General features: G+C 38.2%; 1 protein-coding gene across 1 annotated transcript; it reads right to left on the bottom strand.

Moving 5' to 3' along the window:
• Positions 1-98,343: 98,343 nt before the first annotated feature.
• LOC141619980 (uncharacterized) lies at positions 98,344-99,237 on the bottom strand. The gene has a single exon (XM_074436973.1). The coding sequence runs from the start codon at positions 99,235-99,237 to the stop codon at positions 98,344-98,346; it is 894 nt and encodes a 297-aa protein (XP_074293074.1).
• Positions 99,238-144,179: the final 44,942 nt, after the last annotated feature.

The raw sequence follows: 144,179 nt of genomic DNA, 5'->3' as shown, positions 1-144,179 counted from the left end.
ATGTCTGTGGTGAACGATATGGTGATTTCCACCTATATGGGGAGTAGTGTTGACAGGTTAGCATGTTTTGACTCTAGGGCTTGGAAGCGGTCTTCCTTAGATGTCATCACTTGTACTTATCTTAGTTTTTGACATTTGAACTCCACTTCTTTCAATTTGATTGTATTAATTGGATGGTATTTGCATCCCCTAAACTTGTAACTATTTAACTAACTGCAACTTATCTATTTAACTTATTTTGAGTACTTCTTTACTTGATTGTTCACACTACAAGCTTCGGAAACCAAGTCTTGTAATGCCTCCATGTGTTGGGAATGACTAGAAGAAGAGTCCCGACTTATGGAGGTGTTATAAAATCCTTGTCTCAAGGACCCTAATTTTCAAAATTCATCAACTTGGGGCAAAAGCGAACATGAAATTTTCATATTTGACATTAATAATGGTGTAGAAAGTTAATTACTGCCATGAATTAAACAAAAACATGCGAATAATTGATAAACTTGAAGAAATTATAGTAGATCCAAATAAAATCAAATTGGGGAAAAATAAGAGGAAAGAGAAGATCATTTACTTTCCTTAATTAACAAACATTAAGGAAGATGAATGGAGTGGAAAAAATTGAATCCTTTCAAAAATGAGCAACAATGGAATTTTTGTATGATTGTTAGAGAGATTCTGGTGTTGGAAGAGATGAAGATTGAAGAAGAATAGAGCAAGGCAAATACACAATTTAGGCGACATTTTTGTTGCTCATATTTTTTACTCGGTCGAGTGTCACATTCACTTGGTCGAGTGACCATTCACTTGGTCGAGTGACCATTCACTCGGTCGAGTGTCCTCTTCCACTCGGTCGAGTGTTGACCCTTTTTTCAGACAAGTCCAAATTCAAGAAAAATAGTCCACTCGGTCGAGTGTCCTGTACTCGGCCTTGTGTTTACTCGTACTAGGTTGAGTGTTTCACCATGGCTAGAAAATTTCCGGCTAAGATAAAAAAGTATCATTTCTGCAACAAAGGAGAATGTTCGGGGATCCATCGACCATTGGTGACTCATCCCGAGTTAACTCACGCGTCATCATACTTACCGTCTCTGATACACTACTTCAGTACTAGTGACTACTCCACTAGCAACCACTACTAACTCGTATTCTAAAGATAATACTAGCAAGTCTAAATCACACACGCGATATTAGAACGAAAAGAACGGGACTAATGTCCCTTAGACACCAACACGTAATAGCCACTTCCAAAATGTGTCACACACATCCATCCTTCCATTCTACTTTCACATTTTATCATACACCATGTCATGGTTGATCACACAATGCCACAGCAAACATGTAAGCACATCACGTTTCACATAACGTTCACCCAAATCTATAACTGCCCACGTAATTCACCGGCCGGTTAAGACAATAGGAACTGGTTTTGATATGAGGGCGCTACTCATCCAAAACCGACCTCCTTTTGTACTCCTGCCGGATTCATTTTATTAGACACCCTCGCACACTTAGGTTCATTGGTTTAGGTTCCAAAATCGTCACTGTGATACCACTTTGTAACACTCTCTTTTCACTCGGCAAAGATGATCAGGAGATGTCACCATCTCGGTTTCTCGAGGCAGTGAAATCGAAACTACGATTAAGTAACACTTTATATAAATACATATTTAGTGAATTACATAACTAATAAATGAATAACAAGTGAACTACACGTCATACAACTCAACTATTAACTATGTCGTCTATCATCTAACTAAGCAACTCGACTCCAAGGTCCAAAGCTCGTCTAGTCTTCCGCGTGACACCAAAACCAAACCTGTATATAAATTGCTCCCCATATGATCAAAAATATCATATGGATCAACACAGGCCACCTATAACAACCTGGATTATAGAATAAAGGAAAAACATATGATATAAAGATATTATCAAAGTATGTGATAACAAATGGGTCTAGGTGGCGGAAACATCTGACCAATCCGGTTTGCTACTAAATCCAAAACCAAACTAAAACATTATTAAAGGTTCTAAAAACATAAAAACAAACTCCTAATTTATTATTCGTCTCGCCCCTCGATGCATCCCAAACATCTTCCAAACAACGACGAGCATTCAACCTGAGAATGGGGGTCGACATTCAGTCGGGAGTAACTAGATGCTCTCTTAGTCATGTTTACAACAATCGAATATAACCAACAATCAATAACAATTGAAATGCATAAACAGTAACCATGTGAGACCCCCTATACTCATGAAAACTCGACACCAACTTATCATAGATCAACGATATACGAAGATATAAACATAACGTAACAACATGGCTTAACCATACAAAATCAATAACGAAAAAACCAAATAACCAACCGCGGAGCGTATAACAACTGCCTCCACTTACCCAAGCATAGTGTATAGAACGCGCGCCGTTAGAGCGTATAACAACCGCCTCTAACTGCAAGAGCGTATAACAACTGCCTCTGAACGGATGGAGCGTATAACAACTGCCTCCATTGGTGTGGATCGTATAACAACTGCATCCACGGTACTATGTATAGCGTATATCAACTGCCTATATGCCTAAGCCCTGGCCAGACTCTCGGTGCAATAGTTGTACACCGAACGACACACGGGGACCAGAGCGTATAACAATTGCCTCTAGCCAATCCCGAACATAGACCTACGGCAAATCCCACAAGGGGTAGCGTTTGCTCATTCCGATCGGTATGTAACTGATATCTCACGTCATCTATACAACTAGCCCATAAACAATGCATAGTATAACTGACCATACATACATGTGAATAACATCACTATCAAATCACAGAAGAATATAGCTGACCATCCTACGATTATATGAACAAGAGTAATAAATGATATATGCAAACATAGCGTTACATAATGAAACTGAACACCACATAACATGTGAAACAAGTAGCAACCATTCAATGTTATAGTACTCTAGCTATAACTTTTAACATTAACCATTCAATGTTATAGTAACCCTAACCATAACATGAACTCTTGATGCGAGGTTATAGTAACCTCGACTATAACTTCGACATATACGACTTGAAGTTATACTTACCTCAACTATAACCTTGACACGAAGCTCAAACTTATACTAGTTCTAACCATAACCTTGTGCCATAAATCTGAGGGTACGTTAGTTCCAGCTATAACCTTAACTCGTACTTCAATGTTATAGTAGCTTAAGCCATAACTTGAGTAACAACCCAAAGTTGTACTAACTTCATCTATAACACTTGAATCATCATCAAGGTTATACTAGTTTTAGCTATAATTTTAGAGAGCACTCTTAGCCGCCTATCATGCCGCCACTAGGGTTTATTCGTAAACCCTTATTGCGCTCATGACACCCATAATTTAATGCATAAGCAACATATGATATATAATTAATGCATAAAAACATATACCAGCATGCGAAACATATTTAATCATGATAACAAATAATCAAACATGCACCAATCATGTAAAACAATCATTAAATCATATTAATTACATCAATTGGCATAAACACAATTAAAAGAGAAGCACCTAGTTATATTTTTAGCAATTAACGATGCGAATTAATAATGAAAACCTCCATGAAAGACCCGACCATCAAATCCTTGCCTCGATCCAACACGTGTCAACAACCCGAAAAGCGAAACAAAATAAAAGCACAGACCGAAACCCTTGAAAACGCCATGAAAGGCTATCCTTATTCTTCATCCATTAAAATAAGAAACCATAAAGGTAGGTATAAAAGTCCATACAAATAATTCTCATAAAGATATTTGGAGAATAATATGTTGTAGAGGTAAGAGTAAGGATTGTGGAAATATAATTTGTGTATGAGTTTGGAAGAAGAAAAGATATTCAACAATGGAGTCAAAGGGAGAAAAGAGAACGAAATAGAGAAAAGAGAGACGAGGCGTGCGGCACTCTTCACGTGAAAACAAGAGAGAGCAACCTAGTTGCTTGCTTAGGGTTTTGTTTATATAAGGGTTTAACTAATATGCTTTGGGTCTATTAGCTCATACAATGGATTATCTGATTATAAATCGGATTGGACCATATTAAAATGTAAGGAGACCGTATAATAGAAAAGTAGTTATTAAATTAAAATAATAAAATGGTGCACATACATTTCAACCCAATCGAAAGTAGATTAAAACGACAAATAATAAAATAGAGAACGGAAGCTACAAACATATATTTCCAAAATATATTATTAAACTTCAAAATAATTAATTTAATAAAATACTTTTATAATAAAATATTATTATAAAATACGGGGTGTTACAATCCAACCTCCTAAAAAGTAGTTTCGTCCTCGAAACTTGAAATTCAGAGATAAGATCAAAGAAGGTAAGAATTACAAGTGATCATCAATAAAGGTCATCTAGGAATCCTAACCGCTGCGCACTCTTATCCATATCCAAACTCAAACCAAAGAAAAGTATCCCAAATCCTCAATGTTATTATCATATTCACACACTCTACAATCCCAAAAGTTACATCAAACTCATACCATCGAAATCCATAAAGATCATTAAGCCAACATCTAGACCTCTTATTTCAAACACTCATCCAACTACCATTTACCATCATTAAACATGATATACGACCTCTCAAAATCCACATAACTTTTAACAAATACTCCAGTTCTAGTTTACATCTCACCACAAGACCTAACATCAGTCAAAGCCCGCAACAAAAAATCTCTAAACCAAGAGTATCTTTCGAATGAGAAAACTCCTTCATTCACGAGTGCCATTAAAATCACTCCTACTCTAATATCCTCAAAGCGAGTAGGGCTTACTACCAATCACAACTTTTAAGCTCAACAGGCTTAAATAAATCTCGATGATTCTCGATCTATATCTAGTATCCAAACTCATCAATATCATCCTATCCAACCTCAATCTCATGGCAACATCGCCAGTCGCACTCGTAAGACCCAATCATTCCCTTTGAACTATAACCACGACTTTCCTAAGCACCCAAGGAACCACACACCTTCAGTTAAGCGAAAAAAACCTATTGTACCACAAAGCACTTGCCATCGATGACACATTTCCGTTAAGGCATAATAATTTCGCCATACAACTCTCATCACCTGTGCTCACATCATCACCAAACTTATAAACTCAATTTATAGTTGTAATTTACTATCCATGAATATCATCTCAACATCGCAAAACCACCACAAGACTGTATAAATCTATGTCTTTTAATAAACACTCATGCTCTTAAATGAAACACCTTTAACCCAAGAGAGAACAAACAAACATCTATATTCCCTGAAAATAATAACACCCTCAAATCTTCTTAGCTCAGTATAAGACATTTAATACTCATTCTCCAAAACTATATATACGTTGTCCCGATTCACACTCGTACACAACTATGTCACTATGTTCTCAACCTCAAATAACCAAACATCAACTCGAAGTATCTAACATCGCTCGCCAAAGGATACAAGCTTCAACTACGAGATGATCACAAGTAGTTCTAAAGAGATTTCTAACATTTTCAAGTTACCATGAAAGAACAAATAACTTGCAAACCAAAACAAAACATTTTTGTGCAATAAAACAAGGCAAAAGAACACATTCCTTTCAAAAGTAAAAGCTTAGAGAGAAATCAATTTGAAAAGAGTAATTACAAAAGTTCAAAGAAGAAGAAACTAGAGTGGAAATAAAGAACAAATAGAGAGTAACGATAGATAAAACAGACAGAAGACAAAGATAAAAGAAACCTTTTGGTCCGAAGGCTCAAATAGAAGAAGTATGGTTAACACGTGCAAGGATGACAAGGATAGACAATTCCAAAAACTAGTTTATCTACGCAAAGACGACACCTTACGATAAAATAAACAAAGCAGATAACCAGAGTCTTACAATTCTCGTACAATCATCACTTAAGGTAAAAACATCTCGTAACATCCTTTCATCGTATCTCCATAGTACCTCAGAACCAACAAATCTCTATATAATTGCCCTTCTCAAACACTATATTCCTCATATCATCAACTCAAAAAAAACTTTAACTCTCGAGATCTTTCCACTCTCAACACCTTTAATTAATCACACTTAATGAATCAATTAATAACAATCTCTATACTCTTAAAACATGAACACCACAATCCATTATAATCATCGTGAGCATTGTTGTTCACTAAGGCAATGCTTGAACTCTTTAACATTAACATCTCCCAAGTCCATAAATTACAGTTCGTCTCTTTCAATAAATCCTTCAAAAAGGTATGATCAGTAAATGACTCCTCAACGGATAAATCATAAAATCTTTAATAACTCACTATTAGTCATTGACGATTCTTACTCCTCAAATATGGTATTCCATTTAAAGACGAGCATAGTCTCCAAAATTCCCAACATGCTCAATCTAGACTCCACGATAACATTAAATTCATTTCAAGCAGTTTTTCTCGATCCATAAATAACTCACATAACTTTTCCCTTAACACAAGATAAAAACCCAATAATTCTAACCATTAAGAGCATAAGCCTCACTATTCCCAAATAATATCATAAGATAAATCTACTCATCATCTCTCTCACTTCTTGTGAAACTATGAAACCAATCATGCATCTTATGCCACAAATCATCACTCTCTATCATCAATAAGGATTTCCTCGAGCACCTCAACGACTTAACAACATCTAATCCCAAAGGAAACTTCATTTTAACAACCATTATTCCCAAAGTAAACTTCATCTCAACAACCTATAATCCCAAAGTAACTCCTTCGATACCAAACTCATAAAAATAAATGCTCTTTTCTTTCATACTTGAACATTCCTAACTACCATCAATCCTAACTTGTTGCCCCAAAACTCCAAACCACAAGGAATCAACTTCGAATTTACCTCAAACAAGGACAACAACACCAAATGATCCAAAAGGATGAAAGTACGATAAGAGTAAAGCTCGGGTTATTAGGGATTAAAAGTTTTGACAAACACGTACCTACATGCACGCTAAGTAACATGTAAGAAATATTTTTCAAAATCGACCATCTTTCAAATCAACAAAGCATGCTCGAAAAGAAGTCATACATGTACAACCCATTTTATACAATTGATGACGAAACAAAATATCAAGTCATAAACAACACTATATATAAACTATACATTTAATACAATTAATAACGATAAACATTAGAGCATAAACTAACAAATACATCAACAACACATGTATCACAATTAATAACGATGCAAAACACTAAGGCATAAACAAACAAATACATGGAAAAACATGTAATAAAATTACTAATTATACGAAACATTAATACATAAACAAACAAGTAATAAATTATTTCTACCTCATTTACTCTCACTCATTACTAAGTCAATTTTATTTTAGCCAAAAACTACGCGAGAGTTGGGAGCGTGTTCGCTCTGATACCAACTGTAACAACCCGGATTATAAAATAAAGGAAAAACATAGGATATAAAGATATTATCAAAGTATGTGATAACAAATGGGTCTAGGTGGCGGAAACACCTGACCAATGCGGTTTGCTACTAAATCCAAAACAAAACTAAAACATTATTAAAGGTTCTCAAAACATAAAAAAAATCCCTAATTTATTATTCGTCTTGTCCCTCGATGCATCCCAAACATCTTCCAAACAGCGACGAGCATTCAACCTGAGAATGGGGGTCGACATTCAGTCGGGAGTAACTAGATGCTCTCCCAGTCATGTTTACAATAATCGAATATAACCAACAATCAATAACAATCGAAATGCATAAACAGTAAACATGTGAGACCACCTATACTCATGAAAACTAGACACCAACTTATCATAGATCAACGATATACGAAGATATAAACATAACGTAACAACTTTGCTTAACCATACAAAATCAACAACGAAAGAACCAAATAACCAACCACGGAGCGTATAACAACTTCCTCCACTTACCCAAGCATAGTGTATAGAACGAGCGCCGTTAGAGCGTATAACAACTGCCTCTAACTGTCAGAGCGTATAACAACTGCCTCTGAACGGATGGAGCGTATAACAACTACCTCCATCGGTGTGGATCGTATAACAACTGCATCCACGGTACTATGTATAGCGTATATTAACTGCCTATATGCCTAAGACCTGGCCAGACTCTCGATGCAATAATTGTATACCGAACGACACAAGGGGACCAGAGCGTATAACAACTGCCTCTAACCAATCCCGAACATAGACCTACGGCAAATACCACAAGGGGTAGCGTTTGCTCATTCCGATTGGTATGTAACTGATACCTCACGTCATCTATACAACTAGCCCATAAACAATGCACAGTATAACTGACCATACATACATGTGAATAACATCACTATCAAATCACAGAATAATATAGCTGACCATCCTAAGATTATATGAACAAGAGTAATAAATGATATATGCAAACATAGCGTTATATAATGTAACTGAACACCACATAACATGTGAAATAAGTATCAACCATTCAATGTTATCGTACTCTAGCTATAACTTTTAACATTAACCATTCAATGTTATAGTAACCCTAACCATAACATGAACTCTGGAAGCGAGGTTATAGTAACCTCGACTATAACTTCGACATATACGACTTGAAATTATACTTACCTCAACTATTACCTTGACACGACTCAAACTTATACTAGTTCTAACCATAACCTTGAGCCATAAATCTGAGGGTACGTTAGTTCCAGCTATAACCTTAACTCGTACTTCAATGTTATAGTAGCTTAAGCCATAACTTGAGTAACAACCCAAAGTTGTACTAACTTCATCTATAACACTTGAATCATTGATACTATCGTTTCGTACCAAAAATAAAATACCTAGATTACTGCTAACAGAAGTCAGCGGCAAGTAGGGTCGATCTCCACAGGGAGGCGGTGTACTATCTATTTGTCTATTTATCCGTCTAATGTCACGATGGGGGTTGAATTGATTTTAACTAAACTACTAAAGCTAAAGGCATAAGAAAAAGGATAAAGGGAATTAGCAATAAGAGAAAGGGAGTATACTAGGAGTCGGTCTACCGTGGCAGCTATCAAATCTTATACTATTGGGAATACGGGGGCGATTAAACTATTGATAAGAAGAGCTATGGTCGTCACCTTTCGGTCCTTAAACCGCCCTAGAGCGTAAACAGCTTAACTTTCGCCCTCACTGCAATACCCTATTGTAATTAAGCAAGCCTTCCCTTCCAATCTTTCGATCTAGGTCGGGGTTAACTAGATTTATGGTCTCCTGCATGCATTCATTCGACCGGATAACAATTAAATTGCCTAATACAATTCCTATCGCAAGACTAATCTATATAAGTCAGTTAAAACATTGCTATCACGGCTTCCCTAATCCTAACATACTAAGGGGATTTAGCTAGACATGAAATTAATAAGAACAATAAATAAAGAGGGAGAGGGAATAATAAACATTAAATAAAAAGAGAGAAAAGAGGGAAGAAATTACTGAAATAATGATCCGGAATAAAATGCAAAGTAACAGTGTATCGTTCCAAGAGAAAAGAGAGAGTCAGAATGTCTCCGGATAAAAAGAGATGCATAAACTGACGACCTCACTCCTATTTATAAGAAATTAGGAGTTAATTAAACCTAATGACGGAAAATAACTAAAAAGCCCACCACAACAAAATCCACTCGATCGAGTAACTAAATCACTCGATCGAGCAAAAGCATAAAAGGAACTGGTCGATCGAAAGGATAAATAGTCGATCGAGTACTTATTCATCCTAAAACCACTCGATCGAGAAGAAGTGTCTCTTGATCGAGCAAATGGGCTCTCGATCGAATAGAAATAGTTCTCGATCGAGCACTTCTCAGCGCGTAATTCCTGCTTCGCGCACTGAACTTCAAACGGCTGCCATTCCTTCGTTACTTGGACAAATAGGGCGTGGTTGGTGGCGTTGGAAAGTTAAGAGGATAAGCTTTCACCTCCAACTAGAATCACCTTAATAACTATTGTAGAACTCGAGATATGGTTCTTACAAGTAGGAACTAGCAAATTGAAGCACTCTCTTGGCTCACCTAACTTCCTTACTCCAATGCGCATCTCAAAATAGCACTTTCCAAGCTCCGACTCAACTCATCTCCTAAATGCATGCGTAAGGGCATGTTTTAGGCTTGTTTTCACTCCTTTCGGGTTCATTCCTGCAAATAAGACAAAATAACCCAAAGTAGCATATTCGGGGCATTTCGTAGCATAAAACCACGGTAAAAGCATAGAGATGCGTGCATAAAATAGGCTAAAAAGACTATATAAAATGCACGTATCAATCATCATCAAGGTTATACTAGTTTTAGCTATAATTTTAGAGAGCACTCTTAGCCGCCTATCATGCCGCCACTAGGGTTTATTCGTAAAGCCTTATTGCGCTCATGACACCCATAATTTAATGCATAAGCAACATATGATATATAATTAATGCATAAAAACATATACCAACATGCGAAACATATTTAATCATGATAACAAATAATCAAACATGCACCAATCATGTAAAACAATCATTAAATCATATTAATTACATCAATTGGCATAAACACAATTAAAAGAGAAGCACCTAGTTATCTGTTTAGCAATTAACGATGCGAATTAATAATGAAAACCTCCGTGAAAGACCCGATCATCAAATCCTTGCCTCGATCCAACACGTGTCAACAACCCGAAAAGCGAAACAAAATAAAAGCACAGACCGAAACCCTTGAAAACGCCATGAAAGGCTATCCTTCTTCTTCATCCAATAAAATAAGAAACCATAAAGGTAGGTATAAAGGTCCATACAAATAATTCTCATAAAGATATTCGAAGAATAATATGTTGTAGAGGTAAGAGCAAGGATTGTGGAAATATAATTTGTGTATGAGTTTTGAAAAAGAAAAGATATTCAACAATTGAGTCAAAGGGAAAAAAGAGAACAAAAGAGAGAAAAGAGAGAAGAGGCGTGCGACACTCTTCACGTGAAAACAAGAGAGAGCAACTTAGTTGCTTGCTTAGGGTTTTGTTTATATAAGGGTTTAACTAATGGGCTTTGGGTCTATTAGCTCATACAATGGATTATCTGATTATAAATCGGATTGGACCATATTAATGTTAGAATTATTAATCTCATTATTTAACATATTCATATATGTGACATTTTAATTTAGTCATAAAATTAAAACTAGATCTTATGCATGCAAACTTGAATAAGAATCGAGAAGAAATCGTCTTTCTTACTATGGGAGTTTCGGATTTTGGGCACAAATGAGTTCTACTTCTCACTTGTTCTTGAGCTTTCCTTATATGGATGAAAAAAGGATCCAAAGAAGAATCCCTCCCAAAAGTTTATACCCAAGGTAATCTCTTAAAAGATTAATATTATTAGAACTAGAACAATATTAATCTTAGTAAAATTGGCCCAAAATATTTGTTTGTTCTCTTGTAATTTCGGCCAAGAGAGGAAAAAATTGAGAGATTTTATTTCTCTAAGCTTTCACAAATTATAGAGAGAATTTCTATTTTCTTACACTAGAAAAATAGTTAAAGTATTGAATGAATAATTAGACATAAAAACCCTCTATAATTCCCTTTGAAAACCGGTGGGGAGGGAAGAGGAGAGCCAATGCATGGGCAAGTTTTTCTACCCAAGAAATCATAGGTATGCATGGCTATATTAGGTTGCAATCATCATGCTTTCCACTTAAAAATAATTAACACAATTTAAACCTAATACTCCCTCTATTTTTCGGCACTTACATAAAATGGGAGGTCCATTTTAAATTTGTCATTTGTCAATTGTCACATGTTACTAGTCATGTGAAATTGTAATGTATTTTTAACATATTAAAAATCAACGTATTAATAAAAATACGTCATGTACAAAATCGACTTAGTAATTCATAATTACTTGTACCAAAACGGTTTATCAATTATAAATCACAACGTCTTGTATTTATAATAAATTATTCATTCAGTTTCAATTGTTTCGTAAACAATAATTTTATCTAAGTAATAAAACAATTTGATTACTTAGACCGTATCTTATTTAATCGAATTACAATAAGACACGTCAATAATACTCACAAAATCGTCCGTCAATTTTAAGCAATTTAATTAACCCGTATCGACATACGATAATTTAAATAATCAATTAAGAGTGTCACCCTTTAGGTATAACCTAAGGGGATCAACTGATCACCACCGTCGCACGACAGTAATGTCAAACTCTAGTCAGCCAATCATTACCGATATGTGTGGACCAGTTGACTGTAAAATATTACATCCCACATGTATTCTTAAAACGAGATTTAAACATGTGATCATCATGATCGACAGTTGTGATCACATTATTGTCGGAGGACACTTATTCCAATAATCTCCCACTTGTCCTCGACAAGTTTGCGTCACCAATTCTCTTGTCCTATTACTATCTCCCACTCAATGCAAGGTGTCTTTCAGGTCGTAATTGCAAGTTATCATATCGAGAGTGGTTTCCTCGATCTGGAGAATAAATGATTGACCGGAATTATCCACCATAGATACCTTCCGAGCGTGGCCACGCATTTCCAGTTCATTACTCCTCGAGTGGCCCTGAGATATTTTTATAACCCTGATAAGGGGTGGACAATTCCTATCGTACTTATTCCCTTCGACTAGCCACAGCCATCATAACCCAAAATATGCCCATTTGACCCCATTTACAAAGGTCGTAGTAACATAAATCAAAGTTAATCTGAAACTGTGCCACCTTAGGCGAAAAGTCTTTAGTCAAAAGAATCGACTCATTAGAATACTATAGTAGCTCTCGCCACGACCAGGCTATATAAATTTGCCAGAACTCTATAAGCAGTCATAAGGCCCGACAAAGTGTTCCTAACAGTCTGCCTATGTGATCGACTAGTCATCTCACATGACTCCATGGCACTTGAACTTGCCATCAATCGCATCACACTCTAGTCACTTCGAGACGTCACCTCATGTAAGTGACTATGGGCGAATACAATGCTAATCCATATTGACTTTAACGGGGTTCAATTGTCTTTCCAACCCGTTTGGATGTAACAAAGTACAAGTTGAGTTAATAATAACTCAAACGACAAATGTCGACATCACATCCGGGTAGTCAATATCATATTACAACCTTGTGATGTATATCGTAAGTGTGTAAACACTAGTCGTTTGCAACATGAGTTTAACATACCATGTGTCCATGTGTTCAAACTCTTGAATTGCATTTTCCTTTATTTTCATGTTTGTCTAACATAGCATGAATCTTACCAAGTACATATCTAGTTTCCCAAACTAGGTATAGGTTCTTTACTTGAGAGAACTTTCTTGTTGTTTATCACATAACAAACGAATTATGGTGGTCGACATAACTCACACTAGTCAAGTGTTCTTCCAATTCATAATGTACCAGTTATATGTTTTGTAGGATCTTGCAACAATTATCAAGATGATTAGCCTAGTACTTCTCATAAGTCCTAGCAAATTTTGAAAATACTAGTTTTGGGTAACTTCTTAGTATAACAAGTATCTTTTCAAATTTCTTATTTCTCTTTTTAGCTTGAATAGCATAGGATTTTCATAAATCCTTACGCGTTTTCGAACTTCAATATGTGCAACTTCTTGTCACATAACAGAGTGTTCTGTCAAACACTAGAATAGCTCATTAGTTCTTCTTGAGAATTCATAACAATTCTTCTATGGCTTACCAATGACTCATCATGCTCTTAAGCATATGATTCATTATAGGACATGTGCATGATTATTCTAATGGCGGAAACATTAGTAATTTTTAATCATGTGACCAACCATTCTTAGGTTCAATGAATGACCATGACTGCTTATGGTAATTCCATTTTCATCGATATGAATAACCTACATTTCTCGTTGGTTTGATGTGTATATCTCAATACTTATCCAACATCCCATGATGTGATTGGATTCATCATAGTCTATTTTCATCCAGAATTGAAAACTCAAATACTTCTTTATGAAAGATAGTACTAGCTCGTCATTCTCAATGAGTAATGAGTTATAAATTTTAGAAGATGATTGCTTCCACTAAATTTCATGTCTTCACATGATAATTTCAAACTCCCACTCAATTCCACATGTTTCGTAATTGACTACTTAATCGACACATTTCAAGAATTGAAATACATTTTGCTTTGCCAAGTTATTAAGATTAAAACCATATATGTTCCCAACATATTCTTTCAAAATACCTATTTTGAAAAGATTTCAATCTTAAACTTATGGAAAGAGATTTTAATCTTTAACTCATTCATTTTTATAATGATGCGTAGCAATGTCATTATTTAAAAGTGAAATCCCATTTAATACACGTCCTTCTCAAAATACCCTTTTCGGAAGGAGGTTTAACCATTTCATTTTCATAATGAGGTTAAGTAATGACACTAGCGTGGTTAACAATTAACTTAGCTTTTGTAGATATCGGCATATCTTCCTTTGCAACTTTTAATCATAAATCTCATTTATATTCGAAGATGCAACTTTGTATCATTTAGGCTCTTAAGTAAATATCAATATTGAAACTCTATTGTCATAAACTAGTAAAATCTCTTGTTGAGACTTTTCTTTAGTCATATTCTTACAAAACTTTCTTTCAAAACTTTCTTTTGGTCTCCTCGTGTAGTTATCTTAAGAACATATTATTTTGATTACTTCACTTGGTCTCTTTTGTCATGTAGATCTCATCTATTCGAGACCATAGATCTTATCTATTCATGTATACTATCTATTTAGGTATACAAATCATTCTTTCTTTCGTAGATCTCATTTACTCAATCATACAAATTATTCTTTGTATTCATTGTGTCTTCATTTTTCTCCCACTCTATATTTAGAATAAATACACTAGATATTCAAAGATAGCTTATGAGACACAAATAATGATTTTTGAAGTAGAAGGAGGACTATCTCATAGATTGACTAATGATTTTAGATTTGATGAGTGTACTTGGTAGTTGACATCCCTTTAGAAGAGTTCATCAACTCAACATCACTTTATAATTGATCATACACAAGCCTTAAGCTTGTGGACATATAATGAATCCCATCATTATAGTTGTTTATTGGATCACTTTAAGTAGATGATCATATGTTTCTATGTGCAAGCATATAAAGACGAATTTTTAGCACAAACAAATAGAATAAAAGGGGTGACCTGGGTTGCAAACCAAGCCACCATAATCCAAAATACAACCATTGTTTAAAAAGGATCAACCATTTCCATGTCGAACACGGAAATCAAAATAGTTCTAAAAATCCGAAACACAACTTAAAATAAGACAATAATAAAAGCCAAGCTTCATTGGTAGCTACTCCTAGTTCCTTGATGATTTCTCAAGCTTGCTTTTCTTTTCCTTTTCTTTGCTTGGAGGAGGCCCTATTTACAATAAAAAAGGGATATATTATCACAACTTTGTATCAAAATACCATAGTTGAATTAGAAACATAAAAGAAAGGATAGTCATTTACCTACTGGAGTGATCTTTCCAGCTTTGATATCACCAAGGTACTTGGAACAATTCCTCTTCCAATGTCCAACACCATTACAATAATGGCATTTGTCAAGAGGACCTTTCTTGGTTTTGGAAGTGCTAGCTTCAAAAGTCTTAGCCTTGGTGGACATGGGAGCTTGCCTCTTACCCTTTTTCCCATTCTTCTTGAACTTCCCCTTGCTCTTAGTTCTTATATTAAGCACATCCTTAGGTGGGTTAACATTTAGCCCCATGTCTCTTTCGGCTTGCACAAGTAACTTGTACAACTCTTCAAGAGACACGTCCTTGTCTTGCATGTTAAAATTCACCCGGAATTGAACATACGCTTTGACTTTGGATAAGGAGTGTAGAATCCTATCTACAATGAGCTCTTTGGGGATTTCAACCTTTTGAAGTTTCAATGTCTCGACTAGCTCCAACAATTTGAGCACGTGAGCGCTAACCTTTTGGCCCTCCTTAAAATCGAGATCAAAGAATGCCGAGGCCGCCTCATATTGGACGATCCTCGGTGCTTGCGAAAACATTGTCACAAGTTTGGAATAGATTTCATAAGCGGTGCCCATTTTAAAGGCTCTCCTTTGGAGATCCGCCTCCATAGAAAAAATCAACACATTTTTCATAGCGGCGGACTCTTTGTGGTAAGCCTCATATGCTTCCCTAGGGGCGGCACTCGACCTAGCATTAGGTTCAGGTGGAGAGGCCTCGGTGAGGTAACGAAGCTTGTCGTCACCTTGGGCGGGTAATTTGAGTTGGACATCCCAATCGGAGAAATTTGACCCATTCTTTTCAAGTTTACAACGATCCATGAAGGATCAGAGCCATGAACCATTAGTGAGAGGTTCGGCGTTGGTGTTTGGTGCGGCCATTTGTTATGAGAAATAAAAGTGGTCTACAAAACAAAATAGAAGGAATAAAACATTTGTCGTTTTCAAAATAATAATAATACTCGTAAATTTTAATTTAAACAAGTTTTATAGCATTTATCTAGTGACCTCTACCCAACTTGATAAATGATTCCAAGATCCAAATTCATATTAACTTGGGCACGGTAGGGCCGATTCATCCCTTATCAATATAACTCGGTGGAATAACGCTTTAATCGATTCTACTTTTAGAACTCTTGGTCGATAAAATTACATTAATATTTATCTTTAGCCCGGAACACATGCGACTACGGTCACGAATACTTCCGTTGAGCTCAATCCAAATTTCGAATAAATGTGTCCATGATCCAAATCCACATCAACTTGGGCACGGTAGGGCCGATTCATCCCTTATCAACATGAATTCGGTGGATAGACATTTATCACCCACTTCCCCTACGTAAAAAGGTTTGTACCCCGGTAGGGCCGAGTGCACTCCCTCATGAAATAGGTTTTCATGGTTTCTACTTTTTGGTAAGGCTAAGTCTCAATGGTTTATTTTAGCGAGAGGTCATGTCAATTTATTATCTATCACGTTTTAAGTGAACTAAAGCGGTGAACTACGATAATTGTAATTGATACGGTCGATAAACTCGATTTAAAAATGCATGTTTATTTATGGCGATTTAGCTATGCATGCAACATATAAATAAAATGCAAAGTATAAATAAAATCCTAGTATGGCCTTCCTAAAATAGTAAATCTAATAAACTATTACAAATTCGGAAACCAACTCCTTTGGTCCCTTGAACTTCGGTCTTGACACGCACTTCATGGCAACATTTTCTTTGATGGATCGCCTCCTCAAATGGCACCGTCTTCAAGGTACTCCGGAATAAATAAATTACATAATGAATTACATAATTTTCTATTATACATTTGTAATTAAAATAAAAATATATCTATTAAATTACAAAACGGTGATACGAGATCACTATAATTACAACCGAATCGATATTCCCATACATTTCGGGTAATATCAATCAAAACTAAGGCCATACTAAGTAAAATTACATAATTCAAAAATTACATAAAATTAAAATATGACAATCATAAATAAAATGCAGCATTATAATATGTATGAACATGCTAAATTTTATTCTAAATCGCCTTTAAAGAACCAATATCGTATATTAATCGGTTTTTAAGGATTTGCGTGATTTAACCTTTTAAAATCACAATAATTACATAAAATCATATTTATGTACAAGTTAATTACCCTAACCATCTTAGAACTCAAAATTAGTCTCCACTAACATTTGACAATAATTAACCTAGATTTCTTAATATTGTTCATAAATGGACCTAAAATACAAAATTATGTCATAAACTTCAAATTAAATCATAAAAATTTCAAATAATTTCAAAATTTGAAATTTAAACTCATGAACATTCTGGAAAAATACCATGACACTCATAATGTTCAAAACTTAGGTTAAAAATTTCGAAAATTTATCGAGAAAAACAATGTTGCGGTTTATCGGATTTAACAATTATGATCCTAAAAAAAATGAGAAAAATTATATTCATCAACTTTTCACTTTTAGATCTGAAATATATGATAAAATGCAACATGTGACGTTCTTCCTTAGTCATGAAGTATGTTTTAGCATTTTTACTAATTAAAGTCACTATTTATGTGATTTTTCATCAAAAATTCATAAAAAAAAAATTGCATGTGACAACATACTAAATTTCCATGACCAGATTCGAAATATAACTCATATTAACCTATTTACCCATTTAAATACGATTTTAACATGAAAAATCCATATTTCGAGCAATACAACGCATTTTATTATGAAAATTTACAGGCCATCAGTAGATAATATATGTGAAAACATATCCAAAAACCACTGAAAAAATCGAAGTTTAGCTATTATTCGTCCAAAAATGACATTTTTATCATAAAAATCACATTTTAATGCCAATATTATATAAAATGAACAATAAAATCCATAAATAAACCAAAATGTCCTAAAAATCACTTAGGACCAGAAACTTTTAACATGCAAATTTATTTTACGGTTTATCTTCATAAAACCAAATTAATTAGTTTTGTATGTTAATCATATAACTCGGAAAAACTATAAACCGATTTGCATGCAAACAACCTAAGGCTCTTGATACCGCTTGTTAGAATTATTAATCTCATTATTTAACATATTTATATATGTGATATTTTAATTTAGTCATAAAATTAAAACTAGATCTTATGCATGCAAACTTGAATAAGAATAGAGAAGAAATCGTCTTTCTTACTATGGGAGTTTCGGATTTTGGGCACAAATGAGTTCTCCTTCTCACTTGTTCTTGAGCTTTCCTTATATGGATGAACAAAGGATCCAAAGAAGAATCCCTCTCAAAAGTTTATACCCAAGGTAACCTCTTAAAAGACTAATATTATTAGAACTAGAACAATATTAATCTTACTAAAATTGACCCAAAATATTTGTTTGTTCTCTTGTAATTTCGGCCAAGAGAGGAAGAAATTGAGAGATTTTATTTCTCTAAGCTTTCACAAATTATAGAGAGAATTTCTATTTTCTTACACTAGAAAAATAGTTAAAGTTGTGAATGAATAATTAGAGAGAAAAACCCTCTATAATTCCCTTTGAAAACCGGTGGGGAGGGAGGAGGAGAGCCAATGCATGGGAAAGTTTTTCTGCCCAAGAAATCATAGGTATGAATGGCTGTATTAGGTTGCAATCATCATGCTTTCCACTTAAAAATAATTAACACAATTTAAACCTAATACTCCCTCCATTTTTCGGCACTTACATAAAATGGGAGGTCCATTTTATATTTGTCATTTGTCAATTGTCACATGTTACTAGTCATGTGAAATTGTAATGTATTTTTAACATATTAAAAATCAACGTATTAATAAAAATACGTCATGTACAAAATCGACTTAGTAATTCATAATTACTTGTACCAAAACGGTTTATCAATTATAAATCACAACGTCTTGTATTTATAATAAATTATTCATTCAGTTTCAATTGTTTCGTAAACAATAATTTTATCTAAGTAATAAAACAATTTGATTACTTAGACCGTATCTTATTTAATCGAATTACAATAAGACACGTCAATAATACTCACAAAATCGCCCGTCAATTTTAAGCAATTTAATTAACCCGTATCGACATACGATCAATTAAATAATCAATTAAGAGTGTCACCCTTTAGGTATGACCTAAGGGGATCAACTGATCACCACCGTCGCATGACAGTAATGTCAAACTCTAGTCAGCCAATCATTACCGATATGTGTGGACCAGTTGACTGTAAAATATTACATCCCACATGTATTCTTAAAACGAGATTTAAACATGTGATCATCACGATCGACAGTTGTGATCGCATTATTGTCGGAGGACACTTATTCCAACAATTAAAACGTAAGGAGACTGTATAATAGAAAAGTAGTTATTAAATTAAAATAATAAAATCGTGCACAGACATTTCAACCCAATCGAAAGTAGATTAAAATGAGAAATAATAAAATAGAGAACGGAAGCTATAAACATATATTTCCAAAATATATTAATAAACTTCAAAATAATTAATTTAATAAAATACTTTTATAATAAAATATTATTATAAAATACGGGGTGTTACACCACCTCGGAAATAGGTGACAATTTACAAACAACTATCATACGTAAGTTTCAATAATATAAGTGATGCGACCCAAGCCAATGATTCGGGTTTGCATAATGAGTTGGTAGTGAACACGATATGGGTAATGACGATTCTTACGGGCTTTCTTCGTTCCCATTTTGTGTCCATACATTCTTGGACAATGGACAGATTTAGTGATGGCACACGGCCCAAGAAGAGCTTCTGGCACACGTTCCTTTACAAGCTAATAAAATGATCATCTTTTATTTACTTATTGTGAATAATGTATTCAATTAGCTTGTAATTACATTAGACCTTTCCATTTGCTTGCTTTTATGATTGTAATTAGTGAAAGAGTGATGACAACTCTTCACTTGGCTGAAATTTTTGAGCCTTGGCTGCCTATATAAGGTCATGAGCTTTCAACAATAAGATCATCCAGAAATTAAAAAAAACTTGTGTTCTCAAAATCGTTTTCTTCCTTAGAAAACAAAGCTGGTTCGTTTGAGACGCGTTCTTAATCGAATTCTCGGGTTATTGATCAATAGGTCTTGATCTTAGTCTCCTTTAATGAGTAATAGGTCTTATTCAACAAAATTCTATCCCATACAATCAAGGGCTGCACGTACCTAGTACAAATAGTCCACATCTTTGTTCAAATAGTTTGAGTTTCCGCTGTTCAGTTTGTATCATTCGAGGACTGCACGTACCCAGTATGAACAGTCCACATATCCGTTTAATTATTTAAGATTCCGCTGCCTAAATCGTATCATTTGTGGTATCAGAGCTTCGGCTCCTGATCCTTGTTCATCTATGGATTTTGACAATCCTAACTTTTTGTAGCAACTCCGTGATGCCTTGAGAAACGTGCAAGAAAGGGATGAAAGGTGGCATCTTAGGCATTTTGAAAAAGTGACTGATCCATTCAAAGTGAACGAACTACCTGAGTTTGTTGGAGGGGCTGATCCCGAGGCCTATTTGGAGTGGGAACGGAAAATGGATCGTATGTTTGATTTCAAGGACTTGGATAATGAGAAGAGGTGCAAATATGAAATTCTAAAATTAAGCAAGGGAGCATCCCTATGGTTTGAAGGATTGAAGGCCAAGAGGGTGCACTCGGGGAAGGAAAAGATTGATTCTTCGGAGTCTTTGAAATGTAAACTCCGTAAAAGGTATGTATCAATGGCCCATAAATTAGATACATATCGTAAGATTGCTGATTTGAGACAAGGGAAATTAAGTGTTGGTGAATATATTGATGAATTTGAAAATTTATGCTTGATGGGCGAATTGGAGGAGGTAGAAGAGCAGAAAATGTCTCGATTTTTGCATGGATTGAATTATAAAATTGCTAATTTTGTTGAGTTGTACCCCTATTCTGATTTTGGTAATCTTTGTGGTCCTTGTTTGAAAATAAAGTCACAAGTGAAGTCTAAATATAGGGGAGGGTCGAGTTCAGAATCGGGAAAGAATAAGTCATGGATCAAAACCAAAACAAACCCTAATCTCGACATACCTAGCAGCACCTTTGGGTGTCCTAGCAAGGCCACGACACCACCAAACACGACCCCTAGGACCACGTGTAACACCCCCACACACCAAGGTGCCTTACCAAGACCACCCAATGCATGGAAGTGCTACAATCGCGGTTACCCGAGACAATGATTATCAAAAGGACCATAAAAGAACGTACTTTATTAAATAAGTTTAAACTGATACATATCCAAAACAACAACTGTCTAAGGAAACACAAATGTTCCAAATCCAAAACCAACAAAATAAAATGAGTATAATGACACAGCGGAAGGCTCTAGTGACACGTGATGACTCCATCCCAGCTATCCCTTGCACAATCTATCTCATACCTGCTCAATAACTGCTCACCATCCCCGAATGGATCACCACAATTTTTAAAACAATTAACGGGGTCAGTTACTAATTACACAATACAAGATAAACAGAATAACAATACATATGATCATCCAACTCCGTCACATCTCCACACACCTAACTACACACTAAAGTGTGTAGCCCTGCCAGAATATCCATCGCAACAGATCTTCCACACCGCCAGTGGGGGACCGCAGCCGTACCCACCAAATTCCCGCTTATCAACTCCGAGTGAAAACCCAAGTTCCTTAATGTGCACATCCCCTCTTGTGCCGGGTTCCAAAAGGGGCGAATTAAGGGCGTGAAGCCCCTCCCGCAAGTAACTCTACTCAGCCGAGGACGTGCCTCGCGAACCACAGACAAACATATCCAACTAACTATACAACAACAATTACCAGTTACAATACCAATATGATAAATATCACCAAAATCACAACCATCACCAATTAACTATCAAATACCATGTAATCAATAACCGAGTAGGGAAACTCTACCTAAAAAGGCAAATCACCATGATCGTCACAAATTAGCTATTCAAAACTGCCCCTCTACGAAACCACCTCTTATAATCACACAATCATATAATTACTATCTAATAATCACCAAACTCCCAAAATACCCCAAAATACCCAATTAGGGTTTCAATCAAAAACAATGAAACGATATAAAAGTCATACTAAAATCTTACCCATGATATGACGGTCTCAACGGCGCAAAGAACATAATAATCCGACGACTCTAGCCCTTAGAATTTGATAGCAATGCGAAAGAGAAAGCAACATAACTTGTTTAAGCTTTGTGAAGGGTTCGACTATTCCTGTCGTCAAAGCTATCAACCAAAACAATATTTATAACTTCACAAAACTACTCTTAGTAAAGAGGTAAGTAAAGGTCGGATCCCAAGGGACAGGTATTGATGTAGGATTTTCAATTGCAAGTAGTTATGTCTAAGGGTGTCACAAATTGGGTTGAGATGGGGTGTAAACTAAACTAATCAACAAGATGAATGTAAATTAATGAAAACAAAGTAAAGCAATTAAAGGGGTTTGTAAACAAATGACTAAAGGCACCAGGGTGTCATGGGTTCATAGGGGATTCATGGAAATAGATCATACAAACATGTTCTCAATTAGAAGCAAGCACTCATTGTTGTGATGGGATCGAGTTAGTGTATATCTTACAATCCCTTGAAATATTTAGGTCCCGGAGCCGAGTCGATCAAGACTTTACAACACCTACAAGTCGACTTAGTCTCCTCCTATTCAACTCTATGAATGGTCTAATGAGGCTCGAGTTGGTTTATGTCTTACAAGCCTCATTGAAAAGATAATAGATGGGTAAAAAATGTAAGGATTCATAGGCTGGTGTTTCATCAAACATAACATGTGCATATGTTGAAATCACAACAAGCAAGCAAATTAATTAAGACAACATATTATATTAAGCATAGATTAATTCCCATGTATGTTTCCCCTAATTCCCCATTAACCCTAGCTAAAGGACTACTCACTCGTGATCAAGTTTAACATGCTAATAAGGTTATCTATCATACTAACAAAGCAAAACATGACGAAAAATTATGTGATTAACAATAATTAAACAAGGGTAAAAGGGAATTATACCAATGGAGATTATCCAAATAATAAAGCAAAGAATAATAGAAGAACTTGATGATTGATGGAAGGTTGTCAATCCTCGAATAAATCCAAATAATATTCTAATTACTCAAATAAAAGAAAGAACAATTGAGAGATTAAGGAAAGATTAAGAAGTGATTAATATTGAAATGTGTATTACAACTAAATTAAGACTAGGTTGAGATGATATCAAGAGATGATTAAGATGATATCAAGAGATGATTAAGATGACATGATAATCTAGGTAGTACAATGGGGTATTTATACTAAAATTAAGTACAAGGATTAGGGTTACTAAGGGCTTAAATGACTATTAAGACCCTAAGAGAAACTTGGTAATTTTGCTCATCATGAGGGACATGCGCGGATCGTCTTTGCAACTCCCACCAGGATCCGCCCGTCCTCACCTGATGCACGGGTTATCCTATAAGAAGATCCGCTCCGATCGTCCAGGAGACGCTCGGATCCTGCCTGTGGTACGGTCGTATCTAGTTCTGGGACGCTCGGATCGTTGCTCTGATCTGCTCGTCCTGAGCTCGGGCCACTCGGATCGTTGGACAGAGTTGTTCTCTTGTTTGGCTCCTTAACAATCAGCGAGGATTGTGTTGGGGATGCAATGATCTTTTCATCATTGCCCATTTCACTCTATTTATTTGCTTAGGCCTCTAGTGTTGGTCTCCTCTTGGATGCTTGGTCATTATATGCGATCCATTTAGCTCCATTTCGCCTCATAAATGCAAGGTTAGTAATCCTCTCATACCAAGGACACAAAAGCTCAAAGAATATGCAAAATGGGAAACTAAAGATAAGAAATGACTTTAATATATGCTAGAAAGCATGGGAACGAGGTTAATTCGGGGATTAAATGTGCTGAAATATGAGTCACATCAAACATCCCCAAACTGAACCTTTGCTCGCCCCGAGTAAAGAGGAGACTAAAACTATAACCTTTATTTAAACTAGCCTACTAATATAGCCGATATGAGATAATTAGAGGTCTCACTCCGCCCCTTCAACTCACAACAAGACAGCCATGAGGTAGGGTGCCTTCTTGCAAGGCAGGGTGGGGCTTGCCAAAATGGCGATACATCCAAACATTAAGCACACAAAAGCAAGTAATGGATACATCTACAAAAGTGAATAGCCACTTTCCTCATCTAAGTGGCGATAATTATCTAAAAGGGATACAATCTAATGGTACATACTCCATCATAGATATGGTTTCTTCAAGTTACTAAGCCTAGGAGGATACCAGTAAATCACCTCCAAGTGGTGTCAAGCTAGGGTACCTTTATCCTCAATCGTTAAATGCTTTCGTCAAGAGTAGTCTCCCTATGGTCTTAGAAACACTGTAGGATCGTGGAATTTCCCCTCTTGCCTAGACAAGAAGAAGGTTTGTCCCCTCTCCACCATGCACAAAAGTAGGATCAATGGAAAAAGGGATCAATAGATTTTGAGTTTCATAATGGGAGTTTGAATTTGATTTTGTTATTCCCCCTAATTTCTTGTGGTATTTGACATTTTTTAGAACAATTTTCTTTGCCATTTCTTTGATGTTTGGCATTTTGATACTTGACAATTTTCAGCTTTTGCCCTTTTGAACATTTTCAAAGTCACCCCCATTTGTAACGAGGGTGCTTTTATATAAAGCATAGGAGTTCTTATTTTTGTACTCCTCTTTTCTTTGATGCAATATGCAAACTTCTTGATTTTCATTTTTGAATACTTTAACTCAAATTGATAATTTTTGTGCCCATTCCCTTTTTGTTGACAAAATGTGATAGAAGTGTAAGATGGTTGCATGGTTTCAAGGGTCACCTTGGAATAAACGGTAGCCAAGGAGTTATCACACCACAAGGTACTCTTGACTAGGCCTTAATCCATGGGTCAAAGGATACTAGCATGACACATCCTATGGTGTTTTAGAGGCATTCTGATGAGCAAAGTCTTAGGAAGAAAAAGTATCTACAAGGCCCTTATAAACACTTGTCAAGCTTCCCAAATAGATGTTTTCACAAAAATTTTCCTAAAATGCAACTACATACCATGATGCAACTAACGTTTATACAACCTAATAAAAATGATTCTATCAACTAGTATACCATATAAGTTAAATACAACTCCTAAAATCACATTGGTTTGTACCGCATCAATCAAAATAAAGCCATATAGTCATTAACATAAAGAGGAGAAAGGAGAGTTGGAAAGATCTACCATGCGGTATTCATATTCCTCATGCCTCGGATGTGGCTTAGTCGATCCAATGTGATAAGAGGACAAACAAACACAAGTATATACACAATATACAATTCCATACTACAAAAGAAATGAACATGTTTTTGGATTTTTCAATTTTTCAAATTTTTATGGTTTTTGTTTTTATGAAATAAAAGAACATATTTTTGTGTTTTTCGAATTTTTTCAATTATTATCATTTTTGATTTTAAATGTTAAGTTAGAATTTCTCTTCCCCACACTAGTATGAGCATTGTCCTCAATGGGAAATACGATAGAAAATTATGGAATGCAAGCTAAATAGGAATGCATGATTTCTACACTAATATGCAAACTACGTGACATACAAACAAGTGATGCATTCTAATCTATCCAATATGATGCATGATTTTATTGGTTGGAGAGATAATTTGGATTAACTCCTATTTCTTGTGCTTGAACTTCCCCAAACCAAGTAACACACTATTTCTAGTGTAAAAATAGGGAGTTCATGTACAAGGTTAGTATGCAATGCATAAATCTAATTGTCCTTTTGGATTTTTCGAAATGGGAACAAAATAAATGAGACACCTCAATAGAACTGAGGTGGGAGTCCTTCAAAATGGTGCTAGGACTCAAGATAAATACTCAAGATTAAGATTAAAAATATGATATAGAGACAAAGCTAAAGGAGGTGTAGGAAACTCACAATGGAATAGGTTGAAGTCAAGTAATCAACCCCGCACTAGTGGTATCCTCCAATAAGCCTTGTAAATCCTCAATTGTCGCTCATTGCGACATCCTCATCACCGGCATCATTTCCGTCATCATCATCATTGGAATTATCATCAATTTCTTCATTATCTTCTTCATCATCCACCTCCATTGACTCCGAGGATTCACCATTTCCATCATCAACTTTGGAACTTGAACCTTACTCTTCTTCTTCTTGGCGTGAATCACTACCTTCCTCGTCTTCAAAAACAACAACCTCCTTTCCATTAGCCACCCGACTATCCATTTTGGCATCTTGAGAAGCATTTGGGAAGAATACCTCCTTATCCGCCTAACTAGGCAAAGGACATGAAGGATCAAGAAGTCCTTGCCTAGCTAGATGTGGTAGGGGTGGATATTGGGCATGGTAAGCATTCAATCGAACTTCATAAGCTTCTTTATGCATTCGTTGCATTAGTTGGGTCAAATAATCGTTGCCTACCATGACATTAGAGCCACTTGGTTTGAATTCTTGGTAGGCAAAGGGGTATGGTGGAGTCACAATGGTAGAGGAGGAGGGCTTTGCATTTGGTTCCCTATGTTGCTTAATTATCACTTCGGCTTCCTTGGAGACGGGTAATAGGTAGTTTGGGCTACAGACGGAGATGCGGCAAATCTTACTAGGTAAGATAATGGACTTAGCTTCTTTTATGAGCCACTCATATTTGTTGTCAAGATTGTCGGTCTTGACCCAATGGAATTTGTTGATCATATTTATCATATCAAGGAGCTTGCTCCCTTTAACCGGTTTGTAGGTTTTATCTTTGGTGAAATTTGGGTTAAAGTCCTTAGCTAGCCTCGTTACCAAGCCGCCGTTTACAATGAAGGCCGCTCCATCTTTCCCATTATCAATCTCAAGCCACCGATCAAGCAATAGTTGAAGAATGTTGTACTTTTTGGTGAATTTCCCATTGATATTCATGAAGGACTCAAGGTAGACAAAATCAAGTTCGGTGAAGTAATTGGTGCCTTTTCTAGCAATCAAGGTATTGCCCACAAACTTATGCCATACTCTTATGCCCGGATGGTGAACATATAAAGCATGACACTCCCGGAAAGAGTCAAATTTTCGACCGGTAATAGCTTTCCAAAGGGGTGCGGCATCATATTTTAAAGGCTTCTTCTCATAATGATGATATTGCAAAAGACCAAACACATTACCAAACTCACCCAAAGTCATTCTTCTACTCTTGTTCTCATGACGGAATTCAACATAATGTCGAGTCTCTATCTTAGACACCTCCAAGGAGCTTATGAACTCTGGAAATGAAGGGTAAGTCAATTCTTCCATTTCAAATAGGGCTAACAACCTCATGGACTCGAAAAAGGCTCTAGTTCGCTCAAGCACACCCAATTTTTCCAAAGTGTCTTGACAAATAAACTTGGTAGTTACAATGGTCTTTTTAGTAAGGGATAAAAATGCATTCCTATGAGCATCGGTTAAGAAAGTTACGTCCGGGGGTCCTAGCAAGACCACGACACCACCAAACACGGCCCATAGGACCACGTGTAATACCCCCATACATAAAGGTGCCTTACCAAGACCACTCAATGCATGGAAGTGCTACCATCTCGGTTACCCGAGGCAATGATTATCAAAAGGACCATAAAAGAACGTACTTCATTAAATAAGTTTAAACTAATACATATCCAAAACCAAAACTGTCTAATGAAATACAAATGTTCCAAATCCAAAACCAACTAAATAAAAATGAGTTCAATGATACAGCGGAAGACTCTAGTGACACGTGATGACTCCATCCCAGCTATCGCTTACGCAATCCATCTCATACCTGCTCAATAGCTGCTCACTAGCCCCGAATGGATCACCACAGTTTTTAAAATAATTAACGGGGTCAGTTACTAATTACATAATACAAGATAAACAGAATATCAATACATATGATCATCCAACTCCGTCACATCTCTACACACCTGACTACACACTAAAGTGTGTAGCCTTGCAAGAATATCCATTGCAACAGATATTCCACACCGCCAGTGGGGGACCGCAGCTGTACCCACCAAATCCCCGTTCATCAACTCCGAGTGAAAACCAAAGTTCCTTAATGTGCACATCCCCTCTTGTGGCGGGTTCCAAAAGGGGCAAATTAAGGGCGTGAAGCCACTTCCGCAAGTGACTCCACTCAGCCGAGGACGCGCTTCGCGAACCACAGACAAACACATCCAACCAACTATATAACAACAATTACCAATTACAATACCAATATGATAAATATCAACAAAATCACAACCATCACCAATCAACTGTCAAATACCATGTAATCAATAACCGAGTAGGGAAACTCTACCTGAAAAGGCAAATCACTAAGATCGTCACAAATTAGCTACTCAAAACTGCCCCTCTACAATACCACCTCTTATAATCACACAATCATATAATTACTATCTAACAATCACCAAACTCCCAAAATCCCCCAAAATACCCAATTAGGGTTTCAATTAGAAACAATGAAACGATATAAAAGTCATACTATAATCTTACCCACGATGTGACGGTCTCAACTGCGTAAAGAACATAATAATCCGACGACTCTAGCCCTTAGGATTTGATAGCAATGCGAAAGAGAAAGCAACATAACATGTTTAAGCTTTGTGAATGGTTCGGCTATTCTTGTCGTCAAAGCTGTTAACCAAAACAATATTTATAACTTTACAAAACTACTCTTAGTAAAGAGGTAAGTAAAGGTCGGATCCCAAGGGACGGGTATTGATGTAGGATTTTCAATTGCAAGTAGTTATGTCTAAGGGTGTCACAAATTGGGTTGAGATGGGTGTAAACTAAACTAATCAACAAGATGAATGTAAATTAATGAAAACAAAGTAAAGCAATTAAAGGGGTTTGTAAACAAATGACTAAAGGCACTAGGGTGTCATGGGTTCATAGGGGATTCATGGAAATAGATCATACAAACATGTTCTCAATTAGAAGCAAGCACTTATTGTTCTGATAGGATCGAGTTAGTGTATATCTTACAATCCCTAGAAAGATTTAGGTCCCGGAGCTAAGTCGATCAAGACTTTACAACACCTACAAGTCGACTTAGTCTCCTCCTATTTAACTCTATGCATGGTCTAATGAGGCTCGAGTTGGTTTATATCTTACATGTCTCATTGAAAAGATAAGACATGGGTAAAAAATGCAAGGATTTATAGGCTTGCATTCCATCAAACATAACATGTGCATAGGTTGAAATCACAACAAACAAGCAAATTAATTAAGAGAACATATTAAATTAAGCATAGATTAATTCCCATGTATGTTTCCCCTAATTCCTCATTAACCCTAGCTAAAGGACTACTCACTCATGATCAAGTTTAACATGCTAATAAGGTTGTCAATCATACTAACAAAGCAAAACATGATGAATAAATTATGTGATTAACAATAATTAAACAAGGGTAAAAAGGAATTATACCTATGGAGATGATCCAAATAATAAAGTAAAGAATAAGACAAGAACTTGATGATTGATGATTGATGGAAAGTTGTCAATCCTCCAATAAACCCAAATAATCTTCTAATTACTCAAATAAAAGAAAGAACAATTGAAAGATTAAGGAAAGATTAAGATGTGATTAATATTGAAATGTGTATTACAACTAAATCAAAACTAGGTTGAGATGATATAAAGAGATGATTAAGATGACATCAAGAGATGATTAAGATGACATGATAATCTAGGTAGTACACTGGGGTATTTATACTAAAATAAAGTACAAAGATTAGGGTTACTAAGGACTTAAATGACTATTAAGACCCTAAGAGAAACTTGGTAATTTTGCTCATCATGAGGGACATGTGCGGATCATCTTTGCAACTCCCACTAGGATCCGCTCGTCCTCACCTGATGCACGGGTTGCCCTGTAAGAAGATCCGCTCGGATCGTCTAGGAGACGCTCGGATCCTGCCTGTGGTACACTCGGATCTTGTTTTGGGACGCTAGGATCGTTGCTCTGATCTGCTCGTCCTGAGCTCGGGTCGCTCGGATCGTTGAACAGAGTTGTTCTCTTGTTTGGCTCTTTAATACCCCCGAGGATTGTGTTGGGGATGCAAGGATCTTTTTATCATTGCCCATTTCACTCTATTTATTTGTTTAGGCCTCTACTGTTGGTCTCCTCTTGGATGCGTGGTCATTAGATGCGATCCATTTAGCTCCATTTCGCCTTATAAATGCAAGGTTAGCGATCCTCTCCTACCAAGGACACAAAACCTCAAAGAATATGCAAAATGGGAAACTAAAGACAAGAAATGACTTTAATATATGCTAGAAAGCATGGGAACGAGGTTAATTCGGGGATTAAATATGATCAAATATGATTCACATCAAACATCCCCAAACCGAACCTTTGCTCTTCCCGAGTAAAGAGGTGACTAAAACTATGACCTTTATTTAAACTAGCCTACTAATATAGCCGATATGAGATAATTAGCGGGTCTCACTCCGCCCCTTCAACTCACAACAAGACAACCATGAGGTAGGGTGCCTTCTTACAAGGCAAGGTGGGGCTTGCCAAAATGGCGATACATCCAAGCATTAAGCACACAAAAGCAAGTAATGGATGCATCTAAAAAAGTGAATAGCCACTTTCCTCATCTAAGTGGCAGAAATTATCTAGAAGGGAAGCAATTTAAGGGAACACACTCCATCATAGATATGGTTTCTTCAAGTTACTAAGCCTAGGAGGATACCGGTAAATCACCTCCAAGTGGTGTCAAGCTAGGGTACCTCTATCCTCAATCGTTAAATGCTTTCGTCAAGAGTAGTCTCCCTATGGTGTTAGAAACACTGTAGGATCCTGGAATTCCCCCTCCTGCCTAGACAAGAAGAAGGGTCGTCCCCTCTCCACCATGCACAAAAGTGGGATCAATGGAAAAAGGGATCAATATATTTTGAGTTTCATAATGGGAGTTTGCATTTGATTTTGTTATTCTCCCCAATTTCTTGTGGCATTTGACATTTTTGAGAACAATTTGCTTTCCCATTTCTTTGATGTTTGGCATTTTGATACTTGTTAATTTTCAACTTTTGCCTTTTTGAACATTTTCAAAGTCACCCCAATTTGTAACAAGGGTGCTTTTATTTGAATTTTGTACTCCTCTTTTCTTTGATGCAATTTGCAAGCTTCTTGATTTTCATTTTTGAATACTTGAACTCAAATTGATAATTTTTGTGCCCATTCCCTTTTTGTTGACAAAATGTGATAGAATTGGAAGATGGTTGCATGGTTTCAAGGGTCACCTTGGAATAAACGGTAGCCAAGGAGTTATCACACCACAAGGTACTCTTGACTAGGCCTTAATCCATGGGTCAAAGGATACTAGCATGACACATCCTAGGGTGTTTTAGAGGCATTCTAATGAGCAAAGTCTCAAGAAGAAAAAGTATCTACAAGGGCCTTATATACACTTGTCAAGCTTCCCAAATAGATGTTTTCCCAAAAAGTTTCCTAAAATGCAACTACATGTAATGATGCAACTAACATTTATACAACCTAATGCAAATGGTTCTATCAACTAGTATGCCAAATAAGTTAAATGAAACTCCTAAAATCACATTGGTTTGTACCACATCAATCAAAATAAAGCCACATAGTCATTAACATAGAGAGGAGAAAGGAGATTTGGAAAGATCATAGCATGCGGTCTTCATATTCCTCATGCCTCGGATGTGGCGTAGTCGATCCAATGTGATAAGAGGACAAACAAACACAAGTATATACACAATATACAATCCTATACTACAAAAGGAATGAACATGTTTTTTTATTTTTAAATTTTTCAAATTTTTAGGGTTTTTGTTTTTATAAAATAAAAGAACATATTTTTGTGTTTTTCGAAATTTTTCAATTTTTATCATTTTTGATTTTAAATGTTAAGTTAGAATTTCTCATCCCCACACTAGTATGGGCATTGTCCTCAATGGCCAATACGATAAAAAATTATGGAATGCAAGCTAAAGAGAAATGCATGATTTCTACACTAATATGCAAACTACGTGACATATAAACAAGTGATGCATTCTAATCTATCCTATATGATGCATGATTTTATTGGTTGGATAGATATTTGGATTAACTCCTATTTCTTGTGCTTGAACTTCCTAAACCAAGTAAGACACTATTTCTAGTGTAAAAATAAGAAGTTCATGCACAAGGTTAGTATGCAATGCATGAATCTAATTGTTATTTTGGATTTTTCGAAATGGGAACAAAATAAATGAGACACCTTAATGGAACCAAGGTGGGAGTCCTTTAAATGGTGCTAGGACTCAAGATAAATACTCAAGATGAAGATTAAAAACATGATATAGAGACAAAGCTAAAGGAGGTGTAGGAAACTCACAATGGAATAGGTTGAAGTCAAGTAATCAACCTCGCACTTGTGGTATCCTCCAATAAGCCTTGTAAATCCTCAATTGTCGCTCATTGCGACAAGCTCATCACCGGCATCAATGTCGTCATCATCATCATCGGAATTATCATCAATTTCTTCATTATCTTCTTCATCATCCACCTCCATTGACTCGGAGGATTCACCATTTCCATCATCAACTTTGGAACTTGAACCTTGCTCTTCTTCTTCTTGGCATGAATCACTACCTTCCCCGTCTTCAAAAACAACAACCTCCTTTCCATTAGCCACCCGACTATCCATTTCTGCATCTTGAGAAGCATTTGGGAAGAATACCTCCTTATCCCCCCAACTAGGCAAAGAACATGAAGAATCAAGAAGTCCTTGCCTAGCTAGATGTAGTAGGGGTGGATATTGGGGATTGTAAGCATTCAATCGATCTTCATAAGCTTCTTAATGCATTTGTTGCATTAGTTGGGTCAAATAATCGTTGCCTACCATGACATTAGAGCCACTCGGTGATGTAAAATCTGGTCGATTTTATGGATTTAAACAGTACGTTGGACTGTTCGATTTGTGTTGTAAGATACGCAGCGGAATATTAAACTTTTTATTTGATTTTTATATGTTTTTGAACGAAAATTAAAAGGATATGACGTGAATAAACTCTCCTCCCTCGCAAGGAACTTGAACTCACACACGACTGGGTTTTTTTGTGACTCTCACCTCGCAAGGATCAATCACGCTCTAATCTCTCCCTCGCAAGAAAGAAATAAGACTCTCAAAGCTCGCAAGCAATAAGCAACAAGAAAACTTGCATTAATCTCTAAACTTGGATGAATAAAACTGAATACAAAAGTCCCTATTTCTACTATAAGGAAACCGACCTCCCTTCCCTAAACTTCCTTAACTTGTCCTAAACTGATTAGAAAATCTGACCCATATTATGGCAATTTGCCTTATTACAATCTTGCTAAGATTAGGAAAGAAACTATAAGGAAATAACAATATTACCTTAAATTTATTGACTAGAATTAGGAAAGCAAAAATAAGGAAACTAATAATCTTAAACACCTCCATCAGCACCGACCTTGACCCTCCTTGGTTGGCGTGTTGATTTAGACGGACTCCAACCCGTCACCTTGGCCTCTCCATGCTATCATATTCACGATACTTGAGCCCATTTTGAAACCTTCAGAAATGTGAGTTACATTCAGACTAATTAAGACTTCATTTTTATTTTCTTCAAGTGCTCACGCATCATTCTCCCCTTCTTTTTGAGAATTTGACCTCAAATTTTCGTCATCTAGGTACGGTGATAAATCTCCAACATTGAATGTCGCACTTACACCTCCATACTCACTCGGCAATTCTAACTTGTAGGCATGAGTCCCATAGCTTTCAAGTATCTTGAATGGTCCATCGGCTCTTGACATCAATTTATTCTTCCTCTTGGATGGAAAACGTTCCTTCCTTAAGTGTAACCATACTAAGTCTCCAACTTTGAAAATAGGTTGCTTTCGATGTTTATTTGCTTTCTCCTTGTATCTAGCATTGGCTTTCTCGATTTGTGCTTTAACTTGTTCACAAACTCGAAGAAATGCAGCTTGTCTTTCTTTTGCTTCGATACTCATCACATCCTTCTTTGGTATAGGAACCAAATCAATAGGAAGATACGGATTCACCCCATAAACAATTTCGAATGGTGATCTTCCCATGGTCATTGACGGCATTCGGTTGTATGCAAACTCAGCATGAGCTAACTTAACATCCCAATCTTTCGTACTCTTGCTAACTAAACCTCGTAACAAGCTTCCCAAAGTTCTATTAGTCACCTCGGTTTGTCCATCTGTTTGTGGATGATGAGAAGTACTACATAACAACTTCGTTCCAACCAATCTCCATAATGTCTTCCAAAAGTAGCTTAAGAACTTAACATCTCGATCCGACACAATAGTAAGTGGAATACCATGTAATCGAACAATCTCTTTGTAATAAAGTTCAAAGAATATTGGCAGCGGCGTCATCGGTTTTATGACATGGGATGAAATGCGCCATCTTTGAAAATCGATCCACAACAACCATAATTGAATCCTTTCCTCTTTGAGTTCTAGGTAAACCAAGTATAAAGTCCATACTTACCTCATTCGACGGTTGTGTAGGTACGGGCAGGGGCGTATAAAGTCCCTTATTGAACGTACTCTTTGCCTTTTGACACACCACACACTTAGCCACGATCTCTTACACATGTTTGCTCATCTTTGGCCAATAAAAATGCTCACTCAAAATATCATTAGTCTTGTTTACTCCAAAGTGTCCAGCTATTGCACCACCATGAGCTTCACGAATCAAAAGCTCTCGAATTGAACCGTTGGGAATACATAATCGATTGTCCTTAAATAGATAACCATCTTGAACAGTATATAACCCCGTTGGCTCAATAATCTCCTTAGCGAAATCTGGATCAGTTTTGTACAGTTCTTTGATATGTTCAAACCCAAGCATTCTCGCATCTAACTCGATCAATAAAGTATGTCTTCGAGACAACGCATCAGCAACAACATTAGAAGCTCCCGTCTTATACTTTGATGAGAAAGTAAAAGATTGTAGAAACTCAACCCACTTGGCATGAATTTGATTTAACTTCTGTTGTCCATGAATATGCTTCAATGCTTCATGATCTGAATGTAACACAAATGGTTTAGGTCGCAAATAATGACCCCAATGATTCAATGCTCTCACAATTGTATAGAACTCCTTATCATAAGTCGAGTAATTCAATCGCGCACCACCCAACTTTTTACTAAAGTAAGCTACTGGCCGTTTATCTTGCACCAAAACAGCTCCAATCCCAACTCCACTCGCATCACACTCAACTTCGAACAATTTATCAAAATTAGGAAGTGTTAAAACAGGTGCGGGGCTTAGTTTAGATTGTACCTCTTTGAATGCCTTCTCTGCACTAGAAGTCCATACAAATTCACCCTTCTTCGTCAACTCGGTTATAGGTGCCATGATTATACTGAAATTTTGGATAAACCTTCGATAAAATGAAGCCAAACCATGGAAACTACGAACCTCAGTTGTTGATTTAGGAACCGGCCATGCCTTGATTGCCTCCACCTTGGACGGATCCATGCTCACACCATTCTCACCAACAATATATCCTAGGAACACCACGCTTGACACCATGAACGTGCACTTCTCCATTTTGCCATATAGTTTCTGTTTTCGTAGCATTTTAAACACTTCACGGAGATGTTCAATATGTTCCTCCTTGCTATTGCTATAAATAAGAATATCATCGAGATACATCACCACAAACTTGTTTAATAACAGCGTCAATACTTCATTCATCAATCTCATAAACGAACTAAGAGCATTGCAAAGACCAAATGGCATAACGAGCCACTCATAAAACCCTTGCTTAGTCTTGAACGCTGTTTTCCATTCGTCACCTTCACGAATTCTCATTTGATGATAGCCACTTCGTAAATCAAGCTTCGAAAATACTCGTGACCCACTCAACTCGTCTAACATATCATCCAACCTCGGCATAGGAAATCGATATTTTACTGTGATATTGTTAACGACCCTACTATCAATACACATCCTCCAAGTCCCGTCTTTCTTTGGAACCAATAGAGCTGGTACGGCATAAGGACTCAAACTTTCTTGAACATAACCCCTATCAATTAACTCTTGCACTTGTCTTTGTAATTCTTTTGCTTCTTCGGGATTACAACGATAGGCTGGTTTATTTGGTAATTGAGCTCCTGGAATTAAGTCAATTTGATGTTCAATACCTCTTAAAGGAGGTAATCCAACCGGTAATTCTTCGGGAAATACATCGCAAAACTCCTTTAATAGTCCTTGAACTTCACGGCTGCTTCCTTCACCATTGGCTTCTAATTCTCGAACCATAAGAACATAGGCTTGTTCTCCACGAGCTAGAACCTCTTCAATCTCACGAGCTTCCATAAATAAGCTCCCCTTCTTTGATTTCAGCTCCTTGAGTTTATTAGGTGATAAAGGCTTTAAATTGAATGTTGTTTTACCCTTGGTCACGCTATATATGTTAGTTCTTCCATCACGTTCAACCTTTCGATCAAACTGCCATGGTTGTCCCAATAGAATATGGCACGCACTCATAGGAATCACGTCGCACCAAATATCGTCATTATAAGGTCCCAAGCTCAAAGAAACTAATGCTTGCTTCCTTACTTGTATTCCATTGTCCCCATTCAACCAATGCAATTTATATGGCTTATTATGATTCTTGGTTTGTAATTTCAGCTCATCAACTAACTCCTTTGACACAACATTGGTACATGATCCACTATCAATGATTAGATTGCAAATTTTAGAATGTACCTTGCAACGAGTGTGAAATATTTGCTCCCTTTGTTCAGCTTTAACCGGAGTTGTTTCCACATGAAGATTACGAATTACCAAACACTCCTCTTCACTTAATGGATCAACATCATAGGCGACACCTTCTTCTTCGTCCTCTTCAATATCGATAGTTCGTTGATCGTTCGGTTTGAACGAATGCTGGAACTATGTTGCGCAATTCTTGAGCGGTAAGTGCTCTCTTTTGTGGACATTCATTAGCTATGTGACCATAGCCTTGGCATTTAAAACAGCGTCTTAATGAGCTACCCTTAGGTTCCACGACACCCTTACCTTTGTCCTTTACTTCTTCTGTCACAACTTCCTTTTGCTTGCTCGTTGTTGGTTTAGAATAAGAACTTGAGCCAGAACTTGCTCCTTTCGAATAGGTATAGGATTTCTTTGTTTTGTCTTGCTTTTCGAATTTTAGAGCCAAACGACACACACCATCAAACCCATTGTAAATCTGAACCTCAACTTTTGATGCATGTGACGGTATTAGACCCTTGATGAATCTTGCAACTCTAAGCTCTTCCTTCTCTTCAAGATCACAAACAATCATCATCCTTTCGAATTATTTAATGTACTCGGCCACGGACAGATTTTCTTGTGATAAAGATTGCAATTTTAGGTAATTTTCTTGCTCATAATCTCTTGGTAAGAATCTCCTCATAAGATGCTTCTTAAGCTTCTCCCAAGTATCAATCTTGCTCTTCTTATCTCGCTTCCTCTGTTTTTTCAAGTTTTCATACCACAATGATGCATATTTAGTGAGTTTTAGAATAGCTACCTTGAATTGTTTATGCTCATCGTATTCCTTGTACTCGAAAACTCGTTTAGCTTGCCTAATCCAATCCAAAAACTTTTCGGGATCCAAATCTCCATTGAAATCAGGTATGTCAAGTTTTAGACCTCGATCATCATCGTTTTTGTTCTCCTTTTTGGACTTGGAAACCGCATCATCAGAATATGATCCACGAGACCTACTACGACTAGGACTTCGTTCTCTACCTCGTCTAATTGGAAGGTTCTTCATCATATACTTTAGCTCGGCCATAGCTTGTTTCATCTCATCTAGTTGTTCTTGAAGTGTGCCTGAACCATCACCGGTTGTCTTGCTGGAATCGTCCTCTCCCGCCATCCTTACTTCCCAAGATTAACTTGTTAAGAAACAAATTAATAACCTTGCTCTGGTAACCAAATTGATGTAAAATCTGGTCGATTTTATGGATTTAAACAGTACGTTGGACTGTTCGATTTGTGTTGTAAGATACGCAGCGGAATATTAAACTTTTTATTTGATTTTTATATGTTTTTGAACGAAAATTAAAAGGATATGACGTGAATAAACTCTCCTCCCTCGCAAGGAACTTGAACTCACACATGACTGGGTTTTTTTGTGACTCTCACCTCGCAAGGATCAATCACGCTCTAATCTCTCCCTCGCAAGAAAGAAATAAGACTCTCAAAGCTCGTAAGCAATAAGCAACAAGAAAACTTGTATTAATCTCTAAACTTGAATGAATAAAACTGAATACAAAAGTCCCTATTTATACTATAAGGAAACCGACCTCCCTTCCCTAAACTTCCTTAACTTGTCCTAAACTGATTCGGAAATCCGACCCATATTAAGGCAATTTGCCTTATTATAATCTTGCTAAGATTAGGAAAGAAAATATAAGGAAATAACAATACTACCTTAAATTTATTGACTAGAATTAGGAAAGCAAAAATAAGGAAACTAATAATCTTAAACACCTCCATCAGCACCGACCTTGACCCTCCTTGGTTGGCGTGTTGATTTAGACGGACTCCAACCCGTCACCTTGGCCTCTCCATGCTATCATATTCACGATACTTGAGCCCATTTTGAAACCTTCAGAAATGTGAGTTACATTCCGACTAATTAAGACTTCATTTTCATTTTCTTCAAGTGCTCCTGCATCACTTGGTTTGAATTCTTGGTAGACAAAGGGGTATGGTGGAGTCACAATGGTGGAGGAGGAGGGCTTTGCATTTGGTTCCCTATGTTGCTTAATTATCACTTCGGCTTCCTTGGAGACGGGTAATAGGTAGTTTGGGCTACGGACGGAGATGCGTTAAATCTTACTAGGCAAGATAAAGGACTCAACTTCTTTGATGAGCCACTCATATTTGTTGTCAAGATTGTCGGTCTTGACCCAATGGAATTTGTTGATCATAGTGCTCATATCAAGGAGGTTGCTCCCTTTAACCGGTTTGTAGGTTTTATCTTTGTTGAAATTCGGGTTAAAGTGCTTAGCTAGCCTCGTTACCAAGCCACCGTTTACAATGAAGGCCGCTCCATCTTTCCCATTGTCAATCTCAAGCCACCAATCAAGCAATAGTTGAAGAATGTTGTACTTTTTGGTGAATTTCCCATTGATATTCATGAAGGACTCAAGGTAGACAAAATCAAGTTCGGTGAAGTGATTGGTGCCTTTTATAGCAATCAAGGTATTGCCCACAAACTTGTGCCATACTCTTATTCCCGTATGGTGAACATATAAAGCATGACACTCCCGGAAAGAGTCAAATTTCCGACCGGTAATAGCTTCCAAAGGGGTGCGGCATCATATTTTAAAGGCTTCTTCTTATAATGATGATACTGCAAAAGACCAAACACATCACCAAACCCCTCGGATTTGGCTAGGTTAAAGCTTGGCTCGTGCTCGGTCAAACCGAGCTCGAGCTCGGTTAAATACGAGCCGAGCCCGAGCTCAGCAAGGCTCGGATCGAAAACTCGTTTGGGCTCGTTTATAATTTTTTTGTATAATCTTTATATTGTAATATTAATATTAATTCAAATTATATTTTATTTAGACATTTATATAAGTATGTTATAATATAATGATTTTTAGTATTTTATAATTTTATTTATTTTTTTAAAATATTTATATTTAGTTAGATTTAAAAGGTGAGAAAGTGAAAATATATAATGACAAAACGAGCTCGATTCGAACTCGAGCTTTTCCCAGGCCGATTTCGAGCTTCAATTTTTAAGCTCGACGAGCTTCGAGCCGATCCCGAGCTTGAACTAAAAAAATTCGAGCTGAGCCCGAGCCTACCCGAGCTTGAGCTCAGCTCGTTTGCACCCCTAGCCGTGAAGTTACACTCAAGCACGTGATGTATCATATATTCAGATTTAGGGAGCATCCTAATAGTCGACACCGTACGGATCGTGTTCGAGCTAATTTCGAGGATAAATCATTGTTGCTTGTTAGAGGTTCAACCTTTTTTTTTTACAGGATTATAAGGACTTTGATGATGGTCTTTTCCTCTAAAAGAAAAGAGCAATATTCAATCCATTTTGACACCTTTTATCATCCCCACGTAAGAAGTGTATTGTCTTTGTTTTCTTAATTGATCTGTTTGTAATATTAGTTATGCTAATTGGTTATCTACTAGTTTAGTGGCTTCTACTGTGCCCGGTTTGTATTATACTCCCTCTGTTCCTCACCAAGTTACCACTTACCTAAAACGGACGATCCACACCAAAGGTAATATATCTTATTTGGCCCACAACAATAACAAGTTATCCTTAAACTCATTTTATATTTACACAAAATGACATTATATAGCCCACATACCATCCCACAGTTACATCATCACATGGCCAGCCTATTTTACTTTTTTTTTAAAGGGATGTCCTAAATCCCGCACAACATTTTACTTAATCCCGCACATTTTCTCCCCTTATTCCGAATGTACCCCTCTCATTTTTTCACCCCTAATGAAAAAACCCAAAAAAACCTCTCACCGGCCCCTTCGCCCCCTCCCAACCTCAGGCAACGGCAAACCGAAAACTTTGCCGCCGAACAGACTACCACCGTAAGTATAGACAGATAATTCAGTTTTCCATTTTGTTGAAAATTTAATTAGCCAATTTAATTAGCAAATCGGAAATGGAAATTCTTTCTTAGTTGCGTGAATTTTTTACTGTCAATTTAACACAATTACCCATTTAATTATGTAAACTAGTTTTGTGACCCGTGAAATTCACGGGTTTGGTTTAAGGATCGATCATGCATTTTCCCCTTTAGTTTTTTGATGATTTTTCCATTTTTCATTCGTGGTCTATCTCTATAATTATTTTAGCCGTTCATATTTTAGGTATGTTTTACTAAGCAAGAAAATGAGTCGTTTCTATGAATCGATAATAAAATAAAGTTGACACATGAGACCCTCAACGATATCTCATACTAATATACTCATATTTTATGAAAGTAAAAGTTTGGGCTTTTAAAGAGGTTGATTAATTTGAATTTATGACAAATTAATGAAAGAATTAAAAGTTAGAAAAGATAGAAAGACACGCAAAGACTTTGTGTAGGGTTCTAATTATTGCAATATTATGATAGGGAAATTGAAAGGATGGGGTTTGGTGTGGTTTATTCAATATGAGATAACCTATTCTGAAAGTGTAAGAGTTAAGCTCTAACTTTTCACTAATTTGTTCGCGTAAATTTTTTTAACTACTTTTTCTAGTAGCTTGATATTCAGTTATTTATGATTTTACGTCATTCTTTAGTATTATTTTTTTTTAATTGTAACCTTTTATTTTGTTATTTTCATTCTAATTACTTTTGTAAGCAAATGATATCATTTTTGTTCAACGTCAAATTTGATATTTTTTTTAGTCAACTTTATTAAAATGATGATACTACTCTGTATTAATTAAAAAATAATAACTAATATTAAACATAGTTTATATACCTCTTTTTTTTAGTTTGGAAATAATTATGATATTTAAGACTTAAAATATGCATCACTCATTTTCTCTTAACTGTTGTAACGTTTAATCAAATAAAAATAATTTAAATAAGGTGGGTAAAAAGATAAAACATTCATTCTCACATCTATAAAACATTATTAAAAGGCTAGCCTAAAAAAGCCACGTAGACAATGCCACATGGGATGAAAAAAAGCCACATACGCAATAACATTGTGACTTGTCAAACTAATATGACATGGATTATCAATTTATTATTATATTGCATTAATTTAATTCACTTATTTCCTTTAAAAATCCATCCATATTCCATTAGTTTTAAACTTAATTAACTCAAAAAATAACTACAATAAAAAAATACGCATTAACTATAAGTTAATAATTTCAAGATATTTCATATGGAGTAGTATTATATGTATTCAAAATAAAAAAACCGAATACATGAAATTAAGAACGAAGAAGAATAAATGAAGTTGAAAAAAAAAAAAAATTGTATCTATACAATATAGTTAAAAGCCTACTTAAAACATTTAATTTTAATCCACATGTCGATTTTTTATTGGTAAATACTAATTCATCTATATTGATTACTTGATTATTGATTAATACAATATTATAAAAATTTAGATCTAGATTATGTATTAAAAAGTTAACTTTAAAACTATCACATGCTTATAAGTACAAAGAAATTAAAAAAATATTAATTGCAAACACAAAAAAAAATTAATACAAACTCTTTATTTCCCTCTCATAAATTTGGTTATTAATCTACTTATTTATTTAACCTTTAATTTCTTTTATTTAATAGGATGTTTTTTTTGGTTTTCTCTCACCATCATTATAATTTGTAGTTATCATAATTTTTTTTTATCTCCCTTTTAATTCACAAAATTGTTCCTCTTCCCTTGAATGAATTGTTGAAATTAATCAATAATTGATAACAAAAAGATTCCTATATAACTATTATAACAATCCTAATTTTCATTTTTATTCAAAAAGTTGGTAGGTAAATTATACATACATAGATAATTAAATGATTTTTTTCCTTCTTATCCTTATTATGTTTTAAATTTATTAATAGTAAGAATATTATTTAGTTATTGTTTTGGTGTTTGTATTGAAATTGCAGGAAGATAACATACTCAATTATCAATAACATTGCATGAAATCTATAATACCTAATTAAAAGGGTAGCTTAGAACATTCAATTTAATTTCACATGACATTTTCACACCCCATTAATTCTTATTCATTTTTATTTATTATTTAATTATATTGACAATATGACAAGCATAGAATAATAATTGAATTTATAAAACTATCTATAATTAAAAAGTAAGCCAAACTATCTACCATTATCTGAATGTCATATTTTAAATTTCATAAGATAATTTCTAATCCACTCTTATGCAAAGTGGATTTTGTAAAAAAAAAATAAGAATTTTAATAAAGCAAATCTTTTACATTCCATTTCTCCTTTGCTCCATATATATTTATGTCTATATTAAATTTCATAATAATGAGAAAAATCTATAAATCAATAATCTAAATATAAAATATATAAATCTAATTGAAAGGCAAGCAAAACTAACTATTGTCATTTACATGTCATATTTTAATTACATAATAAGATAACATCTTAAATCAATCTCCTCTAAAGTGGATCTTGTAAAAAAATATTATAATAATAATAATAATCAAGCAAAACTTATACATTCCATTTCTCTTTATTCCTTATTAATGTTTATATTAAATTTCACAATAATGAAAAATGATGCTCAAAAGTCGTGAATATTGATTCATATTTATACCTATATAAATTTTGATAATAATGAAAAAGGGATGCTCAAAAGTCATGAAATGCATCCTCAATTTTTTATATATTTTTGATGGAAGACAAAATTTATAAGCCAAAATTTTTCTTATCTCTATCGTCAGTAGAACTAAATATATCACTAAACTTTCCTATCATTCTATTAACATCAAGCCAAGTGTATTAAGGTTTTAAAATTATTAACTAATTTATTTACTTTTTATGTAAGTTCCATTGGGTTATGAAATGTTCATCACATTTTCAGTTTCATCGTTTGTGTTTGTTTTGTTCTCATTTAGGGGATATCAAGATTTATGGTGTGGTGTTGAGCTATTCAAAGGTAATATACTTACATCTCTACGACTTCATTCTCATTCTCTTTTTCTTTCACTATTTAAGAGGAAACTTAACCTAACAACGATATTATTGCATAAAACAAATTTCACTATTTTGTTGGTTAATTCAGACTAATTACGGAGTTACTTTTTTTTATCATAGAGTCGATTCGTTGGAAAAAGAAGACTATAGGAGAAGTAAAATATTAAGATATCTTAAATAACTATATATTGGAGACTAACTACAAGATTGACGACATCAACGCGAATGACTAATAGTTTTTTTTTTCTTTTTTTTCAAATGTATATTTTATTTTGGTATTTGTTTGTTTTTTCCATCATTTTACCTTCGAAAAAATAGCAATATTCACCTACTTTGGCTTATTTAATTTAGCGACTTTGATCTTTATGTTAACATGTAAATGCCCATAATCTTAGTACGCAATCAATGATGACTTATTCATAAGGTGAGCTTACTATATCTTTTGATATTTTATAAAATTTCAATTACTAAAAACACTAGAAACATCACACTCAAAACAGAACATCCCGTGAATTTCACGGGCCACAAAACTAGTTGAAAATTAAAAAAAAAAAAAGATATTCTACTCATTAGTATTATGTTGTTTCGAGATAAAATGTAAGTAACTATTCTCATAAGTCCGATGCAATAGAGCTTTGTTCCTCGGAGGCAAATTTCAGATAACATTATTCTGCTGCAAGAAGTTCTTCACTCGATGCGATCTAATAAAGGGAGCACAGGTTGTATGGCTTTGAAGCTTGATTTGGAGAAAGCCTACGACTGTTTGGAGTGGCCGTTTATTGAGAACACCCTTGGAGATATGCACCTTTCGCCAAGAATGGTTCGAACAATAATGAAATGCATTACCTTATCGTCTCTCAATGTGCTATGGAATGACGAGAGGACAGAAAGTTTTGCTCCCACTCGAGATATAAGACAAGGTGACCCTCTATCACCTTACATCTTTACCATGTGTATGGAAAAGTTGAGCCAGCTCATAGTCGAATCTAAAAGGATGGGTCAGTGGACGGGTTTTAAAACAAGTCGAGATGGCCCATTCATAACTTACCTTTTCTTTGCGGATGATATCATCCTTTTTGGTGAGGCTACGGTTGATCAAGCTCTAGCCATAAAGGGCGTGTTGAATGCTTTTTGTGAGGCGTTGGGTCAGCGAGTTAGCTGTGATAAATCACGTATATATTTTTCACCAAATACTTATGACCAAACAGCTTTGAACATTTCGAATATTCTGAATATTGCGGGGACAGAGGATTTAGTGAAGTATTTAGGAATGCCGACGATCAATGGACGGGTAACAAAGGATAATTTTGATTACATTATTCAAAAGGTTGATAAGAGGTTATCCGGATGGAAGGCAAAGCACATTTCTTTGGCGGGTAGAGCGACTTTAATTCAATCTACTCTCTCTACCATACCTGCTTATGCTATGCAAACGACACCCCTATCACGGGCTACTTGTGACAAGTTAGATAAGAAAGCCAGGAGGTTTTTGTGGGGTGGGGATGCTGATAAGAGAGGTCTAAGCTTAGTTTCTTAGGACATGGTCACAAAGGAGAAGGAAGCAGGAGGTCTTGGGCTCCGATCGATGAGATAAGTGAATGTTGCGTTCATGGCGAAACTTGGATGGAGAATGCTTGCGGAGCCTAATTCGTTATGGGCTCGGGTTTTACGACATAAATATTGTCAAGGCAGATGTGATCTGAATATGTTTGAAACCAAGCAAGCATCTTCAAATGTATAACGGGGCATTGTCGAGGCCGTTGGCACTTTAAGACAGGGCATCAATGTAACACTCTCATACTCCAAGTGCCTTACCAGGACCACTTAAAGCACAGAAGAGCTACCATCTCGGTTACCCGAGGCAATATATATCAAATAGACAATAACGGAACATACTTTAATAGATGAGTTTAAAGTGATACAAATCCAAAATCAATTAAATGGGGTCAGTGTAATAAACTGTATCTCAAACTGTCAAACCAACTGAAATAAAAGTAGTTTATTACACAGCGGAAGACTCTAGTGACTCATGTGATGACTCCATTCCAGCTATCCCATGCGCATCAACTCATACCTGCTCAATAACTGCTCACCATCCCCGAATGGATCACCAGAGTTTTTAAAACAATTAAATGGGGTCAGTACTGATTACACAAACAATATAACCAAAAGCAATGCAACAAGCCAATCCAACCAAACCAATCTCCATCATATCGCCACACACCTGACTACACACTAAAGTGTGTAGTCCTGCCAGAATACTCATCGCAACAAGTATTCCACACCGCCAATGGGGGACCGCAGCCGTTCCCACCTAAGCCCCGCTCATCTCGTCCGTGCGATAAACCCAAGTTCCTAAATGTGCACATCCCTTCTGTGGCAGGTTGCACAGAAGGCGAATCAAGGGCGTGAAGCCACTCCCACAAGTGACTCCACTCAACCGAGGATGCACCTCGCAAACCACTAACAGTTATACAACCAACTATACAATCAACCATTACCAAATCTAATACCGATATGATATACAACAACAACAATCAATCAATCAATTACCAACAATGCCATGTAAAAAATACTGAGTAGGGAAACCCTACCTGGAATAACAATCACACGACCGTCACAGCAGCTAATCAATATCGTTCCTCTACGAATCCTCCTCCTATAACACATATATATACAATTACCACCTAACCATCATAACACACTCAAATCCCCCAAATATACCCAATTAGGGTTTTAAACAAACTTATCAAAATATTATAAAAACTATACAAGAAGCTTACCCTCGACACAACGATCACAACAACGTAAAGAACAAGATAATCCGACGATCCTAGCCTTGGGATTTGCTAATAACGCGATGAATGCGAACTACGTAACTCCTTTTTCTTTTCTCTTGAAAGGTTTTAGAAGGTAAAAGTGTTTAAGAATAATGACGGAAGCCTTTTATATTAATCTAGCGTTATTAACAAAACCCGACTAAATCAATCCGTAAGACTCACTTACTCGATCGAGTAAGTGACTTACTCGATCGAGTGTCCCTTACTCGATCGAGTGTCACACATACTCGATCGACTACCCATCAGGTCAGCTACTATTTTGCGTAAAACATACTTACTCGACAGAGTAAGTCCCACTCAATAGAGTACCCACAGACATAGAAAACCGTAGTATTAAAGGCTTCCCTCCTTAAAAAGAACTTTGTCCCCAAAGTTCAACCCATACAAAAAAACAAAACATACTATCTCCACTCCGACACAACAACATAACCAAAACTCAAACAAAACTTAAAAAAGAACTCAAAACAAACATCCAAACCGACTCAAAGCAACTACTAACTATACTAAAACCAACATAAAGCATATAAAAACCTTATGCGACCATCTCCTACCCCCCTAAAAGAAACATGGTTACGTCCTCGTAACCACACATACCTGATCAAAAAGAGACGGATACCGCTCCCTCATAGCCTCCTCCACCTCCCAAGTAGCTTCCTCAACCTCATGGTTAGACCAAAGAACCTTAAGCAACATCGTTTCCCCATGTCTAGTTTTCCGAACCTTGCGATCAAGAATCTGTTTTGGCACCTCAAGATAAGACAAGGACTTATCCAACTCAATATTCTCTACCTCTAACACATGTGAAGGATCGCTGACATACTTCCGTAACTAAGACACATGAAACACATTATGTACTCTATCCAAAGCCGCTGGCAATGCTAACCGGTAAACAACCTCACCCACACGATCCAAAATCTCATATGGTCCGATAAACTTCTGGCTCAACTTCCCTTTATTACCAAATCTCATGACCCCACGTATAGGAGACACTTTCAAAAGAACCTTGTCCCCAACCTGAAACTCTATGTCACGGCGATGTAAATCTACATAGCTCTTTTGTCGATCCTGGGCCGCTTTCATCTTTTGTCTGATCAGTTTAACCTGTTCTATCTTCTCCTGTACCATCTGTGATCCTAAAACCACTACTTTAGCTCTATCATCCCAGCAAATCGGACTCCTACACCTCCTCCCATTCAAAGCCTCAAACGGTGTCATCCCAATGCTCGTATGGTAGCTGTTCTTATAACAAAACTTAAGAAGGTCCAATCTATCCTCCCAGCTACCACCAAAATCCATCACACAAGCTTGCAGCATATCCTCCAAAGTCTTGATGGTCCTCTCTGTCTGTCCATTTGTCGCAGGATGAAATGCAGTACTCATCTTCAAGGTAGTTCCCATCGACTCCTGCAACTCTTTCCAAAACCGTGATATGAACCTCGCATCTCTATCTGACACTATATCCTTAGGCACCCCATGCAAACGAACCACATGCTTCCTATAAGCCAACTCTAACTGTATCTTGGTCCAAGTATCTTTCATCGGAACAAAGTGAGCTGACTTAGTCAAACGGTCAACTAACACCCATATCATGTTGTTACCCTATTGACTCCTCGGCAAACCCACTATAAAATCCATGGAGATAGACGCCCATTTCCATTCAGGTACCTCAAGACACTGAATCTTACTTTGTGGTCATCGCTGTTCTCCCTTAACCCTCTGACATGTCAAATATCGAGCCATAAACTCAGCTGTTTCCTTCTTCATCCTAGGCCACCAGAAAGTCTTCTTCAAATCCTTATATAACTTGTCACCACCTGGATGTACCGAATATGGTGTGTAGTGAGCCTCTATCATGATCACCTTTTTCAACTCCTCATCACTAGGAATACACCATCTCCCATCAAATCTCACACCGCCATCTGTATGAATAGAGAACCGAGACACTGTCCCTTTCTCTACTCCAGCTCTCCACTCCTCGATCTTAAGATCCAAAACCTGCTTCCTGCGAATATCATCATAAAGATCTGGCTCCACGGTCAAGTCCTCTCTAGCATCCCTTTTCTATATCATATGTATCCCCATCTTCCCAGCCTCATCTCTCAACATCATCAAAGACATAGTTGTTCATAGAGAATTCACACTCTTCCTGCTCAGCGCATCAGCAACCTTGTTTGCCTTCCCTTCATGGTATATAATATCCATGTCATAATCCCCAATCAGCTTCATCCACCTCCTATGTCTCATGTTCAGCTCCTTTTGAGTGAAGATGTACTTGAGACTCTTGTGATCTAAAAACACCTTAAAGGTCGCCCCATAAAGATAGTGCCTCCAAATCTTGAGAGCAAACACAACTGCACCCAACTCCAGATCATGTGTCGGGTAGTTCTCCTCATAAGGCTTCAATTGCCTAGAAGCATAGGCAATTACTTTCCCGTTCTACATCAACACACATCCCAAACCATTCTTTGAGGCATCTGTATATACCTCAAAGTTCTCACACCCTTCAGGTAATGCTAAGACTGGAGCTGTGGTCAAACACTTCTTTAATGTTTGGAACGCCGTCTCACAACTTTCATCCCAACGAAACTTGTTCTCTTTCCTCATCAACGCTGTCATAGGTCTGGCTATCTTAGAAAAGTCTTTCACAAACCCACGGTAGTACCCTGCCAAACCCAAGAAACTCCTGATCTCTGCCACATTCTTCGGTGCTTCCCACCGAGTAACTGCCTCTATCCTGGCCGGATCCACAGCTACACCCTTCTTTGAAATCACATGCCCCAGAAAAGAAACCTCCTCGAGCCAGAACTCACACTTAGACAACTTTACATATAGCTGATTGTCATGAAAGTCTGCAACACTATCCTCAAATGCTCCTCATGCTCCTCCTTAGTCTTAGAATAGACTAAGATATCATCGATAAAGTGTTAGGTTCATATACCTCTTATTAGACTCTTATAATAATGAACTAATTAACTTCTTAATATGTGTTCTTTAGATCTAGTTCATGCATAACAAAATAAGAGATTAATAAGGAAAAACAATGTCCCTTATATTGTATTATGGCTCGAAATAGGGCACAAATAAGGACACCTTCCTTATTTGTTCTTGAGCTAAAATATGATGGATGATCCTCCAAAATCCAATGTAGAGATCCTCCTCTTGATTGCACCCAAGACAAGTCCGTTAAACTAATATATTAATTAACTAGATTAATACACTAGTATCCTTAAAGTGATTCTAATAATATTCTTATTACTACACTAGTAATCTAATATTGTATTTAGAATTTGTGATGAACAATTTATTAGGATTCTAAACCATTTTAGTGAGTTGTGAGGGAAGGAGATAAATTTCATATAGATGAATATGGTTATGTCCAAATGGAATAACAGAACAAATTCTCTTAAAGAGGAGGAGGGGAAACCGGTTGGGCCAAGGGAGAAAATGCCAAAATGTGGCATCTAACTTTTTCTTTTCCTCTTCTCAACATAATAGGTATGTAAGCTAGTATGCACTATCTATGATGACACTTACTTTATCTAATAAAATAATATCATCCTCACACCCTACACCATCCATAATTTCGGTCCATTTTACATAAAATGGACTACCATTTTATTTTGTCAATTTGTCATTTATCACACAATATGTCACATGTAGTATGTTATATGTTATTAATTAATTTAATGCATATTTATAAAATAAATATCATTTTACAAATTAATTAAATTACATACAACAAATTGACTAGTGATACTTGATCACATAAATAAAATGGATCATATAATTATAATTCACAACATATTGTAATTATAATTAACCATTCATTCTTATCTCAATTGTTTCACAAACAATAATCAATTTAAGTAATAAAGTATTTCAATTACTAAAATAAATCTTATTTAATCCCGTTACAATAAGATATAAATAATCTCTCTCATAATTGAATTGTTCAATTTTAATGAATTGATTAACTTGTATCATCATACAATTAATCAATTTGTCTATTAAGGGAATTGACCTTTAGCACTACAACGAAAACGCGGGAAACTGACGGAAAAATTAAGGCCATACTGACGGCATTTCCGTCGGTATTTCAATTTACTGACGGAAATTCCGTCAGGAATTAGGGTCAGCTTATTTCGTCAGTAAAATACCTGTACTGACGGAATTTCCGTCAGTCTTCCAAAATACTGACGGATTTTTGACGGAAGATCCGTCTTTATTTCTAGGTCAAAAGTGACGGAAACTCCGTCAATTTTTTGCATTACTGACGGAATTTCCGTCAGTGTTATCTGACACGTGGCATTCCACGTAATTTTCTGAAATCACATTAAAAGAGGGTAGAGACGGAATTTCCGTCAGGATTTCTTTTTTACTGACGGAAATTCCGTCAGTTTCTAGACACGTGGCAATTTTCTGTTAATTCTGGGAAAATGATGAAGAAAAACAGTAACGGAAATTCCGTCAGTGTTTCTAAATTAATGACGGAATTTCCGTCAGATTTATTAAAAAACTGGAATGGAAACAACAGCCTGCTGCCCAGCCACGATGCGTTTTTTGCATCGTTTCAAATACAGCCTGCTGCCCAGCCACGATGCCTATTTGCATCGTTTCTAATATAAACAAAACCTGCAAAACACATCCAATCGTCGACCGCCAAGCGGGAATCCATTTTCACGTCGACCGCTAATGCGGGAATCAATAGACAACAAAAGAGAAGGGGACGCAAATTGTTTTACATAAAAACCTAGTCAAATTTGTACATTGTCTTACAAATTAAACACGAAAGAGAATTGTCTTACCATGTCTTTCATACTCCCTACTAGACCACAATACTAACTAAACTAAAGTTCTAACCTAAAGGCTCTAACCTAAAGGCTCTAACTTAAAGACTCTAAGTTATTATAGGCTAAATAAAACTACCACCAGTACCTCCAAACCCGTCATCACCACCCCCAAAGTCATCCCGTCTATGTGGAGTAAATTGTGAACACGTGTTTGGGGGTTGAGATGCTTGCATATCAGCCCAAGCCTTTCTCATTGCCGCCATTTCTTCAGCCTGTTCACGAACCTGTCTTTCAAGAGCAACTCGAGCAGCTCGCTCATCTTTCATTTGGGTGGAAAGCTGTGAAATCATGCTAGGAGCATAAGATAAAGACCGTCGGCCAGCTTTGTTAGGAGGAAGATCATACCATATTTGGGCCCCTGTATCTCCTGTCCCAAACATCCGGTTCTTCTCGTCAAAGCCTCCTACAGCCTTGTAGTAGGCCCGAATCTCGTCGGGAGACTGTCCAGGTGGCAATGGCTGACTCATCTCCTCTTGGAAATCACGCTGAAAAAATAGAAAATCGTCAGAAATGATATATATATATATACCTATCTTTATAAGAAAGAGATTATCGTTCTTTGTAATAAAAATAAATATTAAATTAAATTCAAGAATTTACCTCAATATCAGCCGCTCGAGGGTTAACCCACTCGCCCTTCTTATTTTTCTTCGTCTTCATGAACATCTTGTGGGGAGTGGCCTCTTGACCACAAATTATTATGGAAACAAGTAAAATCAAGTATATATTTGTCAATCATATATATTAACCACTTTTTAAAAGCAATATAAACAATACTTACCAATTCCTTGAAAGCATCGGAGCAACTCTTCCGACCAAGAGTGTGGGTGCCCAATGCTTTCCCATCTTTCCCACCCGACTTCCTATTTGCCGTGTTGATTTTCGAATGTTTGGCAAAAGTAGGATCATTTGGCCTATTCCTAAGGTTCTCCAACCAAGAAGCAGGCACCCACTTTGGCGATTTCTTGTTATATTTTAGTCCATTAATAAGAGTGGTAATCCGCCTCGTTACCCTTGCCTGCCACTCAGGAATAGGATCATACTCAGGATCGATGGATCTTACATGAGTCTGTTTCAAAAACAAGTGTGAAATTAGTTATATAAAACTTTGGAAAATTCTTATAAACTTAAGAAAATTATTATAAACTTAAGAAAATTATTATTGAAAAACATAATTACCGCAAAGTAATTCCACATCTTCTGACGTTGTGCGTTACTCGCTTCACCCCACCTAGTGAAGTACTCATCTCCTGTGTTACAGATGAACGACCAAGTAACATATTTCTTGATTGGTTCGTCATCCCACCTGAAAAACACATAAATATTTGAAATTAAAACTGTAAATGTTAAGTTTTTTAAAAATTAAAAAATTAACATAAACTTACCAAAAATGATCTGGTCGAGCACGGGCCGCTGAGAGAGTCACCTGCATGTTCTCCTGTCTTCGTGTTGGAGGTTCAGGATCTTCCTCATTCTCAACCTCGTCGTCCTCCCGATTCTGTTGAGATGCATTTGCCTTACTATTGCTCCCAATCATACGGCGAAAAATGTTTGGCATAATCACTGCATGTAAACAATTCAAATTGTTATTCCAAAAAAACCTATCGTTAGTTCAAAACAACCATTTCTGCATGGTATATATAAACAATTGAAAAAAACACTATGGAAAACTGTGAACTAATTACCACTTGCCTCTTCTTTAATGCATTTTATTGGGTGAATTGAGAGGTTTCTTATAACCAAACCTTGAAAATTGAAACACACTATTGATGTTAAGCTAAAACGACATGTATAAATAAAAAACCAAATAGCCTAGAACGACAAGTAATAAAAAATGGAGGGCAAATTTTATTGAATGTTTAATAATTGTACAATTACAACTAGTCCTCCTCACTATCACTATCACTACAAATCAAAACAGGTTCATCTTCTGAAAAAAGCACTCCTACTTCTTCCTCTGATTCCTCATTTTCGTATCTAATAAGTTCTTCAACTTCATCTTCATCCCCTTCTTCTTCGACGTCTCTGTCATATTCCCCTTGACCTCTTTCCACTGTCACTTCGTATACATCTTCATCCTCTATATCTTCCAACAAAATCGGTGAAATTGAGTGATCATTCACAACCACATCTTCTTGAAAGACACTTTCTTCAATAGGAGCATCAACTTGTGATCTTGCCTTGGTTTTAAAAACCGCGGACCACTGAATACCTTGATTACCTTTCTTAATGGTTGGATAAGGAGCATAACAAACGTGATCGACTTGAAAAGCTGCCACAAATGGGTTATGTCCACGAAGTTTCTTTTTCTTGTTTACATCTACAAGTCCATAAACCTTATGGATACTAAGTCCTTGTGGGGAATTATCAAGCCAATCACATTTAAACAATATAACCCTATAAACCCTTTGCTCGGCATAATAAGAAAGCTCAATTACTTCATTTAGGGTTCCATAGTAGTCCAACCCTTCATTGAATTCACAAAACCCCATTGCTTAACGTAGACTTCGAAACATCAACTCCCTCCTTATAAGCTCGAAACTTATAGCCGTTGATGGAATACCGTCTCCAAGACTTCACCATGTTACTAGGACCCAATGCTAAAGCTATTATTAGACGATACTTCAATCTATGAACCTATGAATAAAAAAATGTTAATTAAGTTGTTATATTTTTTTCAATATCTAATAAGAAATCTAAATGTATAGTTCAATTTCAAAGAAAATGTATCATCAGTTACTTGATTTCAGAACCATTTCGGAAAACTTTTGTCATGTGATGCCCAAACATCATCAGAGGATGTGACATCAGGAAAATTGATTTTGATATGTGCCTCAAATTCCCTATAAGTAGGGAAAGCATGTTTTAGTTATGTATTAATTACCTATAAATTCGATCTAATTTGATAATTAAAAAACAATTGAGTAATGATGAAGTATTAACTTACTTTTCATAAGTATCTAAAAAATCTCCACAGTTCCTTAGCACATAAAAATGAGCTTCTTCATACTCTTTGTCAGTTAAGTACCTCTGTATACATTTTCCGGTTGTAGTTCCCATGTCATCATTGAATAACTCAGGTAACTTAGATTTCAACTGGTCATCGGAATTTACACCAACATCTAAGTCTTTTGCTTTTGTGTCAATGTGATCTTCGAAATAAAAAGAACAGAAATTTGAAATTTCCTCTAACAAAAAAGCCTTGCATATTGAACCCTTCACCCGAGCTTTGTTGCCAATCTTTTTTTTTATATGATTAAGAAATATCTCAAATGGATACATCCATCGATATTGAATAGGTCCTCCAACTTTCGCTTCATAAGGTAGGTGAAGAGGCAAATGCTCCATGGAATTGAAAAAAGACGGGGGAAATATCTTCTGTAACTTGCATATTATCTCCGCAATGTTTGACTCCAGACGTTCCATAGAATCAACTCTAATCGTAGAAGTACACAGGTCTCTAAAAAATTGGCTAACCTCAGTTATTGCATTCCAAGGACCTGTCGGGAGCAACTCTTTCAAGGCAACGGGGAGTAGTCGTTCCATAAAAACATGACAATCATGACTTTTCATGGAATGTAACACCATCTTTTTATGGTCATCACACCAACTCAAATCTGAAGCATAACCATCCAGGAATTTTAAGTTAGCAACCCAGTCACATAGAGCCTTTTTCTCCGCGTTTGATAAAACAAACCTAGATGATGTGGTCCGTTTATAGCAAAGTTCATTAAAGTCTTTTTTACCCTTAGTGTCAAATTTAGTTTTACCTGGTACATCCATGATGGTGTTGATAAGTTGTTCAAAATTTTTTTTCTCAATGTGCATAACATCCAAGTTGTGTCGAATCGACAACGTTTTCCGGAGGGGAAGTTCCCGAATATGCTTTGTTTCCACCAACCTTCATTCTGATCTTTCAATCTTTTCAATTCTTTATCAGAAGCATCAACTATTTTAGGCAAGTCTTTTACGGATTCCCACACTTCATCACCCGTTAGTTTCGATGCGGCTATGCGATTCTCAGTTTTTCTTTTTTTAAGAAAATGCTTACAATTATCGCGGAAAGGATGATCAGGTGTTAAGAACTCACGGTGACAATCAAACCAACAAACCTTTTTGCTATTTTTAAGCCAAAAAGATCTATGATCATTTTCTGGACAATAAGGACAGGCATGATATCCACTTGTGGACCAACCAGAAAGCATGCCATATGCCGGGAAATCGTTGATCGTCCACATTAATGCAGCCTTTAATTGAAAATTTTGTTTCTTAGAGACATCATAGGTGTCCACGCCGATTTCTCAAAGTTGTTTCAACTCTTTGATCAACGGTTGGAGGAAAACATCTAAATTTGACTTCTTAGGACCGGGAACTAGTACAGATAAGAACATAAACTGTCTCTTCATGCATAACCAAGGAGGTAAGTTGTACGGAGTCATAATCACGGGCCAACAAGAGTATTTCGTCCCAAACTGCCCAAATGGTTGAAATCCATCCGTACACAAACCTAGCCTAACATTCCGGGGTTTACTTGCAAAATCTGGATGCTCTCTATCGAAATGCTTCCACGCTTCTCCATCACTTGGATGTGCCATTGTCCCCCTTTCTCTTAATCGAGTGTTTTTGTAGTGCCAACTCATCTCACCTGCTATGTGCTTGGTTGCATATAGTTGTTGTAACCTTGGCGCAAGCGGGAAATAAGTTATTGGTTTACATGGAATTCGCCTCCCACTTGAATTCTTTTTACCTTTATACTGAGATGCACGACACTTTGTACATTCTTCAAGATTAGAATTTTCCTCCCAGAAAAGCATGCATCCATTGATACATGCATCAATCTTTTCATGGGGAAGTTGGAGTCCCTTCAGAACTTTTTTAATCTCGTTAAAATTGCCCGCCATTTGATTTTCCTTTGGAATTATGTCACCAACGAACGACACAAAACCATTAGCGCATCTAAGAGATATGTTGTTCTCACATTTGAGTGATAACAACCTAGCAGCTGCTTGCAACAAACTCATATCACTTCCCTCAAACACCGGTTGTTCGGCTTGCTCTAACATTTTAAAGAACGAAGAAACTTGGGGGTTCGGGGTTTCATAACGCACTTCTTCATCGTTAAGGTCATCAGGATTAAGTCGATCCTCCAAAATTTGGTCAACAGTATCACGCAATGCATTTTCCACGAACTCACGGTAAGGATTCTCACTAGCATTTGTACTAGGTAGTTTCTCACCGTGATATGTCCATACATAATAATTATCGGCGAAACCATACGACCAAAGATGAATTTGAACATCTGCTTTCCTTTTAAAACCTAAGTTTTTGCATTTCTTACACGGACACCTCATTTCACCTAAATTCTTGTACTCACTACTTCCTTCCGCGAATTTAATAAACTCTTTCACCCCTCTCGCATATGCTTTCTTGGGTTTCTTTTTTTTCGTCTAATCTTTTATACATCCACTTGTTCTAATCTTTTCATGTTATTATATATCTACACATTTATATATGTCATTAAAAAAGATAATAACCTAACAACAATCAAAATCAAGCATAATAAACAATAATTTAACATTTTAACCAATATAAATATTGTATTTCTTAGAATTGGGTCCTTATCACTCCAACCTAAACCCATCAATGTACGTTTTAAGTCACTAGCAAACATGTACTTATGATTTATTAATGAGAAAAAAATTCGGCAAAGAATTCCCATCCGTTCTCCAAATACACAATATAGAATAAATAATTACTCTACATATGCATTTAGAGAACATTAAAGGAATTGTCACCAAACTCTTTTCTCATTAACAAATCACAAGCACATGTTTACTACCTAAGTGACTTAAAACGTATAAAGACAAATCCCAAAACGGACTATTCAAAAATTACTCCTAGTGAGTAATTTTTGAACGGGTACTAGGTCAATATGAACAATAATTTTAACAATATTAAAAACAAAACATACAACAATGACTACTTTTTCAATTAACATAAACTAACATGATTTACTTTTCATTTTACATATCTAGTCTAATTCATATCTATTCTAATTAACATTTAACAATAATCTAATTTTTAACAATAAAATTAAATATATATCTTAAGTCAACATGCATACATTAAAAAAAATTATAACTAATAATCTAAATTAACAACATACATCCGTCACAACATTGACTTTTATCCTAAGTCAACATGCATCAACACCAACCCTTTTTCAACAACAATTAAAACAATAACTAATAATCTAAATTAATTAAACAAATTAAAAAAATTAAAAGGAGTAATACCTAATTAACTTGACAAAAAAAATGAAAAAGAAGGGGCAAAGTGGCGCGGTCGGCAAGGCGGGCGGGCATGGAGGAGGCGGCGACCTACTATTAAAAAAAAAGATAAATAAGAAAAGGAGAAGGAAAAGGATGAAGGAGAAGGAAAAAGATAAAGGAAATAGGAAAAAAAGATAAAGTTAATTACCTTATAGTGATGGCGACGGCGTGGTGGTGTTGGTGGTGGTGGTGGTGGCGCCGGAAGTGGAGGAGGGTGGTGGTGGTGTCGGGTTTTAAGGAGGTTAGGAGGGTTGACGATTTTTAATTGATTTGGGGAAATTTGGTAAAGTGAGGGGAAAGTGTTCCCGTGTCTTAGTTTATAAGGGCATCGACGGATTTTCCGTCGGTGCAATAGAAATCTGACGGAAATTCCGTCGATTCTATTTTATCGACGGAAAATCCGTCAGATGTCCACTTTATATACCAATAATTTAAGTGACTGTACACGTCACAATTATTGGTCCACTGACGGAATATCCGTCAGTTTTTTCAAAATCCTGACGGAAATTCCGTCAGTGGGCCAATTATTGTGACAGCCTGTCATCAATACAGAATTCAAATATCTTGGCCCACTGACGGATATTCCGTCAGGATTTTAAAAAAACTGACGGATATTCCGTCAGTGGGCTAAAATAATTTCCAGCTGTACTCCAATTTTGCGTGTGAAACCCACTGACGGATATTCCGTCAGGATTAAGGAATTACTGACGGGATTTTCGTCACAGGTTTTTTGGCGCCTTTGACTTGGTCAACGCGCCAATAGATACTGACGAGATATCCGTCAGGAAAAGTTACTGACGGATATTCCGTCACAAATCCGTCAGTAACCCGTGTTTTCTGACGGCCTCTTTTTTCCGTCGGTAGGGCCGTCACTAACCCGCGTTTTTCTTGTAGTGTAGGTGTGACCTTAAGGGATCAACTGATCACCACCGTCAAACGACATTAATGTCTAACTCTAGTTAGTTGATCATTACTGATTAATGTTGACCAGTTGACTATATAAATGAATCATCCCTTACGTATTCTTAATATGAGATTTAAACATGTGATCGCACTACTGTTGAGGGTACATACTCCAACAATCTCCCACTTGTCCGAGACAAGTGTGCGTCACCAATTCTCTTGTCCTATTACAATCTCCCACTCAATACAAGGTGTCTCACAGGTCATACTTGCATTTGATAATATCTTGAGTGGTTTCCTCGATCTGGAGTGTAACTGTCTGACCAGAATTATCTACCATAGATACTTTCCGAGCATGGCCACGCATTTCCAGTTCACTACTCCTGGAGTGGCCCTGAGATTTCAAACAACCCTGACAAGGGGGTGGACAATTCCTATCACACTATTCCCTTTGTTTAGCCACAGTTCATCATAACTCAAAATATATTTATTTGACCTCATTTACGATAATCGTAGAGCATAAATCAAAGGCAATCAGAAATTTTTGCTAAATTGGGCGAATAGTCTCTAGTCAAAATAATTGACTCATAAGAATACTATTTCAGCTCTTGCCACGACCAGGCTTTATGAATTACCAGAACTCTATAAGCAGTCACTACCCGACAGAGTGTCCCATACAGTCTGTCTATGTGATCGACTAGTCATCCCATATGACTCTATGGTACTTGAACTTGCAATCAATCGCATCACACTCTAGTCACTTCGAGACGTCACCTCCTTTAAGTAACCAGGGGCATATACTATGTCAATCCAAATCACTTTAATGGGGTTCAATTTGTCTCAACAACCCATTTGGATTTAACAAAGTAATAGATGAGTTTAATAAAAATTAAACGATAAATGTGATTATCATATATGAATAGTCAATACACTATTACTACTTCATATCTCATAATCTATAGTGTACCTTTTACACTAGTTAAAATGCAATAAAAAGCTTGGCAAGTGGATATACCATATATCCAAACATTCCAACTTTATGAATTGTTATTTCCTTCTATTCAATGTTATTTCTAATAACTTGAATTTATCTCTAAGTATATGTCTAGTCTTCTTACTAGACTTGGGCTCTTTAACTTGAAAGATGCTCCCACTGTTATCACATAGCTTGTGATAAAGTCATTGGTAGAGGAATCTACTCCCATTCCCTACGTTGACCATTTTATCACAATTTACTTAGATTCCTTTTGTAGAATTTTGCAATGCGTAAAACTAAAATACCTTTAATCAGTCGCCAATTTGGCGACTACCCAATCAGTCGCCATTTTTGGAATTTGGCGACTGATTTGGCAGTCGCCAAATTTGGCGACCGACTTTAGTCGCCAAAGCTAGAAAAGGCGACTAAGGTCCGCGACTGACGTTTGGCGACTGATTTCAGTCGCCAAATTGATTTTGGCGACTGATTTCAGTCGCCAAAATCAGTCGCCTGTTTTAATTCTTTTTGTAGTGTACTTAGATTCTGTTTGTAGAATTTGCAATGTTCGAAACTAAAACACTTCCCTAGTCTCTTACTCTTAAGTCAATAAAAACAGTCTAGGATTTCGACAAATCCTTTTCGGTTTGGAAACTAAAGTTTGTGCAACCCTTCAACACATAACTTAGTATGTCATCCAAACATTTAAACGAATCCTTAATTCTTCTCAAGAATCTCAAAGATGTTCTTTAAGGCTTTCACAAGACCATCTTATGAATTAACTTGTTATTGATTTATTATACTCTAAGCATATGTTACATCATGACATGTGCGTCTGTTGGCATATATGATCGTTCTAATGGCGGAAACATTAGCAAACGATTTTATGTGATCGACAACTTAATAGGTTCAGTGAACGACTATGAATCCATCATAGCAATTCCACTTTCATCAACATGAATAACCTACTCAACCTTGTTGATGTTAAAACATATATGAAAGATCTTATCATCATAAGACTCTCAACTCTATGCCAATATTCTCTCACATAGATTCAGAAATCTAGAATACATCGCACCTTTTCCCAGTCTCCCAATCACTCTTCACAGAGGAGAGTATTAGTACATTATTCTCAATGAATAATATGTTATCAACATATAAGACATGGAAAAATAATTCTGGCTCCCACTTAACTTCATGTATAAACATGATTCTTCAATCATGTGAATGATACCATTCTTAATTATCACATGAATGAAAAGTATAATCCATTAATGCTTACTTAAGACCATTCTAGGATCAGTTAAGAAAGCTTTGCATAATATGCTAGGATTCTTAGATCTTTATCTAAGGTTTTGTGTTCCAAACACATCCTTCTCTAAATTCCCATCTTAGAAAAGCGAATTTTTAATATCATTTGCCATTCTTCATAAAAATGAAATGCGGCAATTCCTAACATAATTTATTTTGATTAACATCTTCATGTCAATCTATGCATTTAGGTACTCTAAATCTCTATTTACCTTTAAGGAGACCCTCGCCTTAAAGTAAATTTACTCTTGAGTAGCAATCTTTGGATTTGTAATGCCATGGCTCGTTTGTAACAAGGTAGGGACAAGGTTATAATACCATTACTTTCGAAAAGCAACATTTTAACAATAAGACATGTACATGTGTGCTAAACTCCCACTGAGCTATACTCCCACTCTATCTTTATAGATTATAGTTCCATTACTTTCACAAAGTAACACGTTAACTATAAGACATGTTTGTGACGATTTAATCTACTCCCACTCTATCTCTTAGAAATACCCCTATCTTCTTAAGAGATAGCTTTGTGAGTTACAAACATATATGATGAGGTTTTAGAAGTTTCTCTTAGACTGACGTATTAGCTCATAAAAAGACCACCTCTAACATGGCAGCTTGATTCAAGTAATATGCGAGTCTTATCCATGTCATCTGTTAAATAGACTCTCTATTTTAGGTATTTCCTGGTTGACCATCCGTTTAGAATAATGTGTCCGTTTTGGTTTATAAATTCCCTAATATTTGAGTTCAATAGCTCAACAAAACTTTATAATTGATCTTGCACAAGTAAGTTGTTACTTTTAGTAACAATGGCATAAGGAGAATCGAATTCATAGCTTATGGACATATAATGATCTAATCATTATAATTGTCTATTTGATCAATTTAAGTCGATAATCTTATGTTTCACAATGTAAGTAGTGTATGATGATAATCTTAGAACAAATGATATGATAAAGTAAGTGACTTTGGTTGCAAACCAAGTCACCAATATCCAAAATACGACCATTGTTTAAAGGATACAAACAAATTTCTAAGTCAAACGAGGAAATCAAAATAGTTCTAAAATCTCAAAATACAACATGAAAATAAAGACAGAGCAATATAAAGCCAAGCTTCCATAGATCTAGCAACATGGGTGGCTACATCTAGCTTCCCTCAAGATCATCTAAGCTTGCTTTTCTTTGCCCTTATCCTTGCTAGGATGCCCTAATTACAATAAAAAGGGGTAATCATCACAACTTGTATCAAAATACCAAAGTTGAGATCGAAACATAAAAGATAGGGATAGTTATATACCTACTGGAATGACCCTTCCAGCTTTAATATCGCCAAGATATTTTGAACAATTTCTCTTGCAATGCCTGATACGGTCGTTTCTGTACCAAAAATAAATACCTAGATTACTACCAACAGAAGTCAGCGGTAAGTAGGGTTGATCTCCACAGGGAGGCGGTTTACTATCTACTTGTCTATTCTATCTGTCTAATGTCACAATTGGGGGTTTGAAATGTTTTGACTAGACTAAAGAGATTAAAGCAAGAGGGAAATGAATAAGAGGAAATAATGAAGAAAAGCAAGGATAAATCAGATAAAAGAGAAAAATATACTAGGAATCGGTCTACCGTGGCAGCTACACTATCGGGTCAGCTGAGTCGATTAAATTATTGATAAGAAGAGCGAGGTCGTCACCTTTCGGTCCTTAAACCTAAGATTACACCCTTTCGGTCTCTAATCGCCCTAGGGTCTCCCTAACTTAGCTTTCGCCCTAATTAGGTATCACCTATTGTAATTAAGCAAGCCTTCCCTTCCAATCTTTCGATCCAGGTTGGGGGTAACTAAATAAATCGGTCTCCTGCATCCATTCATTCAACCTAATCACAATTATATTGCTTAACACAATTCTTATCGCAAAACTAATCTAATCATGTCAATCCTAACATATTAAGGGAATTAGCTAAACATAATTAAATAAAGAACATAAATAATAAAGAGAGAAGAAGTAAGCATTAAATAAGAGTAAAGGGAAAGATTAAATTACTGAATTAATGATCCGGAAATAAGGAAGAACAAAAGTAACAGTGTATTCGAATTAATCAGACAGGAGAAGCCCCCTTCAACTGACGTCCTAACTCTCCTATTTATAAGAAAATAGGAATTATTTAACCTAATGACGGAAATAAACTAAAAAGCCCAAGCCCGTAGGATAAACCACTCGATCGAGTGGTTTTAAACTACTCGATCGAGCAATTCAAGGCTCAGACCGTTCGATCGACCAAACAAAGTGCTCGATCGACTAAACACTAATATGGAACTGGTCGATCGACCATAAAATCTACTCGATCGACTGATTATTGAATCTAAAACCACTCGATCAACCAGTTAAGTACTCGATCGAGTGAAAACTAACTTCAACAACTCATAAATCTCGTTAGTTTGACTTTGACTTGTCCTTTTAGCTCTCGAAACAGCTTCACGCATCCCAAGACAGCAATATCTCCGCTCCAGATCCACTCTTCCTCCAAATGCATGCAAAACGGACGATAAAAGGCTCGATTTCACTACTTTCTGGTTCATTCCTGCAAATAGGACAAAATAAGCCAAAGTAGCATATTCGGGGCATTTCGTAGCATAAAACTACGATAAAAGCATGGAAATACGTGCATAAAATAGGCTAAAAAGACTATATAAAATGCACGTATCAAATCTCCCCAAACCAAACCTTTACTCGTCCTCGAGTAAACTAAATGCAAACTAATGGAACGGAAAAGATAACTCAGAGCTAGCTACAAATGCCCGCTTTAACCAATTTAATGCAAGCAAACTAACACTTATAGCAGACAGTCAAATACAAACGAGTTGTAAGATGTTTATAATAAAGCTGAACCGTCGACCTTGCAAGACCTTTAATAATGGACTCTCACGGGTCACTCTTCTCTCATGAAGCAAAGGGTGAACATATATATGTAAGAGAGAAAGAAATATAGTCGCTCACCTAGACTACGACCCACATAAACATGCATGCAACTAATATGATAGACAATTCTAGCTACCGTACACACATTCCAACCAAAGAAGGCCTTGTCACAGCCGAGAGCTTACAAAAATATGGTAAAGTGAGGCAATGGGTAAGAAGAGGCAAAACATTTATGGGAATGTGGAGGTATAGGTGATCAAGCTAGTACCTAAACAGAACCATATGACAACATCCATTTCCAACTCAATTATTGAATTAAGCATATGCCCTTCATTTGGCACAAAACTCACCAAACCGAACTGAAAATACTCCTCAATAAATGTAAATAAAGCATAGGAGTGAAACCGTCTCATCAAACAACATCTTTTTTTTTCTTTTTTTTTTCGGTTTCTCCTTTTTTCTTTTCTTTTCCTGTTTTTTTTTTTCGAATTCCTTTTTTTCATTTTTCACGTTTTTTTTTTTCATCAACCTCCTTTTCTTCGTAAAATACCAACTCCGAATCAACAGATACAAGCGAAACTTGGCACAATGAAATATATACCCCAAAACATACACTAAACTAGCTTGACAAGGCAGGCTGAATTTGGAATGTAGCTAAGGGTCAACAGGCAAATTTGGCTAATGTGGAGTTAAATGGGTAAAAATGAAAGAAAGGGAAATTGTAAGCACCTCCCTGCATGTGACACCAACCACTAACCCGAATGTATGCAGGCAAAAAACAATTGAATTTCATATATGTGCAAATTGATGAACATGTTATGCAAGGAGTAACTACTCACAATCCTACATGAAACTGGTCACAAATGACACCAGTTTATAAGGCTCTAATCCTTAGAAATTATAAGTAGGTTGCCAAAATTTCAGGTCAAGTATATTCGTTCAGCTAAATTCAACATTAACTCGTAGATATGCAATAAGACAAAGCTAAAAGATATAAATTTATTGCAAGGCTTAAGCAAAAGACAAATTACAGTGCAATTTCATCATTGAAATCAACCATTCCGACTCAACCTACATGCTAAAATAAACGTGAAATTTTTGAATTTTTTAATTTTTCAATTTTTATGAGATTTTTAAATTTTATATGAAAAATAAACAACAATGCATACGGAAATAAACGTGATAACAGAAATGCAAAAAAAAACAGGATGCAGACAAAGATATGGATGCATAACCTCCCCAAACCAAACCTTACAATGCCCCCATTGTACCAAACCATGGAAAGGAAATGCAAACTAAAAGAGAAAGAGAGTAAATGCGGAAAACTTACAAGATTGCGCGAATAAGGGACTTCCCCAAACCAGCCAGCAACGTGGGAAGTCGCTAAATAGCCCAAATATCGTCACAGGAAGCAAATCCAAGTCAAATGGCATCCAAAAGCACTCGATCGAAGAAGAATAGAAGTCGATCGAAGACTTTTCTCTTTGGCAGGTGCTCGATCGAGTAAAATAATCACTTGATCGAGTGTATTTATCAGCAAAAGTGCTCGATCGAGTACAAAAAGTACTCGATCGAGTGATCCTCAGTGTGTTCCTGCAAAACGCAATAAAAACAGCCCGCAAACTAACAGAACAAGCATACTGATATAGTCTATGGTATGAAAACCATTTATTACAACTGAAATGATATAGAAAATTAAAAATAAATTTCCGGGTTGCCTCCCGGGTAGCTCTAGCTTCAGTCAGGTCCCAGCTCGACCTTCTTTTCTTCGAGGCTCTCTAATTAGTCATAATCAAAACAGCTCAAAGCGCGCAGCATGAGATCGTACATCTGCGCATGTGCTACACAAAAATGTAAGTAGCACCACAGTGGAATATAAGCATAGGAAATAAAAGTATATAAACATTTAAGTCTAACAAATTTCCTATGAGAGCTCCTAAATTTGTCCACAAAATAGAGGAGCTCGGGAGCAATTGACAATAAAGTGGGGTCCCGTTTTAGATTAACAAAATTGAAATGACAAGGACGGTGAAAATTCGTTAAATTAAACGTCCACATGGGAAGGGGTATAGCATTAAAAGCACGAGTCAAACGAGGTAGCGTACTTTGAATATTAACAATAATAAAATTATTGCTAATTACCTCAGGTAGGTTGCTCTCAACGATGGAATCATAGATAAAGGAATTTATTACCTCCCTCCGTACTAGGAGCAATTACCGACTCAGCTGTCTTTTCGTCACCCTTCTCAGTGGATTTCGTCCCGTAAATCGCAGCCTCAAGTGCATCCAACTCGGCCTTGAATAGGGGCGACTCACCGTATCCATTATCATCATCAAAATTGTCGTCTAAAACGAACCCAAGCAACAAATCATTCCTCTCGCTGACCAACTCACTCGATCGAGCAGAATTATTACTCGATCGAGGACTTCCCTCCTGATTTTCACTCGATCGAGTGCTTTGAACCACTCGATCGAACAACTTTTCTGGAAATTCACTCGATCGACTAATATAAGTTACTCGATCGAGTGATTCCTCCTGTACAGCGCTGAAATCTTCGTGTAAGCTCTTGAAATATGATAGAAATTCGTCATCCGAGTCATATAAATCATCCTCAGCATTGGGCAACACGGATTCTTCAGGGGAAAAACCGCTCTCAGTAAAGTATACCTCTTCTGGTTCCCAACTATCCGACTCAGCTACTAACTGAGCAATTTCAGACTCGAGCTTATCAAATCGCGCACAAGTGCGTCTCTCATCTTCTTGCATTTGGGATGCAAGTGTCTCCAACAGATATTTCAGCTCCGCAAGCTCTTCTTTCTGTATATCAGGAGGATCTTGTTGCGGTGGCCATTGATAGGGTGGATGTGGCGGCACAACTACAACTGCTTGACTAACTCGTCCCCAAAGCCTGAACTCGAGGAGCTCGTCAGTTTCTGCCATGCAAAGGGCTGCATTGTGCTTAGCAGAACCACATCTCCCGCAGTAAATCACCTGCTGCGCCGTATAATGGGACATAGGTGATGGGTCAAAGGTACTCAAGCTTTCCCTTTGACGATCTTTCACCTAGAACTGTCTAGGTAGTACCTGTAAGGCCTATCAAAACAAAGATCAAGAAAAAGATTAGAACCGCCAAGGGAAAAAAATCCTCGAGGCTAAAAAAGACAAATTAAACAAATAAATAAATAGTTGCCTCCCCGAACATGGCGCCAAAATTTGATACGGTCGTTTCGTACCAAAACTAAATACCTAGATTACTACCAACAGAAGTCAGCGGTAAGTAGGGTCGATCTCCACAGGGAGGCGGTTTACTATCTACTTGTCTATTCTATCTGTCTAATGTCACAATTGGGGGTTTGAAATGTTTTGACTAGACTAAAGAGATTAAAGCAAGAGGGAAATGAATAAGAGGAAATAATGAAGAAAAGCAAGGATAAATCAGATAAAAGAGAGAAATATGCTAGGAATCGGTCTACCGTGGCAGCTACACTATCGGGTCAACTGAGTCGATTAAAGTATTGATAAGAAGAGCGAGGTCGTCACCTTTCGGTCCTTAAACCTACGATTATACCCTTTCGGTCTCTAATCGCCCTAGGGTCTCCCTAACTTAGCTTTTGCCCTAATTAGGTATCACCTATTGTAATTAAGCAAGCCTTCCCTTTCAATCTTTCGATCCAGGTCGGGGGTAACTAAATAAATCGGTCTCCTGCATGCATTCATTCAACCTAATCAAAATTATATTGCTTAACACAATTCTTATCGCAAAACTAATCTAATCATGTCAATCCTAACATATTGCTACCACGGTTTCCCTAGTCCTAACATATTAAGGGAATTAGCTAAACATAATTAAATAAAGAACATAAATAATAAAGAGAGAAGAAGTAAGCATTAAATAAGAGTAAAGGGAAAGATTAAATTACTGAATTAATGATCCGGAAATAAGGTAGAACAAAAGTAACAGTGTATTCGAATTAATCAGAGAGGAGAAGCCCCCTTCAACTGACGTCCTAACTCTCCTATTTATAAGAAAATAGGAATTATTTAACCTAATGACGGAAATAAACTAAAAAGCCCAAGCCCGTAGGATAAACCACTCGATCGAGTGGTTTTAAACTACTCGATCGAGAAATTCAAGGCTCCGACCGTTCGATCGACCAAACAAAGTGCTCGATCGACTAAACACTAATATGGAAATGGTCGATCGACCATAAAATCTACTCGATCGACTGATTATTGAATCTAAAACCACTCGATCAACCAGTTAAGTACTCGATCGAGTGAAAACTAACTTCAGCAGCTCATAAATCTCGTTAGTTTAACTTTAACTTGTCCTTTTAGCTCTCGAAACAGCTTCACGCACCCCAAGACAGCAATATCTCTGCTCCAGATCCACACTTCCTCCAAATGCATGCAAAACGGACGATAAAAGGCTCGATTTCACTACTTTCTGGTTCATTCCTGCAAATAGGACAATATAACCCAAAGTAGCATATTCGGGGCATTTCGTAGCTTAAAACTACGATAAAAGCATGGAAATACGTGCATAAAATAGGCTAAAAAGACTATATAAAATGCACGTATCAATGCCCCATACCACAACAATAGTGGCACTTGTCCCCGGACGGGGTACTGTTCTTGGGCTTGGAAGAGCTAGTTTCACAACCCTTTCCTTTGTTCTTGTAGGGAGTTTTCTTCTTTCCCTTATTGCCACTTTTCTTGAAATTCCCTTTGCTCTTACGATTAACGTTGAGCACATCCTTGGTGGGGCTAACACTTAGCCCCATGTCCCTCTCGGCTTGCACAAGCATTTTGTGCAACTCATCAAGGCAAACTTTCTTGTTTTGCATATTAAAATTCACCCTGAATTGAACATATGCCTTAACCTTGTTTAAGGAATGAAGAATTTGATCAATGACGAGTTCCTCGGGAATCTCTACCTTTTGCAATTTTAAGGTCTCAACATGCTCCATCAACTTGAGCACAAGAGGGCTCACCTTTTGGCCCTCCCTTATGTTGAGATCAAAGAATGCGGATGACGCTTCATATTGAATGATCCTCGGAGTTTGTGAAAACATGGTCACAAGCTTCGTATAGATCTTATAGGCGGTGCTAATCTTTATAGAACTCCTTTGGAGTTCGGCCTCCATTGCAAAGATCAACACATTTTTGATCGCGGCCGACTCCTTTTGTTAAACCTCATAGGCTTGCCTAGCGGCGGTGGTAGACCTGGCATTAGGTTCGGTGGGAGAGGCCTCGGTAAGGTAACGAAGCTTGTCATCACCCTCCGCGGCCAAGCGAAGTTGAGCGTCCCAATCGGCGAAATTGGACCCATTCTTTTCTAACTTACAACAATCCATGAAGGATCGGAGCCATGAAACATTGGTGAGAGTGTTTGATCTAGTGGTTACGGGTGTGATTGGAGTTGCCATTGCAATTGAGAAAACGATTTCGACTTCAAAATAGGAAGTGAAGGAATTAATAAACATCTATCGTTTTAACAATACTTGTAAACATTTTAAACAAGTTTTAAGCATTTATATAGTAACCTCTACCCAACTATTATAAATGATCCCGAGATCCAAATTCATATTAACTCGGACACGGTGAGCCGATTCATCTCTTATTAATATAACTCGATGGATTAACTCTTTAATCGATTCTACTTCTAGAACTCTCGGTCGATAAAAATTACTTTAATATTTATCTTTAGCCCGGAACACATGCGACTACGGTCACGAATACTTCCGTTAGCTCAATCCAAATTTCGATGTAATAACATTTTATTACCCACTTACCCAACGTAACAAGTTTAGCACCCCGGTGAGCCGAGCCTACTTCCTTATGAAATTGGGACTCATGGTTTCTACTATTTGATAAGGCTAATTCTCAATTATTGTTTAGTGAGAGGTCTTGTCAATTTATTATCAATCACGTTTTAAGTGAACTAAAGCGGTGAACTACGATAATTATAATTCACACGGTCGAAGACTCGATATGAAATGCATGTGTTGTTATGGCGATTTGGCAATGCATGCAACATATTAAAATAAATGCAAAGCAATAATAATAAATTCCTAGTATGGCCTTCCTAAAATAGAAAATCAAATAATCTATTACATATTCGGAAATTAACTCCTTTGGTCCCTTGAATATTCAAGTGGCACGCCTCCCAAGAACACTGTCTTCGTCGGAACACCTTTCCGAATGGCACCGTCTTGAAGAAACTCCATGATTACAAATAATAATAAAAATACAAAGCTATTCCTATTATACATTTGTAATATGAAAAACTAGTAAAAATAAAAGTGATACGAGATCACATTAAATTACAACCGAATCAATATTCCCTTTCATTACAGGTAATATCGATTAAAACTAAGGCCATACTAAGATAAAATTACATAATTAAAAATTATATAAATAAAAGACATTCAACAATTTAAATATAGAGCATTATAATATGTATCTATCATGCCAAATTATGTGCCAAATCGCCCTATTTAACTTATAATGATATATAACCCGGTATTATGGAAATGTGTGATAATAACTTCTTAAAATCACAAATCAATACTTAAATCAAATTTAAGCTCAAGTTAATTATTCTAATACTCTTAGGACTCAAAAATTATTCATCACTCAATTTTTGACAATAATTCAACTTGATATAATTTTATGCTCATTTTTTACCTTAAAATCATAACATTTATGAAATAAATCCAAATTAAATTACAATAATTTCAAAATTTGAATTTTAAATTTTTAAACATTCTGGAATATTTCCATGACACTAATAATGTCAAAAATCATCGTTAAAATTTTCGAATTTAATTTCGAGAAAATATAGTTGCAATTTATCGGTTTTATCTCATAAAACATCTAAAGTATACAAAAATTAATCCAGTCAATTTTATAACTTTATATCTGATACGTGGGATATTTATGCAACCTAAAATAATTTTCTCATGCCATGCAATTCGTTTTAGCTATTTATGCTAAAATAGTCACTATTTATGCCATTTTTACACTAAAAATTCATAAATCATGCTAAATGAAACCATTTCATTTCAATATTTACATACAGAGTTTAAATCATACATGTGACAACATACTAAAATCTCATGGCCCATTTCGAAGTTTAACTATATTTAACCATTTTACCTCCTTTTAATATATTATTATCTCATAAAAATCATAAATCATGCAATATTAATCAAATTAATACGATATTTTAGATACGATAATTAAAATATGCATGTGATGTCATATAAAAATTTCAAGCTCAGGAACTAAGTTTAACTATTTTTAACATTTTATTTCCCATTTTAGTCATAAAAATGTAATAAAACAACCAAAAATTATTAAAATGAGCAATAAATTACCATAAATCATAAAAATGACCTAATAACATTTTAGGACCAGAATATATAACATGCATCATGATTTCGTGACTTACTCTTACAAATCACAAATTTTTAGTTTTATATGTTAACATTTTAACTCGGAAAAACAATAACCGATTATGCATGCAACATCCTATGCTCTGATACCAATTGTTAGGTTCATATACCTCTTATTAGACTCTTCTAATAATGAACTAATTAACCTCTTAATATGTGTTCTTTAGATCTAGTGCATGCATAACAAAATAAGAGATTAATAAGGAAAAACAATGTCCCTTACATTGTATTATGGCTCGAAATAGGGCACAAATAAGGTCACCTTCCTTATTTGTTCTTGAGCTAAAATATGATGGATGATCCTCTAAAATCCAATTGTATAGATCTTCCTCTTGATTGCACCCAAGATAAGTCCCTTAAACTAATATGTTAATTAACTAGATTAATACACTAGTATCCTTCAAATGATTCTAATAATATTCTTATTACTACACTAGTAATATAATATTGTATTTAGAATTTCTGATGAACAATTTATTAGGATTTTAAACCATTTTAGAGAGTTGTGAGAGAAGGAGAGAAATTGCATGTAGATGAATGTGGTTATGTCCAAATGGAATACGAGAACAAATTCTCTTAAAGAGGAGGGGAAACCAGTTGGGATCAAGGGAGAAAATGCCAAAATGTGGCATCTAACTTTTTCTTTTCCTCTTCTCAACATAATAGGTATGTAAGCTAGTATGCACTAGCTATGATAACACTTACTTTATCTAATAAAATAATATCATCCTCACACCCTACACCATCCATAATTTCGGTCCATTTTACATATAATGGACTACCATTTTATTTTGTCAATTTGTCATTTGTCACACAATATGTCACATGTAGTATGTTATATATTATTAATTAATTTAATGAATATTTATCAAATAAATATCATTTTACAAATTAATTAAATTACATACAACAAATTGACTAGTGATACTTGATCACATAAATAAAATGGATCATATAATTATAATTCACAACATATTGTAATTATAATTAACCATTCATTCTTATCTCAATTGTTTCACAAACAATAATTAATTTTAGTAATAAAGTATTTCAATTACTAAAATAAATCTTATTTAATCTCATTATAATAAGATATAAATAATCTCTCTCATAATTGAATTGTTCAATTTTAAGGAATTGATTAACTTGTATCATCATACAATTAATCAATTTGTCTATTAAGGGAATTGTCCTTTAGGTGTGACCTTAAGGGATCAACTGATCACCACCGTCAAACGACAATAATGTCTAACTCTAGTTAGCTGATCATTACTGATTAATGTTGACCAGTTGACTATATAAATGAATCATATCTTACGTATTCTTAATATGAGATTTAAACATGTGATCGCTTTATTGTTGAGGACACATACTCCAACATAAAGACCACCACAAACCGATCCAAAAACTGACTGATGACCCAATTCATCAAATCCATAAACACTACAGGTGCATTAGATAACCCAAACACCATCACAACATACTCATAGTGACCATACCTCGATGTAAAAGCTGTCTTCGGTATATCCTCATCCCGAATCTTTACCTGATGATAACCTGACCTCAAATCAATCTTAGAAAAGACCGCTGCCCTATTCAATAGATCAAACAGATCATCTATCCTTGGAAAAGGATACTTGTTCTTCACTATAACCCTGTTCAGCTCTCTATAATCAATACACAACCTCCGGGAAGAGGCGCAACACCTGCTGCGTCTATTCCTGGATGTGGCAATTCTGCGTAAAAACCCGATGAAACAGAGGGTTCATTTCATTATTTCGAAACATAAAATCTCAATTTCTCTCTCAAATTCCAACTATTTCCGTCAAAATTTGATCCAAAAGCTTGAATTTGCCATGACTAATCGAGGTATGTGTATCAATCTTGCATTTATCTTCCGTATTTGATCAAATGGGATCGACAAAATTAGGGTTTTCGATCCTAATTAGTCGAAAATTTGGGGCTTTTCCTCCAAACGACTTTCCTTGCGAAATTGACTTTGTAAATGGCCAATTGGTAGTATAAGGATCATAACCATGTATTTGTTTCGAATTTTCGTTAAGTTTCGAGCATTTGAGTGAAATTGAGATGGTTTCACAGCTAAACCGTAAATCGCTTCGAAAATAGCCTTAGGATTGCCCATTTGCGACGAAACTCGATATTTGGAATCCTTGTGTTATGGGTAAACTTCCTACCATCTCATAATTTTGGTTGGTGACGGCTTTTTCAGGACACTTTCTAGGGCATAATCGTCGTTATAACGAAATGCTGTCGAAATTCCGACTCGAACCCATGACTAGGCTTCAACTTAGGCTTTACTTGACCCAAATTACCATAGGAGCGGACGGGTCTGTGGGAAAATTGCCAAAGATGGCAAGAAAAGAGCGATTTCAGGGCTCGAAAACTCGAAAATCCCCTAATCAAGGCTTGTCGTCACTTGACGCGGCCTAAATTTACTTTAATTTTGCAGGTGATGAGGCTTCTACGTTAAGGAGAGCTCCCATGGACGTGGACACTATTGTTGACCCTTCTCAGGTGCTAGAGAAGGCATTGGAGGAGGCTTTCACTGCTGCGGCAATGGCTGCCGAGGACGAGGTCCGGGAGGAGGAGGCTGCTGAGGAGGAAGAGGCCCTGAGACGGGCCAACGTTGGACGAGGTGGTCGCCATCTGAGGGGAGCACCTGCGTGGGTTGAGACTTGGGACAATAGGCACCTGCTTTGGGCAGCGGAGGGTCACCTGTTGGTCGGACTAAATCTTTTCGGTAACTTGTCGTTAGGAGCACCTAGACCAAAACACAATTTATAGCTTCACAAACAACTCTACAATTAGTAAAGAGGCAAGTAAAGGTCGGATCCCAAGGGACGGGAATTGAAATGAGATTTCTATCGCAACTAGTGATGTCTTAGGGGTGTCACAATTTGGGTTGATGTAGAAGGTCACTAAACTAAATAGCAATGAAAGTAGATAAGCAAGATGAATTGAAAAGGGTTGTAAACAATTGATAAAAAGCACTAGGGTATCATGGGGTCATAGGGGATTCATGGGAATTGATCATACAAACATGTTCTCAAATTATAAGCAAGCAATTATTATTGTGAGGGATTGAGTTGGGTTATATCTTACAATCCTAGGAAAGTTTGGGTCCCGGAGCCGAATCGATTAGATTGTACAACACCTACAAGTCGACTTAGTCTTCCCTACTCAACAACATGCATGGTCTAATGAGACTCGAGTTGGTTTATATCTTACAAGTCTCATTGAAAAGATAGGTGATGGGTAAAAAATGCAAGGATTCATAGGCTCGCATTTCATCAAACATAACATGTGCATGAGTTGAGATCAAAACAAGTAAGCAAATAAACCATGAAAGCATATTAATTTGAGCATGAATCATTCCCCATGTTGGTTTCCCCTAATTACCCATTAACCCTAGCTATGGAACTCACTCATTATCATGTTGAACATGCTAGCAAGGTTGTCAATCATACCAACAAAGTGAAACATGATGAACAAATGAAAGTAATTAGCAATAATTAAAAAGGGATTAAGAGAATTATACCTGCTAATGATTCCAATAATAAAGCAAAGAATAAAAGAAGTACTTCATGCTTGATTGAGAGGTTGTCAATCTCCCAATAATAACCCAAATAATTTTCAATTACCCAAAATAAAGGATGAACAAAAGAGAGATTAAGGAAATAAAGCTTGTATTAAAACTTGATTAATTGTTGATTACAAAACTAAAGAGAGATTTGATTGATATTAACTACTCTAAGAATTGATAAGAAGAACATGCTCTTCTAATTAGACTAATGGGGTATTTATAGTGGGGATTAGGTGTAGGAATTAGAGTTAACTAAGGGCTTAAATGACGATTAAGTCCCTACTTAGGGAAACGCCGGTATTTTTGGAAGGACGGGCATCTTTCTTGAAGCTTGAAGAAACGAAGTTGTGCTGTCTTGGAATCCGTACGTCTTAGGCACGGGACGGCCGGATTCTTCAATTGCTGCCCGGGCGTCTTTGGGAGAAGACGGGCGTCTTCTGGTTGCTGCTGCCCGGGCGTCTTGTAAGGAAGACGCACGGATTGTAGCTTGGTGGCCGGGCGTCTTCTTGAGAAGACGCACGGATTGTCTTGCAGCGTGCTTCCTTCTTCTTTTCTTCCCTTTCCTTCATAAAATCCTTGGGGATTTCCTCGGGGATGCAAGGATCTTTTCTCATCATTGCCCATCTACTATAGTATGTACAAAGGCCTTCTAACCTTGTCTCTCCTTAATGCTTGGTCATTGAATTCAATCAATTTAGTCTCATTTTGCCATGAAAATGCAAGGTTTGCACTCCTTTCCTACCAAGGACACAAAACCTCAAAGATTATGCAAAACAAAGAACTAAAGACAATAAATGACCCAAATATGCACTAAAAAGCATGGGAACGAGGCTAGTTCGGGGACTAAATATGCTCTAATTATGGTCACATCACCTGTCCTACAAGACGGTGAAGAGCTTGGTAAATAGAACTCATAACTCTTCGTTCATCTTCTTTCATTTCTGTTTGTCATTCCTTTTCTTCTCATTTGAGCTAAAGATAGCTTTTGTTTCAAATCCACATAGGAGGCCGGGAACATCAGGTCGTTCTCGGGCTATACGACGGCGATGGGGTGCTACGAGCGGCTGTCGACTGAGGAGCGAGCCATGATCGATCTGGGAGCGTTCAGCGCCTTGGTGCAGGCTTGGAGGGATATTGCGAGGAGGAAGCTTCGGGCTAACCTCAGTCTCGTCCGAGCTTTCTTAGACCGGTTTTGGGACACGACCTCCACGTTTGACATGCCTTTTGGTGAGGTGGGGGTCACATTGGAGGATTACGACATGATTTCTGGTCTGCCGTGTGGACTTGAGGTTGTGGAGTGGCCGAAGACAGCCATGAGGGTTGACTCGGCGGAGGCTAGGAGGCTGATCGGTTGGAACTTGGCGCCGAAGGTGGCTGCGGTACCTGGCTTGGTGCCTAGTTCTTACGTGCGGGACTACTTCGCGAGGAAGACCCCGACGTTGGTGGTGATCGAGGGAGGGAGACGGCTCCTCCTCCCTGCACTGTAGAGCAGAGAGTCCGCTTGTGGCTCTGGTGGTTATTGTCTTCGATTTACCTCGGAGACAAGGGGGAGTGGCCTTCGACGAAGCTTCTTCCCTTTCTTTCTGACCTGAGCTCCCTAGGCCGTTAGGACTGGGTCACTGCTGGTTTTGCGGTCCTCATCCGCTTCAAGAGGGCCATGGTTCATCCGGAGTTGATGGAGAAGGGGACCTCCCCTGCTGCTGTCGGCCCTGGACTGCTGTTGGAGGTATGAACCTTCACTTCTTCTCATGAAAGATCATTTCCTTTTTTCTATCGAATCACGAAAGATCGTTATTGATCATCTTGTTTACAGGCGTGGGTGTACTCCAACTTTCCGGGCCTCGCACCCAAGAGGACGGAGCCGGTGGATAAAGCCTATCCCATTGTGAGGGATTCGGTGACGTGTCGCACGAGGAGTCAGCGTTCCTTCCACGACGTCTGTCGGCGGGAGGTGAACGCTCTTCAGCTGGTCGGCGTGAGTATTTCACCTTACATTTGTCCGTGTTTCTTTCTCCTACTTTTAGAACTGATCATAAGAATGACCCCTCATTTGTTTCTTCTAGTGGGTGCCTAGGCCTTGGGAGGAGTACGCTGGCGCTCCTCCTTTTGTGGCTGAGGTCCTTCGGCCTAGGAGCTCGAGCCGGCTGCTGCTGAGGACGTCGATGGGTCCTGTGTGGTACTTGGGTGAGCGCTTGGCTCGTCAGTGCTCTCGGGATGTCTTGACGGTTCCCATCGATCCTCCTCGGACGATGTTTAGGGAGCCTTCTGAGGGTGAGAGGGATACTGACCTGGCTGGCGTCGGTGGCGACGCCCTCCTTCTTTCTGGTGAGGACTACTCGGCGGTTCTCTACGGGAGGTTGGCGTACTGGCCGGTTGTGGTAAGTGCTTTACCCTTTTTTCATTTTTGATTGTTTGAGCATGTGAGGGAAGATCATCTGTTAATGGAAGTCATTTGACCTTGCAGGAGGTGGAGGCGGCGGGTATCGAGCCCCCAAAGTACCCCGAGACCCTTGAGTACACCGACACGACGGGGATGACGACGATCTCCGAGCTGCGTGACTTTGACGTGGTGGTGAGAGATGCTGGCTTGGACGATTGGCAGCATCTGATTCGGAGGGTGAGTCTTCTAACTCGTGTAGTTTTTGGGTAAGAACACATTTGCTCAACTTTGTCCAATCGTTAAGAATCTTTCTTTTGAAATGTAGGTTGCGCCATCCCGGTTCGTGGCTTTGTGGAAGGTAGCCAACCGGCTACGGGCTACGGCCGTCGAGGCGCTTGCTGGTGGCCGAGGACGTCAGGTATGAACCTTCCGTTTACTTCATTTTTGAATTTTCTAATATTCCTTTATGTTTGGAGTGATTGACATGAGCCAGTTTTGTTGTTTCCAGAGGGAGCGTGAGCTGGAGCGAGAGCTTGCCCAGTCCCGGGAGGAGACGGCTCGCCTGCTGAGAGAGCTTGAGGTCCACGACGCCGAGGTTGCTGCTCTCGAGACGAGAGTTGCTGAGCTAGACGCCGACTAGAAGTAGCTTCCGTGTTGCTTCTTGTTTTTTGGTTGTATTTTTGTACATTTATACATTTTGGGACCCACTTTTGGACATTTGGATCTTGTTTTGGGGCTCGAGCCCCCAGTTTGGTGTACATACCCTTTTTTTTGTATATATGATGGCCTGAGTGCCTTTGTTGCTGGGTTGCTTTGTTCGTACCTGCAGGTTAGCTTTGGACAGGTTTGGTAGATGACGGTTTACGCCGTCATGCTGCCAAAATTTACATCGAAATCACATAGAACATATATTTGTACATATGGCCTAAATTAGCGCAAAACAATGACTCAAAAAAAAGCAAAAAAATGACCAGAAATGAAAATGCAAAAAATTTGGTCGGGAATTGCAAAAATTTGGTCGGAAATGACCGGACGGTAGGAAGGGTTACCCCCCTAAAAAAAACATATAAGTTTGAAGTGGGGAGTGAAATGATTCCCCAAAAAGAAAAAGTAAAAAGAAATGTATAAGTTGAAAAAAGAATAAAATAGATTAAATTGGTGAGATAATTCCCCAAAAAAAGAAAAATGAAAAAATTAAAAGAAATGTACAAGTGTGCTAAAATGACAAAAATGTCGATATCGTCTCGAGATGCGTGCCTGCGAAATTAGGAAACACGAAATATGGCAACCTAACGCATTTACCAAAATAATAACCCGTATGTATAGGAAATTATTCGTTGAGGAATTTAGGAAAGATCCAACGCGGAAAGTCACCGGAAAAGTGCTGAGGAAGAGGCGCAGCAAGAGCTGCGTCCCTTCGAAGAGGCGCAGCACCTGCTGCGCCTGTTCCCCAGTGCGTCCGTTCTGATGGATTTTAGGAAAAAACTTTTAGTATAAATAGAGACGTCGAGGGAGGTTTTATTCATATAATTCTTCCGTCTTTCTTCGTTTTTTTACACAAATCTCCCAAAATAAGTATACATCATGAATACTCTTGAGATTCGTCTAAAAGAATGGACAAATGAGTTCTCCAACGTGGAGAAACACGACATGGGTGCTTATAATTTTGGAGCACTTTTGAGCTTGAAGTTGATCAAGGTAGTCAAACCGTTCCTAGATGCTTGTCTTGACTATTGGGATCCGAATTATCATGTATTTGCCTTGCCTGGAGGCGACATTTGCCTATTTCTCGAGGAGATTGCTGCGATTGGTGGATGGGATCCGGAACATTTGCCTGCTATTCCCTCCACTTCTCAAGGGTATGAGAATAAGTTTAGAGACTTGCTTGGATTGGCCAGAGTTGATGTTGGCCGTCTTGTGACTTCTAAAGGAGTGCAAATGTTGGATTTCATCGATCGCTTTATTAATAGGGCTGATCCCACTGTCTCTTATGTCGCGAGGCGAAGGGCATTCGGGTTTTGCCTATTACATGTGTATGTCCTTCAAGGGCATCTCGATGAGGACATGAGGGGCGACCCTCGTCTCTTGAGCCTGATTGAGCAAATGAAGCTGCGCAGGAGCCCAGCTTGTCTGTGCTTAGGAGAGATCCTATTGGGCTTGGATAACAGGAAAGCCAATCGAGACCTACCTTACTTGGGAAGTCCCATTATTTTGCAGGTAAAAGAAACTTTTTCTTTCTTCTTCTTTCTTTTTTTTTCGTTCTTTTTTTTTCTCGTTTTTTTTTTCCGTTACCTGATACCTGCTTTTGGTAGGTCTGGCTTATGGAGCGTCTTCGATTGATCGAGCCCCCAGTTTATGTTCCTGCTTATCATGCTCGCTCGATTGCAATGAGGACCAGGCTTTACATGATGGACTTCACTCGAGTGTGCAATTATTGGGAAAATAAATTGAAAAGTGAAGATGGCCCCTTAATTAGATGGATCATACCATGGTGGCACCTCAAATCTGTCACTGGAGTATCTTCCCTGGATCCTACCCGATCTGTTCGCATTCCCGGCTTAGAGTTTATGATATGCATTTTTCCGGAGAGGTTGATGAGGCAGGTTGGATTGAAGCAGATAATTCCGAAGCTTGACACTGTCCCGCAGACTGCCGTGGCGCTTACTACTGAGAGTCGAAGAGAATGGGCCATCAAATGGGCTCCGAGGAACATTTGGTTCTTGAATTCTTATGTCGGTGCTCTATGGGTGTCAGATTCCTATATGCGGTGGAGGAAAGCTACCACTCCGGAGGAGCGCGAGAGACTGAGGAAGCGTGAACCTGTTGACTAAAAGGTTTGCGAGGTGGAAAAGGAGAAGGAGAAGCATCTGACTGAGGGAGAGGAAGAAGCCGGGTTTCGAGTTGTTCATCCTTCGAAGAAACCGAAGACTTCTCCTGCCGTCGAGATGGTGGTTAACAAGAATGGCAAAGCAAGACCACGAAAGAGACCATTGGTGATTAGGTCGGAAGTGGCGCAAGAACGTCCGGCTCGAGGTCGTGACAAGAAGTATGATAAAAATGACAAAGGCAAAGGGAAAATGGAAGAGTAGCCTAAGTCTTTATTATTATTATTATTGTAATAAGAAGGTGGGATTTTCAGAATCCTAGCCTATTATTTTTAATATGATTTTATTATGTAACGTATTATTATTAGGAATGAAATAAAAAAGGTTAAATGGTTATGAAACCGTTGTGATTTTCTTTTCATTATTCTTGTCGAATTTCAAGTGCATTCGCAAATGTCCTTCTATTTACATTTAAAGTGATTAAGTGGGTTGTATCCCGTAAAGGATTGCCTACGTATTCATTTAAAAAAATGAAATCAAACCCTTGCGCGTAGTTCGAGTAAATGTAAAAGAATAATTGTTCTAAGCAAGAGCTTGTAATGAACTTTAGAAAATAAGCATGAGCTTTATTTACTCCTAAAATGCAATTTAGTTTATTTGATGATATGAGAATGACAAATTGTCAAAGTGCAAGAGCGAGATGACATTAGCTTGATTCAGCTTGGCCATGCGCAGTTTATTTCGTGCCACAAGAGCGACACGGGAGGTCACCCGAGGCGCGTTTTTGCTCCTATTCTAGGCGTAGTAACGTTTCAGTTGGTCAAGGTTTGTTGGGTTGGCAAATTCGTTCCCGTCTAGCTCTGTGATCCTAACCGAACCCCCTGGAAATATGGACTTGACTAGGAAAGGCCCGGCCCAATTGGGTTTGAATTTTCCTCGTGGGTCGACAGGTAAAAGAGCCCTAATGGATTTGAGGACCAAGTCTCCCTCCTTGATGTTCCTTGGCTTAATCCTTTTGTTGAAGGCTCGTTTGATACGCGCCTGGTATGTTTGCACATTATGTAATGCACGTAACCTTCGTTCATCCAGGAGAATGAGTTCCTCATATCTATCCCTTTTCCACTCGGCTTCTGGGATTTGACTTTCGAGTAAAGTATGCAAGGATGGTATTTCTAGCTCGACTGGTTGTACGGCTTCCATGCCGTAGGTAAAATAGAAAGGAGTAGCCCCAGTGGGTGTCCTAACGGATGTACGGTATCCCCATAAAGCAAAGGGTATCTTGCTTGGCCAATCTCTATAGTTGTCAATCATTTTCTTGAGAATTGTGACAACATTTTTGTTTGCCGCTTCTACCGCGCCATTTGTTTGTGGTCTATATGGCAATGAGTGGTGATGCTTAATTTTGTACTTGGCTAGCAATTGTTCAGTCTCAGCTTGGAAATGTGATCCATTGTCACTGATGATCTCGTATGGGCAACCATATCGACAGATGATATTGGTTTGTATGAACTTTGCCACGTTCTTGGCCGTAAGACTGGTGTAGGAAGCCGCTTCTACCCATTTGGTAAAATAATCGATTGCTACTAGGATGAAACAGTGACCTCCTATTCCGGCTAGAGTGATTTTACCAATTATGTCAATTCCCCAAGCAGAAAATGGCCAGGGAGATGTCATGGTGTAAAGCAATGAAGGAGGAACATGTTGCACGTTACCGAAGATTTGGCAATTATGGCAATGTCTCACATACTTGATGCAATCAGATTCCATCGTGGTCCAATAATATCCTAAACGTGTGATTTTCTTTGCCATCATGGGTCCACTGATATGAGGGCCACATTCTCCATCATGGACTTCTTCCATCACTTTCCGTGCCTGTGAATGATCAAGACAACGTAGGATTACACCAAGAGGTGTTCTTTTGTATAACTCTCCTTGCATGAGGACGTATTGGGAAGCTAGCAAGCGGATGGCGCGTTGTCCCCTTTTGTCCATTTCTGGTGGATAGGTGCCATGGAGTTTCAAGTTTAGGATTGCCTGGAACCAAGGCTCCTCTGTAATTTCCTCTTCATCGGTGATTTGGTGCACGTAAGCTGGCTCTGACCGTCGTTCGATGCATAAAGGCATTTCTACCATGCTATCCGGCATATTAATTAAAGATGCGAGTTTTGCAAGAGCATCCGCAAATTGATTTTCTTCTCGAGGTAGATGTAAGTAGGTTACTTGATTGAAGAATTGGGCGACTTGGTCTATTCTGGCTCGATAAGGTGACAAGCTTTCGCTTAGGATTTTCCAGGATCCCGTAATTTGATTGATGATCAAAGATGAATCCCCATGTACTCGAAGATTCTTGATGCCTAAACATACTGCCGCTTCCAATCCAATGAGACAGGCTTCGTATTCTGCAGCGTTATTTGTCACCTCGAAGTCGAGTTTGACAGAGATTGGTGTATGCTCGCCTTCAGGAGAAATAAGCAACACTCATATTCCAAATCCTCTTAAGTTCGATGCTCCATCAAAATAGAGCTCCCAGGAGTCTACATCCGTTTGGAGTATATCCTCATCCGAAAATGACCAGGTGTCTATCGTTTGTGTATCGTTGATGGGATTTTCTGCGAAGAATTCGGCAACGGCGCGCCCCTTTATGAATTTCAAAGGTACATACTTGAGATTGAACTCTGAGAGCATCAAGGTCCATCTCGCTAGACGTCCATTGAGAACAGGTTTCTCGAAGAGGTATTTGACAGGATCCATTTTGGAGAATATTTTGACGGAGTAGCTAAGCATGTAATGGCGTAACTTCTTCGTTGCCCATACAAGAGCGAGTCATGTCTTCTCGAGTGGTGTGTATTTGTACTCGTACTCCAAGAACTTCTTACTAAGGTAGTAGATGGCTCATTCTTCTTTCCCTACGGTTTGAGCTAGCATGGCGCCCATGGCCGTTTCAGTTACCGTGAGATATAAACCAAGAGGTTGATCTCGTTGGGGTGGCATGAGCACTGGTGGTTTGGCTAGTATTTCCTTGATTCGGTCGAAGGCCTTCTGACAGTCATCATCCCACATGGTGTGATCTGTTTTCTTTAACTTCTTGAATATGGGTTCGCAGATCATGGTGAGTTTCGATATGAATCGACTTATGTATTGTACCTTTCCTAGGAATCCCCTAACTTCTTTCTCTGTTTGAGGTTGCGGTATTTCGATTAAAGCTTTGATCTTTGAAGGGTCTATTTCTATACCTCGTTGGCTAACGACGTATCCCAGGAGTTTGCCAGATGTTACTCCGAATGCGCATTTCTGAGGATTGAGCTTCATGTTGTACTTCCGTAGCCTTGAGAAGAATTTGCGAAGGTTCGCAATATGTCCCTCTCTTTCCTTGGACTTGACAATCATGTCGTCTACATATACCTCAACTTCTTTATGCATCATGTCATGTAAGAGCGTAGTTGCGGTGCGTTGGTATCTAGCTCCGGCGTTGATTAACCCAAACGGCATGACCGTGTAGCAATAGTTTCCCCATTGAGTGACAAAGGTGGTCTTATGCATGTCTTCTAAGGCCATCTTGATCTGGTTATATCCCGCGTATCCGTCTTTGAAGGATAGCAACGCGTGGTCTGCCATATTATCTACTAATATGTCGATATGTGGTATAGAAAAGTCATCTTTAGGACTTGCTTTGTTTCTCTAAAATCAACACAAACACGGATTCTCCCATCCTTTTTTGGTATGGGTACTATGTTAGCTACCCAGTCTGAGTACTCGAAAACTTTCATGAACCCGGCTTTGAATTGTTTATCGACCTCTTCTTTGATCTTGAGAGCCCATTCTGTCCTCATTTGTCGAAGCTTCTATTTCACGGGTTTGAAACCTGGTTTGATTGGGATTCTATGCTCTGCAATTTCCCTGTGGATCCCTGGCAGATCTTTGTAGGACCAAGCAAAAACGTCCTTGAACTCGTGGAGGAGGTCTATGAAACTGGCCCTTTCGATGGGGTTCAGGGTTGTCCCTATCCTAAGTTCTTGGGGTTCTAGTTCAGTTCCTACGTTGATGGGTTCAGTATTCGCTATCACTGGTCCCCCTTTCCCCTCTTGTAGTTTTTCTTTGGCTATGTAGGGAGGTATTTCGATTGAGTCAGGGTCTGGGTCATTCCCATTATCATCGTAAAGAGAATTGCATTCAAGATAACACGAAGAGTAAGCAGAACCTGATTTATTCATATTAAGATTTGAGAAAAGTTGAAACAAAGAAGCCATCTGATCTGTGGTTAGTGGCGGTAAAGGGACAGTGGTTGGGACATTTCCCGAACTACTGTTGCTATTAGACACTAGGCTAGGAGAAACGAGGGGAGTGGGAATGACGACAGGAGGAGACTCTCTAGGAACTTCTCTAGACTCCGACTCTGACTCCGACTCTGACTCTGACTCGAATTCGTCGTCTTCTGGTTCTCCTTTGAACATCTCTCCTTCTCCAGTAGTGAGCTTGAAGAGTCTTCCTTGATTGTTTGTCCATTTGATCGATTTTCTTCATCCTTTCTGATGATTGGTGTTGGTTTCTATGTTTAGTGTGGCAATGATCTCATCTATGATGCTTTCGGCGCTCTTGATTAAGGGAAGATCCTGGAGGTAGACATCCTCCTCGTTATCCGTCCATATCCCATTGATCACCTCTTCTTTTGGGGAGATAATATGTGAGCAATCTAAGATAGATTCGTCACTTGTGATCATCAGAACTCCAAGAGGATTCTGAGTGTTGTTAGGCTTACCTCCAGGTGGTATTGGTAGGCGACTGTCTTAAATCATATCTTGAAGTACATTTTTCAATTTGTAGCATTTCTCTGTATCATGTCCCTTACCTCTATGGTATTCGCAGTACGAATTCTCATCCCAGAACTTGGATTTCTTTTCTGGTTCGGGTGTAGGGCCTATGGGTTGAAGTTTGCCAAGTTTCATCAATCTTTTCAGAGCGTTGGAATACGTGTCCCCTAGATTTGTGAATTTCCTTGGAGGGGTACTCTTCTTAGATGGCTCAAGGAGGTTAACTTCATCAGTCTTGCTAGTAGAGCCGTAAGAACGACTTGTTGAGCCTTGATATCCACGACCTATCGTTTTGGACAAAAGCCCTTTACGAATGTCATCTTCGATCCTTGTCCCTAGTACGGTCAAGTTTTTAAAAGTTTTGATGTTTTGATACCTCAAATGATTTGCATAGATGGGCTTTAGGTTGTCCACGAATTTCTCCACGAGGGTGGCTTCATCCGGGCGTTCAACAAGTTGAGTACTAGTCTTCCTCCACCGACTTAGGAAGTCGGTGAAACCTTCTTTGTCATTTTGGGTAAGAACTTCTAAATTGCGCATGTTGACTTAGATTTCAGCATTATCCGCATATTGTTTAGCAAACTCGATTGCGGCATCGTCCCAAGTAGCGATTTTCATATGTTCTAGCGAATAGAACCATTGTTTTGGGATGGTGTCAAGAGATGAAGGAAATATCCTTAAGAACATCTCGGGTTTAATGCCTTTGATAGACATGTAATCCTTAAAGGCACGGATATGGTTCAAAGGGTTTTCATACCCCTTGAATTTCGGGATATCCGTCATGTTGAAGTTGGTTGGCAGTTTGGAACTCACAGCCTCATACTTGCGATTGTTCTCCCTATAAATGTCATCCCCTTTGAGATACATCAATTGTTCCTCCAAGTATTGAAGTCGTTTCTCAGCTGCAGTCATACCCATGGGAGGGTTTTCGTCACTGAAGTTGTTCACGAAGTCATCGGCGATCTCACTTTCTCGAGGAGGCATCCTCGTTATATTCGGCCCTCAATGGTGTCAAGGTGATCATGCACTTGGTCTTGAGTAACTTGGATACGAGCTAGCGCGGCTAGTATTTGATCATTACCATTCTGGAGTTGGTTGAAGTTCGCGTCGCTTGTTTCAGGCATCTTGGAAACTGAATAAGAGATCGACGACGAATCAAAACACGATTGACCACTTTAGCACACTTACTTGAAAAGAAATGTTTTGACTTGTGAAGTGGGAGTGTGCCACTTGTGTCAGTGAGTTTTGAGAAAATGACAAAGTTTGAAAAATTTTGGTCCTAGTCAACTTTAGTGTAGTTGTAGGAGTGGACTCGAAGTGAGGTTTTGAAATGGGTTTTGAGGCCCGAATTTTGACTCGACAATTGGACAGAGTTTCGACTTGTTTTGCGCTAATATTAGGCCCAAGTTTTCGAAATTTTACATTTTAAAGAAGGATTTTGAATTTACAAAAATCGTCATGGTTTTGTTTAGAAAAGGGTGATCACGTATGGTAAAAACAATATACAAGCATTATAACGGGATGCTGAGTGCATTTAAATGGGTTTTGGTTTAAAGGGTGGGTTGCCATACCGAACAATCAAACCCGAAGTCTGTGGACAGGCTCGTACCAAACAAGAGTAAGGCCGATTCCTAGTCCACTTCCTCAAGTAGTGAAAGTCCTTGATACAAACAAGAGTAAGTACCACGGTATGGATGACGTCAATCGCTATCCATCCATAGGCCCAAATAAGAATTAGGAACGTTTAGACGGGACAATTGGTCGAATGGGTTGGGTTGGGCCTAGGAAGGCCGATTAAAACGATCTAGGAAGACCGAGTTATGAAAACCGACAATTGTCTTGTACAAACTATTCCCTAACCTTGTTCAAGTTTCACCCTTTTGGCTACACGTAAGTGTATTATTCCCCAGCGGAGTCGCCAAACTGTGGACAATGGGCCCACGGGGGCGCTTGGGGGGAGAACAAGCGTTTGCATTTGTGGAGTCGCCACCAATTTATTGTGGAAAATTGGAAGCCGTTCGAATACCTCGTGCCATGTCAAGACACAAAGTAGTGACATAAACACCAAGAACTCGTTACCCTTAGCATTTTATGTCTAGAATGACTCTCGTGGATGCCAATGAACACGGATGTTCACAGAGATCTAGAGTAAGGGGTGAGGGTACGTATTAGGAAGCTCTTTTGATCGAACACCTAATCCCGCCCGCCTCGATAGCGGCCTCTACTAATGATTAGGGAAGTTATCTATACTCGATATATTGTCGATTATATGCATGCAATGCAACATCCAACGTTTTAATCCTAACATGTGAAGAATTAGACTAAGTCGGTGAACACGTAATTTATCATACATTTGGGTCGAAGTTGAGATTTAAATTGATTACATGTGAAGGCATACAAGTGATACAATAAAGAAAATTACAATAATAATACAATAATGAAAATTACAATAATTACAACGGGTTTAATGATTTATGTCGAAAATACAACTAAAACGGATAATTTGAAAAAGAAATAAATAAACAAATTAACGAACAGAAATTAAGGGTGATAACACGATTAATAATAGATTAATATGTAATTAAATAAACTAAGTCAAGGCAAAACGGGAGTTCAGAGACAGAAATCAACCAAGAACAGGCGCAGCAGAGCTGCGCCCTCTGGAAGAGGCGCAGCAGTTGCTGCGTCTGTTCCTTGGCTCAGTTCTGGTTGTGAAGCCGGAATTGCAAATCGTTAATGTTAATTGGTGATTTTAAGGCTTGATTATACTATTTCACTCGGGTGAAAGTGATTAGCAGATTATTTACATGCGATTAAAGGTCATGAAAGCGATAAACATGGATAAAACCGATGAATATAAATTAATTACATGACTAAAAAGGGTTAATTAACGAATTAATGAACTAAACGAATTAATTAGGTTCAATATGACGAATTAATGATGAACTAATGATAAATAAACAGGTGAGAAATATATCAAAGGTCGAATTCCAGAAACTCAATATGAATGAATCGAATTTCTACAACCCGGTTTGACTTTAATGACGAAAACCCGCAAATATTGGTTATAAGGGATTTAAGTCGGGAATTTAATGACGAATTATATGTTAACGATGATGAACAATATGTTAAATTATCATGTGAATGAAATAAGAACAAACAAAGACGAAAGAAAACAAAAGGACGAAACAACAGAGGACGAAGGAAGAAGAAGTGAACCAAGAACGATGGCAACCTCAGGAAGAGGCGCAGCAAGTGCTGCGTCTTTTCCAAGAGGCGTAGCAGTTGCTGTGTCCCTTCTCGACGTCTGTCTCCTGTTAATCCGTGAAAAAGGATTTAAACAAAGGGTTTTAGAAATCGGTTTTAACTGTATTCTCGACATAAATCTTACAATATAATTACAACAATAAAGAACAATAAATAAAAGAGAGATTTACACCCTCAGACTTACATGTTTGACGAAACGAGATGAACTAAGTTTACGATTAGTGATGCTCGACTCGAATGTAGACGAAAGTGCCCTCGTAAGAGGAAATTAAACAGATTGATTAAGTTGATTATTGTGGAGTTGGTCAAATTGGTCGGTCATGCAAAATGAGGCTGGTACTCAGAAAGATCCGAGCTTACGTGGTCGAAAGTTCAAGCACGTAGACGCCAAAAAGTAAGAATGTGGTCTAGAATGCAAAGGGAGAAGAGAAGGGCGGACACTCGCGTGATAAATATGTGAGACCAAAGGTCTCTATTTATACTAATCACGTGGAGGAAGTAGGGTTTTTCGGAGAAACTTTGGAAGTAAATCTCTAAAAGATATGAAAAGATACGAAAAATACGCAGAAAAGGACTTGGGAAGAGGCGCAGCAGGCACTGCGTCTCTTGGATGAGGCACAGCACTTGCTGCGTCCTTTCCCAAGTGGTTTCCTCCTGCGGAAGAAAGATTTCCGTGTTTAGTTTATGGAATTAGGAATAATTTGGTTTTCCTTAATATTTTGTGTGAATATTACGGGAAATTGTTTGCCAAAGATTAAAAGATTTATAAAATATGGAATAGAAATATCCGGAACATTCCAGAACATTCTGACTCGGCATTTTAACGGTTATCAGAAAATGAAGACGGTTTTACGCCCGGACTCCAAATGTACTCTAATTACTGCCAAAACGACCGTATCGGCACGTAGATGACAATTAAGAGGTAGACATAAATGTTTGAGCGATCACTCGACGATAAACTTACGAACTGTCACAAATCGTTCCGCGTACCAAACATGCGGCCCAATCATCACCGGGTGGTTTGCGGGAGGTGCAGAAATGAGGTATCTACAGTTTGTTAATCCAAATATCAAGTATAAGATGTCAAGTTGGATTTAAATTTATTTGCATGAGAAAACGGAAATTAAACATCCATTTATCAAATTCGGGTTATAGTGCTTAACACGATCCATTTATTGAAAAAGGGTGTCAAATGACAAAGTGTAAAAAAAAACGTAAACTTGTCAATCTGATCCGTCACGTATTCGGATAAATCGTAATCGGGATCATCCTAGACAAGTACCAAAAATGAGGCAGAACAGTGCCAGGCAGCCCTGTTAAGGCGCAAGCCTATTGGCGAGATAAAGAGCTCTGCCCAGGTTTTAAAACATGGAAACAGACGGCCGCTTGGGGCGCGAGCCATGAGCCGACCTACGTGGGCGTCTCCTGGTTCTTGAAAAGCTCATTTAAAACCGTATTTATGATGAAAGATTTCCAAATGTTGTTTGCATGACTCGGAATAATTACTATTGTGTTAGTAACATTCGTTGTCGGATTTTCATGTTTGAAAAGTATAGTTTACAAACAAAAATGTAAAATATTTGATTTGAACTAATCATGTTAAGTTCATTTCTTTGTAATTAGTCAAGTTTGTCATCGTACTCGGATTAAACCGACATGGTATAAAGAACCAAGGATGATTATGAATTATGACTAATATATTTACAAGTGTAAATAAATGAGAAAAATGGTAAATACAGAAAAGGGGGTTAAAATACCCATTAAAATGTAATTAACCAATAATATCATCGAGTCACGGAATAAACCGTCATGGTATAAGGAACCAAAGATGGTTTTTGTAATGGTCAAAATATGTTTATCATAAAAATGAATTAAAACAATTGAAATGGTAAAAACCGTAAAAGAAATGAAGTAAAAATAAAAGAAAGTGTTGAAGGAAAGACGAGAACAAGCACGGATGAGTCTGACCTGGATACCCACAAGAGGCGCGAGCTTCCTTGCATAGCAAGGTGTTAGGATTCATTAATCTCATAAGTTTACATATTCATATATGAATTAATTTATTTAGTTATAAACTAAATGCAAGATCTTATGCATGCAAACTAAAATAAGATAAGAGAAGAAATCATCAATCTTACTATGGGATTTCGGATATTAGGGCACCAACAAATTCACCTATTTGTTAGTTCTTGAGTTTCCTTATAATGGATGAACAAAGGTCCAAATTAGAACCTCTCCCAAAAGTATATACCCAAGGAAATCCCTTAATAACTTATATAATTATGAACTAGTAATAATATAAGTCTTACTTAAAATTTGACACAAAAACAATTTGTACTTTCTCTTGAATATTTCGGTCAAGAGAGGAGCTTTAATGAGGTTTTTATTTCTCTAAAAATGTTTCATAAGATGTAGAGAGAGTGATAATTTCTTACACTAGAAATTATATTTGAAGTTGTGAATGAAATGATGGAGGAAAAACTCTTGTTATTTCCTCTTGGAAAACCGGTGGTGAGGGAGAGGGTGCCCAATGCATGAGCTAGTTTTTCTACCCAAGAAATCATAGGTATGAAAGGCTAAGACTATGGGTAATCATTGTGTTTCCACTTAAAAATAATTAACACAATTTTAACCATAATCCCCTCCAATTTTCGGCACACATATGACATAAAATGGAAGGTCCATTTTATTTTGTCATTTGTCAATTGTAACATATGTGACATGTCACTTGACTTATGAAATTGTAATATATTTTTAACATATTAAAAATCAACATACTCATAAAATATGTCATATACAAAATCGACTAGTAATTCGTAATTACTTGTACCAAAACGGTTTATCAAATTATAAATTACAACGTCTTGTATTTATAATAAATTATTCATTCAATTCAATTTCAATTTCAATTGTTTCGTAAACAATAATTTTACCTAAGTAATAAAACAATTTGATTACTTAGATCGTATCTAATTTAATCGAATTATAATAAGACACGTTAATCTTACTCACAAATCATCCGTCAATTTTAAGCAATTTAATTAATTCGTATCGGCATACGATTAATTAAATAATCAATTAAGAGTATTTCCCTATAGGTATGACCTAAGGGGATCAACTGATCACCACCGTCGCACGACAGTAATGTCAAACTCTAGTCAGCCAATCATTACCGATATGTGTGGACCAGTTGACTGTAAAATATTACACCCCACATGTATTCTTAAAATGAGATTTAAACATGTGATCATCATGATCAACAGTTGTGATCGCATTATTGTCGGAGGACACATATTCCAACAATCTCTCACTTGTCCTCGACAAGTGTGCGTCACCAATTCTCTTGTCCTATTACGATCTCCCACTCAATGCAAGGTGTCTTTCAGGTCGTACTTGCAAGTGATCATATCGAGAGTGGTTTCCTCGATCTGGAGAATAAATGATTGACCAGAATTATCTACCATAGATACCTTCCGAGCGTGGCCACGCATTTCCAGTTCATTACTCCTCGAGTGGCCCTGAGATATTGTTATAACCCTGACAAGGGGTGGACAATTCCTATCGCACTTATTCCCTTCGACTAGCCACAGCCATCATAACCCAAAATATGCCCATTTTACCCCAATTACGAAGGTCGTGGTAACATAAATCAAAGTTAATATGAAACTGTGCCACCTTAGGCGAACAGTCTTTAGTCAAAAGAATCGACTCATTAGAATACTATAGTAGCTCTCGCCACGACCAGGCTATATAAATTTACCAGAACTCTATAAGCGGTCAATAGCCTGATAAAGTGTTCCTAACAGTCTGCCTATGTGATCGACTAGTCATCTCACATGACCTCATGGCACTTGAACTTGCCATCAATCGCATCACACTCTAGTCACTTCGAGACGTCACCTCATGTAAGTGACTATGGGCGAATACAATGCTAATCCATGTTCCCTTTAACGGGGTTCAATTATCTCTACAACCCGTTTGGATGTAACAAAGTACAAGGTGAGTTAATAATAACTCAAACGACAAATGTCGATATCACATTCGGGTAGTTAATACCATATTATAACCTTGTGATGTATATTGTAAGTGTGTAAACACTAGTTACTCGCAACATGTGTTTAACACACCATTTGTCCATGTGTTCAAACTCTTGAATTGCATTTTCCTTTATTTTCATGTTTGTCTCACATAGCATGAATCTCACCAAGTACATATCTAGTTTCCCAAACAAGGTTTAGGTTCTTTACTTTGAGAGAACTTTCTTGTTGTTTATCACATAACAAACGAATTATGGTGGACGACATAACTCACACTAGTCAAGTGTTCTTCCAACTCATAATGTACCAAGTATGTGTTTTGTAGGATCTTGCAACAATTGTCAAGATGATTAGCCTAGCACTTCTCATAAGTCCTAGCAAATTTGAAAATACTAGTTTTGAGTAACTTCATACTATAATCAAGTATCTTCTCAAACTTCTTATTTCTCATTTTAGCTTAAATAGCTTAGGATTTTCATAAATCCTTACGCGTTTTCGAACTTCAATATATGCAACTTCTTGTCACATAACAGAGTATTCTGTCAAACACTAGAATAGCTCATTAGTTCTTCTCGAGAATTCAGGACGATTCTTCTATGGCTTACCAATGACTCATCATGCTCTTAATCATATAATTCATTATAGGACATGTACATGATTATTCTAATGGCGGAAACATTAGTAATCTGTAATCACGTGATCAATCATTCTTAGGTTCAATGAATGACCATGACTGCTTATGGTAATTCCATTTTCATCGATATGAATAACCTACGTTTCTCGTTGATTTGATGTCTATATCTCAATACCTATCCAACATCCCATGATGTGATTGGATTCATCATAGTCCATTTTCATCCAGAATTGAAAACTCAAATACTTCTTTGTGAAAGATAGTACTAGCTCGTCATTCTCAATGAGTAATGAGTTATAAATTTTACAAGATGATTGCTCCCACTAAATTTCATGTCTTCACATGATAATTTCAAACTCTCACTCAATTCCACATGTTTCGTATTTGACTACTCAATCGAAACATTTTAAGAATTGAAATACATTTTGCTTTGCCAAGTTATTAAGATAAAACCATATATGTTCCCAACATATCTTTTCAAAATACCTATTTTGAAAAGGTTTCAATCTTAAACGTATGGAAAGAGATTTTAATCTCTAACTCATTCATTTTTATAATGATGCGTAGCAATGTCATTATTTAAAAGGGAAATCCCATTTAATACACGTCCTTCTCAAAATACCCTTTTCGGAAGGCGGTTCAACCATTTCATTTTCATAATAAGGTTAAGTAATGACACTAGCGTGGTTAACAATTAACTTAGCTCTTGTAGACATCGGCATATCTTTCTTTGCAACTTTTAGTCATAAATCTCATTTATATTCAAGGATGCAACTTTGTTTCATTTAGGCTCTTAAGTAAATATCAATATTGAAACTCTTATTATATCTAGGTCATAAACTAGCAAAATCTCTTGTTGTGACTTTTCTTTAGTCATTTTCTTTCAAAAACTTTCTTTTGGTCTCCTCGTGTAGTTATCTTAAGAACATATTCTTTTGATTACTTCACTTGGTCTCTTTTGTCATGTAGATCTCATCTATTCGAGACCATAGATCTCATCTATTCATGTATACTATCTATTTAGGTATACAAATCATTATTTCTTTCATAGATCTCACTTACTCAAGCATACAAATTATTCTTTGTATTCTTTGTGTCTTCATTTTTCTCCCACTCTATCTTTAGAATAAATACACTAGATATTCAAAGATAGCTTATGGGACACAAATAATTATTTTGAAGTAGAAGGAAGATTCTCATAGATTGACTAATAGATTTTAGATTTGATGAGTGTACTCGGTAATCGACATTCCTTTAGGAGAGTTCATCAACTCAACATCACTTTATAATTGATCATACACAAGCCTCAAGCTTGTGGACATATAATGAATCCCATCATTATAATTGTCTATTGGATCACTTTAAGTAGATGATCATATGTTTCTATGTGCAAGCATGTAAAGACGAATTTTTAGAACAAACGAATACGATAAAAGGGGTGACTTGGGTTGCAAGCCAAGCCACCATAATCCAAAATACAACCATTGTTTAGAAAGGATCAACCATTTACATGTCAAACACGGAAATCAAAATAGTTCTAAAATTCATAACATTAAAATAAAGACAATAATAAAAGCCAAGCTTCATTGGTAGCTACTCCTAGCTCCTTCATGATTTCTCAAGCTTGCTTCTCTTTTCCCTTGTCTTTGCTTGAAGGAGGCCCTATTTATAATAAAAAAGGGGATACATTATCACAACTTTGTATCAAAATACCATAGTTGAATTAGAAACATAAAAGAAAGGATAGTCATTTACCTACTGGAGTGATCTTTCCAGCTTTGATGTCACAAAGATACTTGGAACAATTCCTCTTCCAATGTCCAACACCATTACAATAATGGAATTTATCAAGAGGACCCTTCTTGGTTTGGGAAGTGCTAGCTTCAAAAGTCTTAGCCTTGGTGGACATGGGAGCTTGCCTCTTACCCTTTTTCCCATTCTTCTTGAACTTCCCCTTGCTCTTAGTGCTTATATTAAGCACATCCTTAGGTGGGTTAACATTTAGCCCCATGTCTCTTTCGGCTTGCACAAGTAACTTGTGCAACTCTTCAAGAGACACGTCCTTGTCTTGCATATTGAAATTCACCCGGAATTGTACATATGCTTTGACTTTGGATAAGGAGTGAAGAATCCTATCAACAATGAGCTCCTTGGGGATTTCAACCTTTTGAATTTTCAATGTCTCGACTAGCTCCAACAATTTGAGCATGTGAGGGCTAACTTTTTGTCCCTCCTTGAAATCGAGATCAAAGAATGTCGAGGCCGCCTCATATTGGACGATCCTCGGTGTTTGCGAGAACATTGTCACAAGTTTGGAATAGATTTCATAAGCGGTGCTCTTTTAAAGGCTCTCCTTTGGAGATCCGCCTCCATAGCAAATATTAACACATTTTTCATAGCGGCGGACTCTTTGTGATAAGCCTCATATGCTTCCCTAGTGGCGGCACTCGACCTAGCATTAGGTTCGGGTGGAGAGGCCTCAATGAGCTAACGAAGCTTGTCGTCACCTTGAGCGGCTAATTTGAGTTGGGCATCCCAATCGGAGAAATTTGACCCATTCTTTTCAAGTTTACAACGATCCATGAAGGATCGGAGCCATGAAACATTAGTGAGAGTGGTGGCGTTGGTGTTTGGTGCGGCCATTTGTTATGAGAAATAAAAGTAGTCTACAAAACCAAATAGAAGGAATAAAACACTTGTCGTTTTTCAAAATAATAATAATATTCGTAAAATTTATTTTTTTTGGTGGAAATGTAAGTAATATTAAAGCACAGCCCAAAATAGGCTACCATTCACCAGTACAACCATTTCAAAGTTCCATATTCTAATGCAACACTAAGCAGCTACACTAGAAATTAATTTACATTAGATCTCTCTGAGTACACCATTCAACCTCCACTTGTTTCAATTTACCAACAGGAATAGACAGAAGCCGCATCCTACAATCAGCCTTTATACGATTAATGATCATAACAGGGTGAGGCACATAACCCTCAATTCTGCAAACATTCCTACACATCCAGACCTGGTATTGTACTGCTGCAACCTAGGAGCTCAGAAGGAGTCGAATTAAACCAGTATACTTCCTCATTTGTAGCATTCTGGTAGCAGTGAGCTGACCAGAAATTTTCACTTGCAACCAATCAAGCAGTAGGGTATAGCACCTGTTAACAAACGTGCAGTCCTGAAATAGATGTGTATGAGTCTCAGCATGAAGTCCACAGATAAAACAGTTGGTTTGATGGGTAATACCCATCTTCACAAGCCTATCCAAAGTTAGAAGCCTTTCCTGATTAAGTAGCCACAAAATGAAAGAATGCTTAGGAATAATGAACTTGTTCCAAACACTTTTAAACCAGGTCACTTTGTCCAGACTATGTTAAGTCAGCCAATTATAACCTGCAGTAATACTATAATCCTCATCAGCCTCAGTCCACTTACCCTGATCATAAGCACCTCTAAAAATCTCCTTGACTTCACATACTTTCCTCCAAGCCCAAGAGCTAGCACAGGGAGGCTTGTAGTCCATCCAATTTGTTTGCTTTATATAAATTTTGTCCACCCATTTGATCCACATGTGATCTTTCTTTCTTGTAATCCACCATACCAATTTGCCAATGGCAGCAATGTTCCACTGCTTTGTATCAATTAAACCAAGACCACCAAATTCTTTCCCTTTACAAAGGGTGTTCCAAGCAACCAAAGGAGCTTTGGAATAGGATTCAGCACCCTCCCAAAGGAAATTTCTGCACAAAGCTTTAATTCTATCAACTACTCCCATGGGAAGAATAAAAATCTGAGACCAATAATTATGAATAGTAGCTAACACAGATTTCACCAAAACCAATCTGCCAGAGTAAGAAATTTTCCTCTTGTTCAACCCTCTTATCCTAGCCACCATTTTATCCACAAGAATATTACAATCTAACTTTGTTAAACGTTTATGGGAAACCTGGACACCCAAATATTTGAAAGGAAGCTTCCCTTCTTAAAACCAAGATGAGTAAGAATTTCCTTTTCACAATCAGGTTTTATGCCATTAAGAATGATATCTGATTTCTCACTACTGATTGATAAGCCAGAAGCTCCAGAAAAACAATGGAAGACAGCCATAAAAGTAGCAACTGACCTGATGTCCCCTCGACAGAAAAATAATAAATCATCAGCAAACATCAAATGGCTCAGTTTAAGACTCCTACACAAAGGATGATACTTGAATCCAGGAAACTCACAAGCCTCAGTAAGCAACCTACTTAGGTATTCCATGCAAATAGTGAACAACAAAGGAGACATTGGGTCCCCTTGTCTGAGCCCACGTTTCCCAGGGAAGAAACCATGAGATTGACCATTAATAACAATAGCGAAGGAAGTAGTTGTTACACACTGCATAACCCAATCAACAAATCTTGGAGGAAAATTAAGCACAGTCAACATTTGGTGCACAAATCTCCATTCAATAGAATCATAGGCTTTCCTAAGATCTATTTTCATCATACATCTAGGAGAGACAGTTTTCCTAGTATAAAGCCTTACTAGATCCTGACTTATCAAAATATTACCCATGATGCTCCTACCTTGAATAAAGGCAGACTGAGTGTGATTTATAATATGTGGAAGGATACTGGCCATTTTGTTGCACAGAAGCTTAGAGATAACCTTATAAAAGGTGTTACAACAGGCTATGGGTCGAAATTCCTTAACAGAGGCAGGATTATCTTTCTTTGGAATCAAGACCAAATTAGTGCAGTTGATTTGTTTCAGCATTTTACCTGAAAGGAAGAAGTCTTTTATGGCTGTACAAAAATCCTCACTGATAATATTCCAACTGGCTTTGAAAAAACAGCTTGTAAAACCATCAGGGCCAGGGCTTTAATCATCAGGAATAGAGAAAACCACCTGTTTAATTTCATCATTAGATGGAATCTGGCAAAGATTCTCCCAGTCATTAATGCTCACCTTCTCTCCTTTAGTAACAATATGAGGATAGAAACCAGTGGTACTAGTACTTGAGCCCAAAAGATGTTCATAATACTGCACAAAAGCATTCAAAATATCATCAGGTTTCGTGCAAATCCTACCCAAATCATCCTCAATCCTCAGAACCTTATTCTGAATCTGCCTATGTTTGATGATTTTGTGAAACATAGCAGAGTTAGTATCTCCCTCCTTGGCCCAATTGCATTTAGCTTTTTGTCTCAGGTAAGCATCCCGTGCCTTAGCAAGCATCAGGTAACTCTCCCTTGACTGATATTCAATGTCCATAAGAACAGTATTCCTAGGATCAGCTTGTAAATTCTTTTGACAATCCAGGAGAGCTGCATAAGAGATATCAGCATTCCTCTCAACATCAGCAAACAAATTCCTATTAAGCTTCTTTAAATCAGGCTTGAGTAATTTCAGCTTCTGCACTATTCTGTACATAGGAGAACCATGGATGTATGTACTCCAACCTTTCTGAACAATGTCCTGAAAATCTGGCACCTTACTCCACATGTTGAAGAATTTAAAAGGCTTCCTTCTTGTCGAAACCACATCCCCGAGGTAGGTAATAACACAAGGGCAGTGATCAAATTCTCCTTCAGGGGCAAAGTGAGCATAATAGTCAGGCCAAACATTAAGCCACTCAGTATTAATTAACACTCTGTCAATTCTACTAAACACCACACTATCACTAGGCTGCTTATTTGTACATGTAAAAAAAGCACCACTAGTCTTCATATCATAAAGTTCACACTCAGCAACAGTGTTTTGGAAAGGAATCATTTCAGCATCCTTGACAATATTACCTATTCTTTCATTTGAGTATAGAACATTATTGAAGTCCCCAAGGACCACCCAAGGGTCGATGATATGCCAACTTTGTAGAAAGCGACCACAATGGAGTTCTCTCCTCAACTCTATTAAAACCATACACAAAAGTTGCATAAAAGATACAATCATCAATAGTATCCTTTATTTTTAAATGAATATATTGCGCAGCCACCTCAATACTATCAACTTTTAGGTACTGACTTTTCCACAAAACCCAAATTCTCCCACCAGGATGGCAGTTATTATTAGTAATATAGGACCAACCATTACAGACATTATGAGCAACTTTATTCAGAGAACTAGGTTTTACCCTAGTCTCTAGGAGTCCAAACAGGATCACCTCAGAATGATGAAGGAACCATTTCACATCCTTTTGTTTGGTGTCACTGTTTAAACCCCTAACATTCCACATGCCAAATTTAACCATGAGGGAATGAGACACCCCCACCTCCCCCTTTGTCAACCATTTCAGCAGTTTTGATAAGTTCAGCATTAAAGTTTCTAATAAAATCTCCTTCATACCTCCTTGCATTCTAGACTCATGCCTTGTATGTCTAGTCAGAATACGTGCTGGAGTGAAAGCAGAACCCAGATGCACAGCCACAGTATGAGCTGGAGTAGTAATCCTATTGTCATTCAGGCTGCCACTGCTCTCCACCTGCACTACCTGAGGTTCACCAGATCCAGGAAGAGAAGGAAACTCTTTATCATCAAGTGTTGAAGCTGCAACAACCTTCTTCCTCCAGACTTGCTTTTGTCCTATGTCATGGTTACCAGGAGCAGGAATAGGTTGCTTCCTGAAAGGTCTAGTTCTTCCTCGACACATGTTTGTGCTATGACCAATACCTTTGCATTTCTGGCAGGTAATGGGGAGCCAATCATACTCAAGGAGCACAGTAACTTCCTGACCATTCTCATCTTCAAATTGTATTTTCCTTGGGTATTGCTGATCAATTTCAACTTCCACCAAGACTTTAGCATAACCCAGTAAATGTTTTTCCAGAGTAAGGTCATCCACACGCACAAACTTCCCAACCAGAGAGGCCAATTTCTCTAAACATTTAGCCCCCCAAAATTTCAAGTCCAATCCCACCATTTAATATAAACAAGTTTTATTGCATTTATCTAGTGACCTCTACCCAACTTGATAAATGATTCCAAGATCCAAATTCATATTAACTTGGGCACGGTGTAGCTGATTCAGCCCTTATCAATATAACTCGGTGGATTAACTCTTTAATCGATTCTACTTTTAGAACTCTTCGTCGATAAAATTACATTAATATTTATCTTTAGCCCAAAACACATCCGGCAATGGTCGAGAATACTTTTGTTGAGTTCAACCCAAATTTCGAATAAATGTGTCCATGATCCAAATCCACATTAACTTGGGCACGGTGTAGTCGATTCATCCCTTATCAACATGAATTCGGTGGATAAACATTTATCACCCACTTCCCCTACGTAACAAGGTTTGTACCCCGGTGTGGCCGAGCGCACTCCCTCACGAAATAGGTTTTCATGGTTTCTACTTTTTTGTAAGGCTAAGTCTCAATTGTTTATTTTAGCGAGAGGTCATGTCAATTTATTATCTATCACATTTTAAGTGAACTAAAGAGTTAAACTACGATAATTGTTATTGACACGGTCGATAAACTCGATATAAAATGCATGTTTAGTTATGGCGATTTAGCGATGCATGCAACATATAAATAAAATGCAAAGCATAAAAAAAATAAAATCCTAGTATGGCCTTCCTAAAATAGTAAATCTAATAAACTATTAAAAATTCGGAAATCAACTCCTTTGGTCCCTTGAACTTCGATCTTGGCACACACTTCAAGACAACACTTTCTTTGATGGACCGCCTTCTCGAATGGCACCGTCTTCAAGGACCTCCGGAATAATTAAATTACAAAATGAATTACATAACTTCCTATTATACATTTGTAATAAAATAAAAATAAATCTATTAAATTACAAAACGGTGATACGAGATCACATTAATTACAACCGAATCGATATTCCCATACATTTCGGGTAATACCAATTAAAACTAAGGTCATACTAAGTAAAATTACATAATTCAAAAATTACATAAAATTACATAAAATTAAAATATGACAATCATAAATAAAATTCAGCTTTATAATATGTATGAACATGCTAGATTTTTTGCTAAATCGCCTTTTAAGAGTCAATATCATATATTAATCGGTTTTTACGGATTTGCGTGATTTAACTTATTAAAATCACAATAATTACATAAATTCATATTTATGTACAAGTTAATTACCCTAACAATCTTAGGACTCAAAAATTAGTCTCCACTAACATTTTGACAATAATTAAACTTGATTTCTTAATATTGTTCATAAATGGACCCAAAAATACAAAATTATGCTATAAACTTCAAATTAAATTATAAAAATTTCAAATAATTTCGAAATTTGAAATTTAAACTCATGAACATTCTGGAAAAATACCATGACACTCATAATATTCAAAACATAGGTTAAAAATTTCGAAAATTTATCGAGAAAAATAATGTTGTGGTTTATCAGTTTTAACAAATATGACCATAAAAATATGAGGAAAAATATTTTCATCAACTTTTCACTTTTATATCTGAAATATATGATAAAATGCAACATGTGACATTTTTCTTTAGTCACGAAGTATGTTTTTGCATTATTACTAATTATAGTCACTATTTATGTGATTTTTCATCAAAAAATTCATAAATCATGCATAAAGGCTTCATTATAGCCAAATATTTTACGCACATCTTGTAAAATTTCATGTGATAACATACTAAATTTCCATGATCAGATTCGAAATATAACTCATATTAACCTATTTTTACCCATTTAAATACGATTTTAACTTTAAAAATCCTTATTTCGAGCAAAACATCTTATTTTAACATGAAAATTTACAGGCCATCAGTAGATAATATATATGAAAACATATCCAAAAACCACTGAAAAATTCGAAGTTTAGCTATTTTTCGACCAAAAATGACATTTTTATCATAAAAATCACATTTTAATGCCAATATTATATAAAATGAACAATAAAATCCATAAAGAAACCAAAATGTCCTAAAAATAACTTATGACCAGAAACTTTTAACATGAAAAGACATTTTTAGGTTTATCTTCATAAATCCAAATTAATTAGTTTTGTATGTTAATCTTATAACCCGGAAAAACTATAAACCGATTTGCATGCAAACAACCTAAGGCTCTTGATACCACTTTTTAGGATTCATTAATCTCATAAGTTTACATATTAATATATGAATTAATTTATTTAGTTATAAAATAAATGCAAGATCTTATGCATGCAAACTAAAATAAGATAAGAGAAGAAATCATCAATCTTACTATGGGATTTCGGATATTAGGGCACCAACAAATTCACCTATTTGTTAGTTCTTGAGCTTCCTTATAATGGATGAACAAAGGTCCAAATTAGAACCTCTCCCAAAAGTATATACCCAAGGAAATCCCTTAATAACTTATATAATTATGAACTAGTAATAATATAAGTCTTACTTAAAATTTGACACAAAAACAATTTGTATTTTCTCTTGAATATTTCGGTCAAAAGAGGAGCTTTTGTGAGGTTTTTATTTCTCGAAAAATGTTTTATAAGATGTAGAGAGAGTGATAATTTCTTACAATAGAAATTATATTTGAAGTTGTGAATGAAATGATGGAGGAAAAACTCTTGTTATTTCCTCTTGGAAAACCGGTGGTGAGGGAGAGGGTGCCCAATGCATGAGCTAGTTTTTCTACCCAAGAAATCATAGGTATGCAAGGCTAAGACTATGGGTAATCATTGTGTTTTCCACTTAACAATATTTAACACAATTTCAACCATAATCCACTCCAATTTTTGGCACACATATGTCATAAAATGGAAGGTCCATTTTATTTTTTCATTTGTCAATTGTAACATATGTGACATGTTACTTGACTTATGAAATTGTAATGTATTTTTAACATATTAAAAATCAACATACTCATAAAATATGTCATATACAAAATCGACTAGTAATTCGTAATTACTTGTACCAAAACGGTTTATCAAATTATAAATTACAACGTCTTGTATTTATAATAAATTATTCATTCAATTCAATTTCAATTGTTTCGTAAACAATAATTTTATCTAAGTAATAAAACAATTCGATTACTTAGACAGTATCTAATTCAATCGAATTATAATAAGACACGTTAATCTTACTCACAAATCATCCGTCAATTTTAAGCAATTTAATTAACTCGTATCGGCATACGATTAATTAAATAATCAATTAAGAGTATTTCCCTATAGGTATGACCTAAGGGGATCAATTGATCACCACCGTCGCACGACAGTAATGTCAAACTCTAGTCAACCAATCACTACCGATATGTGTGGACCAGTTGACTGTATAATATTACATCCCACATGTATTCTTAAAATGAGATTTAAACATGTGATCATCATGATCGACAGTTGTGATCCCATTATTGTCGGAGGACACATATTCCAACACAAAGAGCTTCTGTCTCAGGCCAAAACTCGGTTTTGGCTCGTCTAACCTAATTTTGAATCGTGTTATGCATTGTTCATGCTTATAAACTCATCAAAACAGTAAAGACATGAATTAAAGTGAGATATTTACACCCTCAAACTTACGTATTTTGATCTTTGCGTGGTAGACGACTTTAGAGACGGTTTTCTCGTTGTGACTACTCGCGATCAAAGAAGTTTAAAAAGATTGCCTTAAAAAAGGATTTGGTTTTGAAAATATGTTGAAAATATCTTAATTAAATAAATTGTGTTGGTCAAATGCACGACGACAGTACCAAACAATATGTGTAAGGCTTGTGTTTACGATTGGTAGGTCGTAAACACGTGTCGATTTTGTGATTTAGGAAGTCGAGTCTAGAAATTTAAGGGAGAGGTGAAGGGGCGGACGCTCGCGTAAGGATTGTGTTGTATGATGGTTGGTATTTATAGAGAAATATGGGGTGGTAGGTCGGTTGTGTTTGCTTAGAGGCTAAGCAGACACCTGCTTTAGTCGCGAGCTACCTCGTGATGCAAACGGGTGTAATGTCCCTTTCAATTTGGACGTGGCCAATTCTCCATCCATTATTGATTTGTGGTAATCAAATAGGATGTCGTGTAATAACATGGGCATCTAATGAGATGATTTTGGTGTTACTTGAGGTAGGTGTTTTGTGTGCTTGACTCGGGTTTGACCCGTGTGAGTCGGGATTTGAATTTCGAGTCGGTTTTTAGCCCGGTGTCGGTTTTGACTCTAATTAGGGTCATTTTAATGGAAATGACATGATGAAAACATTTATGGCATTAGTTTTGACATTCGAGATTTGGGTTGACTCAGGTTGACTCGGGTTGACTCGATTTGCGGGTTTCTGAGTCGGTTTTGGGTTCGAAGACGGTTTTAACTCTAAATAGTGTTATTTTAATGCAAATGAAGTTAGAAAACTTTTGAAATCATTTTTCATATCCGAGTAGTGCATTAAACCGTCTCATGTAGAGCCCCCACTTTGACTGAGGTTTGGACAGGGCGATAGTCAAAGTTGTGGGAAATAATCTGTATACTTCCCTTTAACATGAAGGATTATAACGATTTAACAAAGATGATCTAAGGTCATAAAATAAAATACATAAACAAAATTAAAAGGATTTAGAATTAACCTCAGGTCCTAACAAAATTGGCCTAAGAACAATATCAAAATTGATATTCGCCTATTAGTTGCACCCAAGACGATCTGAGATATGCCCTTTGATTATGCTAGAAATCAATCTAAAATTTTCTGTAAAATTTTATTGTCTTTGTGTTTTTGTGATGAGAAAGAGGAGGCAAGGTCAAGAAAAAGCATTAGGGTATAAATAATTCTCCCCTTTTCTCTTATATAGACCGAATTACCAATTCAATTAGGAAATATATTATTCTCCTAATTTTCGGCCAATAATGACCGAAATAATGAATAAAAATTTCCGTATTTTTGGTCTTTCCAAAAATATATAAAGTGTGTTAAATTGTCATCTAGTGAGGATCGAACCCATGACCTATTGGTATGTGTACCCTCACTATTACCACTATGACACATTCAACTTATTGATATTAAATACAACTGATTATATTTAACTACGAATTAACAGATTAATTCGTCCAAACTAACCTTATATATATTAAATTTAAATATAACTTATTATATTTAATTTACGAATTGACATGATTAATTGTCTCAACTTAATATTATTTAATTTTCATTAAATAATTATCTCATCAACACATTGACTAACTTTTTAGTCATTTTGGGCATCAATGTGATTATATTTCTATGACCACATTTCTCAAACACGTCCTATAGGTGTGACCTTTAGGGACCATTTGATCACCGCCATCTGTATGATAATAACGTCAAACTTTCTAGCAAGCCAACCGTTATTAGGTAAACGTTAATCAACTGATTAAATATACGAAGTATACCCTTGTGAACCTGTATGAGATTTACAAATGTTATCACACTAATTTGTGGAGGACACCAGCTCCAACAAACTCCCACTTGTCCTCACAAGTGTATGTGCGATAACCGATTCTCATATCCTTTAATAATTTCTCCCACTCAATGTAAAACAATTTGCAAATCCGAATTCACAAAGGTCGTATTTTACAAGCGATCGATGCTCAAGAGTGGTTTTCCCGACTAGAGAGTAACTTAACGATAAACGAATCAACATTCGACCATGGCCATGCATTTCGCTTACAACTCCTCGAGTGGCCCCGAGAAATAACTATACCGATAAAGGTTGGATATTTTCCTCAACTCAAATCTTGCGGATGTAAGCACGTATGAAATGACCTGAAAAAGCTACTTAGCCCCGATTCACGGTGAGACCGTGAGAAAGAAACCAAAGTCACCCAAAACCGCCTTAATCTCAAGAGACGATATAGTCAAAAGAATCGACTCTAGGAACACAATGGATGTCCTATCCACGACCTGGCACCGAATGTTATTAAACATTTAGGATACCATTACATTGTCACAAAAAAAAAATTGTCCAACGAGGTATCGTCATAATCTCGTATCTGTGATCGATCAGTCAACCGTTTGACTTATGGCTCGTTGAACCCACCATCAATCGCCCGCACAATATAATAGCCGAGTTATCACTCACATTGGCGATTACGACCAAAACAAATATAATGTAATTCATTCACTTTGTATGCGTTCAATGTTGTCAGTACAATCCACATGAAAAACAAAATATTATATATATAAAACGATGAAGTTGTAAATAGTATATGAAAAATATAATGTATTAAATCCATAATCAAGTACTACAACTCAGGAACATGTTTAATTCCCATGGAATTAACATGCCCTACATTCTTATCATAATTCAACGGTTTGGTGAGAGGATACGCGATGTTATCATCCGTCGCAATCTTGTCAATCACTATCTCTTCTTGCTCCACGTAATCACGGATCAGGTGAGCCTTCCGAAGTACATGTCTAGATTTGTTGCTAGACTTTGGCTCCTTAGCCTGGAAGATGGCACCTCTATTGTCACAATAGATGGTGATCGAGTCATTCGAACTAGGAACTACGGAAAGCCCTTGTAAGAATTGACGCATCCATATCGCTTCCTTTGCACGCCTCCGAAGCGGCATAGTACTCGGATTCGGTGAGTAGAATCCTGCTACAAGACTCGTTTGGAACTCTTCCACCTGACCGCACACCATTAAGAGTGAAGAAGACGAACCCGGACTGAGATTTTGAATCATCTCGATCCGTTTGGAAGCAAGCATCTGCACAGAATCGGTTGCGCATAGCTTAGTATCGCCTCCATAAGTCGAGACTAATCCTTAGTCCTCCGTAGGTACTTGAGGATATTTTTGATCGCTATCCAAAGGTTTTCACCTGGAGTCTTTTGCACGACTCGTCATACTCAATGCATATGCCACGCCTGGACGTGTGCATATCATGGCATACATGATCGATCCTATTGCAGAAGCATAAGGAACACGACTCATGCGCTCAATACCTTCAAAGCGTCGTGGGTGATCGAGACTTGCTCAACTGCATCTCAGTCGTCATAGGAAGGTTCCCCTTCTTGGAGTTGGTCATGCTGAACCTCTCAAGAACCTTATCTAGATAAGACTCCTAACTAAGTGATAACGTCCGTCGTGATCTATCTCGGTAGATACGGATTCCCAAAATACGCTGTGCCTCACCCAGATCTTTCATCTGGAAATGGTTCTTCAAACATTCTTTAACCGAAGAAAGGAGAGGAATGTCATTCACAATCAAGAGTATGTCATCGACATACAATATCAAGAATACAATCTTGCTCCCACTCGACTTGATATATAAGCATGGTTCTTCGACCGATCGAGTGAAACCATACTCTTTTATCACTTGGTCGAAACGATGATTCCAACTCCGAGAAGCTTGCTTAAGTCCATAAATGGAACGCTTAAGCTTGCATACTTTCTTAGAATGTTTAGGATCTATGAAACCTTCGGGTTGCACCACGTACAACTCTTCCTCCAAATAACCGTTTAAGAAGGCGGTTTTCACATCCATTTGCCAAATCTCATAATCATGAAATGCGGCAATCGCTAAGATTATCCGAATGGAACGTAGCATGACTACAGGTGCAAAAATCTCATCATAATGCAATCCTTGCACTTGAGTGAAACCTTTTGCCACAAGTCGTGCCTTATAGATATCTGGTTGCGCGTCTACAGAACGCTTTATTTTGTAAAGCCATTTGCACTGTAGAGGTTTTACCTTATTAGGTAAATCAAATAGATCCCATACGTTATTCTCATACATGGAGTCCATCTCGGATTGCATGGCTTCGAGCCATAGCTTTGAGTCGGAACAGGCTATAGCACCTTTATAGGTTGTGGGTTCATTACTTTCTAGAAGTAAAACATCATTCTCCTCGACCATACCACTGTATCTGTCCGGAGGATGAGAGTCTCTACCCGACCTCCTAGGTTCCTCGGGAATATTAACCGTATCATCAGTTGGAGGTACAGCTTCCTCCATCTGTTCCTCGGTTGTTGGTTCTGGAATCTCCGACAGCTCGAAGGTTCTATTACTCGACTTGTTCTCGAGAAATTCTTTCTCTAAGAACGTCGCACTAGCCGCAACAAATACTCGATGTTCGGTAGGCGAATAGAAGTAATGACCAAATGTTCCTTTTGGATAACCTATAAAGTATGTCTTGACCGATCGCGGGCCGAGCTTATCCTCGTGTCTCCACTTGACATAAGCCTAGCAGCCCCAAACCCGAATAAAGGACAAGTTAGGTACCGTTCCCTTCCACATTTCATATGGAGTCTTGTCGACAGCTTTAGACGGACTTCGGTTGAGTATAAGAGCAGCTGACAAAAGAGCATAACCCCATAATGAATCAGGCACTACGGTGTGACTCATCATGGATCGAACCATATCAAGTAAGGTTCGATTTCTCCGTTCGGACACACCATTTAATTGAGGTGTTCCAGTGGAGTTAATCGTAGAGCGATTCCACGTCTTTCGGTGTTGATCAAACTCATTTGAAAGATATTCGCCACCACGATCCGAACGAAGTGCTTTAATCTTTCTACCCGGTTGGTTCTCACCCTATTCTCGTATTCCTTGAATTTCTCAAAGGACTCACTTTTATGCTTCATTAAGTAGACATATCCGTATCTACTCAAATCGTCCGTGAAAGTGATAAAATATCTATAGCCATCTCTAGCGGTAATTGACATAGGTCCACATACGTCCGTATGTATGAGTCCTAATAGGTCACTAGCGCGCATTCCAACACCTTTGAAGGAAATTCGAGTCATCTTGCCAATGAGACATGATTCACACGTGCCATATGCAGAAAATCCGAATGAGGGAATAGTCCCATTATCGACGAGTTTCTTTACGCGTTTATCATTTAAGTGTCCCATTCGACAATGCCATAGATAGGTTTGATCTTTGTCACCAACCTTTAATTTCTTATTATTCATGTGTAATACTTCCGTGGTTTGATCTAAGATATAAATTCCATTCATGGAAACTGCTTTGCCATAAATCATTTCATTAAAAGAGAAAATACAACTATTATCCTTTATTGAAAATGTAAAACCGTCTTTAGCAAGTACGGAAAAAGAAATAATGTTCTTAGATAAACTGGGTACATAGTAACAGTTATTTAAAGATAACTCAAAACCACTAGGGAGTTGGATTACATATGTTCCCTTCGAGGTAGCAGCTACTCGTGCTCCATTCCCGACTCGCAGATCCACATCACCTTTTTCGAGAGGTATGATGTTCTTTAGGCCCCAAAATGATTACACAGATGAGAACCACAACCAAGATCTAGTACCCAAGTTCAAACTTGCATGGTTAATCTCAATCATATGAATATAAGATGACATACCAACAGAACGACGCGGCTGCCTTGATGTCCTCACGGTAGACGGGACAGTTCCTCCTCCAATGTCCAGTCTTGTGACAATGGTGGCACTCTATGTCACCGCCCTTGCTCTTTGTCTTGCCCTGTGAGCCACTAGTCTCACCAGGCGCACTCTTACCGTTTTCTGGCTTCTTGAACTTTGGCTTACCTACAGCTAGGTCGCCATGAACCTTGCCCTTACCTTTACTCTTGTTGTGAATTGTGAGAACATCCTGCTTCATGCTCCCACTCAATTTCATATCTTTCTCGGTCTGTACAAGAAGGGAGTGTAGCTCATGAGGACTCTTTTTCAAGTCATTCATGTAGTAGTTCGCCCTGAAAAGGGCAAAACCATCGTGAAGAGAATGAAGCATTCGGTCAATGACATTCTCAATCATGTGAAGAATGTGTGGGCTAACCGGTTGGCCCTTCTGGAGTTTCGCATCAAAGAAGCGACAAGTATGCTCATATGTAACGATTTTCGGTGCCTTTGAGAACTCGTTAGTGAGCGTGGTGAAACTCTTGTTTGCACCTTGGGCAATGAAGCATCTCTTCAAATTGGTTTCCATTGCAAAGATGAGTACGTTCTTTATCGCACCCGCTTCCATAACGAAATCACTATAAGCGAGTGACTCGTTGATTCCTGCATTTGGGCCTGGGTTGACCGGTATTGTCTCAGTTAAATACCTGAGCTTACCGTCAGCAGTGGCAGCATTCCGTAGTGCCGCCTCCCAGTCCGCAAAATTGGACCCATCATTCTTCAGTCGAGTGGACTGATTCATTTGGTCCATGAACATTTTAAGCCATGATGAACGATCTAGTGTGGCACTAGGCATTGGGATTGCGTTTTTTCCAGCCATTTGTTGTAACAATATTATTGATAATTAGCGTGTTCTACACTACGAAAGAAGAATAAAATAATAAGCATGCATCGTTTTATTTTAAGTCTAATGAACTAATGTCATAACGTGAATACTCAAAAACATTTATACAATTGACCTCCCTCAAGAATTATATAAATGACCCCAAGACTCAATTCTCTGTAAATTGATAAGCTAACCTGTTAGCTAATTCTACCGTTAGAATTCCTGGTCGATAAATTTCTGTAAATTCTATCTTTAGTCCATCATAATCACGAGAAACTCTTCGGACTATGATGTTGAGGTAAACTAAGTCAACACAACTACTTACCCAACGTAGAAGGGGTCATATAAGGCCTACCGACGAAGAAGGGACTCATAGATGTTTGCCCTTATAAAGACTAATCTCAATTTCCAGTTTTAGAGGAAGATCCCATCAACTATTTTTAATTCATTTTAAGTGAACTATAATCTAGCATGCGATAATGATTTAAACTAAAGTGATGGCTTATAGACAAAGATGATCATCGCATGTTCATGAAAACTAACATACAACTATATGAGTCAATTTTCATGCATTTTAGTAGTAGGTGGTTTGGTTTTAGGCGGAATATGATGCAATTACTAGCATGTGAATGAAAAGCAATAAAATGAAAAACGTAAAAAAAACAGTAAAAGTCCTAGTGTGGCCTATCCTATCAAAATGAACAGTAAATACAAGTTTGGAATCCATCCTTGAACCCGAGAAGCTTGTCTTGATGTTCCATCTTGATCCATGTAGCGGGAGTGAGCTTGAATCTTCATCTTTAGTCTTCTTTGAAATTACAATAATTAAAATTACAATAATTAAAATTACATAATTGACCTATTAATTACATTCTAATTTCAAAACCCAAAACTAAAATAAAGGAGATTCGAGATCTCATAATTACATAAAAATTATGTTTCCTTCATTACGAAAACATAATTGACTAAGGCCACACTAAATATTACAAATTACAACCGATTGCAAAATTAAATACGTAAATAAAATTCATTCATTCGATTCATTCAACATAATTAAAAGCATCAACTAAAATAAATTAAACATGCATAATACAATAAATTAATTATGTTGATTAATTTATCCAAACGACCTATTTAAATTAAATTAAGTGACAATTCCGTAATTTAATCACATTAATTCATACATAATCCATATTAAACTTGTAATATGAATTCTATCCGTCAAAATTTTAAACTGCTTTAAAATAACTCAGTATAATTAAATTGTGAACTGATTTACAATAACTAATTGGCCAAAAAAAAAAAAAAACAAAATCCAATGCTTTAAATATGTCTCGGCCAAAAAAAAAAAAAAATTTTTTTTTAATTGTCACGGCTGAAATAAAAAAACAACCCCTTTCCTATTTTAATTTGGTAAATAGGAAAAAAAAAACAAGGAAAAACATTCCATAAAAATTTTTCTCCATCTTTTTTTGGCAAAAGGCAATAAAAAAAACTTTCCTAATTTTTTTTTTCTTTTCTTTTTCTCGGTTTACCAAAAACAAAAAATTAACAAATTTTTTTTTTTTCCGGTAAACCCTAAAAACGGCCCCTCCTTTTTTTTTCTTTCCTTTTGCGGCAAAATGCCCTAAAACTAGATTTGATGACTAAATTGTTTACCTTTGTTATTAGAACATGATTAGCATATGAAATAATGAACATGATCAATTTATATGCCAAAAACTATATAGCAAAAACAATCTTTTTATCATAAACATGATGATTCCATTCAATTTTAACTTAATCTGCATTAAATTAAAATAACCAATTCTTCATATGATAATTTTAACTGATTATAAACTATAATATGAAAAATAGAATGGAAAGATTATCATCAAACTAGAAAGAAAAAAAATGGCAAAAAAACGGCACACACAAAAAAAATCCGAATCATAAAATTCGAAACCCTAATTTTTCGAAAAACAGGTTAAAGTTTACATATAATTTTTATGAAAATCATCAAGATTAAAATCGTAGCCTAGTGCTCTGATACCACTTGTGGGAAATAATCTGTATACTTCCCTTTAACATGAAGGATTATAACGATTTAACAAAGATGATCTAAGGTCATAAAATAAAATACATAAACAAAATTAAAAGGATTTAGAATTAACCTCAGGTCCTAGCAAAATTGGCCTAAGAACAATATCAAAATTGATATTCGCCTATTAGTTGCACCCAAGACGATCTGAGATATGCCCTTTGACTATGCTAGAAATCAATCTAAAATTTTCTGTAAAATTTTATTGTCTTTGTGTTCTTGTGATGAGAAAGAGGAGGCAAGGTCAAGAAAAAGCATTAGGGTATAAATAATTCTCCCCTTTTCGCTTATATAGACCGAATTACCAATTCAATTAGGAAATATATTATTCTCCTAATTTTCGGCCAATAATGACCGAAATAATGAATAAAAATTTCCTTATTTTTGGTCTTTCCAAAAATATATAAAGTGTGTTAAATTGTCATCTAGTGAGGATCGAACCCATGACCTCTTGGTATGTGTACCCTCACTATTACCACTATGACACATTCAACTTGTTGATATTAAATACAACTGATTATATTTAACTACGAATTAACAGATTAATTCGTCCAAACTAACCTTATATATATTAAATTTAAATATAACTTATTATATTTAATTTACGAATTGACAGTTAATTCATCTCAACTTAATATTATTTAATTTTCATTAAATAATTATCTCATCAACACATTGACTAACTTTTTAGTCATTTTGGGCATCAATGTGATTATATTTCTATGACCACATTTCTCAAACACGTCCTATAGGTGTGACCTTTAGGGACCAGTTGATCACCGCCATCTGTATGATAATAACGTCAAACTTTCTAGCAAGCCAACCGTTATTAGGTAAACGTTAATCAACTGATTAAATATACGAAGTATACCCTTGTGAACCTGTACGAGATTTTCAAATGTTATCACACTAATTTGTGGAGGACACCAGCTCCAACAAAAGTATGATCTCCAGGTCAATCGAAGATTACAACCTGAAGACCATTGCGATGTCAAGGCGACTCAAAAGGGTTTGAGCCAAGGACCTGCCGTCGGGAAGGGCGACGTCGAGGCGACTCGGGGATTTGAGCCAAGGACCTGCCATCGGGACATTTTAGAGTCTTTCGACTTCCGATGCGGGTCGTTTAAAGTCCATTAGACTACGTATAAAGGCTCGCCAGCCATAAGAAGGAGTCATACCTGAGGCATCTTGGGTATACATCTTTGAATCTTTTGCGCACAAAGGCTCGCCAGCCGGTGTTGAAGGTGGTGGTTTTGAGGCTGCCCAGCCATAGGAAGGAGTCATACCTGAGGCATCTTTGGGATATGTCCTTGCGTTGTATCTTGTGTGCGTGCAAAGGCTCGCCAGCTGTGATAAGAAGTCGTACCCGAGGAATCTTCGGGATACGTCCTTGAATTGTATCTTGTTTGCGGACAAAGGCTCGCCAGCTTGTGAAAAGGAGTCGTACCCGAGGCATCTTCGGGATACGTCCTTGAGTTTTATCTTGTTTGCGGACAAAGGCTCGCCATCCATATGCGTTCTAAGGCTCGCCAGCCATCTATAGTCGAATGATCGACTGTAGAAAATAGCCTGTGTGACTTCCATTTGAAAATCGGCACTCGCTGGGGAGCTAGAAACTTCTCAGGATTCGCCGGGGGTATGAGTTGCTGCTCGTTGGGAGGTAGCGTACGCCATGTAATCGACAGGGTTAAAGCCCTTGGATTTGATGGGTCGTCGTTTGTTGGGAAGAACCCAGTACTCAGTTGGAGTGAGTTTTTCTTCTCAATATTATCTGCATGGTTAGTGACCACACAAATCCGCAGTCGCATAGACAAGCACGTTGAATGCAAGTATATAAGCACATAAGCACATAAGCATGTGAGCAATTAGCATATAAGCACCTAGCATGTATTATCCCACGTGAGGGGAGATAGAAGTTTTGAATGTTAAGAAGCTTAATGGTGTTAAGATTTGGAATTTATTGCTCGTAGATCCGTGATTTGATAGATTGGAGACACGTGACCGTTGTGACATTGACTCACACGGACGCATATTGACAGACTGACAAACAGACGGTCGTGAACGTGATACAAACTCGATATCGACAGGACACGTGGGTGACTCTGACAGACTTTGCACATGTAAGTGCAACTCCTAGCGAAGAAAGGGTGACTACGCGTATCAAATCCCTTAGGTGGAAGGTCCGCTCGGCTAGGGAACACGAATTTATTATCTTCTCCAGACATCTTTGCCCCCGTTTGCTTGTTGGAGATCCCTTCTCGAGGTATGATGATTCAGAGAGCAGAACCAAGACCTTGTCATCGTCCGTACCGAGCACTAGACTATGGGCGGTTTATTTTGGACTGTAGTTGACACTCAAAAGATGTTTGAGGTTAAAGGACGGGTGGCGTCTTGAAAGAGAAGCCCCAAGAGTGGGAAGGTGGGAATTTTACAAAAGGAGGAATGAGCAACGTCTTAAGAAAGAAGCCCCCAGTAAAGAGGTGTAAGATTAACTTTTGCAGCTGGGTGGGCTGCTTTTGAGGATTGATGTTAATGGTTGAGATTGATAGGGATATGCGGTTGTGTCCTTGTAATAGGACTGCCTACGTATTCGCGTGTATGCGAAATCAAACCAGATCGTAGTTCTGTACTCGTTTTTTAGGATTGAAAATTGGAAATGTTGTGGAAGGAGTATGTGGTTGTGCCCTTGTGATAGGACTGCCTATGTATTTGCGTGTTTGCGAAATCAAACCAGATCGTAGTTCTGAATGTGTGCCTAAGCGAGTTGTTAGGACCTTAAGGTGATTTTAAGGGGTATGGTTGTGTCCTTGAAGGACTGCCTACGTATTCACGTGGGGTGAAATAAAACCAGATCGTCGTTCAGGATGTGTTTGTGTGCCTAAGCTAACTGTTAGAACCTTGAAGTGTGAGGGTCACAACGGTAAATTCCGTTTGGTGACTCATCTGAATGTGTGCCTAAGCGAGTTGTTAGGACCTTAATGCGATAGGGTGACGATGGTAAATTCCGTTTGGTGACTCGAAAAATTGATTTGAGAGAATTCCCCTCGATCATGAATCGAAGAGGTCTAATTTGTAAAAATGTTCCTTATCATGTGAGCACACTAAAAAGTGGACCCTAAGGGTAGATTGGGTATGTCCCGTTCTCAGTAGCAAAGCATTCGAGGACTCCGTATCTGGGCCAGGGTAAAAATGGCTTCGACATTAGGGAATGTGGAGCTTGGTAATAATAGGTTTGTTTGACAGATAAAAATCTGGAATTGAGGGTCACGACGGTGAATTCCGTTTGGTGACTCGAAAGCTGATTGGAGAGAAATACCTCTTGATCATGAATCGAAGAGGCATAGCTTGTGAAAATATTTCTTGTTGTGTGAGCACACTAAAAAGTGGACTCTAAGAATGAAATGGGCATGTGCCGGTCCAATGAGCAATGTTTTTGAAAACTCCGTATCTGGGTTAGGGTGAAAATGGCCTCGACATTAGGAAATGTGGAGCCTGGTAATAATGGTTTTGTTTGTCAGATAAAAATCTGGAGCTTGTATTTGTGGTGTTTACTCAGGCTTGATGTGGCCTGGGCACGCAATGGTTGGTAAATAATATGGGATCAGATTTCCATGTCTGGACCTTAAAGGTTAAGGTGTGGTGTTACGAGCTTGAGGGAAATCCTCAGAAGCCTAGATAGGTCTCCCTGTAGTAGTCTCTGGAAGGACTAAGGGGTGAAGCAGTTTTGATTATGATCTTGAGAGGAATCCCCATGATCCTAGATAGGTTTCCTTGTAGTAGTCTGCAGAAGGACTTAGGGGTGAAGAAGTTTTGGTTATGATCTTGAGGGGAATCCTCAGGATCCTTGATTGGTCTTCTTATAACGGTCTCTAGAAGGACTTAAGGGTGAAGCAGTTTTGGTTGAGGTTTTAGTGTTCGGTGTTTTGGAAATGTCATCCCGGAATTTGGTGTGTTGGACTTGTTGGTCCTGGGCTTTGAACTCGTTGGTCCTGGACTTTGTATTTTGGACTCATGGGTCCTGGGCTTTGGAGTTGTTGGTCCTGGACTTGGTGTTTTGGACTCATGGGTCCTAGGCTTTAGACTTGTTGGTCCTGGACTTTGTATTTTGGTGTTGGACTCGTTGGTCCGAAGTTTAAAAAGTGACGGTTTAATTCCGTCGTTTGGAATTGTGAGAAAATAGCGAATTTGAATTTCGCTATTTTGTTTTTGTTTGAAAAGTACGGTTTTTAAATCCGTCATTTGACATTGTGGGAAAATAGCGAATTTTGAATTCCGTTATTTCATTTTTTGAAAAGTGACGGTTTTGAATCTCATCATTTGAAATTTGTGGGAAAATAACGAATTTTGAGTTCCGTTATTTCATTTTTTGAAAAGTGACGGTTTTGAATCACGTCATTTGAAATTGTGGGAAAATAACGAATTTTGAATTCCGTTATTTCATTTTTTTGAAGAGTGACGGTTTTGAATCTCATCATTTGAAATTGTGGGAAAATAAGGAATTTTGAATTCCGTTATTTCATTTTTTGAAAAGTGACGGTTTTGAATCTGGTCATTTGAAATTGTGGGAAACTAACGAATTTTGAATTCCGTTATTTCATTTTTTTTTGAAGAGTGATGGTTTTGAATTTCGTCAGTTGATATTGTGGGAAAATGGCGAATTTGAATTTCACTATTTCATTTTTTGAATCAGATGGTTTTTAATTCCGTTGTTTGGAATTGTGAAAATAGTGAATTTGAATTTCACTATCTTGTTTTTTATTTGAAATTGACGGTTTTATTTCCGTCGTTTGAAATTTGTGAAAATAGCGAACTTGAATTTCACTATTTTGTTTTTTTATTTGAAAATGACGGTTTTAATTTACGTCGTTTGAAGCTGGTGAAGATAGCGAACTTGAATTTCACTATCTTGTTTTTTTAATTTGAAAATGACGGTTTTAATTTCCGTCGTTTGAAATTTGTGAAGATAGTGAATTTGAATTTCACTATCTCGTTTTTGTTTTGGCTTTTGCCTTGGTTTCGCTTTGGCTTTGGTTTTTGCCTTTGTTTTGGCTTTGGCTTTGGCCTTGGGATGAGTTCCTTTTGGCTTTGGTTTTTTTCTTTGGCTTTGGGTGAATGGATATTGGCTTGGGCCTTTGATTTTGGCCTTCCGCTTTGGCTTTGCTTTGCATATATTGGTTTTTTGCCGTCCTTCGTTCGAGGAAGGTAGAGGTGCAGGCGGGGATGTACCTTTTGGTGAGAGGTTGATATTTGGTGATGGGATGTTTTTGTGGGGAAAGGGCTTGCCTTCCGTCATTGATTATGAACAAGGAGATGTTTTGGTTTGTTATCTAGGTTCGTCGTAGGATCCCTTCGATAGAAGCTCGTTCTAAATCGGGTGCTAATAAAAGATTTCTATTGCCAGACATTGAATAGGTAAAGAAATGGACACGGAGTTTCGAGTCCTCTGCTTACTCGGTACGGAACGTCACTCGAGTGTACTCACGTTGAATTGGAACATATTGTTTGTTTGAAATCAATTCGCAAATCAATTCTCGTTGTCAACGGGAAATGGTAAAGGGGAGAATATATGATAGTTGGAAATCGTGCTTTTATTTAGATAAATAAGATGTTAGCACAGACTCGATGAATACATGTGAATCATGGGGACAGCCCCCAGTTTGTCACTTAGGAATAAAAGGACAGACGCTAGGATAGATATTAGAACGCCTAAGACTCGGACTCGGACTCAGACTTAATCGTAGATACGGACTCCTAATCATCATCTTCCTCCTTGAAGGTCTCCTTCGCAGAATCCGGCAGCTTGAATGTCTGGTCTTGAGCATTGACCCACTTGAGCACTTCACTCTCGTTGTTAGGAATGGTATGAGGACAATAATCCATGAGGCTTTCATCCCCTTGCAGAAAGAGATGTTCATTAGGGTTGTCTTCATCACTTGGTTGGTATAGGGATGAAGCTATCAGTTCATGGTTGTCGATCATATTTTGAATAACATGTTTAAGTTTGAAGCATGTTTCAGTATCATGACCTTTTCCTTGATGATACTGGCAATAGGCATTGCCATCCCAGAAACGGGTTTTCCTGCATTCAGACGGATCCGGAGTGGGCCCGATTGGTCGTAGCTTCCCTTCAGTCACGAGCTTTTGAAGAGTTGCGGCATAGGTTGTGTTGAGTTTAGTGAATGTCCTTTGAGAACGCTCAACCTTGCTGTTTGATTTGAGACATTCAGGAGGATTGTCTTGACTGAGAGGCGCAATTATGATTTTACCAGCTTCAGTCATATCTTGAATGACATGCTTGAGTTTGGAACAGGCTTCGGTGTCATGGCCCTTGCCTTGATGGTATTGGCAATAGACATTTTCGTTCCATGAACGGGCTCTTTTGTGTTCAGGTGGGTCCGAAGTCGGACCAATGGGTTGCAACATTCCTTCTGAAGCAAGTATCCCAAGAGCAGTGCCATATGCTATTCCCAGATCCGTGAATACCCTTTGATGTTTTCCAACGGTTCCCACATTTGTGTTTTTGGGGATGTTTTTGTGAGTTTTGTTTTTGTTCTTGTTTTTGTCAATCCTGGGCGGAAACAGGATTTGGTCATTGTCAATGAGAAGTATTAGGGATGTTGCTTGATATTTTGAAGGGGATTTTGGTGAGGCAGTTTCATGTTCTTTGGTGGGTTCGTGGATGTGGAAACCATCGGATGGCTCCTCATTTTCAACACCTGTTGGTTGGTGAACGGAGGTTGGTTTTCTCCTTGATGGCCAGATTTATTTTCGGTACTACCAAACCTCTTCTCCAAATTAGCTACCCGAGTGTTCAAATCATCAATAGCCACTTGCAGCTTTGAGAATATGTTGTTGATAGAGATGGAGAGCATCATTATAGCTCTTTGTATGCCATCTTCGTCAATTGCATGAATTTTCTCATCGTCAGGAGAGACGAGATGAGAGCAGTCTAGGGAATATTCCTGACTGCGTCCAATAGGATTTTTCGGAGGGTTATTTTTGTGGTTTATTGAGGGAGGTAATGGTAACTCGCCCTTTTCGATCATATCAAGGATGGCACCTTTTAGGGGGAGACACATTTCAGTATCGTGTCCGTGGCCTTGGTGATATTGACAAAACAGTTTTCCGTCCCATCTACGTCCTCGCTTGTGTGGTAAAGGGTCTGGAGTTGGACCAATCGGACTGAGCTTTCCTTGGGAGATTAGCGTCTCCAAGGCTGTGGCATAAGGCATACCTAAATCAGGGAAGGACCGATGAGGTCGTCTGGTTTTGGTTTGGTCATTGGCCAGTCGCCAGCTTTCAAGAAGCTTAACCCTTTGCTCAATATCAGAAGAGGGGGCATTCCTGGTTATCATTTTGTCCTCAACTTGGGAGAGACGAGTGCTCAAGTCTTCCACGGTAGCTAGGAGTCGAAGGACCATGTTGTTGGTTTCGGCAGAAGTCATGGCGGATGCAGATTGATCGGCTTCTTGAGTTTCCAGTTGGCGATCGATGGCACCCAAAGGATTCCTATTGACATAACGATAGGCGTTATAACTTGTTGTGGCAAGGTATTGCACAAACAAAGGCAAGTCCGACACATATGTACAAAAGACAGTTTTGTTGTGGAGACACGACAGTGTGCCAGGTTATAAGTTCATTAAAGATCGTGAATGACCTCTTGTGTTTGAACTCTGGGTGCATGACTTTGCACTTAGACTCGAGTGTCAACTTTGACATAGTGATGCCTAGACAGACGAATTCTGAATCAGTTTGGATGTGTGTTGCTGGCATGAAGCAGTTGGACAAGACACGTATACAAACTTGACCTTTGACCCGTAATGTAGGGGAAAGACGGGTTTAATACCCGACAGGTTTTGACTCTGCTAACGCCATTGGAGATGTCTCGACAATTAGACGACACGACCTAGACCAGAAGGTAGGTACTAACTTCGGCGGAGACTCAACGTTATCTAGACGACTTGACTTACAATCAACTCGAGGCTGAATCAGAAAGGTGGACTGAAATTTTCGAAAATAGAATTTTTCAAAAAGATTCATTTGTCACTTTATGGACGGCTTCCGAAGAGTAGGGATCTTTAGAAAGTCGGCCAGTTGAAGAGGGTTGTCTTAGGTTTGTTTTCAAAAGACGGTTTAAGTTTGATTTTGCGGCGGCTCTGAAAACAATGTGTTGTTTCCGAAGACGTTTTTTTTTTAAATTCCGAATCACGGATTTGAAAATCGAGAATTGAAGAATTGGGAATTGTCATCACAATGGCCATGAAAACGGTTAAATTTGTTTTCAAAGAATTGAAATTGGATTGAAAATTTGAAAACGGTTAAATTTGTTTTCAAAAGATTCGATTTTGATTTGAAATTTGAAAACGGTTAAATTTGTTTTCAAATATTTGATTTAGGATTGAAATTTGAAAACGGTTAAATTTGTTTTCAAAGGTTTGATTTTTAAATCTGAAAACAGTTAAATTTGTTTTCAAAGGGTTTGAAGTTGGATTTGAAATTTGAGAACGGTTAGATTTGTTCCCAAAGATTTGATTTTGAATTGAAATTTGAAAACGGTTTAAATTGTTTTCAATGATTTGAAATTCGAAATTATGAGGATTGAATTCGTCATTACGACGGGTTAGAAAACCGTTTTAACCTTTGAAAGACAGTATGCAAATCAAAAATTGTGAGAATTGAAATCGTCAGTACGACAGCTAAGAAAAGCCAAATTTGATTTCGAAAATGAGATTGAAATTTTGGAAGTTGCACGGGTTGAAATCGTCATTACGACAGTTTGAAAAACGATTTTTGTTTGAAAATTGATTTCGAATTTGAAAATTCGAGGGTGGAATTCGTCATTACGACGGCGTAAAAGGGCGCTTTGAGAATACAATGGCCGGCGAGGGACCGAGGTTTGAAACGGCCATTATGACGACGTAAAAGGGTATTTTAAAATGGTTTGTAAAAACCGAGTTTGAAATCGTCAATACGACGGCATAAAAAGGTGCTTTGAAACGGTTGTAAAAACCGGGTTTGAAGATCGTCATTACGACGACGTAGAAAGGCGTGTTGCAATGGTTGTAGAAAGCCGGGTTTGAAAATCGTCATTACGACGGCATGAAAAAGTGTGCAACGGTCGGCGAAAGACCGAGGTTTGAAACGGTTGTGAAAAACCGGGTTTGAAGATCGTTATTAGGACAGCATAAAAAGGTTCCAACGGTCGGCGAAAGACCGAGGTTTGAAACGGCCATTATAACGGCGCAAAAGGGTGTTTTTTAAAGTTTGAAATGACACAGAAGGACTTATGATCACACAACACATAAGCACCCACTGTTCATTATATTATGTATAATGCTGACAAGGGTTTTGGCTTAAAAGGGTGGGTTACACACCAAGCAATCAAACCCCGATATTCGAGAGGGATACCAATCCAAACAAAATGTGTAAGGAGGGTTCCCTAGCCTCGTGCTCGAAAGTGATGAAAGCTCTTTAATGAAACAGAAATGTGTAACGTCAATGGCATACTTGACTCAATCGGAATTCGAAATGCAGGGATGAGAAAACTCACGCCGACGGGATGAGCCAATTGGTCGAAAAGGGTTAGGTTATAGGCCCGGACAAGAAACCCGACTATGACCGTAATATCAATTAATGCACTTTAACCACGACCTCGTTCGAGTTTCACCTCTAAGGATCACAAAGACACAAGTGTCCTAGCTTTCCTCAGCGGAGTCGCCAATCTGTGGACATGGGCCACAGGCCGGTCTGTGGATTTGGGCCACCTACCGATCTGCGGTCATGGGCCACCTGCACGCCAAGCCAAATTGTGGACATGCAGCGGTCTTTTGAAAGCCACGCTCGGCGGCGTAAAAATGCTTTCGACAGGATCGTTTTAGATCGGTCGGTTTCATCTCGGCAAAGGTCTCGAAACGATTAAAGATGTTCGGAGTCGCCACCAAGCATTTGTGGGATGCTTGGAACCTGTTCGAAATCCATTTTGTACCTCGGTCAAATGAAGCACAAAGCAGTGTTTGACATAGGTACTAAAGATAAGGACTCGTCCCCCTTTTAGCATTATATGCCTAAAATGACTCTCGTACGCCCTGGATAAGGCCATCCTCTATCCAAAGATTCTGAGTAAGGGGTGAGGGTACGTATTGGGAAGCCCTTTAATCGGACACCCAATCCCGCCCGCGTTAGCGGCCTCTACTGATCGATCGTGGTTGTTTAAGTGCAAAAGTTGATAAGACGGTGTAAATGCATGAATGCACATCCGAAAGTTTAACCTAACATGTGAGCTTTCTAAGTCGGTTTGTTAATCCAAATATCAAGTATAAGATGTCAAGTTGGATTTAAATTGATTTGCATGAGAAAACGGAAATTAAACATCCATTTACCAAATTCGGGTTATGATGCTTAACACGATCCATTTATTGAAAAGGGTGTCAAATGACAAAGTGTAAAACAAAAAACGTAAACTTGTCAATCTGATCCATCACATATTCGGATAAACCGTAATCGGGATCGTCATAGACAAGTACCAAAAACGAGGTAGAACAGTACCAGGCAGCCCTGTTAAGGCACGAGCCTATTGGCGAGATAAAGAGCTCTGCCCAGGTTTTAAAACATGGAAACAGACGGCCGCTTGGGGCGCGAGCCATGAGCCGACCTACGTCGGCGTCTCCTGGTTCTTGAAAAGGTCTTTTAAAACCGTATTTATGATGAAAGATTTTCAAATGTTGTTTGCATGACTCGGAATAATTACTATTGTGTTAGTAACATTCGTTGTCGGATTTGCATGTTTGAAAAGTATAGTTTACAAACAAAAATGTAAAATATTTGATTTGAACTAATCATGTTAAGTTCATTTCTTTGTAATTAGTCAAGTTTTTCATCGTACTCGGATTAAACAGACATGGTATAAAGAACCAAGGATGGTTATGAATTATGACTAATATATTTACAAGTGTAAATAAATGAGAAAAATGGTAATTAAAGAAAAGGGGGTTAAAATACCCATTAAAATGTAATTAACCAATAATATCATCGTGTCACGGAATAAAACGTCATGGTATAAGGAACCAATGATGATTTTTGTAATGGTCAAAATATGTTTATCATAAAATGAATTAAAACATTTGAAATGGTAAAAACCGTAAAAGGAATGAAGTAAAAATAAAAGAAAGTGTTGAAGGAAAGACGAGAACAAGCACGGATGAGTCTGACCTGGACACCCACAAGAGGCGCGAGCTTCCTTGCATAGCAAGGAGCTACTGTCTCAGGCCAAAACTCGGTTTTGGATCGTCTAACCTAAATTTGAATCGTGTTATGCATTGTTTATGCTTATAAACTCATCAAAATAGTAAAGACATGACTTAAAGTGAGATATTTACACCCTCAAACTTACGTATTTTGATGTTTGCGTGGTAGACGACTTTAGAGACGGTTTTCTCGTTGTGACTACTCGCGATCAAAGAAGTTTAAAAAGAGTGCCTTAAAAAAGGATTTGGTTTTGAAAATATGTTAATTAAGACATGTTGATTGATAAATTGAGTTGGTCAAATGGATCGGTCGAATGCACGGCGACGGTACCAAATAATATGTGTAAGGCTTGTGTTTACGATCGGTAGGTCGTAAACACGTGTCGATTTTGTGACTTAGGAAGTCGAGTCTAGAAGTTTAAGGGAGAGGTGAAGGGGCGGACGCTCGCGTAAGTATTATGTTGTATGATGGTTGGTGTTTATACAGAAATATGGGGTGGTAGATCGGTTGTGTTTGCTTAGAGGCTCAGCAGACACCTGCTTTAGGCGCGAGCTACCTCGTGATGCAAACGGGTGTATTGTCCCTTTCAATTTGGACGTGGCCAATTCTCCATCCATTATTGATTTGTGGTAATCAAATAGGATGTCGTGTAACAACATGGGAATCTAATGAGATGATTTTGGTGTTACTTGAGGTAGGTGTTTTGTGTGCTTGACTCGGGTTTGACCCGTGTGAGTCGGGATTTGAATTTCGAGTCGGTTTTTGGCCCGGTGTCGGTTTTGACTCTAATTAGAGTCATTTTAATGGAAATGACATGATTAAAACATTCATGGCATTAGTTTTGACATTCGAGATTTGGGTTGACTCCGGTTGACTCGAGTTGCTGGTTTCTGAGTCGGTTTTGGGTCCGAAGACGGTTTTAACTCTAAATAGTGTTATTTTAATGCAACTGAAGTTGGAAAACTTTTGAAATCATTTTTCATATCCAAGTAGTGCATTAAACCGTCTCATGTATAGCCAATCCACGCACGCATATCAAAAACACGTTATAGTCCGATCATCATCGGGTGGTTTTTGGAAGGTGCAGATACTAGGTATCTACAACATGTTAGGTTCAAACTAGTGGATGCGCATTCATGCATTTACCCGTTTTATCAATTTTTGCATTTAACCAACCAAGATCGATCAGTAGACGTCGCAACCGCGGGCGGGATTGGGTGTCCGATTAAAGGGCTTCCCAACACGTACCTTCACCTCTTACTCAGAAACTTTGGATAGTGGACTACTCTATCCAGGGCGTACGAGAGTCATTCTAGAGATAGGATGCTAAAGTGGGACGACTCCTTATCTTTAGTACCTATGTCAAACACCGCTTTTTGCCTTGGTTGACCTTGGTATAAAGTGGATTCGAACGGGTTCCAAGCATCCCACAAATGCTTGGTGGCGACTCCGAACATCTCTTGCATCGTTTCGAGACCCTTGCCGAGACGAAACCGACCGATCTAAAATGATCCGGTCGAAAGCATTTTCTACACCGCCGAGCATGGCTTTCAAAAAGACCGCTGCCGTTGTCCACAGATCGGCTGGGCATCCGCAGGTGGGTTATGTCCACATATTGGCGAGTCCGCTGGGGATAACTAGGACACTTGTGTCTTTGTCATCCCTAGATGGTGAGACTCGAACGAGGTCTTGGTTGAAATGTATTAATTGATATTACGGTCATAGTCGGGTTCCTTGTCCGGGCCCACAACCTAACCCTTTTCGACCAATTGGCTCGTCTTGTCGGCGTGAGTTTTCTCATCCCCCCGTTTCGAATCCCGATTGAGTCAAGCATATCGTTGATGTTACACATTTCTGTTTCGTCAAAAAGCTTTTATCACCTTCGAGCATGAGGCTAGGGCACCCTCCTTACACATTTTGTTTAGATTGGTATCCCTCTCGAAAATCGGGGTTTGATTGTTTGATGTGTAACCCTCCCTTTAAGCCAAAACACGTGTCAGCATTATGCATAATATAATGAAACTGCGAGTGCTTATGTGTTATGTGATCATAAGTCCTTCCGTGTCATTTTCAACTTTCAAAAACACCATTTTGCACCGTTATAATGGCTATTTCAAACCTCGGTCTTTCGCTGGCCGTTGCATTTCAACACGCCTTTCTAGGCCGTCATAATGACGATTTTCAAACCTAGTTTCTACAACCATTTCAACACGCCTTTCGAGGCTGTCGTGATGATGATTTTAAAACCCGGTTTTCTACAACCATTTCAACACGCCTTTTTATGCCGTCGTAATAACGATTTTCAAACTCGGTTTTCTACAACCATTTCAACACGCCTTTCTAGGCCGTCGTAATGACGATTTTCAAACTCGGTTTTCTACAACCATTTCAATACGCCTTTCTAGGCCGTCGTAATGACGATTTTCAAACCCGATTTTCTACAACTATTTCAACACGCCTTTCTAGACTGTCGTAATGACGAGTTTTAAAACTCGGTTTTTTACAACCATTTCAAAACACCTTTTTACGCCGTTATAATCGCCGCGTCAAGACACGGATTTTAACCCATCTCGCTCCGACAATGGCTCTTTGAAAACCCGAGAAAGGCACACACTCTTTTCTCGAGACATTTTCGACGTCCCGAGGACCATGCACCGTCCCCGAGACCTTTTCAAACATTTCAAAACTCGATTTTCAAAACATACAATTTTGAATTTCAAAAACCGTCTCTGGAAACAATACGTTGTTGTCCGAGTCGACTCAAACTCAAAACTTCTTTTGAAAAAAAACTTAAGACAACCCTTCAACTGACCGACTTTCGGAGATCCCTATTCTTCAAAAGCCGTCCATAAAGCGACAAACGAATCTTTTTGAAAATCCCTATTTTCGAAAACTTCAGTCCACCATTCCAATTCTGCCTCGTGTCTATCGAGTCGAAGCAAGCGTACTTATGGGTCTTTACTTATGAGTCGTCTCACCACGAGACTCGTCCAACGGCGTCACGCCACTACATTGGACGCGAGTCAAAGTCCAGTCAACACCGTCACGTTATAAATCGAGTCAGCACCGAGGTACCACACACGGTCATCCTCGTCTTATTGAGTCTGATCTTTGTTCCGTCCTTTGTGTTGTTTGCGCTCAGTCTTTGGACCGTGTCGGATCGAGGTGTAATGTGAGCCGTTTTTCTGCCTCAGAACCATGGCCCCATCTTCAACTTCGTCCAATAACAACGACAACAGAGATATTACAACTGCTCAGCTAGCCATCCTGTTCACTGCTCTCAAAGTCACCCTAGACAGTGTTGAGACCCGTATCGACACCCTGGAAAACAAGGAAGCTGGAGAACACAACACTTCGCGCTTGACTGAAACTGAGAAAAGGCTCAAGCTCTTGGAAGAACAACTCCTAGCCCAAGGTAACAACATCCACCTCGAAAACAATCGAAGATTCGAGCCCGTTGGGAATCAACTACCCGACAACTTTACCTTGACTGATGTACCCAAATTCAAGGGAGTGGAGGATCCACTCAATCACATTCGAGCCTTCAAAGACTACATGATAAAGGGGGTCAAACAGGAACTCTTCACCCTGATCTTCCCATCATCCCTGGAACCAATCCCTCGCCAATGGTACTACTCCCTCGACCCGAAGAACATCGCTAACTGGGATGAGGTTGAAGTTGAATTTTCTAAGCAATATGCCGATAATGTCGAGATCCAGGCCAACACCCGCACTCTTGAGGTCCTAACTCAAAATGATAAGGAGGGATTCATGGAATTCCTAACCCGTTGGAGGAGAGTAAGCACTCAGTTGGTCAGCAAGCCAAGTGAGTCAACTTTGGTGGAGAAATTTGTCAACAATCTCCGCCCAATGTATGCCAACTTACTAAGATACCAAAACATCAAGACATTCCAGGATCTACAAATCCGTGGGACCCGCATCGAAGACGACCTCCAAAAAGGTGTCCTAGCCAAAACCAATGATAGAGGCTACCAGGGATCTGCATCAACCGGATCTCGCCCCTATGGTCAAACAAATAAATTAGACGAGGTTAACCTCCTCTAGCCAACCGCGAAAAGAGCTGAGCGCCCTCAAAGAGTGTTCACCAACCTAGGGTCAACTTATGCAAGCGCCCCAAAAAGGCTTATGGACCAAGGGAAATTACAACCAATCGGACCCTCTCCGGACCATCTAAGGCTAAGAAGACCCGTTTCTGGAATCCTAATGCCTACTGCCAATACCACCAAGGGAAAGGTCATGACATGGAAACCTGTTTTAAGCTCAAACACGTCATTCAGGATATAATCGAGAAAAGGGAATTACCTTTGCCTCCACCGACAAAACCAAACAACAAGACAAACCCTTTGGGAATCCATGCTATCTCCGATGACGAGCCCACCTTGGATTGTTCACACCTCGTCTTACCAATTGATGACGAAGTGAATGCCTTGGAGAAGGATGCCTCGGACGGGGTATTTGTGTTCAGCGCCGCAACCATGATTGCCATGTTCCAACAAGTTGAGGAGGCTATAGCCAGTCTCTCGGAAAGGATTACTCGACTTGACGACGCTTACCACCGATTGATTTTCAATCCTCCAACACCACGCCCGAGGGAGGGTCATCCAAACACCCAAAACTACCCTCACAAGGAAGGATTGCTCCCGCGACCATTCTGGCATGTACCCCACCATAATCACCCTCAAAAAATTACCCCCACAATAATCATCCTCGCAAAAATTACCCCCACAAAAATATCCCTCATAAAAACTACCCACCGAGGAATACCCCTCCAAGGTACCCTCGAGATCCCGAGATCAATGGTATCTGGAGAGACAACCCTGAGGATGTTTATGTGGTTCCGCGAAAAAAGAAACAGGCAAAAGAGATCGCTCATCTTACCCGGTCCGGACGCCCCTATCAAAACCCAAACAACTCAATAGTCATTCCAACAATGAATCACCAGATCGTCCCAGACATGGACACCAAACCCAAGGCTCCCGAAAATTTGATCCTCAAACAATTGCAAAAAGCAAAAGCCAAAATTTCAATTTGGCAACTGATTGCTACATCCTTCGAGCATCGGCAAGCTCTACTGCTAGCCTTGGGAAAACTGACTATTCCCTGTACCTCTTCCCCTGAAGAAGTGGTAGCACACATGACAAGGGATGTCCCCGACTTGAGCAACCCGGTCATCTTCTCTGATGAAGATATCCCTCCATTCGGAGCCAACCATAACCTGGCCCTATATATCACCGTGCAGTGCCTCAAAAAGAATGTGCCTATGGTCCTAGTGGATTACGAATCTGTGGTTAATGTCATTCCCCTCAAAACGGCTCATAAACTTGGTATCAAAGAAACTGATTTGGTCCCAACCAATCAAGGAATACGCGCCTATGACGGCACTCGTCGTAAGGTTGCGGGGCTTATCACCCTAACCGTTACAACCGGACCTTTGGAAAGGCAAACCAGTTTTCAGGTAGTCGATATCGACGCCTCCTTCAACATGCTTCTGGGACGCCCCTGGATTCACACCGTCAAGGCAGTTACCTCAACCCTTCATTAATAAATCAGGGTCCCCTTCAACGGGAAGACGATCACAATTCTCGCTTCCCCAATCAAAGTCGTCGTGAAAAAGGGAATAGCCTCCCAAGCCATTGAGGAGGACGACAGTGAAATATGGGGATTCCAAGCCGTGAATGCCCTAACCGACGAGTCAACACCTTTTGATTATGACCCGTTTTCCAACCTTTTTGTCAATCGCATTCTGATGCACCAGGGTTACTTCCCGGGTCTACCCCTCAATCCACTGAAGAACACCTTACCTCCGTTGAAACAGGCTAAGGTCCCCAACATCCCCTTCGGGCTAAGCTATGAACCTACCGACGAAGTCATCCAGGAGATGAACCTCCTAATACGGAAGCGCAAGAAGCACGAAGTCATCCTCCGCCACTATGATTTGACCCTCAATGGATACTTTGTCCCCGAGGAAGAGTCTGAGCTCCACCACGGCTTTCCTGAGCCGATCTATAATTCCGTAGCCAAGGTCAGGCACCCGGGTGTAGAAGTCTTTCAAGACAGCTATTTCATCCCTGACAACACCAAAGCTGCACCAGCCAAATATGAGTCGACCCATGCCTCGACAGACAAGCTATCACTCTCCTCTTCGGAGAAGACAACTTCAAGCACCTCGACTATGAGGACATCATAAACATTGCACTAAAAGACAACCAGTTTGACCCCACCGCCTTAATCTCCGATAATGACCCAGAGAAAGCTACACAAGGCTGGAGGAAAATCGTCAAGTGGACCGATCGTCAAGGCCGCATTCGCAAGATTACAACTGGAGAAGGCCCTATGTTCAAAGAGCGAAGTGAAGAAGAATCTGAGTCTGAGTCGGAGTCAGAGTCTGTTTTAGCTCCTAGCACTCTTGATGTCCCAGTCAGAGCCCCATTTCCACTATTTTATCACAAGCTTGTGGCTGCTTCAGAGGCCACGTCAACTAGGGTCATCCCCACTCCCATGGAAGGTGACAACCTGGAGCTTATTCCAGGGGCCACCTCCTCTGTTGTGTCGCCTCTGAATGCCCATGAGATGTCTGCCCTTTCCGAGGTTTTCTCTCAAGTCGACTTAATGAACGCTAAGTTTGCCTATGACTCATCTCAATTTAACTGCAATGCAATTCTGAATGATTATGAGGAATTGGACTTGAGTGACTACCCACCTCACCTAGCCAAAGAACTTGAAAAACTGGAAACCAGGACCCCCATCATTAAGGAGACCGAACCTATTAATGTAGGGACCGACGACACACCTCAAGAACTTAGGATAGGGACAACCCTTGACCCCTCGGAAAGACAATAGTTCATTGACCTCCTACACGAATACAAGGACGTATTCGCCTGGTCCTACAGAGATATGCCTGGGATCTACATGGAGATTGTGGAGCAAAGGATACCCATTAAGCCCGGAGCTAAACCCGTAAAGCAAAAGTTGCACCGAATGCGCCCTAAATGGGCCTTGAAAATCAAAGAAGAAGTGGATAAACAGTTCAAGGCCGGGTTCATCAAGGTGTCTGAATACTCTGACTGGGTAGCCAACATTATCCCTGTACCCAAGAAAGACGGAAGAATTCGGATTTGCGTCGACTTCATGGATCTAAACAAAGCAAGTCCAAAGGACGACTTTCCTTTGCCACATGTTGACATCCTGGTGGACAATACCGCCGAGCATGCTCTCCTATCATTCATGGATGGATATGCTGGGTACAACCAGATCAAAAAGGCTAAGAAAGACATGCACAAGACTGTATTCACTACACAGTGGGGTACATACTGCTACACGGTCATGCCTTTCGGCCTCACCAACGCCGGAGCCACCAATCAAAGAACCGCTACCACTCTTCTACATGATATGATGCACAAGGAGGTAGAGGTATATGTCGATGACATGATCATCAAATCAAAAGAGAGGGATGGCCACATCAACGCCCTTCGGAAATTCTTCGCTCGTCTGCGGAAATATAACATGAGACTGAATCCTCAGAAATGTGCATTCGGGGTCACCTCCGGAAAGCTCCTGGGACATGTCGTAAGCAAAAGAGGCATTGAGATTGATCCAACCAAAATTAAAGCCCTTCAACAAATGCATCGGCCTAAGAACGAGAAGGAGATTCGGGGTTTTCTCGGTCAGGTTCAGTACATCAGCCGCTTCATAACCAAACTCACCATGATTTGTGAACCAATCTTCAAGAAGCTTCGCGCCTCCGATCACACCGATTGGGACGACGACTGTCAAAAGGCCTTCGACAGGATAAAGGAAATCCTATACAAACATCCTGTCCTCATGCCGCCTCAACAAGGAGTTTCATTATCCTTATACCTGACTATCACTAACACAACCATGGGAGCAATGTTAGCGCAAACAGTCGACGGCGAAGAACGAGCCATCTACTACATCAGCATAAAGTTCATCGAGTATGAGACAAGGTACACCCAACTGGAAAAGACATGCCTTGCCCTCTTATGGTCAACAAAGAAGTTGTGGCACTACATGCTTAGCTACACGGTTCACATCCACTCCAAGATGGACCCGGTCAAATACATCTTCGAAAAACTCGTACTAAATGGAAGGCTGTCTAGATGGACACTCATGCTATCCGAATTTGATCTCAAGTTCGTACACCTCAAAGTTATCAAGGGAAGGGCAGTCACCGATTTCTTAGCAGAAACTCCCGTCAACGAGGATCCAACGACCGACACATGGTCATTTCCTGAAGAAGACATCCTTTATGCCGACACCGACGCATGGGACCTATACTTCGATGGTGCATCTAATCTGAGAGGCTTCGGGGTAGGGATCCTTCTAATATCACCAGAGGGAGAACATGTTCCGATCTCGGTCAAACTAGACTTGGCCATCACCAACAATGCCGCCGAATATGAAGCGTGCCTCATCGGCCTACAAGCATCCATAACAATTGGCATCAAGAGACTGAGGGTCCACGACGATTCCTTACACATCATCAATCAGGTGTCCGGATCATGGAAAATCCGAAGTGACAGCTTAGCTCTCTACCGAGCAAAAATCAATCAAGAGGTTGAGTTCTTCGACCAAGTCGACTACTTCCACTTGCCACGAGAGGAAAATCAATTTGCGAATGCCCTGTCAAAACTTACCGCGCTCGTCAACATACCTGACGACATGACATCGATGCCCCTATGTGTCGAGAGAAAGAGCGAGCCATCTCACATCTGTGCCATCAACAACGACGAGGAAAATTATGTTGAACCTTGGTACCAAGCCATCCTCAACTATAAAACCAAAAATGAATTCCCTCCCAACTCTGATACAAGAGGACAAAGAGCCATCCGTATACTTGCATCACAATTCGCGATAAACCAAGAACAATTATACAAAAGAACACCCCAAGGGATTCTCCTCCTTTGCATTGACCATCACAAAGCCAAAAGGTCATGGGAGAGGTCCACGACGGAGAATGTGGCCCTCACATGAGCGCAATGATGCTGACCCAAAAAATTATGCGGTTAGGCTACTACTGGACCACCATGGAAGCCGATTGCCGCAACTACGTCATACACTGCCAAAATTGCCAAATCTTCGCCAACATACAACATATACCACCATCCCTTTTATACACCATGACATCACCCTGGCCTTTCTCGACCTGGGGCATCGACAACATCGGGAAAGTCAACCCGATAGGCACCAAAGGGCATTGCTTCGTCCTCGTCCCCATCGAATATTTCACCAAATGGTTGGAAGCACAATCCTATACAGTCTTGAGCGCCAAACAAGTGGCCAAGTTCATCCAGGACAACATCATCTGCAAATATGGGGTACCCCATGAAATCATCAGCGATCAAGGCTCTCACTTCTGGACGAAAACACAAGCCTTGTTGGACAAATACAAGATCAAACGACATCGATCATCTCCCTGCCGTCCCCAAACCAATGGAGCGGTGGAGGCAACAAACAAAACTCTTGTAACCATTATCAAGAAAATGCAAGATAATTACCGCGATTGGCTGAGTAAACTCCCATTCACACTCTGGGATACCAAACCTCCATTCGAACACCAACATGCGCCACACCCTTCTACCTAGCATACGGTATAGAGGCGGTTTAGCCAGTAGAATTATAGGTCCTATCTCTACCCATCCTACTGGAGAATCAAGTTCCTAAGGCGGAATGGACCCGTCGAAGGTTCGAACAACTCATGCTTCTAGACGAACGGCGGCTCAATGCCTTGCACAACGTCCAGCTATACCAACGACGTATACAATGGGTATTCAACAAAAAGGTTAAACCCAGGAACATCAAAGAAGGCGACTTGGTCCTCAAGTCGGTTCAAGCACCATTACCCGTCGATCCGAGGGGAAAATTCAAACCCAATTGGGCCGGACCATACCTGGTCAAGAAAATACTTTCGGGGGGCGCAGTGAGACTGGGTGACCTAGACGGGGAGGATTTTACAAACCCGACCAACCTACATCAACTCAAGAAATACTACCCTTGAACCTTAGCGTCCAACAACCTTACCCTAGTTTTACAACTAGCGACCACCTTAACCCTTTCAAGTTAAGTTCCTCGACGCGTTCTAATTTGAAATTGCATGTTTTATCGAGTCTAAGTTGCGGTGCCTTGCCCGTTTTGAATGCCTTTTGATCTGTCAAAGAAAACATCCATTTGCACTCAAGCCAAAACACCTGAACTACGAGCACGGTTTGATTTCGCTGTTTCAGGTGGATACGTAGGCAGTCCTTTCTTACATAAGAGGGATACAACCGCAAAACCCAAATAAATCTACAAAACATTTCGAACTACGATCATGGTTTGATTTCACCTTTTCTGGTGGATACGTAGGCAGTCCTTTCTTACACTAGAAGGATACAACCATCCCCATAATAAAAAAAAAAAAATATGCCCATAATCAAAAACACATCCCCATAATAAAAAAAAAACACATCCCCAGAATAAAAAAATCATCATCCATATCAACTCAAAAGAAAAAAGGGAAAAACACTCCCTTTCCCACAAAAATACAAAGAAAGAAGCCTCTCTCCCTTTCCATAAAATCTCACTTTCCCAAGTGCAATGTTTAGGACGGTTCAAGCCGAATTGCCTTTACGAAATGGATGGAAGAAACAAGCGTTCACAGTTTCTTTTGACACAAGCAATCCTATTATTTAAATAATAATGAGAAGGATTACAAATTCGACATCGAATAAAGCTCGGCAAGTCTACAACTTGTCAAAGCTAAGGTGTGTGAATAACTCATTTCTGTACCTCCCGCCAAACACCTGGTGATGATTGGGCTGCATGTTTGGTATACGGAACGATTTATGACAGTTCGTAACTTTATCGTCAAGTGATAGCTCAAATACTTGTGTCTACCCCTTGGTCGTCATCTACGCACCGATACGGTCGTTTTGACAGTAATTAGAGTTCATTTAGAGTCCGGGTCAAAAACCGCTTCATTTTCTAATAAACCGTTTTAAAATGCCGAGTCGGAATGTCCTAGAATATTCCGGATATTTTTACTCCATAAATTAATTTTATATCTTTTGGCAAAATATATCCCGAAAATCTTATTTTAAAGAATAAGGAAGTCGAGATCTACCGCAATTCCATAAAAGAAACGCGGAAATGTTTCTTCCGCGGGAGGAAACCTCTGAGGAAAGGACGCAGCACCTGCTGCGCCTCTTCGAAGGATCGCAGCAGCTGTTGCGCCTCTTCCCCAGCTCTTTTCTGCGTATTTTCAGATTTTTTCGAGATTTGTTTCGAATGTTTGAGTCATTCCATAATTTCTCCGTGTGATTAGTATAAATCGGGACCTTCGTTCCACATATTTCTCACGCGAGTGTCCGCCCTTCTCTTCTCCCTTTGCATTCTAAGACCGTGCTCTAAGCTTATTGACATCTACATGCTTGATCAATCGACCACGTAAGCTCGGATCCTTCTGAGTACCAATCACGTTGCATGACCGACCAATTTGACCAACTACACCTCAATTAATCAATCAATTTAATCTAAATCCTCTTACGAGGGCACTTTCTTCATACATTCGAGTCGAGCAATCACTAAAACGTTAACTTAGTTAATCTCGTTTCGTCAAACATGTAAGTCTGAGGGTGTAAATCCCATCTTTTATTATTGTATTTTATTTTTGTACTAATTAATGTAAGATTTACGTCAAAAGTATGCTTAAAACCGGTTTCTAAAACCCTTTCTTTAAACCGTTTTTACGGATTAACAGTAGGCAGACGTCGAGAAGAAACGAAGCAACTGCTACGCCTCTTCCTGAGGCTGCCGCAGTTCCTGCTTTTCTTCTTCTTCCTCGCCTCTCTGTTAATCCGTTCCCTTTTCCTTTGTTTTCTTATTTTCTTCTATTTCATTCGTACATAATACCTTTAACACATATTCATAATAAATATTACGCTTTAATTCCGACGTAAATCCCTTATAATCAATATTTGCGGGTTTTCGTCATTAAATCAAACCCGGATTTTGGAGATTCGATTTGTTCATATCAAGTCTCTGGAATTCGACTTTTGTATATGCTTGCATCAATTTATCACATCTTTCAATTCGTTTCCGTCTTAATAGTTTAACCTAATTAATTAGTTCTAACCCGTTTTTAATTAGTTTTAATCCGTATTAATTCGTTCTAATTCGTTTTTATCGCTTTTATGACGATTTCATATGTAAATAACATGCTAAATCACTTTCATCCGAGTTAAATATCCATAATCAACCATTAAATACACCAACGAGCATTAACGAATAGAAGTTCTGACTTCACAGCCATAACTCACCTCAGGAACAGACGCAGTGACCACTGTGCCTCTTCCAAGAGACGCAGCATTGCTGCGCCTGTTCTGGGTTGAGTTCTGTCTCTGAACTTCCGTTCTTGCTTTGACCTAATTCATTAGTTTATGTATTAATCGACTATTAACCCTAATCACTCCTAATCTGTCCATATTTTCTAACCTAATTTATTTTCCCTTATTTTTCTCAAATTATCCGTCTTTAATATATTTTTGACGTAAATCAATTAATTCATTGTAATTATTGTAATTTTAATTATCGCAATTTATTTATTATATTTTGTCATGTATAATTTAATTATTTGTTCACATGTAATTAATTCAAAAGCCTACTTTGACATTAATGAGTGTTAAATTACATGTTCACCGACTTAGTATTAATTCACATGCTAGGACTAATCTGTGGATGTTGCATTGCATGCATATAATCAACAGCATATCGAGTACAAACAATTTCCCTAATCATTAGTAGAGGCCGCTATCGAGGCGGGCGGGATTAGGTGTTCAGTAAAAGGACTTCCTAATACATACCCTCACCCCTTACTCCAGATCTCTGTGACTATCCGTATTCATTGGCATCCACGAGAGTCATTCTAGAGATAGAATGCTAAGGGTAATGAGTTCTTAGTGTTCATGTCATTACTTTGTGTCTTGACATGACACGAGGTATTCGAACGGCTCCAATTTCCCATAAAAATTGGTGGCGACTCCACAAATGCAATCGCTTGTTCCCAAGCGCCCCCGTGGGCCCATGTCCACAGTTTGGCGACTCCACTGGGGAGTAATACACTTACGTGTTGCCAAGGGTGAAACTTGAACAAGTTTAGGGAATAGTTTATATGAGACAGTTGTCGGTTTTCATTACTCGACCTTCCTAGGTCGTTTTATTCGGCCTTCCTAGGCTTAACCCAACCATTCGACCAATCGCCCCATCTGGATGGTCCAAATTCTTATCTGGGCCTAAGGATAGATAGAGATTGACGTCAACCATACCGTGATGCATACTCATGTTTGTATCAAGGGCTTTCACTACTCGAGGAAATGGACTAGGAACCGACCTTACTCATGTTTGGCCCGGACCTCTCCACAGACCAGGGTTTGATTGCTCGGTATGGCAACCCACTCTTTTAAACCAAAACCCTTCTAAATGCACTCAGCATACCGTTATAATGCCTGTATGAATGCTTGTATCATATGTGATCACCATTTTTTGTAAACAAAACCATGACGAAATTTTGTAAAATCAAAAAACCTTTTTTAAAATGTAAACACTTTCAAAAATGGCCAAAATTAGCGCAAAATGAGTTGGAACTCTGTCCAAATGTCCAGTCAAAATTCGGGCCTCAAAACCCATTTCAAAACCTCACTTCGAGTCATCACTCCTACAACTACACTATAGTTGCCTAGGACAAATATTTCAAAACTTTGTCACTTTCAAACCTCACTTAACACAAGTGGCACACTCCCACTTCACAAGTCGAGTCTTTTCTTTGAGTAAGTGTGCTAGAATAATCGATCGTGTTTTGATTCGTCGTCAATCTCTTATCCAGTTTCCAAGATGCCTGAAACTAGTACCACAATTGCTAGTGGTCAACCCCCAAATGGTAATGATCAAATCCTAGCTGCGCTCGCTCGTCTCCAAACAAGCCAGGACCAAGCCTATGATCGCCTCAACGTTATTGAAGGCCGAATTGTTGCTATGGAAACTAGACCCCCTCCTGCAGAAGACGATATTCCTAGTGAAGTTGTGCATGATAACCTTCCACCCTTTGTTGGAAAACAAGAAACCAACTCTCCAATAGGTCTACTGAAGCTGAAAATCGACTCCAATACTTGGAGGAGCAACTAATGTACCTCAAGGGAGATGACATCTACAGGGAGCATAATCGCAAGTATGAGGCCGTGAATGCTCAATTGCCAACCAACTTCAACATGACTGACATCCCGAAATTCAAGGGGCATGAAAACCCTTTGAACCACATTCGTGCTTTCAAAGACTACATGTCTATCAAAGGCATCAAACCTGAGATGTTCTTAAGGATCTTTCCTTCATCTCTCGACACCATTCCTAAGCAATGGTTCTACTCTTTGGAGCACAAGAAGCTTGCCACTTGGGATGACGCCGCAATTGAATTCAAGAAGCAATACGCGGATAATGATGAGATCCAAGTCAACATGCGCACTCTAGAGGTTCTTACCCAAAATGAAAAAGAAGGCTTCACCGACTTCCTAAGTAGGTGGAGGAAGACTAACACACAATTAGTTGAACGTCCAGATGAAGCTACCCTTGTGGAGAAATTCGTGGATAACTTGAGACCCATTTATGCAAACCACTTGAGGTACCAAAACATAAAGGCCTTCAAACATCTAACCGTGCTAGGGACGAGAATTGAAGATGACATACATAAAGGGCTCTTGTCCAAAACGGTAGGTCATGGACATCAAGGCGTAACGAGTCGTTCTTATGGCTCTACTAGCAAGACTGATGAGGTTAACCTTCTCGAATCATCAAAGAGAAATAACCCACAAAGGAAGTTCACGAACATTGGTGATACATACTCCAATGCTCTGAAAAGGTTGATGAAACAGGGTAAGCTCCAACCCATAGGACCTACACCTGACCCAGAAAAGAAGTCCAAGTTCTGGGACAAAAATGCATACTGCGAATATCATAGAGGTAAGGGACACGATAGAGAGAAATGCTTCAAGCTAAAACATTTCCTTCAGGATATGATCGAAGATGGTTGTTTACCTATACCTCCTGGAGGTAAGCCTAACAATACTCAGAATCCTCTTGGAGTTCTGATGATTACAGATGAAGAATCCAGCTTGGATTGTTCACACCTCATTTCTCCAATCGAAGACGAGATTCATGCATTAGAAGATGAAAAGAGTTACTCTACCATTTCTCTAACCATCGCCGATTTTATTACATGGGCAAAGAGTATAAGTAGGCAAGTTTCAGAACTGGAAGATGTAGTATCATCCCTCCGTAATCCAAGCACCATACCCAAGGAGAGCGTGCCACTAAATCTGTCTCAAAATTCTACAATGCAAGAGGTAGTCGCCGTGGTTGACAGTTTAGTCGACCAAATAGTCAGTGTAGAGGCCGAGATCATCAGATTAAGAGAGCTTACTAACGTTAACGGAATATAGGCCGATGACGATGAAGATGAATACCTCACTAAACACTATCTAGTCAAGGTTAGTGAGGATATAGTCAAAGCTAGCAAAGATCAAGATATAGACCACCTTACTCGTTCAGGACGTCCATATCAAAATGTTTCTCAAAACGGTCCTATAGCTAATGGTCCAGTTACTAACACCAATGTCATCACCCCAAATGATGGTGAAGATACATCTGCTGACCACTTGCTAAAGCAACTACAGAAAACAAAGTCTGATCTTTCAGTCTGGCAACTAGTGGCAAGTTCATTTCCTCATCGCCAGGCTTTACTGCAAACCTTGGCTAAATTGAACGTAGCGCACAACTCTACGCCTGACGACGTAGTCAACTTGGTCTTCTAAGATTCAACTAAGCTAAGTAACCCAGTTACTTTATCAGATGAGGATTTGCCTCCCTTCGGCGCCAGTCACAACCTAGCTCTGTACATTACCGTCATATGCTTAAATAAGAACGTGCCAATGACTTTGGTAGACGATGGCTACGCAGTCAATGTCATACCATTGAAAACAGCATACAAATTGGGCATGAAAGAATCAGATTGGACTCCATCCAACCAAGGTGTTCGAGCATACGATGGAACACGGCGTAAAGTGGTAGGAGTAGTCAGCCTCACCATAGCCACAAGGCCGATTGAGCAAAAGGTTAACTTTCAAATAATGGATATTGAAGCATCATTCAATATACTTCTGAGAAGGCCTTGGATTCATGCTTCTAAAGCAGTAACATCCACCTTGCACCAGAAAATCAAGATCCCACTAGATGGCAAAGTAGTGACGATCACTTCGTCACCTATCAAGGCAGTGATAGAGTAGATGTCAAGCAACCAAGTAGTCACAGATCCAGTATACGAGCTTGGGGGCATTTATAGCATAAACCTTGTAGAGAGTGAACTGGCACCTCTATACTTCGATCCATACTGCAATTTATTGGTCAACCACATACTCAAGTCTCAGAGATACTTCCCGGGAATGCCACTGAATCCTTCCCAGAAAAATACCGTTGTACCTTACAAAGAAGGAAACTCTGAAAGGATACCATTGGGATTGGGATACAAACCCACGAAAGAAGAAGCTTTGGAGATGCTAACTGAATTTCAAAATCGAAAGAACATGGGAATCCAAATGCGAGCCTACCTCCCTACCCTAAATGGATACTTCGTTAGAGAAGGGAATCAGGAGTACTTTCACGGGTTTCCCGAACCTTGTCACTATAAAGGAGTGCAACTAGCTGGAATCGAGGTCTTCCAAAATTGCTACTTAATTCCTTCAGAAACGGTTCCTACCGTCAAAACTCGTCAAGCACCTTGCTTAGACGAACAGGCTGTTAGTCTTCTGTTTGGGGAGGACCGATTTATTAGAGCTGCACAGGATGAGATCATTACCATGATACTTTAGGATGCCCATTTCAACCCTGCAGCGTTAATCACCGAAACCGATTCGAATCGTGAGAAGGATGGAGAAAGTCGATCAAGTGGACGAACAACCAAGGAAAGCTCTTCAAAGTCACCACTGGAGAAGAAGAGATGTTCAAAGGAGAACCTGAAGATAACGAATTCGAGTCAGAGTCGGAGTTGGAGTCGGAATCAGAGTCTGAGTTTAGAGAAGTCCCTAGAGAGTCTCATCCTGTCGTTACTCCCAATCCCCTTGTTTCTCTTAGCATAGCATCAAGTAGTAACAGTAGCTCGGGAAATGCCTTAACAGCTGTCCCTTTACCGCCACTAACTACTTAACAAATGGCTTCTTTGTTTCAACTCTTTTCAAAATTTAATATGAATAAATCAGATTCTGCTTACTCTTTGTGTTATTCTGAATGCACTTCTATTTACGATGATAATGAGGATGATCCTGACCCAGACTCAATCGAATTACCTCCCTACATAGCTAAAGAAATATTACAAGAGGGAGAAGGGGCACCAGTTATAGAGAACACCGAACCCATCAACGTAGGAATCGAACTAGAACCCCAAGAACTTAGGATAGGGACAACCTTAAACCCAACTGAAAGGGCCGATTTCATAGACCTCCTTCACGAGTTCAAGGACGTCTTCACTTGGTCCTACAAAGACATGCCAGGAATCGACAGGGATATTGCAGAATACAGAATTCCAATCAAACCAGGTTTCAAACCTGTAAAGCAGAAGCTTCGTCGAATGAGGACCGAATGGGCTCTTAAAATCAAAGAAGAAGTCGATAAACAATTCAAAGCCGGGTTCATCAAAGTTTCCAAGTATTCAGATTGGGTGGCTAACATAGTACCCGTACCCATAAAAGATGGGCGAATCCGAGTTTGTGTTGATTTCAGAGACTTAAACAAAGCAAGTCCCAAGGATGACTTCCCTCTACCGCACATCGACATATTGGTAGATAATACAGCAGATCACGCGTTACTATCCTTCATGGACGGGTATGCAGTGTGGGATTTATCTGTATGCATCCCTTTGAATTTAAGGACTATAACGAATATATCATGATGAATGCTAGTCATAAAATTAAATTACGTAAACAAAAGGGTAAAGAGAATTAGATATAACCTTCGGTCCTAGCTAATTCGGCCTATGAACAATATCACAATGATATTCTCCTATCAGTTGCACCCAAGATGCTCCGAGAAATACCCCTCAAAATTGCTAGAATGAGATCCCCAATTTTCTGTAAATATTAGGGTTTTTGTGTGATTTTCTGATGAGAGAAATAATGAGCAAAACTAGGTTAAAATTAGGTTAGAAAATAATGATCTTCCATTCCCTTATAAAACCGAGTATAAGGTATAATAGGGTAGATATTTTCCTTCCAAATTTTCGGCCTATATACCGAAATTAAGAGAGTTAATTTCTCTTTTTTCAGTTATTCCAAAAATGTATAAAATGTTTAAATTGTCATCTAGTGAGGATCGAACCCATGAACTCTTGGTTTGAGTACCCTCACTATTACCACTATGCCACATTTATCTTGTTGATATTAAATATAACCGATTACATTTAATTACGAATTAACAGATTAATTCGTCCAAGCTAACATTACATACATTTAATTAAATATAACTTATTATATTCAATTTACGAATTGACGGTTAATTCGTCTCAACTAATATTATTTAATCTTTATTAAATAATTGTCTCATCAACACATTGACTAACTGGTTAGTCATATAAGGCATCAATGTGATTACATTTCCATAACCACATCTCTCAAACACATCTTATAGGTGTGACCTTTAGGGACCAGTTGATCACCGCCATCTTTATGATAATAACGTCAAACTTTCTAGCAAGCCAACCGTTATTAGGTAATCGTTAATCAACTGATAAAAATACGAAGTGTACCCTTGTGAACCTGTAAGAGATTTACAAATGTTATCACACTAATTTGTGGAGGACACAAGCTCCAACAAACTCCCACTTGTCCTCACAAGTGTATGTGCGATAACCGATTCTCATATCCTAAAATTTCTCCCACTCAATGTAAAACAATTTGCAAATCCGTATTCACAAAGGTCGTATTTTACAAGCGATCATTATCAAGAGTGGTTTCCCCGACTAGAGAGTAACTTAACTGATAAATGAATCATCATTCGAGCATGGCCATGCTTTTCAGTTACTACTCCTCGAGTGGCCCTGAGAAATAACTATACCTGATAAGGGTTGGATATTTTCCTCAACTCGAATCCTGAAGATGTAAGCACAGTATGAAATGACCCAGAAAAAATCTACTTAGCCTCCGATTCGGGACCGTGAGAAAGAAACCAAAGTCACCCAAAAACGCCTTAATCTCAAGAGACAACATAGTCAAAAGAATCGACTCTAGGAACACAATGGATGTCCTATCCACGACCTGGCACCGAATGTTTTTAAACATTTAGGACTTCATTACGTTGTCACAAAAATTTGTCCTATGAGGTATCGTTATAATCTCGCATTTGTGATCGTTCAGTCAACAGTTTGACTTATGGCTCGTTGAACCCACCATCAATCGACTGCACAATATAATAGCCAGAGTTATCAGCTCTTGTAGGCGATTACGGACCAAACAAAATATAATGTAATTCAGTTCACTTTGTGGCGTTCAAAGTTGTCAGTACAATCCACATGAAAAACAAAATATAATATTAATACGATGAAGTTATAAATAGTATATGAAAAAGATAATGTATCAAATTCATAATCGACTATTACAACTCAGGAACACGTTTAATTCTCATGGAAATAACGTGCCCTCCATGCTTATCATACTTCAATGGCTCAGTAGTAGAATCTGCTACAACTTCCCCGTTTGGAACTATTCCACTGACCGCAAAGACCATTAAGAGTAAGAACGAATCTAGACTGAGATTTCTAATCATCTCGATTCGTTTGGAAGCTAGCATCTGCGTAACCGGTTGCGCATAGTTTAGTATCTCCTCCATAAGTCAATACCCAATCCTTAGTCCTCCGTAGGTACATGGATTCTTTTGGTACCGACTCGTCATACTCAATGCATATGCCACGTCTGGACGTATGCATATCATGGCATACATGATTGATCCTATAGCTGATGCATAAGGAACACGACTCATGCGCTCAATCCCTTCAGGCGTCGTGGGTGACTGAGACTTGCTCAACTGCATCCCAGACGTCATTGGAAGGTTCCCCTTCTTGGAGTTGGTCATGATGAACTTCTCAAGAATCTTATCCAAATAAGACTCCTGACTAAGTGATA

The sequence above is a fragment of the Silene latifolia genome, chromosome X (genome assembly GCF_048544455.1).
Source record: "Silene latifolia isolate original U9 population chromosome X, ASM4854445v1, whole genome shotgun sequence".
Lineage (NCBI taxonomy): Eukaryota > Viridiplantae > Streptophyta > Magnoliopsida > Caryophyllales > Caryophyllaceae > Silene > Silene latifolia.
This window is presented reverse-complemented; position numbering and strand designations above follow the sequence as displayed.

What these genes read in the sequence shown, in the direction of transcription:
- LOC141619980 (XM_074436973.1), bottom strand. Translation starts at nt 99,237, where the DNA reads ATGATTCCTTTCCAAAACACTGTTGCTGAGTGTGAACTTTATGATATG.